Here is a 143,573-nt window from a genome sequence, read left to right as displayed (position 1 = left end):
AAGCCATGAAAAGTGACCTACAAACCCTGCCTTGTCAGTGCAGTCATCTTAAAGAGGGTGATCTCATTTCTGGCTGATAGAGAAAGTTTCGTCAGATGAATTCAGAATTAGCCCAGTGGGTAGACCCCAGAGAAATCATTCCTCCTAATACCAAAGGAAAATTTTGTGGAAAGTTGAGCTTCTTTTCATTTTCCCTTCAACTTCCAGTCTGTTGCTTGTCTTTTAACTTTGTTTATGGTATCATTTATCTTATGGGAGATTTTTATTTTTATACAGTCAAGCCTGACAGGATTTTCCTTTATAACGTCTGTGTTTTGTGCATTGCTTAGAAAGGCTTTCTCCCTCTCAAGAAGACCATTTCCCAGGAAGCATTACTCCAGGTCCAGAGAAGGAAGTACTTGAACCCTGTCTGAGACAGACATGCTACCAAGGTACTGCAGGAGGAGCAACCCTGGAACATTCTGGAAACTGATGGAATGTCTTACGGGCCCAGCAATGATGCTTTGGTGATTGTAGCAAAGAGCCTGCACACTCTGTTTTTCAGAAAGCTCTTTATTATGAAAAATTTAAAACAGAAAGGAAGAGGAGGGTTCTGGTTATTTCCTCCCCTACTCAGGGGAGTATAGGTCCCAAAGCTGAAACCTCCTTCCTGTTACATACCCTCCGCCACGCTCCCCCTCATACCATTTCTGCAGTGTAAGTGGCTCACGCTGGCCTTCCTGTTCAGATCACACTGACACCGGGCTCTTTTTCTTCTTCCCTTGTTGTGCCCTGAAGCGCCCAATCTCTGCCCAGACAAAGACCTCTCTGACTGTTTTGTTCCCCATGTGCCATCTGTTGGAAAAAGTCTGCCTCCCAAGCACCAGGGTTGGGCCCAAAGGGAGTGCTGATCCCATGCTTGACTTCTCAAAGACCCTGTAATGCCAATCAGAGCAGAGACTGTACTGGTTTTCCTGGACCCTCATTTGGCTCTTAGATCATGAAGAGCTTTGCAGCAATTGGGAGCCATTGAAAGGTTTGGGGGTACCAGTAGTTGACACTTCTGGATGTCCCAGTGCTGCTGGGACATTGACAATAGTGTTGGGGGTACTGAAGCAGAATCAGAAATATGTGGGCCCGGCCCTCTCTAACGGCCCTCAATCCTCACCCCACCCCCACCCCAAATCCAAGTAATCCTTCTAAATGAGCAAATTCCCTGGGTTTACAGTCCTCCATCTCAGGGTTCACCCAGGTTTGCAGGGGACCTACTCTGGAACATGCACATGGAGAGCCTGTACTGGGGCCATACCCCAAACTGCCCCTTGCAACAAGTCATCAGTCCCTGTCACCCACAGTTTTGCTGCTCCCAATGAGCCTGTCACGGACCATTCCCCTCTGTTCTACTCCCCCATGTCCTTTTCCACCTCTGAATCATCTTCCCCAGGAAGCCTTCCTTGAGAAAGCCAGCTCTTCCCAGCTGCTTCCTCTCCTCCAAATTCCCTGGGCACTTAGGAACTTAGGCCTATGACACTGATGCTTGGCTCTTCCCATGACTGAGTATCTGGATCACCGAAAGAATGAGACTTTGGGTTGTCCTCAAGGGTAGAAACTGTCTTCCACCTTTCTACTTGCCTGCATCCCCCGAGTCCATCCCCCCCACAAGCCATAGCTGCAGCCACAGGGGCACCAAAGACAAAACCAAGACAAGATGGGAGGTGTTGCAGAGCCCAGCCAGGAGTCCCAAGAGGACTGGGGCATGAGCTGGAGGTGCAGCTCACTCCAAGTGAACCCTCTCCTCCAGCCCATCCAGCAGGACCTTGGACTGCCTCTTCCCTCCCTCTCCCCTCCCTCCATTGTCCCAAAAGGTCAGCACCTGTGGCGTCTGGTTCCTCTCCTCTCACAGTCCCGGAAGCAGCTCTTGCCAAGGTCACCTGCTCCCCACCAAAGATTTTTCTCAGCCCCTATCCTGCTCTGCTTCTCTTCAGAATTCTATGAACTTATTTTACAAATGTACTATGTGAAGCTCAGAGTGGGCTACAGCCAGTCAACAGTCACCTGGTCCAGTCACTGCAGAGCTGGGGCACCAGTGGACACGTGCACACCCAGTGCTTCTTCTAACGGTGGGGCAATGTGATAATCCTCTTTTTTATTCAAGTTCTCTCCTCCGTGACTCCTGCAGTTCAGCTCTCTCTCCTGGTTTTCTCCTACCTCCCTGTCTGCTGTGACTCTGTCTTCTTCACAGACTCTTTCTCTGAGTTTTCTAATACGGGAGCTCACCCAACAATCATGGACCCACCCTCAGCTCTTCATCGACTTCATCCACCCTTTATAGGCTCTCTCTCTCACAGATTTCATCTACTTCCAACCCTTCAGCCTTACCCCTGGACAAAGTGTCCCCAAACACATCTCCAGCCCTTTCTTGCCCTGTCTTTCTCACACTGTTAATACTAATCCAACCTGGCTGTGCCTGAACTCTGTCCTACAAAAGAGTTCAGACGTAGCAGAGGGTATTCAATGAGCTGGGATGGTGTAATCCACCGTGTATGAGACTTGCTTGGAACAGAAAGAGCTCATGTTGCTGGGGCGGGGCAGGAGAGAGGGGGTTGCATGTATCAGAAGGAGTTCACACTGCAGGGAAGAAGGGGCTTGCATGGAACAGAAGAAGCCTGTGCTGTGGGGGCGGGGGGTCTCAGAGGATAGTGCTAAGTCTGCCAGTCCCCAGAACGCATGTCTGAGCTAAGGGGGGCTGCAAGTGTGACTGAAGGAGCAACCTCTTTCCCCAGGATTTCTGTGATATACAGGGACAGAAGCAGCTTAGCTTCAATACCCATGCAACGAAGTGTGACACAGACTGGGGGTGAGGGCCAGTCTCCCCACTTCTTCAAAGAACTCAGTATAGCTTTTTTTTTTTAAATTAGTTTTTATTAAGCTTCAAGTGAACATTTACCATTCCAATCAGTCTGTCACATGTAGGTTTACATACATCTTACTCCCTTCTCCCACTTGCTCTCCCCCTATTGAGTCAGCCCTTTCAGTCTCTCGTTTCGCGCCAATTTTGCCATCTTCCCTCTCTCTCTATTTTCCCATCCCCCCTCCAGTCAAGAGTTGCCAACACACTCTCCAGTGTCCACCTGATTTAATTAGCTCACTCTTCATCAGCATCTCTCTCCGACCCACTGACCAGTCCTTTTCATGCCTGATGAGTTGTCTTCGGGGATGGTTCCTGTCCTGTGCCATCAGAAGTTCTGGGGAGCATTGTCTCTGGGATTCCTCTAGTCGCAGTCATACCATTAGGTATGGTCTTTTTATGAGAATTTGGGGACTGTATCCCATTGGTTTCCTGCTCCCTCAGGAGTTGTCTGTTGTGCTCCCTGTCAGGGCAGACATCGATTGTGGCCGGGCACCAACTAGTTCTTCTGGTCTCAGGATAATGTAGGTCTCTGGTTCATGTGGCCCTTTCTGTCTCTTGGGTTCTTAGTTGTCGTGTGACCTTGGTGTTCTTCCTTTGCCTTTGCTCCAGGTGGGTTGAGACCAATTGATGTATCTTAGATGGCTGCTTGTTGGCATTTAGGACCCCAGGCGCCACAATTCAAAGTGGGATGCAGAATGTTTTCGTAATAGAATTATTTTGCCCATTGACTTAGAAGTCCCCTCAAACCAAGTTCCCCAGACCCCAGCCCCTGCTCCGCTGACCTTTGAAGCTTTCATTTTATCCCGGAAACCTCTTTACTTTTAGTCCAGTCCAATGAGGCTGACCTTCCTTGTATTGAGTGTTGTCTTTCCCTTCACCCAAAGCAGTTCTTATCTACTGATTGATCAATAAAAAGCCCTCTCCCTCCCTCAATCCCTCCCCACTTTGTAACCACAAAAGTATGTGTTCTTCTCCGTTTTTTCTATTTCTCAAGATCTTATAATAGTGGTCTTATACAATGTTTGTCCTTTTGCAACTGACTCATTTCGCTCAGCATAATGCCTTCCAGATTCCTCCATGTTATGAAATGTTTCAGAGATTCGTCACTGTTCTTTATCGATGCGTAGTATTCCATTGTGTGAATATACCACAATTTATTTACCCATTCATCCGTTGACGGACATCTTGGTTGCCTCCAGTGTGCATATATCTGTTTGTGTGAAGGCTCTTGTATCTCTAGGGTATATTCCGAGGAGTGGGATTTCTGGGTTGTATGGTAGTTCTATTTCTAACTGTTTAAGATAACGCCAGATGCATTTCCAAAGTGGTTGTACCATTTTACAATCCCACCAGCAGTGTATGAGAGTTCCAATCTCTCCGCAGCCTCTCCAACATTTATTATTTTGTGTTTTTTGGATTAATGCCAGTCTAGTTGGTGTGAGATGGAATCTCATCGTAGTTTTAATTTGCATTTCTCTCATGGCTAATGATCGGGAGCATTTTCTCATGTATCTGTTGGCTGCCTGAATATCTTCTTTAGTGAAATGTGTGTTCATATCCTTTGCCCACTTCTTGATTGGGTTGTTTGTCTTTTTGTGGTTGAGTTTTGACAGAATCATGTAGATTTTAGAGATCAGGCGCTGGTCGGAGATGTCATAACTGAATATTCTTTCCCAGTCTGTAGGTGGTCTTTTTACTCTTTTGGTGAAGTCTTTAGATGAGCATAGGTGTTTGCTTTTTAGGAGCTCCCAGTTATCTGGTTTCTCTTCATCATTTTTGGTAATGTTTTGTATTCTGTTTATGCCCTGTATTAGGGCTCCTAGGGTTGATCCTATTTTTTCTTCCATGATCTTTATCGTTTTAGTCTTTATGTTTAGGTCTTTGATCCACTTGGAGTTAGTTTTTGTGCATGGTGTGAGGTATGGGTCCTGTTTCATTCTTTTGCAAATGGATATCCAGTTATGCCAGCACCATTTGTTAAAAAGACTGTCATTTCCCCAATTGACTGACACTGGTCCTTTGTCAGATATCAGCTGCTCATACGTGGATGGATTTATTTCTGGGTTCTCAATTCTGTTCCATTGGTCTATGTGCCTGTTGTTGTACCAGTACCAGGCTGTTTTGACTACTGTGGCTGAATAATAGCTTCTGAAATCAGGTAGAGTGAGGCCTCCCACTTTCTTCTTCTTTTTCAGTAATGCTTTGCTTATCCGGGGGTTCTTTCCCTTCCATATGAAATTAGTGATTTGTTTCTCTATCCCCTTAAAATATGACATTGGTATTTGGATTGGAAGTGCGTCATATGTATAGATGGCTTTTGGTAGAATAGACATTTTTACTATGTTAAGTCTTCCTATCCATGAGCAGGGTATGTTTTTCCACTTAAGTATGTCCTTTTGAATTTCTTGTAGCAGAGTTTTATAGTTTTCTTTGTATAGGTCTTTTACATCCTTGGTAAGATTTATTCCTAAGTATCTTATCTTCTTGGGGGCTACTGTGAATGGTATTGATTTGGTTATTTCCTCTTCGGTGTTCTTTTTGTTGATGTAGAGGAATCCAAGTGATTTTTGTATGTTTATTTTATAACCTGAGACTCTTCCAAACTCTTCTATTAGTTTCAGTAGTTTTCTGGAGGATTCCTTAAGGTTTTCCATGTATACGATCATGTCATCTGCAAATAGTGATAGCTTTACTTCCTCCTTACCAATCTGGATACCCTTTATTTCTTTGTCTAGCCTAATTGCCCTGGCTAGGACTTCAAGTACGATGTTGAATAAGAGCGGTGATAAAGGGCATCCTTGTCTGGTTCCCGTTCTCAAGGGAAATGCTTTCAGGTTCTCTCCATTTAGAGTGATATTGGCTGTTGGCTTTGCATAGGTGCCCTTTATTATGTTGAGGAATTTTCCTTCAATTCCTATTTTGGTAAGAGTTTTTATCATAAATGGGTGTTGAACTTTGTCAAATGCCTTTTCTGCATCTATTGATAAGATCATGTGGTTTTTATCTTTTATTTTATTTATGTGATGGATTACATTAATGGTTTTTCTGATATTAAACCAGCCTTGCATACCTGGTATAAATCCCACTTGATCAGGGTGAATTATTTTTTTGATGTGTTGTTGGATTCTATTGGCTAGAATTTTGTTGAGGATTTTTGCATCTATGTTCATGAGGGATATAGGTCTAAAATTTTCTTTTTTTGTAATGTCTTTACCTGGTTTTGGTATCAGGGAGATGGTAGCTTCGTAGAATGAGTTGGGTAGTATTCCGTCTTTTTCTATGCTTTGAAATACCTTCAATAGTAATGGTGTTAAGTCTTCTCTGAAGGTTTGGTAGAACTCTGCAGTGAAGCTGTCTGGGCCAGGGCTTTTTTTTGTTGGAAGTTTTTTGATTACCGTTTCAATCTCTTTTTTTGTTATGGGTCTATTTAGTTGTTCTACTTCTGAATGTGTTAGTTTAGGTAGGTAGTATTGTTCCAAGCATTTATCCATTTCTTCTAGGTTTTCAAATTTGTTAGAGTACAATTTTACGTAGTAATCTGAAATGATTCTTTTAATTTCATTTGGCTCTGTTGTGATGTGGTCTTTCTCGTTTCTTATTCGGGTTATTTGTTTCCTTTCCTGTTTTTCTTTAGTCAGTCTAGCCAATGGTTTATCAATTTTGTTAATTTTTTCAAAGAACCAGCTTTTGGCTTTGTTAATTCTTTCAATTGTTTTTCTGTTCTCTAATTCATTTAGTTCAGCTCTAATTTTTATTATTTGTTTTCTTCTGGTGCCTGATGGGTTCTTTTGTTGCTCAGTTTCTATTTGTTCAAGTTGTAGGGACAGTTCTCTGATTTTGGCTCTTTCTTCTTTTTGTATGTGTGCATTTATTGATATAAATTGGCCTCTGAGCACTGCTTTTGCTGTGTCCCAGAGGTTTTGATAGGAAGTATTTTCATTCTCGTTGCTCTCTAAGAATTTCCTTATTCCCTCCTTGATGTCTTCTATAACCCAGTCTTTTTTCAGGAGGGTATTGTTCATTTTCCAAGTATTTGATTTCTTTTCCCTAGTTTTTCTGTTATTGATTTCTAGCTTCATTGCCTTGTGGTCTGAGAAGATGCTTTGTAATATTTCGATGTTTTGGATTCTGCAAAGATTTGTTTTATGACCTAATATGTGGTCTATTCTAGAGAATGTTCCATGTGCGCTAGAAAAAAAAGTTATTTTGCAGCAGTTGGGTGGAGAGTTCTGTATAAGTCAATGAGGTCAAGTTGGTTGATTGTTGTAAGTAGGTCTTCCGTGTCTCTATTGAGCTTCTTACTGGATGTCCTGTCCTTCTCCGAAAGTGGTGTGTTGAAGTCTCCTACTATAAATGTGGAGGTGTCTATCTCACTTTTCAATTCTGTTAAAATTTGATTTATGTATCTTGCAGCCCTGTCATTGGGTGCATATATATTTAATATGGTTATGTCTTCCTGATCAATTGTCCCTTTTATCATTATATAGTGTCCTTCTTTGTCCTTTGTGGTGGATTTAAGTCTAAAGTCTATTTTGTCAGAAATTAATATTGCTACTCCTCTTCTTTTTTGCTTATTGTTTGCTTGATATATTTTTTTCCATCCTTTGAGTTTTAGTTTGTTTGTGTCTCTAAGTCTAAGGTGTGTCTCTTGTGGGCAGCATATAGATGGCTCGTGTTTCTTTATCCAGTCCATGACTCTCTGTCTCTTTATTGGTGCATTTAGTCCATTTACATTCAGCGTAATTATAGATAAATAAGTTTTTAATGCTGTCATTTTGATGCCTTTTCATGTGTGTTGTTGGCCATTTCATTTTTCCACATGCTTTTTTGTGCTGAGACTTTTTTCTTAGTAGCTTGTGAGATCCTCATTTTCATAATGTTTAACTTTGTGTTTGTTGAGTCGTTACGTTTTTCTTGGCTTTTTTCTTGAGTTATGGAATTGATATTCCTTTTTGTGGTTACCTTATTATTTACCCCTATTTTTCTAAGTAAAAACCTAACTTGTATCCTTCTATATCGCCTTGTATCACTCTCCATCTGGCAGTTCAATGCCTCCTATATTTAGTCCCTCTTTTTGATTATTGTGATCGTTTATCTATTGATTTCCATGATTTCCTGTTATGTGTATCATTTTGTTTATTTATTTATTTTTTAGAGTTAGTCTTAATTTGTTTGTTTTTGTGCTTTCCCTATTTGAGTTGAGTTGATATCAGGACGTTCTGTTTTGTGACCTTGTATTGTGCTGGTACCTGATATTATTGGTCATCAGGCCAAACAATCTCCTTTAGCATTTCTTGCAGTCTTGGTTTAGTTTTTGCAAATTCTCTAAACTTGTGTTTATCTCTAAATATCTTAATTTCGCCTTCATATTTCAGAGAGAGTTTTGCTGGATATATGATCCTTGGTTGGCAGTTTTTCTCGTTCAGTGCTCTGTATATGTCGTCCCATTCCCTTCTTGCCTGCATGGTTTCTGCTGAGTAGTCTGAACTAATTCTTATTGATTCTCCCTTGAAGGAAACCTTTCTTTTCTCCCTGGCTGCTTTTAAAATTTTCTGTTTGTCTTTGGTTTTGGCAAGTTTGATGATAATATGTCTTGGTGTTTTTCTTTTTGGATCAATCTTAAATGGGGTTCGATGAGCATCTTGGATAGATATCCTTTCGTCTTTCATGATGTCAGGGAAGCTTTGTGTCAGGAGTTCTTCAACTATTTTCTCTGTGTTTTCTGTCCCCCTCCCTGTTCTGGGACTCCAATCACTCGCAAGTTATCCTTCTTGATAGAGTCCCACATGATTCTTAGGGTTTCTTCATTTTTTTTAATTCTTTTATCTGATTTTTTTTCAGCTATGTTGGTGTTGATTCCCTGGTCCTCCAGAAGTCCCAGTCTACATTCTAATTGCTCGAGTCTGCTCCTCTGACTTTCTATTGCGTTGTCAAATTCTGTAATTTTATTGTTAATCTTTTGGATTTCTACATGCTGTCTCTCTATGGATTCTTGCAACTTATTAATTTTTCCACTATGTTCTTGAATAATCTTTTTGAGTTCTTCAACAGTTTTATCAGTGTGTTCCTTGGCTTTTTCTGCATTTATCCTAATTTCATTTGTGATATCTTTAAGCATTCTGTAAATTAGTTTTTTATATTCTGTATCTGATAATTCCAGGATTGTGTCTTCATTTGGGAAAGATTTTGATTCTTTTGTTTGGGGGGTTGGAGAAGCTGTCCTAGTCTGTTTCTTTATGTGGTTTGATATGGACTGCTGTCTCCGAGCCATCACTGGGAAACTAGATTTTCCAGGTAATCAGCTAAAAAAAAATGCAGTCAAATCCCTATCTGAATTCTCCCTCTAGCTCCAGGTATTCGGATGTTAATGGAGCCGCCTGGGGAGGGTGGGGGAGGGATCAGAGAGCTAGGAGTGTAGCACCACAGAATATAGAGCTGATCACCGCATTCACGCTCCACCCCCGTCCGCCAAAATCCGGGCGGGACGGCTCCCCGGTTGGGACGCTACTCTCCCCACTGCGAGACCAGTCACTTCCTCCCAGGGACTTCTCCCTCCGGTGCGCGGTACCGCTCGCGCGAACTGGGTGGGCGCCACCCGCACGACCCGGTAGGCCAGCCCCCTGGGTCAATTCAGGGGAATATAATTGGACCCCGTGCTCATGCCCCGCCTGCTTTCGCCAAAATCCCAGCGGGACGGCTCCCCAGCTGGGATGCTGCTCTCCCCGCTCCAAGACCAGTCACTTCCTCCCGGGGACTTCTCCCTCTGGTGCACCGCGCCACACGCGCGAACTGGGTGGGCGTCCCCCCGCACGAACATGTGGGCCCTGCCCCGGGTTCGCTTTAGGGAAATATAGCTGACCCCCCCCCCCCCGCTCGCACCCTGCCCGCTTCCCGCCAAACTCCCGGTGGGACGGCTCCCCGTCTGGGACGCTACTTTCCCTGCTCCAAGATCAGTCACTGCCTCCCGGGTGCTTCTCCCTCCGGCTGCGCCGCTACGCCGCCCGCGCCAACCAGCTAGACTCTCTCCCGGGATGGTTTCGGGGGGTAGGGCTGGGCCCCTTGTCTGTGCCGTCTGCCCCCCTGGGCTCTGCCCCAGATCGGGCTCCGAAGGTCACCTGCCTGGTACGCTGGCTCCCAGTTCTGAAAACCATCGCTGTCTGCCTGTATTTGTTCGTTTTCCGTCTCTAAGTCTGTGCTTGTTGTTCAGAGTTCGTAGGTTGTTATGTATGTGATCGATTCACTTGTTTTTCCGAGTCTTTGTTGCAAGAGGGATCCGTGGTAGCGTCCACCTAGTCCGCCATCTTGGCCCCGCGCAGTATAGCTTTGATGTCTTGAACTCTGCAGCAGCCCTGATGCCACTATGGCTTTTGGAAGTGTCCAGGGGAAGCACCATGGCACAGGCATAGGGGCCACAAGCAGGACTCTGCCAGCTGTGGCCATGGTGGGGCAGCTCGGGCCATGTCACAGATGGAGAACATCCAGGAGGGTGCAGGAGCAGGAGCCAGAGAACGTGGTAGGTTCCACGAGGTAACCGGAGCTGGTGGGCTCTTTCATGAACAACATGTGAGTCCCCTGTAGGCTCCCAGAAATAACTGAGTAAGACCCTGGAGGCTTCTGTAAATCCTGGTGAGCAGGCAGCGATACAAACCAGCAAAGGACAGGCTGTGATTTCTAATGTGACCCCAGTGGTACATTTCCCAGTATCGCCTAGAGAAACTCTAAAAAAAGCACTTGTGCCCAGTCACCACCAATATCACACATCCTTCTTCCCTGGCTCTTGCCTCATTGTCCAGCCACCCAGGCTCAACTGCTCAGTGCTGCCTTCAAAACAGTGTCCATCTATTGAACACTTACTATATGCAGACCCTATGTTAAGTAGTTTACAGAAACTATGTTAGTTATCCACCGCTCGTCTGACAGTTCATCATACTGTGGTGGCTTCCATGTTGCTGATGCTGGAAGTTATGCCACCAGTATTTCAAATACCAGCAAAGTCACCCATGGCTTCAGTGAAGTTTCCAGACTAAGACAGGCTAGGAAGAAAGGCCTGGCAATCTATGTCTGAAAATGGCCTAATGAAAACCCTACAGATCACAACAAAATATTGTCCTATATAGTGCTGAAGGAAACCCTGGTGGCGTAGTGGTTAAGTGCTATGGCTGCTAACCGCCAGGCGCTCCTTGGAAACTCTATGGTGCAGTTCTACTCTGTCCTATAGGGTAGCTCTGAGTCGGAATCGACTTGATGGCACTGGGGTTTTATAGTGCTGAAAGATGAGCCCTCTGGGTTGGAAGGTACTCAATACACAGTGGCCACAACAATGGACTTGAGCATACCAACCGTCGTGAAGGTGGTGCAAGACCAATGTTATGTTCTGTTGTACATAGGGCCACCATGAGTCGAAGTCACCTTGACAGCAACTAACAACAATATTAGTCATCATGGCAGCCTTTTAAAGCAGATACAGTGATGATCCCTATTTACAGCTGAGGAAACTGAGGCTAAGATAGGTTATGTAACTTGCATAATATCCCAAAGCAAAAGTGATAGGTAGAACTAGAATTTGCACACGAAATATGCCCAGATCTTTACCAGCATTCTACATGGTATTGATTAATGGCCAATTCTTCCCCTGCTCCCTCACATTCTTTTGTTGTTGTTATTGCTGCTGCTAGTGATGATGGTGGTGGTGATGATGGTGGTGCTGCTACTGTCATTGTTTTGAAATCCTTTGTATTTTTTATCTCGTTCCCAAAAAGACATGAGATGGCTTTACAACAGGAAAGATTAATTCATTCAAAAGATTCTAATTGTTCAAGAAAAAAAAAATGCAATTTTAAGGGTTACCATAGTTGCTGTGATTGATCCTGAAATTTGGCTTTGAGCTTCCTGGAAGCCAGGACAAAAAAAGAAACACTAAGTTCCGACACTCTTATTATCAGAAAGGAGGAAGCAGATCAGTTCCTCTGAAAGGACAAATGTTTCCAGGAACTAATTCTGAAAGAAACTTCTCATATGGGGCCTCATGTTGGGTACACAGTATGACATAACAGAAGGCAATCTTCTAAACTATTTTACAAGAAGGGCAGATGGAGGACTTTCAGTATAAGCAGAAGGGGTACTCTCTTAGGCAATCCAAAGACAACAGACTCAGGGGCCCCAGCATGTGGATCACCTGTGGGCTATCGCTCAGAAAAGCTAGAATTGTCAATACATGTCTCTACTCTTGGTTGAATTTTGTCTCTTAGGAACAGACAACTGCAGGTGATTGTCTGACGAGTCCCAAAGTACTGAGGACAGGTGGAGCCCAAGGGTATCGAAACCAGAGATGATTCAAGAAAATCTGTTCTGTTCTGCAAGTTTACACTCCATGCATGCATTCATCTATCAGATATTTATTAAGTGTCCTCTTTTGTGGTAGGTCTTGCATTTGTTGCAGTTGGGACCGATGGTGTAAACAACACAGGGTTCCTAGCCTCAAGGTTATCAGTCATTAGCAGGAAAAAAAAAAAAAAAACCCACATTTTTTTGAGCACCCACTATAGGCCAAGCACTGAGCTGGATACTTTGCTTATAATACCTCTTTTAATATTTCTAACAATAAACCAAACCTAACCCATTGCCATCAAGTTGATTCCGACTCATAGCAACCCTATAGGACAGAGTAGAACTGCGCCCATAGGGCTTCCAAGGATAGACAGATTCAAACTGCCAACCTTTTGGTTAGTAGCCATAGCTCTTAACCACTGCACCACCAGGGCTCCTTTCAAACAATATAAATATTATTATTACTAACCACAGCACCAGATGGACAGAAACCAAACCCCACAGTACACACCCAATGGGGGGCCAGAGACCCATCAGCCTCTGTGTATTCAACAGGTCTCATCTGGTTGAAGGGGCTTTCCTACAACAGGGTCCAGGTGGGGAACCCCACCTAAACAACATCAAATGATGTCTTCATATATAAAAAACATTTCTAATCAACAAATAATTTCCAACAAGAGAAGTTTCAGGGTGAGAAGGACTTTCTGTTCAATTCAACAAATGTTTACTGAGAGATTTCTCTGTGTCAGGCCTGGTTCCTGGCAGCATAGGCATCCAAACAGAAACCATCTCCAACCTCAAGAAGCCCTTGGTCTTGTGGGGAAGCAAATGCATAAACAGTAACTTTCAACATGATTCAATGATTGCTAGGAAATAGGTAAAGAACTGAGCAGCTAATTGAAAGAAAAGACCTGGTGATCTGCTCCCATAAAGATTACAGCCTAGGAAACCCTATGAGGCAGCTCTACTCTGTCACATAGGGTCACTATGAGTCAGAATCAACTCGAAGGCATACAACAACAGGAAAGGGATAAGCCCAGATGACTTTGGGAGGACAGAGGAGTCCCCTGTCCAGCCTGGAGAGGGATCAGAAAGGCTTCCTGGAGGTGGTGGCACAAAGAAGAGTCACCTAGCCAGGTGAAAAAAATGGGGGGAGGTGGTTTGGAAAGAAATTTCAGGCAATAGAAAGAGGAAGCAAAGAAACAAATAACATGGGGTGGGACTTGGGGGGAGCGAGGTGGCTCCCACAATGAAGTTAGATATTACTAGAGTATAGAGTCTGAGATCAGGAGTCATGGGGATGAGACTCGAAATATTAGCAGGGGCCAGGCCTTGAGGAGCTTTGGATTTTACCCCGAGGGCAGTGGGAATCCCTGGAGGGCTTTAACCAGGGAAGTTATTTGGTGAGATTTGTGTCTCTAACATCAGTATGAAGGATAGTTTAATAGAAAGTAGTCCAGTGGCAAGAAGAACACACAATAAGAACAATGTGTGGAGAGAGAGAGTAGGAAGTCCCAGGGAAAGAAGGAAACCTCTCCTAGCAACAGTGTGGATAGATACTCCGAGGGATTCACATGCTACAAATCAGCCAGGTTCTTGAAAGGAAGTACCCTTTACAGCATTGCTGGCGCAAGTATAGGGCCTCATGCAGGGAGTAAGGAACCCACAAGCTCATCAAAACCACCAGCAGGGAGGGTGAAGAAATCTGGGAGTCGCCATCTGGAATGGAAGGGAACTGTAAAAAAGCAACAGAGTGTTTTCCTGAGAGCAAATTCTGCTAGCAGGAGACCAAGACTGGGCTAGAAGCAAGGTGGAGGCCATTACCTGAGACTCCTGCATTCGCTCAGGGCCCTCAAAAGGAGCTAAAGTGATCCAAGGAGGAGGGGTGATATTTGAAGAGATAATGACTGGAAATTTTCCAGAACTGATGAAAGGCATAACTCCACAGATACTGGGTGCATAACATGTATCTAACAGGACAAATAAAAAGAATTCCAAGTCTAGTCACAGTGTACTGAAGCTGCATAACACCAAAGACAAAGATCTTAAAAGCAGCTACATAGAAAAGACAAATCACCTACAAAGGAAGGATAATTAGATGACAACGCATCTCTCAAAAGTAACAGTGAAAGCCAGAGCCGGGGAATATCCTCAAAGCACTGAGAGAAAATAACTGTCAGCCTAGAAGTGTGGACTTAGCAAAACTATCTTTCAAGGATGAAGGTGAAATGGAGATTTTTTTTTTTTTCTCAGATAAGTGAAAGAAAAAGAGTTTACCACCAACATATCTTTACTAAAGGACCTTCTGAAGGGTGTACTATAGGAAGAAGGGAAATAACCCCAGAAGGAAAGTCTGGTATGCAAGAAGGGGTGGTGAGCAAAGAAATGGATAAACACATAGATAATCCTAAACAAATATTGTGTAAAATAATAACAACTTGTGGGAGAGAAAAGAACTAAAATACTGCAGAAAAAAAAAAAGTATGCAAATCTGTAGGAGAAGATCATAGTTAAAGGGTTCAAAGTTCCTTGTATTTGGGTGGAGAGGGGAGTTAAGATGCTAATAACCTTAGACTTCGTTAGGTATGCATGATAGAATTTCAAAAATAACCACTAGAAATATAGAAGAAGAGTATAACAAAAAAACAAACCTGCTGCCATCGAGTCAATTCCGAAGTAGAGTATATAAATTCTAAATCAACAAAGGGGGTAGGGAAGGACAGAATAAGAAAAGAAACAAATTCAGTCAATCCAAGAAAGAAGAGATAAGAATGAATGGGGGTGGGAGGTGGAACAGGAGAAGTAAAACAAAAAAAATAAGTCAAAATGTATCAATAATCACAAAAAACTTTAATGTACTAAATGTGCCATTTAAAAAACATACTGTTAGGTTGCATTAAAAAATATCCAGCTATTTGTTGTTTACAAGTGGCACATCTAAAACATAGGGAGACAAGTTGAAAGACCATACTCACATTACTCAAAAGAAAGCTGGGACAGCTATATTAAAATCAGAAGAAAAAAACAGACTTTAAGACAAAAGTATTATTAGGGACTGAAAAAGTCAGTACATAAAGATAAAAATTTCATTCCTCTGGGAAAATACAATAATTCTAAACCTGCATATACCTGATAAAATATTCTTGAAAATTAAAAAGAAAAAACTGATAGAGCCTCAGGAGAAAATAGAGAAGTCCACTATCATGGGAGGAGATTTCAATACTCAAGTCTCCATTGTTGGCAGGACAGACAGACAAGAAATTAGCCAAAGATACAATTATCAGTCTCTTCTTATCTGGAACAAAAAAGAAAGAAGGAAACAAAAGATTCAGAGAAGAAACTAGCCTACAGCTCTAACAGTCTTCACAAACCATGGCCTCGTCTACCCTGAGACCAGAAGAACTAGAGGGCGTCTGGCTACAGTTAATAACCATTCTCATGAGGACTACAAAAGATGGATCCTGGTAAAAGAGGATAAAGTGTGGAACAGAACTCAAATTGTTAAAAAGTCCAGACTCACTGGACCAGGTGAGGACTCCCAGAGACTATTGCCCTGAGATACTCCATAAACCTTGAACTGAAACTACCCCCGAGGTCACAGATTGGCTCATAAAATAAAGAATATTACCTGTGAGTACTGTGCACCTTTTAAAAGTCATCTGTTTGAGACCAAATGGTAAACAATTACTCTAAAGCAAAGATGAAAGGGTAAGGGGACCGGGAGACTAGATTACCAGAAACGAAATATCCAGAATGGAATTAATAAGAATGTTGACACATTGTGAAAAATGTAACCAATGACACTGAACAGCTTGTGTAACAGTTGTTACATGGAGCCTAACTTGCTGTATAAACTGTCACCAAAAATACAATAAAATATTATTTTTAAAAAAAGATTAGTCAAAGATAAAAAGGATTTGAAAAATATAATTAACAAGCTAGATTTAATGGAAGTTTCTAAAACTCTACCTCCAACCGTTAGAGACTAAACTTCTCAAGCACACATTTTCTTAAATTATTTTAATTGAGCATGTACTAGATTATTAGAAAGTCTCAATTTCAAAGAATATTATACAGATCATGGTCTCTGACCACAACGCATTTAAATTAGAACTCAGTAAGAAGCAGATAAATTTAATATTCCCATGCATTTAGAATTTTTAAAGCATTCTCCTAAATGAATCGTAAGTCAAAGAAGAAATCATAATTGAAATTTTAGGATACAGCCAAAGTAGCACTTCCAGAGAAATGTAGAGCCTTGAAAATTTGTTAGAAAAGATGAAAACCAGAAAATTAATGAGCTAGGCACCTGACTTAAGAAGTCATAAAAAGAACCACAGAATAAACTCACAGAAAGCAAAACAAGTGAACAACGAAGCTAAGAACAGAAATTAACTCAAAGCGAAGAAGCAATAAAAAAAAAATTTAACAAAGTCAATCTTTGGTTTCTTGAAAAGACTAATAAAAAGACAAACCTCTGGCAAGGTTTATCAAAAAATAAAACAGAAGTCACCAAAAATTTTATTAAAAAGAAAAAAAAAGCTCTGTAAACTTTTACCTAAAGCTCAATAAGATGTTAAAAAAGAAAAAAAAAATACTTATAGACCCAGAGAGATTAGAAAGATGGAAAGTAAGCACTATGAACAACTCTGTGTCAAGGAACAGGTCATTCCAACCATTACAAATTCTTACAGAGAAAAGAGTAAGATGGAGCACTCCCCAAACTCATTCAATAAGGACAATAGAACCTTGATTCCAAAATGTGACAAAGAGAGTATGAGAAAAGAAAATTATAGGCGATCTACTCAAGGACATAGAAGCAAAAATCTTAAACAAGGTAATAAAAACCTGAATCCAGCAGTGCTTAAAAAATTACATATTATGTCCAAGTTAGGTTTACCATAGAATTACAAGGATGTCCTAATATTGTTGTTGTCGTTGTTAGCCCCTGTTTAGTCAGTTTCAACTCATAGTGACCCCTATGTACAACAAAACACTGCCTGGTCCTGTGCCATCCTCACAATCGTTGCTATGCTTGAGCTCATCATTGCAGTCATTGTGTTCATCCATCTCGTTGAGGGTCTTCCTCTCTTTCTCTGATCCTCTACTTTACCAAGCATGATGTCCCTCTCCAGGGACTGATCCTTCCACATAACAGGTCCAAAATACGTGAGACAAAGCCTCACCACCCTCACTTCTAAAGAATATTCTGGCTTTACTTTTTCCAAGACATATTTGTTCGTTATTTTGGCAGTCCACAGTATATTCAATATTCCTTGCCAACACCATAAGTCAAAGACATCAATTCTTTTTAGGTCTTCCTTATTCATGGTCGAGCTTTCACACACATATGAGGCAATTGAAAATACCATGGCTTGGATCAGGGACACCTTAGTCCTCAAAGTGACATTTTTGCTTTTTAACACATTAAAGAAGTCTTTTGCAGCAGATTTGCCCAATGCAATACATCGTTTGACTACTACTTTCATGGGCATTGATTGTGGATCCAAGTAAAATTAAATCCTTGACAACTTCAATCTTTTCTCCATTTATCATGATGTTGGTTATTGGTCCAGTTGTGAGGGTTTTTGTTTTCTTTACGTTGAGTTGTAATCCATACTGAAGGCTGTGGTCTTTGATCTTCTTCATTGAGCGTTTCAAATCCTCTTCACTTTCAGCGAGCAAGATTGTGTCATCTGCATGAGGCAAGCTGCTAATGAGTCTTCCTCCAATTCTGATGCCCCGTTCTTCTTCATACAGTCCAGCTTCTAAGTTTATTTGCTCAGCACACAGACTGAATCAGTGTGGTGAAAGGAAACAACTCTGATGCACACCTTTCCTGATCTTAAACCAGGAAACCTATTAGAAATCTATGAATGTCATTCACCACATTAACAAATCAACTGAGAAAAGCTACATGATCCTTTCAATACATGCAGAAGAAGCATTTGACATAACAACATTTACTTATGATTTTTAGAAACTCTTAGTACTCTACAACAAAAAGACAAATAATCCAATTTAAAAATGGGCAAAGGATACAAACAAACACTTCACCAAAGAAGACAGTCAAGCAGCTAACAGACACTTGGGGAAATGCTGTGATCTCTAGCCATTAAAACAAAAAAATTAGAGAAATGCAAATCAAAACCACAGTGAGATATCATCTCACCCTAACATTACTGGCACGAATCAAAAAAACAGAAAATAATAAATGTTGGAGAGGCTGTGGGGAGATTGGAATTCTTATGCACTGGTGGTAGAAATGCAAAATGGTACAATCATTTTGGAAAACTATTGCCCTTTCCTTAAAAAGCTAGAAATAGAAATACCATATGATCCAGTAATCCCACTCCTAGGAATATATCCTAGGGAAATAAGAGCCATGACATGAATAGACATATACACACACATGTTCATTGCAGCAGTACTCACAATAGCAAAAAGGTGGAAACGACCAAAGTGCCCATCAACAGATAAATGGATAAACAAACTATGTACATACACACAATGGAATACTACACAATGGTAAAGAACAATGATGAACCTGCGAAACATTTCACAACATGTGTGAATCTGGAGGGCATTATGCTAAGCGAAAAAAGTCAATCACGAAAGGACAAATGCTGTATGAGAGCACTAACTTAAAAACTCATGAAAAGGTTTACACACAGAAAGAAACAATCTTTGATGGTTACGAGGGAGGGGGAGGGCAGGGAGGGCAAAACACTAAACAGACAATAGATAAGTGGTAACTTTGGTGAAGGGTAAGACAATACACAGTACTGGGGAAGCCAGCACAACTGGACCAAGGCAAGGTCGTGGAAGCTCCATAGACACATCCAAACTCCCTGAGGGAGCAAATTGCTGGGCTGAGGGCTGTGGTGACCATGGTCTCAGGGAACATCTAGCTCAACTGGCATAACAGTTTATAAAGAAAATGTTCTACATCCTACTTTGGTGAATAGCGTCTGGGGTCTTAAAAGGTTGTGAGCAGCCATCTAAGATACTCCACCGGTCTCACTCCATCTGCAGCAAGGGAGAATGATGAAAACCAAAGACACAATGGAAAGGTTAGACCAAGAGGGCTAATGGACCACAACTACCACAGCCTCCAGCAAACTGAGTCCAGCACAATCAGTTCGAATCCAGCTACCACCACCAACTGCTCTGACAGGGAACATAACAGAGGGTCCCAGACAGAGCCAGAGAAAAATGTAGAACAAAATTCTAACTCACACACACACACACAAAAAAAAAAAAAAACAGACTTACTGATCTGGCAGAGACTAGAGCAACCCCAAGAGTATGGTCCCCAGACACCCTTATAGCTCAGTAATGAAGTCACTCCTGAGGTTCACCCTTCAGCCAAAGATTAGACAGGCCCATAAAACAGAAAGAGACTAAATGGGCACACCAGGCCAGGGGCAAGGACTAGAAGGCAGGAGGGGACAGAAAAGCTGGTAATGGGGAACCCAAGGTTGAGAAACAGAGAGAGTCGACAGCCAATGTCACAAAATAATGTGTATTAATTGTTTAATAAGAAACTAATTTGCACTGAAAACCTTCATCTAAAGTACAATTTAAAAGGAAAAAAACTCTTAACAAACAAATAATAGAAGAGAAATTCCTTAAATAATAAGTGTTATCTTTATTTACCTAAAACTCATACAATACCTGTTTCTTAATGGGAAATATTACATTTCCCTTTAAAATAATGAATAAGACAAAGATGCTCACTATTATTGCTTCTAGTCAAAACCATTCTGGTGGTCCTAGCCAGTGCAGTAAGACAAGAAAAAGAAATAAAATGCATACAGATTGAAACAGAAGAAATGTGCCTCATTCACAGATTATATGATTGTCTACATAAAAAAAAAACTAAAGATCTACAAATAAATTTATTATAATCAGAGATTTAACAAAGTTGCCAGATTTTAAAAACTCAATATATAAGAAGGAAAGAGAAAGATAATTTTCCCGTTTAAAAAAAAAAAATCATTTGCAATTTTTATAGTTGTTGTGTGCTGTGAAGAGGATTCTGACTCATAGCAACCCTATACAACAGCGTAGAAGTAACCGATAGAGTTTCCTAAGCTGTAATCTTTATAGGAGCAGATCGTCAGGTCTTTCCTCTGAGCCACTGGTGAATTTGAACTGCTGAACTTTCAGTTAGCAGCTGAGTGCTTAACCATTTTCCCATAATTGAACTTAGGAGATCTAATTCTTAAAAAATATGTTATTTACTATTGCAATAGGAACGTAATATACCCAGGAATAAACCTAACAAAAGATATACAAGACATAGGAGAAGGGGCCAAGATGGCAGTGAAACCTCTTACAACAAAGACCAAAAAAAACAAGTCAAACAATTACATTTATGACAAGCTAGGAGCCCTGAACATGAAAGGCAAAGTTAGAAAATGGACTGAGTGGAAGGGGTGGGGAGAGATGGTTCAGAAGCGGAGAGGAGTTGCTGGACCTGAACCACCAGGAACCATCAGGCTGTGGTGGGCTGGTGGTAGCATTCGGCTGTAGTTTCCTTAGGGAGAAACAGCCAGCCACACAGCCTACTCACACCTCTGGAACTAGAGAATAACAGTGCTCTTGGCAAAAGCTAAGTACTTGCATATGTTTTACCATGCTCCCCACCCCCAAGATGGCTTCAGTGACTGTCAATTTCCCTGGGCATGAGATAGCTCCAGCTGCGTGCTCTGAGCCATTCTCCAGGCCTTGGAGAAGGAATAAATTCTCAATTGGATAAAAGATAATCTGCCAGCTCCACTAACCTGGGAAGCCCAGGACAGAAGCAGTTCCTGTCCAGGCATAAATGGTCTGTGGATGTTGAATATCTTTCCCCCCTGCATGGACACATGGGGGCCTATTTCAGGAGAACAGACCCTTGTTGGCAGACTGCAACTATTTCAGCTGTGTGGTGGAGAGGTGGGTGTTTGATGTTTGACACCGCTTTGCCTATTAAACAGGGTCCTCACCTACCCACATCAGGGGCCTAAGGACTAGTGGCTCCACTCAGGTCACCCAGCCACCTGAGACAGGGGTCCAGGGATAACTGGTACCTCCCAGTCTTTACAATCAAAAGCATTGGGTGCCCAAGGTCCGTCTGCAGAACCCACCCACCCGTGTGCTCTAGGGAACAGGGATGCGCTTTCCTCAAAGACACTTGGGGGACAGTTGTCACCCCCTGTCTTGTTCAGAGCATGACCCCCTGCTGCAACCAGATACCGGTACCTACACCAATCACCTCTGCCCGTCTAAGACTGTAGGATAGAGCCTGTACCACACACTTGGTAACCAACTACCTGGACACCTGAGCTAAATCCCTACAAGAAAAGTGAATGGACCCCTATGCTCATATACATGGTACCAGCTCTAGCCATCTGGTGACAGGACATTAGAGCTTCAAAGGCAAAAACAATCAAGCTAGCTCTCTCAAGCAACCTATTTGGACATATCAAAACAAAACAAACCAAGAAGCTAGGCTGTAGTAAGCAAACATAAAATAAACTAATACAATAACTTATAGATTGCCCAGAGAAAACAGTCAACATCCAATCACATAAAGAAGCAGAGCATGATTGCTTCAACAAGCTCTCAAAACAAAGAATCAAGGCATCTTCTTGATGAAGGTAACTTCCTGGAATTACCGGATGCAGAATTCAAAAGATTAATATACAGAATTCTTCAAAACATCAGGAAGGAGATCAGGCAATACACAGACAAGCCAAGGAACACACGGATAAAGAAGTTGAAAAAATTAAAAGGTTATTCAAGAACATAATGAAAAATTTAATAAGCTCCAAGAATCCATAGAGAGACAGCAATCAGAAATTTAGAAGATTAACAATAAAATTACAGAATTAGACAGTGCAATAGAAAGTCAGAGGAGCAGAATTGAGCAAGTGGAAGGCAGAATTGGTGAGACTGAAGATAAAGCACTTGGAAACAATATATTTGAAGAAAAATCAGATAAAAGAATTTTTTAAAATGAAGAAACTCTAAGAATCATGTGGGACTCTATCAAGAGAAATAACCTAGGAGTGATTGCAGTATCAGAATATGGAGTAATAACAGAAAATACAGAGAGAATTGTTGAAAGATTTGTTGGCAGAAATTTTCTCTGATTTCGTGAAAGATGAGAAGATATCTGTCCAAGGTGCTCATCAAACCCAATACAAGGTAGATCCCAAAAGAAAGTCATCAAGAAAAATTATAATCAAACTTGCCAAAAGCAAAGATAAAGAGAGAATTTTAAGAGCAGCTAGGGATAAATGAAAAGTCACCTACAAAGAAGAGTCAGTAATAATAAGCTCGGACTACTCAGCAGAAACCATGCAGGCAAGAAGGCAATGGGATGACTTACATAAAAAATTGAAGGAAAAAAAACTGACCCCCAAGAATCATATATCCAGCAAAACTGACTCTCAAATATGAAGGTGAAATTAGGACATTTCCAGATAAACAGAAGTTTAGGGAATTCATGAAAACCACAAGAAATACTAAAGGGAGTTCTCTGGTTAGAAAATCAATAATATCAGCTATCAACTCGAGACTATAACACTGAACAGAGCAATCAGATGTCAACCCAGATAGGGAAATCCAAAAATAAATCAAGATTAAAAAATGCTCAAAACAGAGAATCAGCGATGTCATTATGTAAGAGAAGACAATATTAAAACAATAAAGAGAGATTAAGAAATGTAGTCATAGATCTTTCATATGGAGAGGAAGACAAGACGATATAAAGAAATAAAAGTTAGGGTTAAACTTAGAAAAATAGGGGTAAATATTAAAAAAAAGGTAACCACAAAGGAGATTAACAATCCTACACATCAAAATAAAATACAAGAAAAAAATAGAGGCTCAGGAGAAACAAAACCAACTACAACAAATAGAAGAAAGGAAAATACATAAACTACTCAGCACAAAAAATTAAGTGGGAAAAAGAAACTGTCAACAACACACAAAAAAGACATCAAAATGACAGCACTAAACTCATACATATCCATAATTACGCTGAATGTAAATGGACTAAATGCACCAATAAAGAGACAGAGAGTGGCAGAATGGATAAAAAAAAAAGCACGATCCCTCTATACACTGCCTACAAGACACATACCTTAGACTTAGAGACAAAAACAAACTAAAACTCAAAGGATGGGAAAAAAATACCTCAAGCAAACAACAGTTAAAAAAGAGCAGGAGTGCCAATATTAATTTCTGACAAAATAGACTTTAAAGTTAAATCCACCACAAAGGATAAGGAAGGACACTATATAATGATTAAAGCGAGAATATACCAGGAGGATATAACCATATTAAATATTTACGCACACAAAGACAGGGCTGCAAGATACATAAAACAAACTCAAACAGCACTGAAAATGAGATAGATAGTGCCACAATTAATAGAAGGAGACTACAACACACCACTTTCGGTGAAGGACAGAACACCCAGAAAGAAGCTCAATAAAGACACGGAAGATCTAAATGCCACAATCAACCAACTCGACCTCATAGACATATACAGAACACTCCACCCAACAGCGGCCAAGCATACTTTCTTTTGCAATGCACATGGAACATTCTCTAGAATAGACCACATATTAGGTCATAAAGCAAGCCTTAGCAGAATCCAAAATATCGAAATATTACAAAGCACCTTCTCTGACCATAAGGCCATAAAAGTAGAAATCAATAACAGAAAAAGTTGGGAAAAGAAATCAAATGCTCGGAAACCGAACAATACTTTGGTCAAAAACAACTGGGTTATGGAAGACCTCAAGGATGGAATAAAGAAATTCATAGAATCCAATGAGAATGAATACACTGCCTGTCAGAATCTTTGGGACACAGTGCAAGTAGTGCTTAGAGGTCAACTGATATCAATAAATGCACAGATACAAAAAGAAGAAAGGGCCAAAATCAAAGAATTATCCCTACAACTTGAACAAATAGAAAGAGAGCAACAAAAGAAACCTTCAGGCACCAGAACAAAGAAAATAAAAAAAATTAGAGCAGAATTAAATGAAATAGAGAACAGAAAAACAATTGAGTTGACAAGACCAAAAGCTGGTTCTTTGGAAAAATTAACAAAATTAATAAACCACTGGCCAAACTGACAAGAGAAAAACAGGAAAGGAAGCAAATAACCTGAATAAGAAATGAGATGGGAGACATTACAACAGACCCAACTAAAATTAAAAGAATCATATCACATTACTATGAAAAACTATACTCAAACAAATTTGAAAACCTAGAAGAAATGGATGAGTCCCTAGAAACACACTACCTACCTAAACTAACACAAACAGAGGTAGGACAACTAAATAAACCCATAACAAAAGAAGAGATTGGAAAGGTAATTTAAAAACTCCCAACAAAAAAAAGCCTTGGCCCGGACATGATGACTTCACTGCAGAGTTCTACAAAACTTTGAGACTAGAGGTAACACCACTACTACTACAGGTACTTCAGAGCATAGAAAAGGATGGAATACTCCCAAACTCATTCTATGAAACCTGCATATCCCTGATACCAAAATCAGGTTAATACACCACAAAAAAAGAAAATTACAGACCAATATCCCTCATGAACTTAAATGCAAAAATCCTCAAGAAAATTCTAGCCAATAGAATTCAACAACATATCAAAAAAATAACTCACCATGACCAAGTGGGATTCATACCAGGTATGCAGGGATGGTTCAACATTAGAAAAAACAATCAATGTAATCCATCACATAAATAAAACAAAACACAAGAACCACATAATCTTATAAATTGATGCAGAAAAGGCATTTGACAAAGCTCAACACCCATTCATGATAAAACCTCTCAGCAAAATAGGAATAGAAGGAAAATTTCTCAACATCACACAGGGCATTTATACAAAGCAAACAGCCAACATAATCCTAAATGGAGAGAGTCTGAAAGCATTCCCCTGAGATCGGGAACCAGACAAGGATGCCCTTTATCACCACTCTTATTCAACATTGTGCTGGAGGTCCTAGCCAGAGCAATTAGGCTAGATAAAGAAATAAAGGGCATCCAGATTGGTAAGGAAAAAGTAAAAGTATCTCTGTTTGCAGATGACATGATCTTATACACAGAAAACCCTAGAGAATCCTCCAGAAAACTACGGAAACTAATAGAAGAGTTGAGCAGAGTATCAGGATACAAGATAAACATACAAAAACCAGTTGGATTCCTCTACACCAACAAAAAGAACATTGAAGAGGAAATCACCAAATCAATACCATTTACAGTAGCCCCCAAGAAGATAAAATACTTAGGAAGAAATCTTACCAGAGACGTAAAAGACCTATACAAAGAAAACTACAAGACAATACTGCAAGAAACCAAAAGAAGCCTACGTAAGTGGAAAAACATACCTTGCTCATGGATAGGAAGACTTAACATTGTAAAAATGTCTATTCTACCAAAAGCCATCTACAGATACAATGCAATTCTGAACCAAATTCCAATGACGTTTTTAATGAGATGGAGAAACAAATCACCAGCTTCATATGGAAGGAAAGGAGGCCCTGGATAAGTAAAGCATTGCTGAAAAAGAAGAACAAAGTGGGAGACCTCAGTCTACCTGATTTTAGAACTTATTATGCCTCCACAGTAGTCAGTACAGCCTGGTACTTGTACAACAACAGATACATAGACCAATGGAACAGAATTGAGAATCCAGACATAAATCCATCCACATATGAGAAGCTGATAGTTGACAAAAGCCCAAAGTCAGTTAAATGGGGAAGAGACAATCTCTTTAACAAATTGTGCTGGTATAACTGGATATCCATCTGCAAAAAAATGAAAAAAGACCCATACCTCACACCATGCACAAAAACTAACTCAAAATGGATCAAAGACCTAAATATAAAATCTAAAATGATAAAGATCACAGAAGAAAAAATAGGGACAACACTAGGAGCCCTAATACATGGCATAAACAGTATAAAAACATTACTAACAATGCACAAACACCAGAAGAGAAATTAGATAGCTGGGAGATCCTAAAAGCCAAACACCTATGCTCATCCAAAGACTTCACCAAAAGAGTAAAAAGATAACCTACAGACTGGGAATAAGTTTTTAGCTATGACACTTCCAATCAGCATCTGATCTCCAAAGTCTAAATGATGCTGCAAAAGCTCATCTACAAAAAGATAAATAACCCAATTAAAAAATGGGCAAAGGATATGAACAGGCACTTTACCAAAGAAGACATTCAGGTAGCTAACAGACACGAGGAAATGCTCACGATCATTAGCCATTAGAGAAATGCAGATCAAAACTACAATGAGATTCCATCTCACTCCAGCAAGGCTGGCATTAATCCAAAAAACACAAAATCATAAATGTTGGAGACATTGTGGAGAGACTGGAACACTTACACACTGCTGGTGGGAATGTAAAATGGTACAACCACTTTGGAGATCGATTTGGCACTTCCTTAAAAAGCTAGAAATAGAACTACCATACAATCCACCAGTCCTACTTCTTGGAATATAGCCTAGAGAAAAAAGAGCCTTTACACGAAGAGATATATGCATACCCATGTTCACTGCAGCACTGTTTACAATAGCAAAAAGATGGAAGCAAACAAGGTGCCCACTGATGGATGAATGGATAAATAAATTATGGTATACTCACACAATGGAATACTATGCATCGATAAAGAACAGTGAGGAATCTGTGAAACATTTCGTAACATGGAGGAATCTGGAAGGCATTATGCTGAGTGAAATTAGTCAGTTGCAAAAGGGCAAATATTGTAAGAGAACACTATTATAAGAACTCAAAAAATAGTTTAAACTGAATGCTTCAAAGTCCAGCATAGCAGGGACAGGGGTTTGGGGACCATGGTGTCAGGAGACATCTAAGTCAATTGGCATAATAAAATCTATTAAGAAAACATTCTGCATCCCACTTTGGAGAGTGGCATCTGGGGTCTTAAATGCTAGCAAGCTGCGATATAAGATGCATCAATTGGTCTCAACCCACCTGGAGCAAAGGAGAATAAAGAACACCAAAGACACAAGGTAATTATGAGCCCAAGAGACAGAAAGGGTCACATAAATCGGAGACTACATCAGCCTGAGACCAGAAAAACTAGATGGTGCCTGGCTACAACCGATGACTGCCCTGACAGGGAACACAACAGAGAACCCCCGAGGGGGCAGGTGAGCAGTGAGATACAGACCTCAAATTCTTGTAAAAAGACCAGACTTAATGGTCTGACTGAGACTAGAAGAAGCCCAGTGGTCATGGCCCCCAGACCTTCTGTTAGCCCAAGACAGGAACCATTCCCAAAGCCAACTCTTCAGAAAGGGATTGGACTGGATTATGGGATAGGAAATGATACTGGTGAAGAGTGAGCTTCTTGGATTAAGTAGACACATGAGGCTACATGGCCAGCTTCTGTCTGGAGAGGAGACGGCAGAGGGGGTCAGAAATAGGCCAAGTGGACATGAAAATAGAGTGGAGGGAAGGAGTGTGCTGTCTTATTAGAGTGAGAGCAACTAGGAGTATATAAAAAAAAAAAAAAAAAATTTTATATAGCAAGGTGTATATAAGTTTTTGTATGAGAGACTGACTTGATGTGTAAACTTTCACTTAAAGCACAATAAAATTTTTTTTTAATTCTGAAAATCAATCAACATAACCCACCACATAAATAAAACAAAAGAATCCCATGATCATCCCGATCGATACAGCAAAGGCATCTGATAAAGTCCAATACTTATTCCTGATAAAAACTCTCAGCAATATAGGAATAGAAGGGGAATTCCTCAACATAATAAAAGGCATTTATACAAAACCGACAACCAATATTGTGGTCAACAGAGAGAGGCTGAAAGCATTTCCCTCGAAAACAGGAACCAGACAAGGATGCCCTTTATCACCACTGTTATTCAACATCATGTTGAAAGTCCTAGCTAGAGCAATAAGGGAGGAAAAGAAATAAAGGGCATCCAAACTGGTAAGAAAGAAGTAAAACTAATCCTATTTGCAGATGATATGATCCTATACATAAAAAAAATGCAAATAACCCATGAGAAAGATACCGGAACAAATAGGAGGTTTCAGCAAAATAGCAGGAGAAAAGATTAACATTCAAAAATCAGTTGGATTCCTCTACACCAACAAAGAGAACTTTGAAAAGGAAATCAGAAAATCAACATCATTTACAATAGCCCCCCAAAAGATAAAATACTTAGGAATAAATCTAACTAGGGACATAAAGGACCCATACAAAGAAAACTACAAAACACTACTACAGGAAACCAAAAGAGACCTACATAAATGGAAAAACATGCCATGCTCATGGATAGGAAGACTCAATATTGTGAAAATGTCAATACTACCCAAAGTAACCTACAGATACAATGTAACCCAATCCAAGCTCCAACAATATTCTTTAATGAGACAGAGAAACTAATTGCTAACTTTATATGAAAAGAGAAGAGGCCCCGGATAAGTAAAGCATTATTGAAGAAGAACAAAGTCGGAGGCCTTGCAGTACCCAATCTTAGGCCCTATTATTCAGCCGCAGTAGTCAAAGCAGCCTGGTATCAGTATAACGGCAGACACATAGACCAATGAAGCAGAATTGAGAACCCAGACGTAAATCTCTCCATCTATGAACACTTGGTATTTAACAAAAGCCCAAAGTTCATTAAATGGGGAAAAGACAATCGCTTTAACAAACGGTGCTGGCATAACTGGATGTCCACCTCTAAAAAAATTAAACAGGATCCATTCTTCACACCATGCACAAAAACTAACTCAAAATCAATCAAAGACCTAAATATAAAACCTAAAATGATAAAGATATGGAAGAAAAAATAGAAACAATGCTAGGTGCCCTAACACATGGCATGAATAGTATACAAATCATAACTAACAATGCGCAAACACCAGAAGAGAAATTAGATAACTGGAAGCACCAAAAAATTAAAAACTTATGCTCGTCAAATGACATCACCAAAAGAGCAAAAACAGAACCTACAGACTAGGGGAAAAAAATTGGCTACTACATATTCGACAAGGGTCTAATCTCTACAATCTATCAAATACTTCAACAGCAAAAAGACAAATAATCCAACTTAAAAATGGGCAAAGGAAATGAACAGACACTTCACCAAAGAAGACCCTCAATGAAATGGATTGACACAGTGGCTCTAACAATGGGTTCAAACATAGCAACAATAGTGAGGGTGGCACAGGACCTGGCAGTGTTTCATTCGATTGTACATAGGGTCACTATGAGTCAGAACCAACTCTACGTCACCTAGCAACAACAACAACAGAGAAACAAATACATATAGACATATATATGTCTATATACACACATATATATGTAATAGAAAAAGATAAAGTGCATTTGGTAAAATATTAACATTTTGAGAATTTGGGTAAAGGGTATACAGGAGTTTTTTTTTTTAACTATTCTAGCACATTTTCTATAAGCCTGAAATTATATCAAAATTGAAAGCTTAAAAATACATATACATACACAGTTATACAACTATGTACTATACTTTAAACTTATACCATAATAATTTTACACTGGCATATATGTTATTCTTCAACTAAAACTTTTAAAAATCCATTAAATGAAAAGAAGTCGGAGATTGACATCATGGAATTCAGCAGCCCAGAGGAGGAGGAGAGGCCTAAGAAGAAGCTGGTGATCAGAAGGTTGTGGGTAGCGTGGACAGAGATGTTCCAGGGAGTGATAGTTTGGAAGCTAGATTAGAGAGGGTGGTAAGACGTGAAAACAGCAAATGTAGACAGTGCTTTACAGTGATGGCTGTGAATGGGAAGAGAGGAAGACAGGGCAGTACGTAGAAGAAAATGATGTTGGAGGAATGAAAGAAACCTGATCAGGGTGAAATGCTGCCAGCAGAGCCATGTTGTTGTTGTTAGATGCCATTCAGTGGATTCTGACTTGTAGTGACCCTATGTGCAACACAGGGAAACACTGCCTGGTCCTGCACCATCCTCACAATCATTGTTATGCTTAAGCCCATTGATGCAGTTACTGTGTCAGGCCATCTCGTTGACGGTCTTCCTCTTTTCTGCTGTCTACTTTACCAAGCATGATGTCCTTCTCCAGGCACTGCTCCCTCCTGATAACATATCCAAAGTATATGAGACCTAGTCTCGCCATCCTTGCTTCTAAGGAGCATTCTAGTCACACTTCCTCCAAGACAGATTTGTTCGTTCTTTTGGCAGTCCATGGTATATTCAGTGTTCTTCACCAATGCCACAATTAAAACGCATCAATTCTTCTTTGGTCTTCCTCATTCGTCATCCAGCTTTCTCGTGCATATGAGGTGATTGAAAACACTATAGCTGGGGTCAGGTACACCTTAGTCTTCAAGGTAACATCTTTGCTTTTCAACACTTTAAAGAAGACTTTTGCAGCAGATTTGCCCAATACAACGTGTCTTTTGGTTTCTTTTTTTTTTAATAATTTTTATTGTGCTTTAAGTGAAAGTTTACAAATCAAGTCAGTGTCTCACACAAAAACCCATATACACCTTGCTACACATTCCCGATTACTCTCCCCCTAATGAGACAGCCCGCTCTCTCCCTCCACTCTCTCTTTTCGTGTCCTTTCCACCAGCTTCTAACCCCCTTCACCTTCTCATCTCCCCTCCAGGCAGGAGATGCCAACATAGTCTCAAGTGTCCACCTGATCCAAGAAGCTCACTCCTCACCAGCATCCCTCTCCAACCCATTGTCCAGTCCAATCCACGTCTGAAGAGTGGGCTTCGGGAATGGTTCCTGTCCTGGACCAACAGAAGGTCTGGGGGCCATGAGCACCAGAATCCTTCCAGTCTCAGTCAGACCATTAAGTCTGGTCTTTTTACGAGAATTTGGGGTCTGCATCCCATTGCTCCCCTGCTCCCTCAGGCATTCTCTGTTCTGTTCCCTGTCAGGGCAGTCATTGGTTGTAACCGAGCACCATCTAGTTCTTCTGGTCTCAGGATGATGTAAGTCTCTGGTTTCTGTGGCCCTTTCTGTTTCCTGGGCTCATAGTTACCGTGGGACCTCGGTGTTCTTCATTCTCCTTTGATCCAGGTAGGTTGAGACCAATTGATGCATCTTAGATGGCTGCTTGCTAGCGTTTAAGACCCTAGACACCACTCTCCAAAGTGGGATGCAGAATGTTTCCTTAATAGATTTTACTTTGCCAATTGACTTAGATGTCCCCTGAAACCATGGTCCCCAGACCCCTGCCCCTGCTATGCTGGCCTTTGAAGCATTCAGTTTATTCAGGAAACTTCTTTGCTTTTGGTTTAGTCCAATTGTGCAGACCTCCCCTGTATTGTGTGCTGTCTTTCCCTTCAACTAAAGTAGTTCTTATCTACTATCTAAGTGAATACCCCCTCCCACCCTCCCTCCCTCCCCCCTCTTGTACCCACAAAAGAATGTTTTCTTCTCAGTTTAAACTATTTCTCAAGTTCTTACAATAGTGGTCTTATACAATATTTGTCCTTTTGCAACTGACTAATTTCACTCAGCATAATGCCTTCCAGGTTCCTCCATGTTATGAAATGTTTCACAGATTCATCACTGTTCTTTATCGATGCGTACTATTCCATTGTGTGAATATACCATGATTTATCCATTCATCCGTTGGTGGGCACCTTGGTTACTTCCATGTTTTTACTATTGTAAACAGTGCTTCAATAAACATAGGTGTGCATTTATCTGTTTGTGTAAAGGCTCTTGTTTCTCTAGGATATATTCCAAGGAGTGGGATTGCTGGATCATATGGTAGCTCTATTTCTAACTTTTTAAGGAAGCACCAAATCGATTTTCAAAGTGGTTGTACCATTTGACATTCTCACCAGCAGTGTAGAAGTGTTCCAATCTCTCCACAGCCTCTCCAACATTTATTACTTTCTGTTTTTTGGATTAATGCCAGCCTTGTTGGAGTGAGATGAAATCTCATTGTAGTTTTGATCTGCATTTCTCCAATGGCTAATGATCGTGAACATTTCCTCATATATCTGTTAGCAGTGAATGTCTTCTTTAGTGAATGTCTATTCATATCTTTTGCCCATTTTTTTAATTCGGTTGTCTTTTTGCAGTTGAGTTTTTGCAGTATCGCGTAGGTTTTAGAGATCAGGCGCTGATCAGAAATGTCATAACTAAAAACTTTTTCCCAGTCTGTAGGTAGTCTTTTTACTCTTTTGGTGAAGTCTTTGGATGAACATAAATGTTTGATTTTTAGGAGCTCCCAGTTATCTAGTTTTTCTTCTACATTCTTTATAATGTTTTGTATACTGTTTATGCCATGTATTAGGACTCCTAATGTTGTCCCTATTTTTTCTTTCATGATCTTTATTGTTTTAGATTTTATATTTAGGTCTTTGATCCATTTTGAGTTAGTTTTTGTGCGTGGAGTGAGGTATGGGTCTTGTGTCATTTCTTTGCAAATGGATATCCAGTTATGCCAGCACCATTTGTTAAAAAGACTGTCTTTTCCCCATTTTACTGTTTTCGGGTCTTTGTCAAATATCAACTGCTCATATGTGGTTGGATTTATGGCTGGATTCTCAATTCTGTTTCATTGGTCCATGTATCTGTTGTACCAGTACCAGGCTGTTTTGACTACTGTGGCGGTATAATAGGTTCTAAAATCACGTAAAGTAAGGCCTCCCACTTTGTTCTTCTTTTTCAGTAATGCCTTATTTATCCGGGGCCTCTTTCCCTTCCATATGAAATTGGTGATTTGTTTCTCCATCTCATTAAAGAATGTCCTTGGGATTTGGATCGGAATTGCATTAAATGTATAGATCACTTTTGGTAGAATAGACATTTTTATAATGTTAAGTTTTCCTATCCACGAGCAAGGTATGTTCTTCCACTTATGTAAGTCTCTTTTGGTTTCTTGCAGAAGTGTACTGTAGTTTTCTTTGTATAAGTCTTTTACATCTCTGGTAAGATTTATTCCTAAGTATTTTATCTTCTTGGGGGCTACTGTAAGTGACATTGATTTGGTGATTTCCTCTTCAATGTTCTTTTTTGTTGGTGTAGAGGAATCCAACTGATTTTTGTATGTTTATCTTGTATCCCGATACTCTGCTGAGCTCTTCTATTCGTTTCAGTAGTTTTCTGGAGGATTCCTTAGGGTTTTCTGTGTATAAGATCATGTCATCTGCAAATAGAGATACTTCGACTTCTTCCTTACCAATCTGGATGCCCTTTATTTCTTTATCTAGTCTAATTGCTCTGGCTAGGACTTCCAGCACAATGTTGAATAAGAGTGGTGATAAAGGGCATCCTTGTCTGGTTCCTGTTCTCAAGGGGAATGCTTTCAGTCTCTCTCCATTTAGGGTGATGTTGGCTGTTGGCTTTGTATAAATGCCCTTTATTATGTTGAGAAATTTTCCTTCTATTCCTATTTCGCTGAGAGTTTTTATCATGAATGAGTGTTGTACTTTGTCAAATGTCTTTTCTGCATCAATTGATAAAATCATGTGATTCTTGTCTTTTGTTTTATTTATGTGGGGGATTACATTAATTGTTTTTCTAATGTTGAACCATCCCTGCATACCTGGTATGAACCCCACTTGGTCATGGTGAATTATTTTTTTGATATGTTGTTGAAATCTATTGGCTAGAATTTTGTTGAGGATTTTTGCATCTATATTCATAAGGGATATAGGTCTATAATTTTCTTTTCTTATGGTGTCTTTACCTGGTTTTGGTATCAGGGATATGGTGGCTTCATAGAATGAGGTTGGTAGTATTCCATCCTCTTCTATGCTCTGAAATACCTCTAGTTGTAGTGGTGTTAACTCTTCTCCGAAAGTTTGGTAGAACTCTGCAGTGAAGCGCTCCGGACCAGGGCTTTTATTTGTTGGGGGTTTTTTGATTACCTTTTCAATCTCTTCTTTTGTTATGGGTCTATTTAGTTGTTCTACCTCTGTTTGTGTTTGTGTTAGTTTAGGTAGGTAGTGTGTTTCTAGGAATTCATCCATTTCTTCTAGGTTTTCAAATTTGTTTGAGTATAGTTTTTCATAGTAATCTGATATGATTCTTTTAATTTCAGTTGGGTCTGTTGTAATATCGCCCATCTCATATCTTATTCAGGTTATTTGCTTCCTTTCCTGTCTTCCTTTTGTCACTTTGGCCAGTGGTTTATCAATTTTGTTAATTTTTTCAAAAAACCAGCTTTTGGTCTTGTTAATTCTTTCAATTGTTTTTCTGTTTTCTATTTCATTTAGCTCAGCTCTAATTTTCATTATTTGTTGTCTTCTGGTGCCTGAAGGTTTCTTTTGTTGCTCTCTTTCTATTTGTTCAAGTTATAGGGATAATTCTTTGATTTTGGCCCTTTCTTCTTTTTGGATGTGTGCATTTATTGATATAAATTGGCCACTGAGTGCTGCTTTTGCTGCGTCCCAAAGGTTCTGATAGGAAGTGTTTTCATTCTCATTGGATTCTCTGAATTTCTTTATTCGATCCTTAATGTCTTCTATAATCCAGTCTTTTTTGAGCAGGGTATTGTTCAGTTTCCAAGTGTTTGATTTCTTTTCCCTGCTTTTCCTGTTATTGATTTCCACTTTTATGGCCTTATGGTCAGAGAAGGTGCTTTGTAATATTTCAATGTTTTCGATTCTGCTAAGGCTTGCTTTATGACCTAACGTGTGATCTATTCTAGAGAATGTTCCATGTGCACTAGAAAAGAAAGTATACTTGGTTGCTGTTGGGTAGAATGTTCTGTATGTGTCTACGAGGTCAAGTTGGTTGATTGTGGCATTTAGATCTTCTGTGTCTTTATTGAGCTTCTTTCTGGATGTCCTGTCCTTCACAGAAAGTGGTGTGTTGAAGTCTCCTACTATTATTGTGGAGCTGTCTATCTCCCTTTTCAATGCTGATAGAGTTTGTTTTATGTATCTTGCAGCCCTGTCATTGGGTGCATAAATATTTAATATGGTTATATCTTCTTGTTGTATTGTGCCTTTAATCATTATATAGTGTCCTTCCTTATCCTTTCTGATGGATTTAACTTTAAAGTCTATTTTGTCAGAGATTAATATTGCCACTCCTGCTCTTTTTTGGTTGTTGTTTGCTTGATATATTTTTTTCCATCCTTTGAGTTTCAGTTTGTTCGTGTCTCTAAGTCTAAGGTGTGTCTCTTGTAGGCAGCATATAGACGGATCTTGTTTTTTAATCCTTTCTCCCACTCTCTGTCTCTTTATTGGTGCATTTAGTCTGTTTACATTCAGGGTAATTATGGATAGGTATGAATTTAGAGCTATCATTTTGATGTCTTTTTTTGTGTGTTGACAGTTTCTTTTTCCCCCTTGATTTTATGTGCTGAGTAGATTTTCTTTATATACTGTCCTTTCCTTATATTTGTTGTTGTTGATTTTATTTCTGCTGAGTCTGTATTTTTCCCTTGTATTTTATTTTGATTAGGAGGATAGTTTGTCTCCTTTGTGGTTACCTTATTATTTACCCCTATTTTTCTAAATTTAAAACCTTCATTTCTTTGTATCACCATATCTTCCTCTCCATATGGAAGGTGTATGATTGCATTTCTCAGTCCCTCTTTATTATTTTAATGTTGTCTTCTTTTATATAATAACATCGCCGTTACCCTGTGTTGGGCTTTTTTTTTTAAATCTTGCTTTGTTTTTTTGGATTTCCCCATCTGGGTTGACTTCTGGTTGCTCTGCCCAGTGTTCTAGTCTTGAGTTGACAACTAATATTATAGATTTTCTAACCAAAGAACTCCCTTTAGTATTTCTTGTAGTTTTGCCTTGGTTTTTACAAATTCCCTAAACTTGTGTTTATCTGGAAATGTCTTAATTTCACCTTCATATTTAAAAGACAGTTTTGATGGATATATGATTCTTGGGGGGCAATTTTTTTCCTTCAATTTTTTAAATATGTCATCCCATTGTCTTCTTGCCTGCCTGGTTTCTGCCGAGTAGTCCGAGCTTATTCTTATTGGCTCTGCTTTGTAGGTGATTTTTCTTTTATCCCTCGCTGCTCTTATAATTGTCTCTTTATCTCTGGTTTTGGCAAGCTTGATTATAATATGTCTTTGTGACTTTCTTTTAAGATCTACCTTATGTGGAGTTCGATGAGCATCTTGGATAGATATCTTCTCATCTTTCACAATATCAGGGACGTTTTCTGCCAACAAATCTTCAACAATCTTCTCTGTATTTTCTGTTATCCCTCCCTGTTCTGCCACTCCAATCACTCGTAGGTTATTTCTCTTGATAGAGTCACACATGATTCTTAAGGTTTCTTCATTTTTTTTTTAATTCTTTTATCTGATTTTTCTTCAAATATATTAGTGCCAAGCGATTTATCTTCAAGTTCAGAAATTCTAGCTTCTATTTGCTCAATTCTGCTCCTCTGACTTTCTATCGAGTTATCTAATTCTCTAATTTTATTGTTAATCTTCTGAATTTCTGATTGCTGTCTGTCTATGGATTTTTCCAGCTTATTAAACTTTTCATTATGTTCCTGAATAATCTTTCTAATTTCTTCAGTTGCTTTATCTATATGTTCCTTGGCTTGTTCCGCATATTGCCTCATTTCCTTCCTGATGTCTTGAAGGGCTCTATATATTAAACTTTTGTAGTCTACATCTGGTAATTCCAGGAATGTACTTTCATCTAAAAATCCCTGGATTCTTTGTTCTGAGAGCCTGTTGAGGTGATCATGGCCTGTTTCTTTATGTGACTTGATATTGACTGTTGTCTCTGAGCCATCTATAAGTTATTGTTTTCGTTTATGCTTGCTTACTGTGTTGTAGCTGCTTGCTTTGTTTTGTTTTGGTATACCCCTATGGGCTGCTTGAGTGAGCTAGCTTGATTATTTTCACCTTTGGAGCTCTGGTGTCCTGTCCCCAGCTGGCTAGAGCTGTTATCAGGTATATCAGTCTAGGAGTACATTCACTTTTCTTGTATGAGTTCAGCTCAGGCTTCCAGGTAGCTGATATCAAGTGTGTGGTACAGGCTCTGTCCTACAGTCTTAGAGGGGGAGGGGCGATTGACGTATATACCAGTATCTGATTGTAGCAGGGGGTCACACTCTGAACAAGGCAGGGGCTGAGAACCGACCCCCAAGCATCTCTGAGGAAAACACGTCTCTGTTCCCTAGAGTGTGCTGGTGGGTGGGTTCTGCAGAGGGACCATGGGCACCCAAAGTTTTTGTTGTAAGGACTGGGAGGTACCAGTTATCTTTGGACCTTTGTTGCAGGTGGCTGGGTGACCTGAGTGGAGCTACCAGTCCTTAGGTCCCTGTTGTGGGTAGGTGAGGACCTTGTTTAACAGGCAAAGCAATGTCAAATATCAAACACCCACCTCTCCACTGCACACCTGAAATGGTTGGAGTTTGCCAACAAGGGCCTATTCTCCCAAAATAGGCCCACACAGGTCCATGCAGAAGGGAAAAGTGCTCAAGGTCCATGGACGGTTTATGCCTGGACAGGAACCACTTCTGTCCTGAGCTCCCCAGTTAATGGAGCTAGCGAATTATCTTTTCCTCCCAGTTGCAAATTTTTTCCTTCCCCAAGGCTGGGAGGACAACTTTAGGTGCTCACCAGGGTCTATCTCAGGCCCAGGGATTCAGCCACCGAAGCCGGCTTGGGGGTGGGGGGAGCGGTAAAACATACGCAAGTACTTAACTTTTGCCGAAAGCGCCGTTCTCCTCAGGTTCCGGAGGTGTGAGTGGGCTGTGTGGCTGGCTGCTTCTCCCTGAGGAAACTGCGGCCGAACGCTAGGACCAGCCCGCCACCACCGCTGCTTCGGGAATGGTGCCTGAGGGCTCCCCGTGATTCAGGTCCGGTAACTCCTCCCCGCTTCTGAACGGCCTCTTTCTCCCCCTGCCCCTCATTTCGTTGTCTAAGCTTGCCTTTGATGCTCAGGGCTCCCAGCTTGTCACAAATATACTCGTTTCACTTGTTTTTTTCAGGTTTTTGTTGTAAAGAGGGTTCGAAGGAAGCGTCTGTCTATTCCACCATCTTGGCTCCACCTCTGTCTTTTGATTTCTTGACTACTGCTTCCAAGGGTGTCGATTGTGGATTCAACTAAAATGAAATTCTTGAACTTCAATGTTTTCTCTGTTTATCATGATGTTGCTTAGCGATACAGTTGTGAGGATTTTTGTTTTCTTTATGTTGAGGTATAATCCATACTGAAGGCTGTGGTCTTTGATCTTCGTCAGTAAGTGCTTCAAGTCCTTTTCACTTACAGCAAGCAAGGCTGTGTCATCTGCATGTCGCAGGTTGCTAATGAGTCTTCCTCCAGCCCTGATGCCCCATTCTTCTTCATATAGTCCAGCTTCTCTGATTATATGTTCAGCATACAGATTGAATGAATATGGTGAAAGAATACAACCCTGACGCACACCTTTCCTGACTTGAACCACACAGTATCCCCTTGTTCTGTTCGAAAGACTGCCTCTTGGTCTATGTACAGTTTTCTCACGGGTATGACTAAGTGTTCTGGAATTCCCATTCTTCGCAATGTTATCTATAATTTCTTATGATCCACACTGTTGAACACCTTTGCATAGTCAATAAAGCACAGGTAAACATCTTTCTGGTATTCTCTGCTTTCAGCCAGGATCCATCTGACATCAAGCAGTGATATCCTGGTTCCACATCATCTCCTCAATCTGGCTTGAATTTCTGGCAGTTTCCTGTCCATGCACTGCTGCAGCTGCTTTTGAATGATCTTCAGCAAAATTTTACTTGCATGTGATATTAATGATATTGTTTGATAATTTCCACATGGGGTGGCTCACCTGTCTTGGAAATAGGCATAAATATGGATCTCTTGCAGCTGGCTGGTAAGGTAGCTGTCTTCCAAATTTCTTGGCATAGACAAGTGAGTGCTTCCAGCACTGCATCCGTTTGTTGAAACATCTCAGTTGGTATTCTGCCAGTTCCTGGAGTCTCATTTTTCACCCATGCCTTCAGTGCAGCTTGGACTTCAGTACCATTTTTTACTGATCATCTGCTACCTTGTGAAAATGGTTGAATGTCAACCAATTCTTCTTGGTATACTGACTTTGTGTGTTCCTTCCTTCTTCTTTGGATGTCTCTTGCGTCATTTAATATTTTCTCCATGGAATCCTTCAACATTGCAGCTCAAGCCTTGAATTTTTTCTTCAGTTCTTTCAGCTTGAGAAATGCTAAGTGTGTTCTTCCCTTTTGGTTTTCTATCTCCAGGTCTTTGCACAAGTCATTATAATACTTTACTTTGTCTTCTTGACCCACCCTTAGAAATCTTCTGCTCAGCTCTTTTATTTCATCATTTCTTCTGTTTGCTTTAACTACCCAACATTCAAGAACAAGTTTCAGAGTCTCTTCTGACATACATTTTGGTCTTTTCTTTTTGCCTTTTTAATGGCCTCTTGCTTTCTTCATGTATAATGTCCTTGATGTCATTCCACAACTCATCTGGTCTTCAGTCATTAGTGTTCAATGCATCAAATCTATTCCTGAGATGGTCTCTAAATTCAGGTGGGATATACTCAAGATCATACTTTGGCTCTCGTGGACTTGTTTTAATTTTCTTCAGTTTCAACTTGAACTTACATAAGAGCAATTGATGATCTGTTCCACAGTCAGACCCTGGCCTGACTAATGATATTGAGCTTTTCCATCATTTCTTTCCACAGATGTAGTTGATTTGATTCCTGTGTATTCTGTCTGACGAGGTCGACATGTGTGGTCACCATTTATGTTGGTGAAAAAAGATATTTGCAGTGAATAAGTCATTGGTCTTGCAAAATTCTGTCTTGTGTTCTCCAGCATCATTTCTATCACCAAGGCCATGTTTTCCAACTACCAATCCTTCTTCTTTGTTTCCAACTTTCGTGTTCCAATCACTAGTACTTATCAATGCACCCTAATTGCATGTTTGATCAATTTCAGACTGCAGAAGTTGGTATATAAAAAAAAAAAACTTCGGTTTCTTCATCTTTGGCCTTAGTGGTTGGTGTATAAATTTGAATAACAGTCTATTAACTGGTCTTCCTTGTAGGCGTATGGGTATTATCCCATCTCTGAGCCATGGAGAAAGAAAAGCCCAGAAGTGGCGTCATATAGACATAGTGGTTACACATACAAAATATACAGAATCTGGAGTCAAACTGTCAGGACTCAGGGCGTCTGGGGTCTTAAACGCTAGCAAGCAGCCATCTAAAATGCATCAATTGGTCTCAACCCACCTGGATCAAAGGAGAATGAAGAACATCAAAGACACAAGGTAATTATGAGCCAAGAGACAGAAGGGCCACATAAATCAGAGACTACATCATCCTGAGACGAGAAGAACTAGATGGTGCCTGGCTACAACCAATGACTGCCCTGACAGGGAACACAACAGAGAACCCCTGAGAGAGCAGGAAAGCCGTGGGATACAGACCTCGAATTCTCGTAAAAAGACCAGACTTAATGGTCTGACTGAGACTAGAACGACCCCATTGGTCATGGTCCCCAGACCTTCTGTTAGCCCAAGACAGGAACCATTCTCTTCAGACAGGGATTGGACTGTACTATGGGATAGAAAATGATACTGGTGAGGAGTGAGCTTCTTAGACCAAGTAGACACATGCGACTATGTGGGCAGCTCCTGTCTGGAAGGGAGATGAGAAGGCAGAGGGGGACAGAAGCTGGCTGAATGGACATGGAAATACAAGGTGGAGAGAAGGAGTGTGCTGTCTCATTAGGGGGAGAGCAACTAGGAGTATATAACAAGGTGTTTATAAATTTTTGTATGAGAGACTGACTTGATTTGTAAACTTTCACCTAAAGCACAGTAAAAATAAAATAAATAAAATAAAAAACTGTCAGGACTCAGAATTGGATCCTGGCTCTGCCACTTGCCAGCTCTCTGTTTTCTCATCTTTGATATGGGGATAATGGTGATAACAGGCACCACCCCATAGAACAGCCATTTATTAATTAAATTAATTAATGCAAAATGCTTAAAGCAGTGCTTAGCACCCAGGAAGTACTCAACAAAAGGAGTTATTACTAACACAAATGCAGGAGGATAAATGATAGTGGGAGATTGCAGAGGAAATGGAAGGGGCTTGAAGGAGGAGCAGAGGGAGAGGCTGGCCTTGAAAAAGGCCAGGACAGGCATGTTTTGGGGGAAGAAAGTCAAAAGCAGTCTCACTTACTGGCCAATTAAGTGTTGGTAGGAGGAATCCTTACGAAGGGGCCTGAAGTATCTTTTTTTAATATTTTATTTATTTTTGGTGGAAATATACACAACTAAACACATACACGCACTCACAATTTCTACATGAAGAGTTCAATAACATCGGTTACATACTTCACATTGTGTCACCGTTTTATCTCTACCCATATTGTTTCATCACTACTAATTTAGGTGCTCAGCCCCTTAACCCTTTCAGGCCTGGTGGTACATATGGCAACCATGAACTTTTTCAGCCTCTAGGATTTGCTGGGAAGCTGCTGTACCACTGACAGTGCGTGCTGCTGGAAGACAGGGGTCTTTATGACTGTCTGAAACTGAATAAACAGGCATATGCTGTAAATTACCGTTTTTGTAGGGTATCGTATAAGGTGTCTGAATTTTTTGTAGGAAAAACAGAAATTCCGAAAATTTTTAGTCATTACACTTACGTACCAACAGACCCCAGTGGGGGCTCTGGGATATAATTAGTGGTACTTCATATGTATCACTAAACACTTAGGGTAGGTTTGTGGAAGGGGGCAAGAAAAAAAATCCATACTACCTACCAAAAATTCAAACATACTCAATCATTCAACATGTTTCCTTTAATGAAGGCACATGGTACAACAGAAAATAATTGAGTCACCAAAGGGTAAAGTTCTCATCTGTGCTTTAGATTAACTATTGTTAGTTTACACTCATACAGATAATTCTTTATAAGAGCACTATGCTCGAGGCAAACATTCTTTTTTTTTTTGTTTTCATTGTGCTTTAAGTGAAAGTTTACAAATCAAGTCAGCCTCTCATACAAAAATTTCTGTACACCTTGCTATATACTCCTAATTGCTCTCCCCCTGATGAGACAGCATACTCCTTCCCTCCACCCTGTATTTCCATGTCCATTCAGCCAGCTTCTGTCCCCCTCTGCCTTCTCATCTCCCCTCCAGACAGAGCTGCCGATATAGTCTCATGTGCCTACTTGATCTAAGAATCTCACTCCTCACCAGTATCATTTTCTATCCCATAGTCCAGTCCAATCCCTGTCTGAAGAGTTGGCTTTGGGAATGGTTCCTGTCTTGGGCTAACAGAAGGTCTGGGGACCATGACCAATGGGGTCATTCTAGTCTCAGTCAGACCATTAAGCCTGGTCTTTTTATGAGAATTTGAGGTCTGCATCCCACTGCTCTCCTGCTCCCTCAGGGGTTCTCTGTTGTGTTCCCTGTCAGGGCAGTCATCAGTTGTAGCTGGGCACCATCTAGTTCTTCTGGTCTCAGGCTGATGTAGTCTCTGATTTATGTGACCCTTTCTGTCTCTTGGGCTTATAATTACCTTGTGTCTTTGGTGTTCTTCATTCTCCTTTGATCCAGGTGGGTTGAGACCAACTGATGCATCTTAGATGGCTGCTTGCTAGCGTTTAAGACCCCAGACACCACTCTCCAAAGTGGGATGCAGCATGTTTTCTTAATAGATTTTATTATGCCAACTGACTTAGATGTCCCCCAAAACCGTAGTCCCCAAACCCCTGCCCGTGCTACACTGGCCTTTGAAGCATTCCGTTTATTCAGGAAACTTCTTTGCTTTTGGTTTAGTCCAGTTGTGCTGACCACTCCTGTACTGCATGTTGTCTTTCCCTTCACCTAAAATAGTTCTTATCTACTATCTAATTAATGAAAACCCATCTCTCTCCCTCCCTCCCTCCCCGCCTCATAACCATCAAAGAATATTTTCTTCTCTGTTTAAACCATTTCTCGAGTTCTTATAATAGTAGTCTTATACAGTATTTGTCCTTTTGCAGCTGACTATTTTGCCTCAGCATAATGCTTGAGGTAAACATTCTTTATTAATTGGACTAAACTGTTGTTTGGTTTAACGATGGCTGTGTGGGATAGTTTGGGTTCAAGGTTTAAAGATTATTTCTTTAAATAAGATTCAAGGCTTCCCCCAGGCTCAGTGGATTCAGTAAATCTGATTTCCATATGAGTTTGAAGTTCTGTTCCATGCTTTTCCTCCTTTTGATCAAGATCTGTCTATTGGGTCCTTGATCAAAGTGTTTAGTAATGATAGCTGGGCACCATCTATTTCTTCTGGTCTTGTGGTAAGGGAGGAGGCCTGAAGTATCTTAAAAGAACTAAAAGAAGAGTTTGGGAACTAAGGACAAGAACAAAGGATGAGGGATGGTTTGAGGGCCCAGGATAGATTGGAGCCAGGTCCAGTCCCCAGTCTGCTCTTCTACAAGGGTCTTCACAGCCCTCACACCAGTCTGGAGTGAGGTGGGGAGAGAGATACAGCAGGTGACAGCCCTGATCTCACACAGAGGTGGAGCGACAGGTTTGCAAAAGTACTGTGGACAGAGGTAAGAGACTGACCAGTGAGGTAATGCTGGTCTGGAGCAGGAAAGCAAGGAAGGGAGGAAGGAACAGACTGATAGGGCAGAAAACAGAGATAGGAACCAGGGCCTGGAGGCCTCTCTGAGCTGAAGAGGAGGGGTTGTAAGGGCAAGGGTGTGAGAGCTGGATAGAGAGAGTTGCGCTCAAAGAGTGGGGTGTTGAAATGTAAGGTTTTAGAGATTCAGCAGCTCCAGGTGATGCAAGGTCCATGGTGTGACCATGGTATTAGGGTGCTAACATGGAAAACTGGTCAATGAACTGAAAGACAGGGTGCTGGTGCATCATCCATGTGGCTAGTTAAGCCTTCCAGGTGGCAGCAGAATTTCAATGGGGTGAAAGACTATGAGGCAGGTTCCCAAGTCCAGAGAATGAGTCTGAGTGATTTGAGGTCAGTAGAAGTTGATGATCAGGGAAAGAGGGTGTGACAATTCTCAGAATAAGGGTTTTGAATAAGGGCACTGGAGCCACGTCTGGATATAACACTGGGACCAAGAGAAAATCCAGCCAGATTTCTGGCTCATGCCATGCCTAGAGCTTGGGAAAAAGAGCTGCCTCCATTTATAAGGGCTGCAGGGAGGTGGTGTAGTGTCCTTAGGGTTAGAAGGGGCTCAGAGGTTCTGGAAAGAAATTGAGAATATGGAAAGTTTACTTGTCATGAGCCATGACAGCTTGGCTTTTTATTCACTCCGCTATTCTCAGGCCCAAGTTCAGGGCCTGATTGGTGGTTAGTGCTCAAAAATAATTGCTGGATGGATGAGTGGGTGAGTGGGGGATGGATGAGTGAATTGATGGGTGGGTAGATGGACAGTTAAGTGCATGGGTAGTGGATGGATGAATGAGTGAATAAGTATAATGGAAAGATGGGTGGGTGCGTAGATGAGTGGATGAGTAGGTGGACAGACAAGTGAGTGGGTGGATGGATGTGTGGATGGATGGATATGTAGGTGGATGGATGAGTGGGTGGACAGATGGGTGAGTGGGTAGATGGATGGGTGAGTGGATATATGGGTGAGTACATGGGTGGTGGATTGATGAATGAGTAGATGGGTATGATGGATACATGGACAAATGGATAGATGAGTTAGGGGGTGGATGGGTGTATGGGTAGGTGAGAGAATGAATGGAAATAAGAGTGGGAAGGTGGGGAATGGGAGTAGTGGAGTAAACTAATTAATTAATTAAACTGAGCAGTCCAGAAAACATAAGAGAATAGCCTGGGAGGTCATAAAGATGATAGAGATGATATATCAGGCCTTGTACCACAGTCTGGGTTACTTATTAGGACAGCTATAACCACAAGAAGGTTGCAAAAAAAAAAAAAACCCCATCACTCTTACCCATGCTCTCCAGCCCAAAGGCTTATCTGTGAGCAGAAGCCCCCATCTGTAGCCCCTGGGTCCAGGCTGGAGGAGCAGAGGGCATGGGACCAAGGGGGAAGCCTGGCCACCTCTGGGGACCCCTCTTCCCTCCCAGGATCCTCGTAGGGCATCCCAGGAAGCAGAGGAGACCCCAGGTTCTCATCGCAGAAGCTCTGGACCTGCCTTTGCCTCTTGCTAGCCTCAAATAGGTCATTTGTCTTCTCCTAGCCATGATTCCTGGTCAGATTTGCAGGGGAAAAAAATGTCCCTGTCTTCTCCCTTTTACCTGCCCCCGCCCCTCAGAACTTTAGAGGCATATATTAGCTGCCTGGTAGAGAAGAGGGTCTCAGTCCCGTGGGAAAAAGGGATCTAGCTCCCCTACCCAAAGACCCTAAAAGTCCATAATTAAGACAAAAGCTGGCCTGGCCTGGGGGCTCTTTCCTTTGTCTGTCTGCCCCCAGTCTTTTCTTTCAGGTACAGAGTAGCAGAGAGCCGAGGCTCCCTCCAAGCCAAGATAAGCATCTGAGCTTTTATCTCAGCTCAGCCTCTGATTCCCCCGTGTCCCCACCACCATGGCCACACCCCCTCCCCAGCCACAATGGGGCAGGCCAGCAGAGATAAGGCCCTCCTGGCCAACAGACCACAAGCAAGGGATGAGGGGGGCTTCCCTCTTGCCTGCCCAAAGCCAGAATTCTGCTTCCTTCCCCAGAGGCAGCCTCCAGGAGATCATCTGGGCAGCTGTCCCAGCCGCTGCTCAGTTAGGAGCCCTGCTTGTCACCTGCCAGCATTCAGTATTGATTATGTCTTAATTACTTCATCTATCATTTGGGGGCACCAATCAAAGGCAAAAGCCCCTGCCAATCTGAGCAGCAGGGGAGCAGGAGAGTACAGTGCTGGCTGCCACTGGCCTGAAGGGACTCCTCCAGACCTCTTGGCAGGTAACCTCACCTTGGGGGCACCTCAGGCCTGAAGATCCAGGTCCAACATCCAAATTGTACAGCAAACTTTCACGGACAACTCCTCCATGCTGGACCCTGTGCTGGGTATTAAATTACAGCTCCAGGTCCTCCCTTCACAAAGCACCTGGGGGTCCAGGTGAGCAACACCTAACAAAGCCTGGGAAATCCAGAGAGGGTTCACAAGGGAGTTGACATTTCAGCTGGGACTTGAGGATGAAAGGGATTTCTTCAGATGCAGAAATAAGGGGAAGGGCTTTCCAAGCAGAGGGAACAGCATGAGAAAAGGCTAGAGCCGAGGAAAAGCACTACATGACCAGACAGTGACGAAATAAAGAAAAAGGAGTTTGGGAAAGGGTGTATCAAGAGATCAGGCTCCAGGGGAAATTTTTTTTTTCTGGTTGCCATTGAGTTGATTCTAACCCATGGCAACCTCACATGTGTCAGAGGTAGAAATGTGCTCCATAGAGTTTTCGTTCCTGATTTTTGGAAGTAGATCTCCAGGCCTCTGAGTGGACTTGAATCTCCAACCTTTAGATTAGTAGCCAAAGGCATTAAATTTTGCACCACTAAGGGGAGATTAGGGGACCTGGTTTGGAAGGTCCTCAAGGGCCATGAGGAAGACTTAGGAGTTTATCCCATTGGCAGCCAGGAGCCAATAAATGGTTTGCAGTTGGAGAGTGATATCCTCAGATGTATGTTTTGGAAGAAGCTCTACAGGTAAGTGTGGCAAGGGACAGTGTCTTAGTTATCTAATGCTGCTATAATAGAAATACCACAAGTGGATGGCTTTAATAAAGAGAAATTTATTTTCTTACAGTATAGGAGGCTAGAAGTCTGAATTCAGGGTGCCAACTCCAGGGGAAGACTTTCTGTCTCTGTTGGCTCTGGGAGAAGGTCCTTGTCATCAATGTTCCCCTCGTCCAGAAGCTTCTCAGTGCAGGGACCCCAGGTCCAAAGGATGCAATATTCTCCTGGCTTTTTTCTTTTTTCTTTTTTTTTGGAGAAATATAAAATTTTATTTATTGGGAGTTTATTATAAAACATATGAACAAAGGTTACATCAAATATGGCCATGGTGACATGCCTTGCTGGTGAGTGGTAAATTATGTAACTGATCACTGTTTGTTTTCACTGTTCCTCTAATTTGTATAGTCTATGAGCAGCGTCATTTAGTATGTAATAGTATTATTGTGAATATGAGCTCTCACACACGCCCTCAGGGATGCTGCAACCTTGGGTTCAGTTTCACCTCTTTAGTTTAACTTCCTCTTTTATAAAATACAGATAATGGTATCTTTATCTTTTTTTAAATAACCCTAAAACCAAACCCACTGCCTGTTGAGTCAATTCAGACTCATAGTGACCCTATAGGACAGAATAGAACTGCCCCAAAGGGTTTCCAAGGCTGTAAATCTTTCCGGAATCTGACTGCGCCATCTTTCTTGAGCAGTGCAGGCTGGTGGTATTGAACTGCTAACCTTTTGATTAGCAGCCTAGTGCTTAACCACTATGTGCCACCAGGGCCCCTGTTTTCTATTTTATTTTATTTTTTATAATTTTTATTGAGCTTTAAGTGAATGTTTACAAATCAAGTCAGTCTGTCACATATAAGCTTATATACACCTTACTCCATACTCCCACTTACTCTCCCCCTAATGAGTCAGCCCTTCCAGTCTCTCCTTTCGTGACAATTTTGCCAGTTTCTAACCCTCTCTACCCTCCTATCTCCCCTCCAGACAGGAGATGCCAACACAGTCTCAAGTGTCCACCTGATACAAGTAGCTCGCTCTTCATCAGCACCTCTCTCCTACCCATTGTCCAGTTCCTTCCATGTCTGATGAGTTGTCTTCGGGAATGGTTCCTGTTCTGGGCCAACAGAAGGTTTGGGGACCATGACCGCTGGAATTCCTCTAGTCTCAGTCAGACCATTAAGTCTGGTCTTTTTATGAGAATTTGGGGTCTGCATCCCACTGATCTCCTGCTCCCTCAGGGGTTCTCTGTTGTGCTCCCTGTCAGCAGTCATCGGTTGTGGCCAGGCACCATCTAGTTCTTCTGGTCTCAGGATGATGTAAGTCTCTGGTTCATGTGGCCCTTTCTGTCTCCTGGGCTCATAGTTATCGTGTGACCTCGGTGTTCTTCATTCTTCTTTGATCCAGGTGGGTTGAGACCAATTGATGCATCTTAGATGGCCGCTTGTTAACATTTAAGACCCCAGACGCCACATTTCAAAGTGGGATGCAGAATGTTTTCATAATAGAATTATTTTGCCAATTGACTTAGAAGTCCCCTTACTGGCTTTTTTCTTGATGGTATGAGGTCCCCTGTCTCTCTGCTCACTTCTCCCTTTTATATCTCAAAAGAGATTGACTCAAGACACAATCTAATCTTGTAGATTGAGTCCTGCCTCATTAACATAACTGCCTCTAAGCCTGCCTCATTAACATCATAGAGGTAGGATTTACAACACATAGGAAAATCACATCAGATGACAAAATAGTGGACAACCATATAATACTGGGAATCATGGCCTGGCCAACTTGACACATTTTGGAGGGACACAATTCAATCCATAACAGACAGTGTCCCAGGAATGAGATAGAAAGACCAGGAGGAGACTGTGACAATTGTTACAGACAAGAGATAATGGCTGCAGGAGGCAGGGCCAAGATGGCAGAGTAGTCAGATGCTTCTGGTGGTCCCTCTTACAACAAAGACCTGAAAAACACAAGTGAATCAATTATACATGTTTGACAAGCTAGGAACCCTGAGCATCAAAGGCAAAGTTAAGAAAATTGGACTGAGTGGCAGGGTGAGGGAGAGATGGTGCTGAAGCAGCGAGGAGCTGCCGAGTTGGTAGGAGCACGTCAGCCCCAATTCCCTGGCGTGACTGTGGTGGGGTTAGCATTAGTGTTCAGGAAGTGGCTGTTTCAGTGAAAGAAGGCAAGCAAAGTGGCACAGCCCCAGACCCCTGGTATGACCACTGCGGGACCAAGCCAGCACACAGAATCTACCCACGCCTCCAGAATCTGAGATAAACAGTGCTCTCGGCATAAGTGATTTTGTCTAATTTACTGAGTGGATCTAATATCTCCTCCTTTTGAAAGAACTCTCTCCCTTCTATCTGATCCCTCCTGCCTCTGCCCCAGCTGGCTTCAGTAATAGTTGATTTTCCCGGACCTGAGATAGGACCTACTGTGCTCCCTGAGCCATTCTCCCAGCATTGGAGAAGGAATAAATTAACAAACAGGGGAAAAATACTCTGCTGACTCCCCTAATCTGGAAACTCAGAGCAGAAGTGGCTCCTGTCCAGACACGAGTGGTCCACAGACATCGTCTTTCACCCTGCATGGATCCAGGTGGCCCCATTACAACAGATAGGATCTGACTGTTATATTATATGGCAAGGGAGAATCTGTTTGAGGTCTGACTGCAACTATTTCAGCTGTGTGGTGGAGGGGTAGGTTTTTGGTGTTTGATACCACTCTGTCTATTAAACAGGGCCCTCGCCTACCCACAGCAGGGGCTGGAGGACTGGTGGCTCAACCCATGCCACCTAGCCTCCCACAACAGGTGTCCAAGGATAAGTGGTGCCTCCCAGTCCTTACAGTTAAAAGCACTGGGTGCCTATGGTACAGCTGCAGAGCCCACCCACCAGAGGGCTCTAAAGAACAGAGACATGCCATCTTCACAGACACTTGGGGAAAGGTTGTCAGCCCCCTGCCTTCCTCAGAGTGTGACCCCCTGCTGCAACAAAAAACCTATGCATGCATCAATCAAAACTGCTCCTGTAAGATTGTAGGTGAGAGCCCACACCACACACTAGGTAACCAACTACGTGGACACCTTAGCTGAATCTATCCAAGAATAGTGAATGGACTTCTAGGCTCATATACCTGGTAACAGCTCTAGCTTTCTGGTGACAGGACATTAGTGCTTCAAAGGCTACAATAATTAAGTTAGCTCACTCTAGTAGCTTATTGGGGTATATCAAAACAAAGCAAGAAGCTAGGACACAGCAAAAGTAAAATTAATTAATACAATAACTTATAGATAGTTCAGAGACAATAGTTGATAACAAATCACATAAAGAAGTAGACCACGATTGCATCAACAAAACTCCCAAAACAAAGATTCAAGGAATTTTCTGGATGAAGATATATTCCTAGAATTACCAGATGTAGAATACAAAAGATTAATATACAGAGCAGTTCAAGACATCAGGAAGAAAGTCGGGCAAAACGCAGAACAAGCTGAGGAGCACACAGATAAAGCAGTTAAGGAAATTAAGATTATTAAAGAACATAATGGAAACTTTAATAGGCTGCAAGAATCCATAGAGAGACAGCAATCAGAAATTCAGAAGATCAGCAATAAAATTTCAGAACTAGACAATGCAGTAGAAAGTCAGTGGAGCAGAACTGAGGAAACAGAAGTCAGAATTAGCAAGATTGAAGATAAAACACTTGGCAACAATATATTCAAAGAAAAATCAGATAAAATAATTAAAAAAAATGAAGAAACCCTAAGAATCATGTGGGACTCTATCAAGAGGAATAACCTAGGAGTGATTGCAGTATCAGAATACGGAGTGATAACAGAAAATACAGAGAGAATTGTTGAAGATTTGTTGGCAGAAAGCTTCTCTGATATTGTGAAAGATGAGAAGATATCTATCCAAGGTGTTCATCGAACCCAATACAAGGTAGATCCCAAAAGAAAGTCATCAAGAAAAATTATAATCAAACTTGCCAAAACCGAAGATAAAGAGAAAATTTTAAGAGCAGCCAAGGATAAATGAAAAGTCACCTACAAAGACGAGTCAGTAAGAATAAGCTCGGACTACTTGGCAGAAACCATGCAGGCAAGAAGGCCATGGGATGACATATATAAAGTATTGAGGAGAAAAATCGCCAGCCAAGAAACATACATCCAGCAAAACTGTCTCTCAAATATGAAAGGGAAATTAGGACATTTCCAGATAAACAGAAGGTTAGAGAATTTGCAAAAACCAAACCAAAACTACAAGAAATAATAAATGGAATTCTCTGGTTAGAAAATCAATAATATCAGATAACGACCCAACCCTAGAACACAGGGCAGAGCATCCAGATATCAACCCAGATAGGGAAATCACAAAAATAAATCAACATTTTTTTAAAAATGCTAAAAACAGAGAATCAGTGATGTCATTATGTAAAAGATGACAACATTAAATCAATACAGAAGGACTAAATAAAGTAGTCATAGATTTTTTATATGGAGAGGAAATCAAGGCAATACAGGGAGATAAAAGTCAGGTTTAAACTTGGCAAAAACAAAATTAACAACTATGAAAAAGAGGAACACACAATTTACAAAGAACAATTACTCAGCATAAAAAATTAAGTGGAAAAAAGAAACTGTCAACAACACATAAAAAAAGATCTCAAAACGACAGCACTAAACTTATACCTATCTATAACCCTGCTGAATGTAAACAGACTAAATGCGCCAATAAAGAGACAGAGAGTTGCAGAATGGATAAAAAAAACACAATGCATGTATATGCTGCCTACAAGAGACTCACCTTAGACTTAAAGACACAAACTAAAACTTAAAGGATGGAAAAAATATATCAAGCAAACAACAATCAAAAAAGAGCGGAAGTGGCGATATTAATTTCCGACAAAACAGACTTCAAAGTTAAATCTACCACAAAGGATAAGGAAGGACAATATATAATGATTAAAGGGACAATATAACAGGCTGGGATACCAGGAGGATATTACCATATTAAATATTTACGCACCCAATGACAGAGCTTCAAGATTCATAAAACAAACTCTAACAGCATTGAAAGGCAATAGACAGCACCACAATGATAATAGAAGACTTCAACATACCACTTTCAGTGAAGGACTAGAACATACAGAAAGAAGCTCAATAAAGACACGGAAGATCTAAATGCCACAATCAACCAACTTGACCTCATAGACATATATAGAACACTCCACCCAACGACATCCAAGTATACTTTTTTCCAATGCACATGGAACATTCTCTAGAATAGACCACATATTAGACCATAAAGCAAGTCTTAACAGAACCCAAAACATCGAAATATTACAAAGCATCTTCTCTGACGATAAAGCCATAAAACTAGAAGACAATAGAAAAATCAGGGAAAAGAAATCAAACACATGGAAACTGAACAACACTTTGCTCAGAAACGACTGGATTATAAAAGAAATTAAGAACAGAATAAAGAAATTCATAGAATTCAATAAGAATGAAAACACTTCCTGTCAGAACCTTTGGGACACAGCTAAAACAGTGCTCAAGAGGTCCATTTATAGCAATAAACGCACACATCCAAAAAGTAGAAAGGGCCAAAATCAAAGAATTATCCCTACAACTTGAACAAATGGAAAAAAAACCCTCAGGCACCAGAAGAAAGCAAATAATAAAAATTAGGGCAGAATTAAATGAAATAGAGAACAGAAAAGCAATTGAAGTAGTTAAAAGACCAAAAGCTGGTTCTTTGAAAAGATTAACTAAATCGATAAACCATTCATCAGACTGACAAAAGAAAAATAGGAGATGAAGCAAATAAGAAATGAGATGGGCAATATCACAACAGACCCAACTGAAATTAAAAGAATCGTAACAGGATACTATGAAAAATTGTACTCTTACAAATTTGAAAACCTAGAGGAAATGGACAAATTTCTAGAAACACACTACCTACCTAAACTAACACAAACAAAAGAAGAAGTTGAAAAAGTAATTAAAAAACTCCCAACAAATAAAAGCCCTGGTCCTGACGGCTTCACTGGAGAATTCTACCAAACTTTCAGAGAAGAGTTAGCACCACTACTACTAAAGGTATTTCAGAGCATAGAAAAGGACGGAATACTCCCAAACTCATTCTATGAAGCCACCATAACCCTGATATCAAAACCAGGTAAAGACACTACAAAAAAAGAAAATTATGCACCTATATCCCTCATGAACTTAGATGCAAAAATACTCAACAAAATTCTAGCCAATAGAATTCAAATACATATCAAAGAAATAATTCACCATGACCAAGTGGGATTCATACCAGATGTGCAGGGATGGTTCAACATTAGAAAAACAATGAACGTAATCCATCACATAAATAAAACAAAAGACAAAAACCACATGATCTTACCAACTGCTGCAGAAAAGGCATTGGACAAAGTTCAACACTTATTCATGATAAAAAAAACTCTCAGCAAAATAGGAATAGAAGGAAAATTCCTCAACATTATACAGGGCATTTATACAAAGCCAACAGCTAACATCATCCTAAATGGAGAGAGACTGAAAACATTCCCCTTGAGAACAGGAACCAGACAAGGATGCCCTTTATCACCACTCTTATTCAACATTGTGCTGGAGTTCCTAGTCAGAGCAATAAGGCTAGAAAAAGAAATAAAGGGCATCCAAGTTGGCAAAGAAGAAGTAAAGGTTTCTCTATTTCCAGGTGACATGATCTTATACACAGAAAAACCTAAAGGATCCTCAAGAAAACTACTGAAACTAATAGAAGAGTTCAGCAGAGTATCAGGATACAAGGCAAACATACATAAATCAGTTGGATTCCTCTACACCAACAAAAAGAACATTGAAGAGGAGATCACCAAATCAATACCATTTGTAATAGTCCCTAAGAAGATAAAATACCTAGGAATAAACCTTACCAGAGACATAAAAGACCTATACAAAGAAAACCACAAGACAATACTGCAAGAAACCAAAAGAGGCCACATAAGTGGAAAAACATACCTTGTTAGTGGATAGGAAGACTCAATGTTGTAAAAATGTCTATTCTACCCAAAACCATCTATAGATACAATGCAATCCTGATCCAAATACCAGTGACATTTTTTGATGAGATGGAGAAAAAAATCACCAAATTCATAGGGAAGGGAAAGAGGCCCCAGATAAATAAGGCATTACTGAAAAAGGAGAACAAAGTGGGAGGCCTCACACTACCTGATTCTAGAACATATTGTACCGCCACAGTAGTCAAAACAGCCCGACTCTGGTACAACAACAGATACATAGGCCAATGAAACAGAATTGAGAATCCAGACATAAATCCATCTACATATGAGAAGCTGATATTTGACAAAGGCCCAAAGTCCATTAAATGAGGAAAAAACAGTCTCTTTAACAAATAGTGCTGGCATAACTGGATATCCATCTGCAAAAAAATGAAACAAGACCCATACTTCACACCATGCACAAAACTAACTCAAAATGGATCAAAGACCTAAATATAAAATCTATAATGATAAAGATCATGGAAGAAAAAATAGGGACAACACTAGGAACTCTAATACATGGCATAAACAGTATACAAAACATTACTAACAATGTACAAACACCAGAAGAGAAATTAGATAGCTGGGAGATCCTAAAAGCCAAACACCTATGCTCATCCAAAGACTTCACCAAAAGAGTAAAAAGGTTACCTACAGATTGGAAAAAAGTTTTTGGCTATGACAACTCTGATCAGCTTCTGATCTTGAAAATCTACATGATACTGCAAAAACTGAACTACAAAAAGCAAATAACGCAATTAAAAACTAGGCAAAGGATATGAACAGGCACTTTACCAAAGACATTCAGGCTGCTAAGAGATACACGAGGAAATGCTCACGAGCATTAGCTATTAGAGAAATGCAAATCAAAACTATAATGAGACTCTATCTCACCCCAACAAGGCTGGCATTAATCCAAAAAACACAAAATCATAAATGTTGGAGAGGTTGTGGAGAGACTGGAACACTTATACACTGCTGGTGGGAATGTAAAATGGTACAACCACTTTGGAAATCGATTTGGGGCTTCCTTAAAAAGCTAGAAATAGAACTACCATAATGATCTAGCAATTCCACTCCTTGGAATATACCCTAAAGAAATAAGAGCCTTCACATGAACAGATATATGCACACCCATGTTCATTGCAGCACTGTTTACAATAGCAAAAAGATGGAAGCAACCAAGGTGCCCATCAACAGATGAATGGATAAATAAATTATGGTATATTCAGACGATGGAATGCTACGCAACAATTAAGAACAACAGTGAATCTGTGAAACATTTCATAGCATGGAGGAATCTGGAAGGCATCATGCTGAATGAAATTAGTCAATTGCAAAAGGACAAATATTGCATGATACCACTATTACAAGAACTCTAGATAAAGTTTAAACACAGAAGAAAATATTCTTTGATGGTTACAAGAGTGGGGAGGGAGGGAGAGGGATATTCACTAACTAGATAGTAGACACAGATTTTTTTTAGGTGAAAGGAGGGCAACACACAATACAAGGATAGTCAGTACAACTGGCCTATACCAAAAGCAGAGAAGTTTCCTGAAGACAACCAAATGCTTCAAAGGCCAAAGTAGCAGGGATAGGGGTCTGGGAACCATGGTTTCAGGAGGTATCTATGTCAATTGGCTTAACAAAATGTATTAAGAGAACGTCCTGCATCCCACTTTGGTGAGAGGCATCTGGGGTCTTAAAACGCTAGCTTACGGCCATCTGAGATGCATAAATTGGTCTCAACCTACCTGGAGCTAAGAAGAATGAAGAACACTAAAGACATATGGTAAAGATGAGCGCAAGAGACAGAAAAGGCCACGTAAACCAGAGATTCCATCAGCCTGAGACCAGAAGAACTAGATAGTGCCCTCCTACCAGCGATCACTGCCTTGACAGAGAAAGAAAGAGAGAATCCTTGATGGAGCAGGAGAACAGTGGGATGCAGATCTCAAATTCTCATAAAAAGACCAGGCTTAATGGTCTGACTGAGACTGGCGGTACCCTGATGGTCATGGTCCCTGGGCCCTTTGATAGCCCAAGACTAGAACCATGCCCGAAGCCAACTCCATAGACAGGGATTGGCCTGGACTACAATGATCCTGGGGAGGAGTGAGCTTCTTGGCTCAAGTAGACACTTGAGACTATGTGGGCATCTCCTGTCTGGTGGCAAGATGAGAAGGAAGAGGGGAACCGAAGCTGGTTGAATGGACATGGGGAAGACAGGGTGGAGAGGAGGAATGTGCTGTCTCATTTAGAGGAGAGCAGCTAGGAGCACACAGCAAGGTGTGTGTAACTTTTTGTATGAGAGACTGACTTGATTTGTAAACTTTCACCTAAAGCTCAATAAAAAAAAAAAAAAAGAATTATTGCTTAAGGGGTACTGAGTTTCTGTTTGGGGTGATGAAAAAGTTTTGGAAATAGATAGTGGTGATGGTTGCATGACACTGTGAATGGAATCAATGTCACAAATTTTACATTTAAAAATGGTTGAAATGGTAAAATGTACATTATATATATATTACCACGATAAAATAAACAGTAATGGATGTTAAAAATAAAAGACAGAGAGAGAGATAATGGCACCTGGACCCCCAGGGTGGCAGTGAGGTAGGAGAGAAGGAGCAGAACCTAAACAAAGGAGGGACTAGCTGGAAATGGGAGAAAGGGGCAGGGAGGAGCCCAGTTTCTGGATGCCAATTACCAGGACAGAAAAGCAGGTTTGTGGGGAAAAATGTGGAGGAGCTCAACTGGGGCCATGTTTGCTTTGGGGATCTGTAGACTATGAAGCAACAAGGGGAGTCCCTGGGTAAAGCAAACACTTAATGTGCTCAGCTGCCAACCCAAAGGTTGGCAGTTCAAATCCACCAAGAGGCACCTCAGAGGAGAGGCCTGATGACCTGCTTAAGAAAAGTCAGCCATTAAAAACCCTATGGAGCAGAGTTCTACTCTGACACACATGAGGTCTCCATGAGACCGAGTCAACTTGATAGCAACTTGTTTAGAGTATCGGGGAAGATGGAAATCTGAGAGCAATGCCCAAGGTCACACAGAGTCAAGGTCATCTCTGGGTCTACAATGCAGCCTCCTACACCCCCTGCCCCATTTCCAGGCCAGTGCTATCTCTTCCTGCCTCTAATTGCCCTTATGGCCCCATACACACCCTTCCCATTCCAGCCTCCATGTCTTTGCACTTGCTGTTCTCCTACCCAGAGTCCTCTTCACTCCTCTGGACAAATTCAACCCATCCTTCAAGTTCCAGCTGGAGTCCCACCTCAACCCAGAGGCTGAAGCAAAGATCTAGGGTCAGAGGGAGGGTAGGGTCTGAAAGAGAGATGGTGAGTGTGGTAGAAAGTGCAGAGGCCTGATTTAAATCCCAGCTCTGCTGTGAGCTGGCTGTGTGACATGGAACAGGCCACTTTCCCTCTCTGGGCCTCCATCTCCTGGCCTTCCAGAGGTGAAAAAGGAGGGGGACCTTGTCTCCAGGTTGCTCACAGTCTAGGAAGAACCTGAAGCAATGACCAGTGGCATTGGTAAATAAATATGTATCAAATGCCTTGAGTACGCAAATGAAGAAAAAGTTTATGGAACCAGAAGAACTAGTTGGTACCTGGCCACAATCGATGTCTGCCCTGTCAGGGAGCACAACAGACAACTCCTGAGGGAGCAGGAGACCAATGGGATACAGACCCCAAATTCTCATAAAAAGACCATACCTAATGGTATGACTGCGACTAGAGGAATCCCAGAGACAATGCTCCCCAGAACTTCTGATGGCACAGGACAGGAACCATCCCCGAAGACAACTCATCAGGCATGAAAAGGACTGGTCAGTCGGGGGGAGAGAGATGCTGATGAAGAGTGAGCTAATTAAATCAGGTGGACACTGGAGAGTGTGTAGGCAACTCTTGACTGGAGGGGGGATGGGAAGATAGAAAGAGAGGAAAGATGGCAAAATTGGCACGAAACGAGAGACTGAAAGGGCTGACTCAATAGGGGGAGAGCAAGTGGGAGAAGGGAGTAAGATGTATGTAAACCTACATGTGACAGACTGATTGGAATGGTAAATGTTCACTTGAAGCTTAATAAAAATTAATTAAAAAAAAAAAAGTTTATGGAGAAAGATTTAATGGTGTTTTCCCTGACCCCTGAAGGATGAGTAAGATTCGAACAAGCAGCTATGGAGGTGGAGGAGGGCGCTACAGGCAGAGGGAACAGCCTGAGCAAAGGCTGGGAGGCAGAAAGTGCAGAGTATGTTCAGAAAAAACTGAGTGCCCAGATTTTGATTTCTTTCTGAGTCAACAGGTCAGTTGCTTTTTGTAAGTGACCTGCCCAAGCGTGACAGCCTCCAGTAAACACCTGTTTGCACAATCGAGGTCACACACAGGGGCAGGTTTGCACAATGACCTGTTTGCACAATCTCAGTCGACTGCTATACTCCAGACAAAGCACACAGCCTCCACTTCTGAACACTTACCCTGGCTGGTCCACCCGCCCCTGCCCTGCCCTGCCCTGCCCTGCCCTGCCCTGCCCTGCCCTGCCCTGCCCTGCCCTGCCCTGCCCTGCCCCTCCCCAGGAACAGGTTACTCCTTGACCCACCCAGCAGCCCCACACGTCACAGTCAATAACAGAAACAATCAGTCCCTCAGTGGCTAGGCTGCTGAGAATGGCATTCCCTCCCCCAGGGATTTCTGACTGGGGTTTCCAACCACCAGAGTCTACCCTCTAATGGAGGAGGGGCCTGGGGCATGGGCGAGCTGGAGGAGGAAGTATTCACGAAACAGATACTGGGCGTGGGCAGAGGGGATGACTCCACATCTGTCTCCTGCCTTTGAGCTCCCCATAGTAAACATTTATTGAGCCCTTACTGTGTCTCTGGCTCAGTTCCATGAGCTATCCGTGCATTACTTCACTGGTTTCCTATGAAGCAGATGCTATTTTATCCCCGTTTTAAAGATGATGAACTGAGTCTCAGAGAAGTTAAACAACTTGTCCGCTGTCACACAGCTAGCAAGTGGCAAAACCAGGATTCCAACCCAAGCAGTCTGACTCCTCAGCCCACGCTCTTAACCTCCTTACATGCTTATTTAAAAAAAAAAAAAATCTTTTTTTTTTTTTTCAATTTAGAGAAAAAACAGATGTCCTTGAGTCATTCCAACTCATGTTTCAGAGTAAAACGACATAGAGCTTTCAATGGTCAGGCACTCCTTGGAAACTCTGTGGGGGAGTTCTACTCTGTCCTATAGGGTCGCTATGAGTCAGAATTGACTCGATGGCACTGGGTTTGGTTTTGGTTTTTTATATGATCTTTCAGAAAAGTAGATCTCCGGGACTTTCTTTTAAGGCTTCTTGGGGTGGATTCAAACTACTAACCTTCCAGTTAGTAGCCAGGCACTTAGCCATTTGCACCACCCATGGACTCCCTAGTCTCTAATGCCTTTCCCTACACAAAGTTCTTCCTTAAATCTAACTTTCATTTCAGCTGCCACAGCTTCATTCTCTGGTACAGGCCCTCAGTGGATGGTGGCACACAAATTAGGTACTAAAACCTTGCTCCGAAATATTGACTTGTGCAGAGGGGAAAAAGGAAAGCAATTTTATTGAATTCTTGCTATGTGCTGGTCACCACACTAGGCACTGTACTTCCAATAGCTCATTTAATCCTCACACAATTCCTGGAAGGCGTTATTATCCCTGTGACAGAAGAGGAAACTGAGGCTTACAGAGAGAAAACAACTTCTCCAAGATCCTGCAGCCCAATAGATATGCATTGAGTATCCTCTCCATCTGTCAGTTTGTTGTACTGTGGTGGCTTGCCTGTTGCTGTGGTGCTGGAAGCTGTGCCACGAGTTTTCCAAACACCAGCAGAATCACCATAGTGGACAGGTTTCAGTGGAGGTTCCAGACTAAGACAGACTAGGAAGAAAGGCCTGGCAATCTGCTGCCAAAAATTAGCTAGTGAAAACCCCACACATTACAACAGAATATTATCCAAAATAGTGCTAGAGGATGAGCCCCCTAAGTTGGGAGGCATTCAAAATACACAGTGGCCACAACAAAGGACTCAAGCATATCAATGATCAAGAAGATGGTACAGGACCAGGCAACATTTCAGTTGTACATGGGGTCTCCCTGAGTCAGAGCCAAATGGACGGTAACTAGCAATCCTGTGTGCCCCACATTGTGGTGAGGCTGGGGAGGCAGCAATGAAAACATAGTTTCTGCCCTCAGGGGTTCCCAGTCTAATGGAGAAGGCAGACAGCCAGCAGCCTTCCACAGTACTGCAGGGTTGCAGAGGAGGGAGGGCAACTGACCCAGACTTTTCACAGTACAGAAGCCAGGAGAGATGCCCAGCGCAGGCTGGCTGCCTGAGCTGGTCAGGAAGCAGGACTCGGCCAGGCAGGGCGACAGGGATGGCATAGCAGGCAGAGGGATCAGCAAAAACAAATGCACCAAGGGGCTCCAGAGCCTGAGACAGCCAGGGAAATACAAGCAAATTTGCATGGCATCTGAGGAAACAGAGGCACATGAGGCAGGGGAGGAGGCAGGGCCACATCGTGGGGTACCGTGATCATCCGTTAAGGAGTTAGGATGTGATGAAGGGCCTCAAGGAAACGGGACAACATGGTCAGCAGTGCGTGTGGGAAAGCTCACGCTGGCCGGGGTGCTGACAGATGAAGGGAGAGAGACAGCCCAGAGCAGGGAGCCTGGCCCGACAGCTGTGCCTCGTCCAGGAGAGAGATGGTGAGGTCTGAAGGAGGCAAGGAAAGGAGATGAATCTCAGAGTTGTTGACAAGACTGAGAGCTCCACAAAGGCAGGAGCTAAAACTGCTTCCGCTCACCATGTATCCCTCTGCCTGCTGCATAATAGGCTCTCGGAACATATTTTTGAAGAACCAGCAAAGGGTTCATTCTCCTTCATTAAAAAACTGATCGTGTAATCAACGTCACTGAAGTGTACATATCGAAATTGATGAAATGCTTTATGTGGTGTTGTATGTACACTACAATAAAAAAAGAGCATTACGATTTTAGAAAAAGAACTAATTGGATGTGGGAGTGTGGAGAAGAGGCTATGAGGAATGACTCCTGGGTCCCTGGGTTGGGCGACTGGGGGCGGGGGGCGGATAGTGGTGCATTTTACCAAGATGAGCCATGGGAAGAGGGCAGGTTTCGTGAAGCAGGGAGACAATTCATTCATTCAATCATTCATTCCACAAATACATATTGAGGGCCCACTATGTTGTAGGGTTGTAGACACTGGGGATAAAGCACTGAACAAAACAGACAAAAACTCTTGCCTTTATGGACTTTCCATTCTAGCGAGGGGAGGCAGCCAGTGTCAGATGGTGAAAAGGGGTATGGAGGGAAAAGGCAGGAAGAGAAATAGGAAGTGGGGGTTCAATTATTTTTCAGGCTGGTCAAGTAAGATCTGGATGAGAAGGTGATATTTGAGCAAAGACTGGAAGAAGGGGCGGGAACCATGTAGCTATTTGGGAGAAAAGCATCCAAGCATAAGAAACAGCAAGTGCAAAGGTCCTGAGGCAGGAGGAAACCTGACGAGTTCAAAGAGCAGCAGGAAAAATAGAGTAACTGGAGCAGAGCAGCAAGGAGGAGAGTAATAGGAGAGGGGTCAGGGGGGTAACAGAGCACATGTTGTATAGGGCCTGGTTAACCATTCAAAGGGCTTTGATTTTGACTCTGAGTGAGATGGGAGTCATTGAGGGCTTAGGGCAGAGCCCCACATGATGTGATTTATATTTGACCTGTTTGACACTGGCTACTGAAAGAACAACAGACAATGGGGTGACAAGGATGAATGGAAATGGAAGATCAGAAAGAGGGCTACCTCAACGATCTAGGCAAGAGATAAGTGTGACTTGGGCTGGGCTGGTATTGATCTAAGTGGTATTTATATTGTTTCCAACATTTTATCATGAAAATATTCAAGCATAGAGCCAAGTTGAAAGAATTTTACAGGGAATACCTGTGTACCTGGATTCTGGTTATATTTTGAAAGAGGAGTCAATGGGATCTGCTAAAAGTATGAGTTAAAGGCAGAGTTGAGCACCTGTGCAGAGCCTGTGGGACATCCCGGGAGCTCGTGGCAGGCAGTTGAAGGTTTCCACCTGGACCCAGAACCACAGTCCAGGTCTGCCCCAGGATACCAGACTTGGAAGCCCACCTTTCCTGTGTTATGGACACTCTGCAAATCTGGTCATGGTGCCAATAACTAAGAACACCATGAATCTTCTTCAGAAAAGCACACAGAAAATTATTTACCAACAATCACAGGGGATTCGTGCATTTAGATAACAAAAGTCCTAAGTGTAGTCTATTTCACTCCATTTTTAAAGTTCCCTGTAGCAGAATCATTGGGGAAAATGTTACACTAATTTTTGGTGAACATATGAAAACTCTGTGCCTGAGCAGGGCACCACCTTGTCTTGTCCCCAGAGCCCCCATTTCTCCCTCTGCCTTGGCCTCTGAGTGGCGGAGGAGAAGCTGTAGTGACTCTTCATGCTCAGGAGAGAGTACAAAGGGACCGAGTTATGAACACCCCTGTAACTTCCGGATGCCCTCCTGAGTACTGTGGGGAGCAGGGCCCAGGATAGTGCTTAGAAGGGGCTTAGGGCTGAGTGACGCTTTTAGCCCGGGGCCCGTCTCCACATGGTGCTCCCCCAGGCCAGGGGCCATGGAGATGGTACCCAGCCAAGGTTGGAGCCCAGGCCCTCCCCAGCCTCAAAGCTTTGAACTCAGGAAATCCGGAGGCAGGGGGACATTGTTGCCACATTCCTCAGCCCCTTTAAGACCCCCCAAGGCAGGAAGGCTGCCTGGGCCTCACCAGTTTCCCTCCCAGGCTCCTTCCTGGGAGGAAGGGGCTGCCTGTGCCCTTGGCGCAAGGGAGAGAAGGAGGGAGGCTGGGCAGGTGTTGCAATCCCCTGCCCCTGCCTGTCCGGAGGCTGAGCCATTAACGACAGGGCTGGGGGAGAGAGCAGGACCGCAGCTGTTTTCAGGAACTTGCCCTGAAGGGGAGAGGAGAGACCAGTGAGGCCTGGTGGGTGCCTGGTCAGCAGCTCCAGCGTGAGTAGGGGCTCCCCAGGGAGGGACTGAGTCTTGGGCTTGATGGGGACCTGGAGTCCCAGGTCCACTCCTTCCAGCTCTGCCAAGTTCCTATATTCGGGGGGCCTGGGCCTGGGGCCAAGGACCCCACCTTCAGTGTTTATTCCTTGGAGTCAGGAGCCCTGGACATTGCATCTCTTTTCCCAAGGATGCAGCAGCCTTCTTTTTTTTGGAGGGTGGGGTACATCAGCGAAGTCCCAAGAAGCCAAATATCTCTTGTGGGACACGAAGCTGGGCTCAGGGACGAACATAATCGCCCTCCCTCTGTGTCTCTCTCTCAGAACCTGGGTATCTGTGAGTAGTCCCTCTGCCTCTCCCTGTCTCCGTCTCTATAGTTTACTATCCGTTTCTGTCTCCCTCGGACCCTCTCTGAGTCGATTTCACTCTGAGTTTCTCTCTGTGTCTCCCTCCTGGACCCTCTCTTTGCCTCTCTCTTTGTCTCTCAGCTTGCCCTTTGTCTCTTGAAACCTAAACTCTATCAGATATCAGACTGCTTCTCAGCTTCTGAGTGCCTCAGTCTCTCTCTCTTGGTCAGTAATCTTTCGGTCTCGGTCTCCAGTGTCTCTCAGGCCTCAGTCTTTATCTCCATGAGTCCTTCTTGTCATTTCAGCCTGTGTGTGGATCTCCATCTCAGTCTCACTTTGTTACTCTTTCTGCCTCTCTCTTTTCCTCTCCCTTCCTCTCTCTTTCTTTCTCTTCCTCCCTTTCTCCCTGTCTCTCTCTGCCTTCCTCTCACTCCCTCCCTGTCTCTCTCTCTCCCTCCCTCTCTCTCTCTCCCCTCTCCCTCCCTCCCTCTCCCTTTCTCCCTCTCTCTCCCTTTCTCTCTCTCTTTGAACCACACCTGGGAGGGCCTCCTTCTGTCTTTTCCCAGCCCCTCCTTCCCACCCATCCTCTTCCCAGAGAGTAGTAGAAAGCCCAGGGGAGAGAAAGCTAAGTGGTTGAGAAGGAGAGGAGGGGTAAGTGATGGGAGTGAGGGGAGAAGGGAACAAAGAGGGGAGTGGGATGGGGTGACACCAGGGAGCACCCGATGAACCAGGACAGAAAGGGTTAGGAGCACCCCGTGAGCCAGGACAAAGGGTCAGGGGCACCTGGGGATCCCAGGGGAGGTGGCCAGAGTGAAAGGGAGAGAGTGAGGTGCAATTGTCAGGAAGGAGCAAGGGACTAGAAGGAGGAGACCCAGAAATGGGGCTTTGAAACTGTGCAGCGTGACAGAAAAAACAAGCTGGCAGTCCCAAGAAGCTGTGACCACACAGCCTGGGAAGGAGCGGGGGACGTTAAACCATTCTGGGCCCCATGAGGGGGTGTCTGCTTTATGGTTCATGAAAAAATAATTAACGCTATTAAGTGCTTAGTCCATGCCAGGCACAGGATATGTGCTTTCGTCACAGCTTATCTCATTGCATCCTTACATCAACCTCGGAGATGGGTGCTATTGTTATCCCTTTTTCACAGATGGGGAAACTGAGACTCGGAAAAGTGAAGTAACTTGTCCAAGGTAACTGTGCAGGTAAGAGGGAGAGCTGGAGTTCAGACCAATTGGTCTCGCTCAGAGCTGGACTCCCATTTCTTCACATCCTGTTCCCAGAATGGGGGACTATGCTCCAACAGGCCTCAGCTCCCACTCAGCTGAGGTGGTGGGCACCCAGGGCTGCCACGGGGGGCCAGGGGCTGATGCCATTGGGAGGATGCCTGGGGTTTAGCTGCCCACTCTAGACAGGGGCCAGTGGAGGGGAAGGAGATGGTGCCTCAGTGGGCATAAGCTGGGCCTGAAGCTGATCCTCCCTAGGGCAGCAGGGCTGGGGCATGATCAAAAACATACGGAGGTGGGAGCCAGTGTCCCAAAACCTGTACCTAGGAGGCAAAATCTTCCCCAAGCAGTGTATGCATTGTGGTGGGGAAGGGGTTGCCAACTACTGACAGGTAGACGGGCATGGTCTGGACAGTTGCTCAGGTTTCTCACTGCACAAAGGTGCCCAGCTAAGGGGCAAGTGAAGACTGAAATCCAGCCTGTTTTCCAGTCACCGAGCTGTGAGTCCTAGCATGTGTATGCATCTGCCCAGAGGAAGGGGTGTTTTTTTACTAAGGTGCACAGTCATGACTTATAGGCTGGTGGTTGCCCTGTATCCTGACACTGTAACATATCTGGACAGACTGAAGATCATGGTGAGGCCCCTGCAAGCAGGAACAGCCTTGAGTGTCTGGGGAGCTCTTAGTCACACCTCTATTTGGAAGCGAGAGAAAACGATTCTCTTAGCTTTTCTACCTTCTGAGTACAGGGTATCAGCTTGGCCACTTGGGGCTCTCTGCTGGGACACCCCCACATGTATATGCTCACGCATGTACATACAGGCTGGCTAGTGATTCCCACTGACCTGCCACTAAGAGCACCAATTAGTGCTGGGAAATCAGGTGTCTGGCCCCACAACCCCAAGGGAAGTAGGATAGGGGGATTAGGCTGGGAAAAAAAGAGGGGAAAGTGGGGACAGGTGGAAGCTGCCCACCCTAGTGGCCTCCCTTTGCACAATTCCTGAGACTGGAATGAATCCTCCCTCCATCCGAGGAATTCTTGCTTTCTCCCAGGGAGCATCTCTGATGCCCTTGGCACGGGTTGGTTACCTAGGAGAACCTGCTTGGGACTCATGCACACACAATCGGGAAACGCAAGGGAGTCGATGCCTCCCTTGACCAGGGAGAGGCAGGAGTCTTTGGGTAAATGTTCCCATCCTCCCTCCCAGCAAAGGGATAAATTGTCTCTTGGGTGAACATGGCTCCTCAGAAGGTCCCAGCAGGACCAAGCCCCAGTTGCCCTCAGAGATAACAAGCTCAACAACGTAATCTTGTGTGGTTTTTCCTCCTCCACTGTTTCATTCTCCCCACTCCCTTACTCTGTTCCTGGAATCTTCTAAAATAAACTACCTGCAAGCAAGCCCTTGCCTCAGGTTATGCTTTCTGGGGGCTGGGGGAGCCTGGTTAACACAGAAGGGAGAAGGAAAGAACGTTGTTCCTTGCTGTTCCCTTCCCTGCTCTCTCCTGGAAGGCAGATATGACAACAACAGGGGCTATCACTTAGGGTCATTTCTTATGTGCCAGGCACTGTGCTAAGCCCTTGACATGTATCGTTTCATGTCTTCCTCCAAAGCTCTGTGCAGTATGCACTATTGTTACCTCCATTTTACGGACAAAGAAATTGAGACTCAGAGACGTCAAGTAACCAGGCCAAAGTCACACTGTGGCAGAGCAAGGATTAAGGTCAGCTCTGATTTCAAAGCCCAAGCTCTTATTCAATCCCCTCTGCTTCCAGGTGAGCACCAAGTTTGGCACTATGACAGGGCTGGGTGCCTGGAGCCTGACCAGAGCCGCCCTGATCGTCCTTCTGCTCCCTGGAAGTGAGTGTGGTTCCGGGTGGGGGCGTGGTGGGGAGAGGGAGTTATGGCGGGGGGGGGATGGAATCATTTCCCCACATTGCCCACCCTACCACTCCTGCGATTTCTAGAGAACCCTAAGAAGCTCAAGACTAGATCACAGATGTGGGGCAGCTGAGCTCCCACCCATCAGGCAAACCACCACTGATCAGGAACGGTGAGAGGACCTGGGCTGGTCAGCCTGGAAAAGACTGGAGGGACCCAAACCGTATCTGCAAATCTCTGTCGGGCTGTCAGAAGGAACCTCTGGGTCCTGTGCAGCCTAGGCAGGAGCAAAGGGATTGAAGTGGAAGTCACAAGGAGGCAAGTTTCATCCTGAAATAAGGAAGCACAAGCCGAGCTCTCCAACAATGGAAACTCTTATTTTGAGAGATGATGAGCTTCCCATCTCCAGGGGTATGTAGGCTGAGGCCAGGACTGACCTCAGGATGCTGCAGAGCAGGTGTTGGCAAACTTGGTCTGATAGCAGTATTTCGGCATTACAGGCCACATAGAGTCTCTGTTGTGTGTTCTTCTTATTGGTGTTTGTAATCCTTTAACCTCCATCCTTAGCTCACAGGCCATATAAAAACAGGCCACCCAAGCTCTGCTGTAGAGAACGCAGCCTCAGGTGGAGTTTTGAAGTAAACAGATCTGAAAGCTTCCTTTGAGCCTGAAGTTCTAAATCTGTGAAGCAGTAGGAGCCCCATGCTGAGAGTCTTGCTCTATGACCTTGGGCAAGTTGCTTCACCTCTTAGGGCAGTGAGGGCAAAGTGCAGTGCTTACTGAGTTACGTATTTAAAAAATATTCACCAAGGGCTTTCTCTGTGCCAGCCGCTGGGAAAACAGTAATGAGAAAAACAGACAAGGTCCCTGGCCTAGCCAAATGTACAGTCTAGCTGCAGAGATAGACAAGCAAATAATCGTATGCCTCTATAAATATTAAGGATAACAAGAGCTTTGGGAAATTATGGAATCCTGCCCTTGTCTGATTAGTAAGGGCCTAGTCTGGTTCCAAGAAATTTGGAAGACAGCTACCTGGTCAACCAACTGGGATAGATCCCTATCTGTGCCCATTCCAAAGAAAGGTGATCCAACAGAATGCTGAAATTATCGAACAATATCATTCATATCATGATATTAAGTTATGCCAAAGATAATTCAAAAAGGGTTGCAGCAGTATATCAGCAGGGAATGGCCAGAAACTCAAGCCAGATTCAGAAGAGGACTTGGAACGAGGGATATCATTGCTGATGTCAGATGGATCTTGGCTGAAAGCAGAGAATACCAGAAAGATGTTCACCTGTGTTTTATTGACTATGCAAAGGCATTCAACTCTGTGGATCATACCATATTATGGATAACATTGCAAAGAATGGGAATTCCAGAACACTTGATTGTGCTCAGAACACTTAGTTGTTCAAACGGAACAAGGGGATGCTGCATGGTTTAAAATCAGGAAAGCTGTGGGTCAGGGTTGTATCCTTTCACCATACTTATTCAATCTGTATGCTGAGCAAATAATCTGAGAAGCTTGACTATATAAAGGAGAACATGGCATCAGAATTGGAGGAAGACTCATTAGCAACCTGCGACATGCAGATGACACAACCTCGCTTGCTGAAAGTGAAGAGGACTTGAAGCATTTACTGATGAAGATCAAAGACCACAGCCTTCAGTATGGATTATACCTTAACATCAAGAAAACAAAAATCCTCACAACTGGACCAATGAGCAACATCATGATAAATACAGAAAATATTGAAGTTGTCAAAGATTTCGTTTTACTTGGATCCACAATCAACACCCATGGAAGCAGCAGTCAAGAAATCAAAGGACGTATTGCATTGGGCAGATCTGCTGCGAAAGACCTCTTTCGCCTTTTAAAAGGCAAAGACGTCGCCTTGAGGACTAATATGCAACTGACCCAAGCCATGGTATTTTCCATCACCTCACATGCATGTGAAAGCTGAACAATGATTAAGGAAAACCAAAGAAGAATTGATACATTTGAATTATGGTATTGGAGAAGAATATTGAAGGAGATCGAACAAATCTGTCTTGGAAGTACAGCTAGAATGCTCCTTAGAAGTAAGGATGCTGATACTTCATCTCAAGTTCTTTGGACATGTTGTGAGGAGGGACCAGTCACTGGAGAAAGACATCATGCTTGCTAAAATAGAGAGTCAGCAAAAGAGGGGAAGACCCTCAGTGAGATGGATTGACACAGTGGCTGCAACAATGGGCTCAAGCATAGCAACGATTTTGAGGATGGCATAGGATCGGACAGTGTTTTGCTCTGTTGTACATAGGGTCGCTATGAATCAGAACCCACTCGACAGCACCTGACAACAACAGCTGGTTCTCCCAAGACATTAAATGTTAACCACGTGAAAAAAGGTGGAAGGAGAGGAAGAAAAGTAACTCAGGAAGGAACCAAAAAAACCCAAACCCATTGCCATCGAGTCAATTCTGACTCATAGCAAGCCTATAGAACAGAGTAGAGCTGCCCCATAGGGTTTCCAAGGAGCATCTGGTGGATTCGAACTGCTGACCTTTATGGTTAGCAGCTGTAGCTCTTAACCACTGTGCCACCAGGGTTTCCAAACCAAACCCATTGCCCTCAGAATAAGAAGGAACAGTGGGTACAAAGATCCTGAGATTGGAGAGATCATGCCATTTTCAATGAACAGCAAGAAGGCCAGAGCAGCTGGATATGACAGCAGATGGTCAGAAACTGAGAGAGTTAGGCACCAAGGCACAAGGGCCATGTGAAGGATTTGAGTCTTTATCCTAACCATCACAGTAAATACTTAAATACATGCCAGGTGCCATTCTGAGTGCCTTACACATTTAATCCTACCAGCAATAGTAAGGTAAAAGGGACCATTTTTATCCTCATTTTACAGATGAGAAAACTGAGGCACAGAAAACCTCCACAATATACCAGGGTCACATAATTAACAAGTGATAGAATCAGGACTTAAACCTAGGCAGTCTAGTTCCAACATCCACATTCTTATCCACATCCACTTATCCACCACCCCATGCTGCCTTTCAGAGCAATGGTGCACTGGTTAAGAAGTGTTCTGGTCAAGATTGGGTAACACAATCAGATTTGAGTTTTGAAAAGCTTACTGTGGCTGCAAGATGCTTGTCATTCTAACTATTGCTTTCACCATCCTCGGGGAGGGAACTAGTCTATTTGGCAGTATGCTGGCTCTGGCTTGCAAGAACCAATAATGCACGCCTCTTCCCAACTCCACATTCAGTGATTTCAGATTGATAGCTCGAAATTGGCCATGGTAGGAGTATTTGCCCTATGGACAGTGGCACACACTACAAATCAGGGTCTGTTTTCCCTTGAATAGCTGGTTTTAAACATTTTCTAGTACATCACTCTCTATCTCACCCCAACAGCCTCTCCCAGCCCCCATGCAATCCTTTCCATTCTAGCCCCATGCCTCAGTGACTGAGGCACTACACAGGCTGCCTGATAGCTCAGCTCTGCCAGGCAGAGGAGTCACCCATGGCTTATTCTCTTCCACTCCAGGCCTTGCGGAGTGTGGGCGCATCAGCCTCTCACACCCCATCGTCCGCCTGGGGGATCCTGTCACAGCCTCCTGTGTCATTGGCCAGAACTGCAACCACTTGGACCCGGAGTCAGAGATTCTGTGGAAACTGGAATCAGAGCTTCAACCAGGGGGGAAACAGCAGCGCCTACCCGATGGGACCAGGAAGTCCACCATTACCCTGCCGCATCTCAACCACACTCAGGCGCATCTCTCCTGCTGTCTGCTCTGGGGCAACAGCCTGCAGATCATTGACCAAGTTGAGCTGCAGGCAGGCTGTAAGTCCCTCCAGCCATCCACCCACTCTGCCTCCAATGTCCTTCTGCCAATACTAATAAGATATTTGCCAATACTTGCTAAAGAAACACTTTATGGGCATTCTACCAAGCAATCTTCCCTACCAGTGGGTACTATTATTAGCCCCGTTTTGCAGATGAGAAAACTGAAGCTCAGGGAGGGTAAGTGACTTGCCCGAGGTTACATACTAATAAGGATGGAGCCAAAATTTCTATCAGGCAGTGTGGCTCTAAAGCCAGTGTTGTAACAACAAGCCCAACTCCTTGGCCATAAGAGGGCGTATCCAGGAAAACATTCTCTACTAGCTGGGCTTGCTCCCAGCTTCTCTCCCATCCCAGTCTCAGCCCTCAGTTCAAACTGAGCAGGATAGGGTTTGTGCAAAGGTGAGGCATAAGAAAGCGAGGAAGGAAAGAAGAAAAAAACACACCAAGGTTCTTGTTTAAGAATCAATAATACTAGCAGCTAACACTTACATAGCACTTACTATGTGCCAGGCACCGTTCTAAGTACTTTATGTGCAATGAATCCTTTAGCGTTCACAATGACCCGGAGGGTAGGTATATTACTATTACTCCCATTTTACAAATGAGGAAACTGAAACACAGGACAATTAATTAACTTCAAGATCACATGGCTAATGAATGAGAGAACAAGGCTGAAAACCCAGACATTACAATGTCACTGACAAACGGGTCTAGAGTGAGGAAAATTGGAGATGGGGGGGTCACCAGGATGCTGGGGTCCTGTGATGCTTGTCCCTTTCCATGCCTACAACTTGGCTTTCCCCAGGCCTGACCCTCCAGGTTCACATTGTATGGAGACAGGGGACTAGACAAGATGATCCCAGAGGGACCCATTCACAGCAAGAAAATGAGGCCAATTGGTCCCAGCCAGAGCTTTCTGACTGGTCCCAACCAAAGTCTTCACCCTCTCCCCACCCCACACAGATCCTCCCCCGACACCGTACAACCTGTCCTGCCTCATGAACCTCACAATCAACAGCTTCATCTGCCAGTGGGAGCCAGGACCAGAACCGCATCTGCCCACCAGCTTCACCCTAAAGAGCATCAAGTGAGTGGGGGCTTCCTGCCTCGGCCCCCTTCTTTTGGGCCCTGGGGTGGGGCATGGGTAGGACTGTGCTTTTTTTCTCTGCGTGGCACCCAAGCCTGATCTTGTTGGTAGGAGCCGGGACAATTGCCAGACCCAAGAGGAGCCCATTCAGGAATGCGTGCCTGAGGCTGGGCAGAGTCGCTGCGCCATCCAACGCAAACACCTGCTGTTGTACCAGAGTCTGGTCATCTGGGTGCAGGCAGAAAATGCGCTGGGGACCAGCCAGTCCCCAAAGCTGTGCTTTCATCCTATGGACCTCGGTGGGTGACTCTGAGTGTGGGGGCAAGGAGAGACCCCCAAAATGGACAGAACCAGAGAGGCACCGAAAGGGAAACAGGGACCCAGTAACAGACAATGAGACATTGGAAGACCCAGAGATAGAGACAGAGAAAAGAGACAGAGACAACAGGGATATAGCTGGAGATAGAGAAATGGAGATAGACCAAGAGGTGTGGAAGAGACCCAGAGGCAAAGAGACACATTCATTCATTCTTTCAACAAAGAATTAATTTCTTGAAGTACCCACTATGTACTAGGCACTCTTGTAGGTGTTGTGGATACAGCAGTGAGCAAAACATCCCAGATCCTGCCCTCAGAACTTTACAATTTAGTGGGCAAAATAAATAAAACAGAACGCCAGACGAGGATAAGTGTGACGAGGAAGTTAAAGCAGAGAAGGGGGATAGGGAGAGCAGATTGGGGGACAGTTGCTCTTTCAATAGGATGGTCAGGGAAGGGCTCGATGAAAAAGTAACACTTGCACAGATACTTGAAGGAGATGAGGGAGCGAGCCATGTGGATATACGGGGAGAAAGTGTCCCAGGCAGAGTGAACAACCAGTGCAAAATCCCTGGGGCAAGCATGAAATGAAGACCTAGTGAGAAACAGAGACACGTATACATAGGGACAGACCCAAAACAATGTGGAGTTGTGAATTGACAGAGGTACAGAGACACATACAGAAAGAGAAACACACAGAGACTCCCTGAATGGAGACCCAGGGAGGAAAATGCAACCACAGACAGAGACAAGCGGGAGTTAAGGAGCCCTATTCTTTTATAGGGTGGGACAGGAAGCAGTTCTAACAACTATCTTCCTTGCAGTGAAACTGGAGCCCCCCACACTGGAGGCCCTGGACCCCAGCCCTGAGGTGGCTCCAGCCCAGCCAGACTGTCTGTGGTTTCGCTGGGAGTCATGGAAGCCAAGCCTGTTCATGGAACAGAAGTGCGAGCTGCGCTACCAGCCACGGCTAAGAGAAGCCAGCTGGGCCCTGGTAAGGCAGGGTGCAACCTCAAGTGCCGGGGTGGGGGTGACTGAGGAAAGGGTATGGGTGGGCTCTAGCTGGCCCTGGAAGGACCCAGGCATCCAGGCTCAGAGCCACACCCCCCACCAGGTGGCCCCTTTGCCCTCCTGTACCCTCCACCACAAGCTCTGTGGCCTCCTCCCAGCCACAGCCTACACCCTGCAGATGCGATGCATCCGCTGGCCCCTGCCAGGCCACTGGAGTGACTGGAGTCCCAGCCTGGAGCTGAACACCGCAGAACGGGGTAAGTAGGTGAGGTGCTAGGGCAGCCTTCTGCGCCCAGTCCAGCCTCCAGGACCCCTGGTGAGCACCCTCTCCTCTGACTCTGACCACAGCCCCCATCATCAGACTGGACACGTGGTGGCGGCAGAGGAAGCTGGACCCTAGAACTATGGATGTGCAGCTGTTCTGGAAGGTGACCCCCTCTAAAGGCCATCCCTCCACCCCTTAGACCTCCTCCAACCCAGACAGAGTCCTGCAAGCTGGGGCTCAGGAATCCCATAGGTCTGGCAGGCTTGGTTCATTTGCATGTGCCTAGTAAGATGGTAATTGTCCTTTTGGAAGAGCCTACAAGGCAGGACTCACCCATGCCCCCAAAGGGTCCATTCAGTGAATAATTAAGTGCCTGCTTACTTCTTCCTTGCCTCCCTCCTAGGACCTGGCACAGGGGAGCAGAGGGAGGGTTCTGTGATCCATCCACCTAGAAGCTCTCCCCCACTCAAGACAATCTGTACATTCTCCTTATCTCTCCCTTCTATTCCTACTACAGCCAATGCCCCTGGAGGAAAATAGTGGGCGGATCCATGGGTACCTGGTTTCCTGGAGACCCTCAAGCCAGGTTGGGGCAGTCCTACCCCTCTGCAATACCACGGAGTTAACCTGCACCTTCCACTTGCCTTCAGAAGCCCAGGAGGTGGTCCTCGTGGCCTATAACACAGGCGGGACCTCTCATCCCGTCCCGGTGGTCTTCATGGAGAGCAGAGGTAAAGGGAGCTGTCAGGCAGTAGAGCGCGTTGGTATTGAGCATGTGAGTTCTGAGGCTAGGTTGCCTGGGTTCAAACCTAGTTCAGTCATCTGTTAACAGTGTGACCTGGGCAAGTTATTAACCTCCCTGGACCTCTGTTTACTCATCTAGCAAATGCAGACGATAACAGTGCCTACCTCATTGTGAGGACTTAAATGATTTAAGACATGTGCCTGGTTGGGGTGTGATAGATCACTTTTGCTTGTGGCCTTTCTAGCCATGGTCTTGTAACTCCCATCGAAGCGATGGGGCAGGACTGTGTGATAGGGTAATTGTGGCCCACCAAAGGGATTGGTCGGTTTTGCCATCCCGCTAGACTTGAAATGAGCAACTCCGGAGGCAGAACAGAGAAGATCCCACCACCAAGGAAAAACAGCCAGGAGCCAACATGCCCTTTAGACCCAGGATTCCTGCACTGAGAAGCTCCTGGAAGCAGGAGACCAAGAGAGAGAGAGAGAGCTGTAACCCCGAAGACACTGAAAAACAGTGGCAGGATAGACCCGGCAGCAGGAGGCTGCAAGGTGGGCTTCCCGGCCCAGGCCTGCGAAAAGAGAAAGCAGAGTGTCTTTGGACAGAGGCCTAGGGCCAGGGAGAGGTGTGCCTGCACGCAAGGCTAGGAAGAGGTTGCCCTGACGGAAGAACGGTATCCTTGAGTGTTCCCGAACCTGAATTGTAACCTGTTACTTCCCTAATAAGTGAGTTCCGTGTGGCCATTGCAATGAATGATCAAACTCAGCAGAGAAGTAGAGAGTGCCACAAGAGGGACCGTTGGTGTCAGAATTGGTAAAGATGGCGAAGAGAGGAGATGTGTCTGGCTTCCACCTCATTGCAGTCAGCCTTGGGCTGTTGATCTTGATTCACCTTCCCCCTTGTGAAGTTAGAGGAGGTCAGACAGGCCCAGATGTTGCTTTCACACTGGCACAAAATAACTGCTTGGTATGTGTTAACTATTATTATTATTATCATTAGCCAGAACCAAGTTAAACTGGTGATTTCTACACACACACACAGAGAGAGAGAGACAGAGAAAGAGAGAGAGAGTCCATTCTCCCAAGGAAGCTGGGAGAGAAAGCTCTAAGCTTTTCCAGCTGGAACATGGACCCTGAGTTAATTGCTCATTCTCAGGGGATCAGTCACCACCCAGGATCCCCTGAACATAAGTCCTCACAAGGTGAGACTAACAGTAACAATAACAATCATAATCATAGCCATAATAGCAAATATTTCTACTTACTAGCTGGGTGACCATAGACCAGTAACTTAACCTCTCTATGTCTCTCAGTTTTCTCATGGATAAAACGGGGACAATAATAGTACCTCCCTCATGGGGCTGTTAAAAGACTCAATGAATTAACATCCATCAAAGACTGTGCCTAGCACATACCGAAGTCTGTATAGACCGAAGAAGAATTGATGCACTCAAACTGGTGTTGCTGAAGAATATTGAATATACCATGGACCGCCAGAAGAGTAAACAAATCTATCTGTCTTGGAGGAAGTACAGCCAGAATGCTCCGCAGAAGCAAGGATGGCAACACTTCATCTTGCTTTACTTTGGACATGTTATCAGGTTTTATCAGGAGAGACCAATTCCTGGAGAAAGATGCTTGATAAAGTAGAGGGTCAGCAAAAAAGAGCGAGATCCTCAATAAGATGGCTCAACAGTGGGCTCAAACATAGCAACAGCTGTGAGGATGGCAGAGGACAACTTTCTGTTCTGTTCTACATAAGGTTGCTATAAGTTGGAGCCAACTCAATGGCACGTAACAACAACATATACAGTTAGTTCTATTATTACAACAGGTCCCCAGGTGGTGCAAATGGTTTGCACTTGGCTACTAGCCTAAAAGTTGGCAGTCCAAATCACCGAGCAGTTCCACAGAAGAAAGACCTGACAATCCGGTTCCTCAAAGATTACAGCCAAGAAAACCCTATGGAGTAGTTCTACAACACATGGGGTTACCCTGAGTTGGAACTGACTTGACAGCAACGGGTTTAGTTGGGTTTGATTAGTATTAATATCAAGTACTGCTCTACCTGAGGCACTGTGCATCATCTCATTTAAACCGCACCACAACCCTGTGAGTCAGGAACTTTTATCATTTCCATTTTACAGATGAGGAAACTGAGGCTCAGATGTTCACTTACCCAAGGTCCCCCAGCTTGTAAGTAGCAAAGCCAGGATTGAACCCAGGCTCCTGACTCCAGGGCCTGCACTTCCTTCATCTTCATTCCACTGTCTCCTACTCTGTCTCCAGGCCCACCGCTGGCCAGACTCCATGCTGTGGCCCGAGATCCTCACAGCCTCTGGGTGGGCTGGGAGCCTCCCAGCCCCCAGCCTCAGGCCTATGTGATTGAGTGGGGTCTAGGTCCTCCCAGCCCCAGTGGCAGCAATAAAACCTGGAGGATGGAACATAATGGGAGCATCACAGGGACTTTGCTACAAGGTAGGCAGACCTGGGTGTGGGCAGGTGGGTGGGGGGCAAGGGGGTGGGGGAGAAGGAGGGCAGTGCTTGTCTGACAACGGACAGTCTGAACCATCCTAGCAGGCTCCCCAGCCTTTCTGGATCCATAAATTTTTTTATTGGGGTGAGAATATACACAACAAAACACTCACCAATTCTACAATCTCTACACGTATAATTCAGTGACATTGATTATGTTCATGGTGTACAACCATTCTCACTAACATTTCCAAATTATTCTACTGCCATTAACACAAACTCAGTGCTCCCTAGGCAAAAATCTCACATGCCCCCTTCTTCCCCCTCCTTGGTAACCATTAATAGTCTTTGGTTTCAGTATATTTGCTTATTTCGTGTAAGATAAATCATGCAGTATTTGTCCTTCTCCGAGTAACTTCCTTCACTCAGCATGTTTTCAACGTTCGTTCATGTTGTGGCATGTCTCAGGACTTCATTTTTCTTTATGGCTGAGTAATATTATACCATTTTGTTTATCCACTCATCTGTTGATGGACATTTTGGTTGTTTCTACCTTTTGGCTATTGTGAATTGTACCGCAGTGAATGCCGGTGTATGGGTGCCAGTTCTCCTGGGTACACACCTAGGATTGAGACTGCTGGGTCATGTGGGAGTTCTGTGTTCAATTTTTTTGAGGAACTGCCAAACTTTCCCACAGCGTTTGTACCATTTTGCATTCCCATCGGCAATGGATGAGGCTTCCAATTTCTCTATATCCTTGCCAACATCTGTTGTTTTCTGGGATTTTGTTTGTTTGCTTGTTTTCCTTTGCTTTGCTTTGCTTTGTTTTGTTCTGTTGGCCATTGCCATTCTAATGGAGTGAGAGCATATCTCATTGCGGTTTTGATTTGCATCTCCCTGATGGCTAACGATGATACCTAACAACAACAACAACAACGATGGCTAATGGATGGGAGCCCTGGTGGCACAATGGTTAAGCGCTTGGCTGCTAATCAAAAGGTCGGCGGTTCAAACTCACCAGCTGCTCCACAGGAGAAAGCTGTAGCAGTCTGCTCTCATAAAGCTTTACAGCCTTGGAAACCCTATGGGGCAGTTTTCTCTGTCCTAGAGGGTTGCTATGAGTCGAAATTGACTCGATGGCACTGAGTTAATGGCTAACAGTGTTGAGCATCTTCTCATGTGCTTCCTGGGTATTTGAATATCCTCTTTGGAGAAATGTCTGTTCAAGTCCTCTGTCCCTTTTTTATTGGGTCGTTTGTCTTTTTGTGGTTAACTGAAGAAGTTTTTTGTATATTTTGGAAATTAGACCCTTACCAGGTATCTTGTTCCTGAAAATTTTCTCCCAGTCTGCAGATTGTCCTTCACTTTGTTGATAAAGTCCTTTCATGAACAGAAGCATTTCATTTTTATGAGGTCTCATTTATCTGTTTTGTCTGGATCCTTCACTTTCCTCAGAATCAAGAGGTTTTTCCTACAGTCTAACTTGATCCTCTCTTTCTGTAGTCCTGACCCTGCCACCTTTCTAGCTCTTGCTTATACTTTTCTTCCCTGGTCCTCATTATCTGAAGAAAAGATTGAAAAGATTAGGCCAACATCATGAGGTCCAGGTTAGCCCTGACTAGAGGTCTGAGGTTAACTCCTGACCATCAGCAAAGATTAGCCCCTAACCAGAGCACCTACCCCACTTTCTCTCTACAGAGAACATCAGGCCCTTTGAGCTGTATGAGATCACTGTGACCCCGCTGTACCAGGACACCACGGGACCCTCCCAGCACATCTATGCCTACTCCCAAGAGAAGGGTTTGTTAGCCACCAGGCCCCTTCCCAGAATCCTCTCCTCCTCTCCCAAGGCCTGCCTAGATCCCAACAATCAGGAATATGAGGGAACATTTCCTTCCTTCCCTACCTCTGGCCCTGGAGAAGAGTTCTCTCCCAATCCTAAGACTACCCCTACATTTGACCCCTGGAAAAGCAGCTGGACGAAAGTCACGTGGTGGGGTGACAGAAATTGGGCAGTGGGTTTGGCAGAATTCAAGAAACAAGCCTGGCAAAAATCAATCAATTGCCCTAACAGAAATCAACTGTCACATCAGATAGAAATTAGACAGAGAACCTGGCATAAATTCAGAGGGCGAGTGATAGAAATCAGATTGAGTCAAGACAAAATCAGTCCTGGCAGAAATCGGGTAGTGAGGCTTTGGAATCAAACAGAACTGGGTTCAACTCCTGGCTCAGCCACAGCCAGGATTTTTTTAATTCCATCGACCACTCAGATACAGTGATAGATGGAATTCAAACAAAGTTCCTGAGAAAATGAGACCATCAAGCAAGTAGAAATTAGGCAGGAGTCCCTTTGCACTCTCTTTTCTCACCCACCTCTCAGTGTATCCCAGTTCTCAGGTCTCGGGCTGGAACACAGGGGTCAAAGGGGGCTCTCTGCCCTGTCCCGGTTCCTGACAGCCCCTGCACCTCTCTTCCTGCAGCCCCCTCCCGCGCTCCAGAGCTGCATCTGAAGCACATTGGCAAGACCTGGGCCCAGCTTGAGTGGGTGCCTGAGGCCCCTGAGCTGGGGAAGAGCCCCCTTACCCACTATACCATCTTCTGGACCAACACTCAGAAGCAGTCCTTCTGTGAGTTTATCCCAGAAAGCCCGGGGGAGGGGGTGCTCAAGAACCATGAAGGGAGCCCGAGGCCTCAGCATCTAGGCCCAGGCTGACCGTGCTCCCCAACCCCCAGCCACCGTCCTGAATGCCTCTTCCTGGGGCTTTGTCCTCCATGGCCTGGAGCCTGCCAGCTTGTATCATGTCCACCTCATGGCCACCAGCCGGGCTGGAGCCACCAACAATACAGGCCTCACCCTGATGACCTTGGCCCTCGGTAAGGGGACACGGGGACTGAGCAGAGACGGCTGCCGGGAGGGTGCCCCAGGTGCCCCCCTGTTCTGAGAGTAGATCTGCTGAGGGATCCTGAGTCTGAGGGAGGAGACCTTACACACATTCAACCTAACCTCTTCTGGCTTTCTCCTCACGCCAGAGGAGTTCGAGGTGTACATCCTCCTGGGTCTGTTTGGCCTTCTGCTCTTGCTCATCTCCCTCTGTGGGGCTGCCTGGCTCTGCTGTAGTCCCAGGTGAGTCCTTTTGAAAGAACCGGCACCCACCTTTGGCTTCCTCTACCCACAGGGAACTGCAGACCTAGGTAAGCCTATCTAAGTCCTTCCCAGACCTCCAGGACTCAGGGGCCATGTCTGGGAGTCCCAACCCTCCACCTTCTCCTCTCTACACTAAGGGGCGTCCCTTCAACCACTGGGGGTGAGTGGGAGGAAGGACAGAGAGATGAGAGATATGCTGGGCCCAGCCCTCACCTGCCCCCTCCTCCAGCAGGAAGAATCACCTCTGGCCAAGTGTCCCAGACCCAGCCCACAGCAGCCTGAGTGCCTGGGTGCCCACCATCATGGCAGAGGTGAGAAGCCTGCAAGGAGAGGGAAGTGGGGTGGAGGTGTTGGTCCAGGCCCAAAGTGAAGGGAGACCCCTCTGAGGACAAGGAGTTGGGCCCTCCCAGCAATTCCTACCAAGATCCTCTGGAGTGAAACAGACCTGAGTTTGAATCCCTGCTCTGTAAGTCTGAGCCCCAGTCCTCTCACTGTGAACTGGGACTAATCCCAAGATTGTGGGAAAGAGTCATTGTGGTGAGTCTGTAGAGCGCTCAGCATGTGTCAGGCAGGGAAGAGGTGCATTGGAAGTGTAACCCTTTGAGTTCCAGGAGAGCAGCAGGAATGATCCCACCACTGGCCCAACTCAGGAAAAGGCAGTGGCTAGGGCAGACATCTTGAAATGCACCATCTCCTCACCCCATGTCCTTGTGTCCAGGAGACCTTCCAGCTGCCAAGCCTTCGGGACCCCGGAATGCCCCCCATAGCCAAGATCACGGTGCTGGAGGAGGAAGAGAAGAAGCCAGGGCCCTGGGAGTCCAGTGACACCTCGGGGACCTGTGGCCTCCCCACCCTGGTCCAGGCCTATGTGCTCCAGGGGGGACCAAGAGAAGCTTCCACCCAGCCCCAGCCCCAGTCTAGCACCAGTGACCAGGTCCTTTATGGGCAGGTGCTGGGCAGCCCCACAAGCCCAGGGCCAGGGCACTACCTCCGCTGCGACTCCACACAACCCCTATTAGGGGAGCTCACTCCCAGCCCCAAGTCCTATGAGAACGTCTGGTTCCAGACCAGCCCTCTGGGGGCCCCAGTACCCCCATCCCCAAGCCAGGAGGACGATTGTATCTTTGGGCCACTGCTCGACTTCCCCCTGCTACAGGGGCTCCGGGTCCATGGGATGGAGGGGACGGGAGGCTTCTAGGGCTTCCTGGGACTGCCCCATCTGCGCCTGCCCCCGGAAGGGCCTGGGCTGTGTAGAAGAGGGGTTCAGGTCATTAAGCTAAAAACCACCCTAGCCCCAGAAATGCCAGAGGCTCCTCCCGGTCTCCCCTGTCCCTGATCCCCATCACCCCTTCCCTCATATCCTGTCTCTGTGAACTGGGCCTCCCAGGCAAACTGTACACTTTAAGAATGTGTAGCCCTGCCCACTAGCCTTTTGTACTTGTTTCCTGTAATTTTGGTCTCTTAAACCGGTTGTTTTTTTGTTTTTTGTTTTTGTTTTGTTTTGTTGAGGAAATCTTGAGTGTGCCTGAGTCTCTTTTCTTTTTATTTTCAGGACCCTAGCAGTCAGGGTGGGGGCAGTAGTGGTTCAGTGGTAGAATTCTCACCTTCCATACGGGAGACCTGTGTTCAATTCCCGGCCAGTGCACCTCATATGCAGCCATCACCCATCTGTCAAGTAGAGGCTTTTGTGTTGCTATGATGCTGAACAGGTTTCAGCAGAGCTTCCAGACTAAGACAGGCTAGGAAGAAAGGCCTGGTGATCAACTTCAAAAATCAGCCAATGAAAACACTATGGATCACATGGTCTGATATGCAAACAACCAAGGGGGCGGCGCAAGTCCAGGCAGTGTTTCGTTCCATTGAGCATGAAGTCGCCATCAGTCAGGGACCAACTCAATGGCAGCAAGTAACAACAGCAGTCAGAATTGTTCATTCATTTCTTTAGTCATTCATTCAACCAACCCTCACCTAGCATCTAGGCCCTGTACCGGCAGCAGAGATTTAGAAATGACTCTCTTCAGCGGACCCTCAGTGAGTTCCCATTCTAATGGCGGAGACTGGAACACTGATAATTAGAGCATAGTGGCAAGGGTTACATGGAGGGTATCACAGAGTGCAATGGGACGGGGTGAACAGACCTCAGAAAAGATCAACCCCTCATTTCACAAATGTTAGTAATTACAGCTAATTGAATGCTCACTGTATACTAGGTGCTTTGCACACAACTACCTCATTTCATCTTCCCAACAGCCTAAAATATTGATACTAGTATCCCCATATTTGATGGATAGGTACACTTAGGCCCAGAGAGGTTGCCTGACTTGCCCACAAGGTCACACAGTGAGTAAAATGGCTGCACTACAATTCCAGCCCTTGGCTGTCTGATTCCAAAGTCAGCGATCTCAAACACCAGGCTACAAGGCTGCCAGAGAAGGAGGCTGAAACCCAGTAGTTCGCACAGGGCCCCATCCTGGACTTTGTTACTAAGGAGGAAAATACTGGGTTGGGAGGAGAAAAAAGCTGGGCCACGCTGATGGAAGCTCCCAAAATAACTAGGACTAGAGGCCAGGAATGTAGGGAGGGATTAATGACAGTATACATGCCCAAGAAAAAGTAGCATTTTAGTATTTACACGTTACCGCGCACCAACTAACAACCACGTAGCTGGACAACTACCACGTTCCCAAACTCGCACAGTCGCTAACCAGACCTCTCAACTGCACCCAAAACTTTGCGTCATTTAGGCCAGCCCGTCCAATCCATTCTCTCGGTCTTCTTCTGCTCCGGTGTAGCGACTGCGCTCGATTTGTCGAGCCTGAGCCAAGATGGCGGTGCTCGTGTAACTCCAGTCCGTACTAAGAGGACAGGGCCGTGCCGCCGGCCCAGCAGGAGTCAGAAGTCACCATGCTGAGGGCGGCGTGGAGGGCGCTGTGTCCGATTCGAACCCAGGCAGTGACCCAGGTCCCAGTCCTTAGGCTGCCAGATATAGGGAGGGCTAGGCTTCCCTCCGACCCATGGGGCCTGCAGGCTGGAGGTGAGGGGCTGAAAAACCGGGTAGCAGGAACAGGGAAATAGGGTTCAGAGGAGATGGAGAATAAAGGAGGCGGGGTTGGGGGAGAAGTTCAGCGGCATGATAAGGGAGAGAGGGTGGTGGGTGGGGGAAGAAGTGAGACCGGGTGGGAGAGACTGGGTGAGCGAGGTGGGGAAGAAATGCGGCAGCGGTTAGGTGCTAAGACGTAAAGAGCATGGAGGGAATACTATGCAAGGGCCGTAGAAAGGTTGGATTATTTAAGGAGACCGGTTTCAGCGTTCTCCTTTCCGCGTAGGTCTCCTCCTCCAGACCGCCCGCGGATTTGCCTTCCAGAAACCAGGTAGGAGCCCTTGGGGTGGGACTTTGGTTGGCCAAGGGGATGGAGACGACGAGTTAGAGTCGCAAGATGGGTGGGCAGAGGACCCCTATGCCCACTCTGTCACAAAGACCTGAGCCTGAACCCTGCGAGAGAGGCGGTGGGAGTGAAAATGAGGCAGCAAGAGGGAGAGGGAGTGCATGGCCAGCACTACCCAGGCCTGCCTAGAATAGGTGGACCTTTGTGTCTGCCCTTCTGAGGTGGCAGATGTCGTTTCCCACTCCAAGGCAGTACAGCATAGTGGTTAAGATTCCTCTTACTACATAAATAATGACATTGGACAAGTTCCTTCCTCTTTCTCCCTCTCCCCCTCTCCCTCCCCCTCCTTAATCTCTCTCTCTCCCTCTCTGTGTCTCTCTGTCTCCCTCTCTCAATCTCTCTGCCTTCTTTGTGAAATGAGTATAAAAGTATCTGAGAGGATTATTGTTGGGATGCAGTGATAACACATGGAAAGCATCTTTAGCACAGTGCTCAGTATTTTTATTAATATTATTTGCTTAGTGGCAGAGCAAGGTCTGACCGGAGAGAAGTTGATTTCCCCCTGCCTCCCCTCTCACCTTCGAGGGGTGGCAGGGTTCCCTGTGATCTCTACTTAGTGCTTACATTTCAGACATCCTAAAGCTAGGGGGTAGTCCTTGGGTGGTACAAACGGTTAATGGCTGCTACTGGAAAGGTTGGAGGTTCAAGTCCACCCAGAGTTGCCTTGGAAGAAAGACCTGGTGATCTTCCGAAAACCTGTGAAGCACATTGAAGACCCTATGGAGCACAGCTCTACACTGATACACATGGGGTTACCATGAGTCAAAATTGACTGGACCCCAGCTGGTTAAAGCTAGGGTTTCCTGCCTCAACTCCTTTATTTTATCCATGCAGTCTACCAGCAAGTATTTGTTGAGTGCCTCTTCTAGTCTGGGCCATTGACCAGGCACTCTCTGGGGGATTCAGAGGGAATCAGATTCATTCCTGTCCCCGGGACGACCCATCCTAGTGGAGAATCTGATAACTGTAGGGCCAGAGAGATGTGTGAGAGGGGCAGGCACAGTATGGGATCTTAGGAAAGGCCATCCACTCCAGCATGAAATGTGAAGGCAGGTGCCCACAGGGTTTGCAGAGGAGAAAAATAGCCCAGAGACATCTGATGCCTTGCTTAAGACCCTGGATGTCTCTTACATAGCAGGGGAGTGGTGAAGTCAGCCAAGTCTGGGCGAACAGGCAATGAGAGCTGACTCCAAGTGTTTTCTGTCCTTGTACTGCCAAGAGTTTAGCTTGTCTTGAGACACTTCAATTCTATAATTGTTGTTTCTTCTCAATTCACAGTCCAGCCCAGGCAAGAAGATGACCCACCCCCTTCCACACTGCTCAAAGACTACCAGAATGTCCCTGGAATTGATAAGTAAGCAGGAAGGAACCTCTTTGAGGTGGCAGGGGACCCTGGGAGATTGGTGAGATGGGGGCGGTGGGGAGGGAGACAGTGGCTTCAGGCCTGGGCTGCTTATCTGAAGCTTGTTTATAGAATGGGACAGAGAGCTACAAAAGCCCAGGCATGGTGAGGGTGAGTGGGACAGATGAAGCTTGTCTTAGTCATCTAGTGCTGCTATAACAGAAATACCACAATTGGATGGCATTAACAAAGAGAAGTTTATTCTCTCACAGTCCAGTAGGCTAGAAGTCCAAATTCAGGGCGCTGGCTCCAGGGGAAGGCTTTCTGTCTCTGTCAGTTCTGGAGGAAGGTCCTTGATATCAATCTTCTCCTGGTCTAGGAGCTTCTCAGTGCAGGAACCTCAGGTCCAAAGGACTCACTCTGCTCCCTGCTTTGCTTTCTTGGTGGTTTGAGGTACTCCTCTCTCTGCTGGCTTGCCTTTCCTTTTATCTCTTGTAAGATAAAAGGTGGTGCAGGCCATACCCCAGGGAAACTCCCTTTATATTGGATCAGGAATGTGACCTGAGTAAGGGTGTTACTATCCCACCCTAATCGTCTTTAACATAAAATTACAATCACAAAATGGAGGACAACCACACAACACTAGGAATCATAGCCTAATCAAGTTGACACATATTTTGGGGGGACACAATTCAATCCATGACAGACTCAACAGTACTCTGGGTGAAGACTCTATCCTAACCACGACATACCAAGGAGCTAACATGCCCAATGGGTCTTTGTAGAAATCTCTCTTCTCTTGATCCTCACAACAGCTCTGTGAGAGAAGAAATAGTGTTAAGTGTCCCCCATTTTATAGATTATAAAGCTGCCCAGTGTTATACAGCTACTAAGGGGCAGAGCTGGGGTTTGAATCCAGGGCTGACTGACCCCAAAGCCAGGGTCTTTTTGCTGAGCCCCTGTCCTGTGCAATGGGGGCTGGACAGTCCCTCCCATATCCCCCACGGTGCAATGTGACTTGAGAAGAAACAACAATTATAGAATTGAAGTGTCTCAAGACAGATCACACCATGTTCTAGCTAAAATGGAAATCCTCCTTTGCCTTCCCTGTGACAAGACTAGAACACACGAACTGACAGATTCAATTTCCTCTAGTTATCACATCATTGCATGTTGTCAGCCCAGCAAGCCAAATCTACACAGAACTTTTAATCCCTGGGAAATGGCCCCTACCTCCAGAGAGACTGATTTGTTATGGAAGAAATTGATCATCTCTGCTTTTCAAACTAAAATGAAAACAGCATTGCCTTTCCTCCCTCCCCCAACCCCACCACCAAATGTCTCATTTCTATGGTTTCTCCACAGGGTTGATGATGTCGTGAAAAGACTCTTGTCTGTGGAAATGGCTAACAAGGTGAGTAGCCTGCTCTAAACATTGGCCCCCTTCAGCCCTCTCCTCTGGGATTCCCTCCTACCCTGACACCTGGTTAACACCTTCCCCATGCCCACCCCCCTCCCTGTGCTTCTCAAATCACAGCATTTAGCCCGCTATCATTCACTGTTGACATGTCAGTACCCCCAGAGCATCTTGAGGGAGGAGAGTCTTGTTCCTCATTGTACCCCTAGCACCTGACAAACAGTAAGCACTCAATAAATATCTCATGCGTGAATGAATAAGCAAAGCTTCAGGGGCATTTATCCAACAAGCCATTTCTCTTGTCAGTGGCATTGGCTTTGGACTCACCTAGATGTGAATAGCCATGTGGTTGGTCGGAGGCCAGGCCTGTGAGCAGAGTGAAGTCAGGGCCTGTGCCTTATGGCCTATTTGCTATGGCAACTGCAGCCATGGCTGGCCTTGGGGGACTGAGGGCCAGTTCCTAGGGGTGGCAGACCTCACAGATTCTGTCTCTGTTACTCTCTTTTCAACAGAAGGAGAAGCTAAAAATCAAGCAAGAGTGGCTGATGAACAAGATCAAGGCAGACCCTGAGGACACCAGCTCCCTAGAGGCTCGAAGTTAGTCAGGGGGCCCATGGGGGTGAAGGTGCGGTGAAGGGTTTCAGCTAGCAGGTACCTGATCAGCACCTTTGTCTGCAGGCACCCTAGAGATTAGATATGACTTGGAAAGGGGGAGACACTGGGTAATGAACCTGGGAGAGAGGGTAATGAACACTGGACTCAGTCTCCCAAGGTCTGTGCCCAGGTCCTGCCTCGTACTACGCTTTATATCACCATGAGCTTGGGCAAGTCACCAACCCTCTATCTGAACCTCTGCTTCCTAGTCTGGAAATAGGGCACTGTGGTGGGCAGAGGTAATGTCACCTACGTCATGGTGGATTGTGAGAATCTAGAGGATGTCAGGACCCTCTGGAAACTGTAAAGCTCTGTGCATTACAGGTAAGCTCTGTAATAATAATATCAAGAGCTAATATTTACTGAGTCCTTGTGTGCCGGACACTATGCTAAGAGTTGTAGGTGTATTATTTAATCTTCACAACACTATGTGCTATATACTGTTTTTACTTTCATTGTACAGAGAAAGAAACTGAGGCACAGTTAAGTAGCTTGCCCAAGAACACATAGCTTATAAATGGAAAAGCCAGGATTCAAGCCCAGGGAAGCTGGCTCCTGAGCCAGGGCTTCTAGGCGTACTCCCAAGGGTGTAATGTTCCTGCTTTAGTTTTGAGCTGGAACTGACAGTAGTCCTCATTAGCTGAGAGTGAAAGCCCCTCCTCTCTCCTCTGCTCTCCCCCTTGCTTTGGGTGCAGCTCATCTTCACTGACCACTGGAAGCACGTAGGGCAGACTAATGGACCCACATGAGGCCCGAACGTTTCCTTCCTCCACTAGGGATCAAAGTCTGGTGAGCCCTTCCTGGGCACTAAATCCCCATTGAGAAGATCTGGAGCTCCAACTCCTGACTCCTCCATAGCTCTTTTGAGAAGATGAGTTGCAGCGTCCCTTGGGCCCCAGAAACCCTGGCCTGGTGACCACCTCAACTGCAAAGGGCTGCTCACCTCACCTCACCCATTTCTCCATTATCATTAACACTCTGTTTTCTGAAGGCCAGTTGCTTTTAGCATAGCTCTAGAGGACTTCTCATGAACCAAAGCCCATCTGTGTCTCTACCTTTTATCTAACGTTGTATGAAGGGACCATGTCATCAGAGCCAAGGTTCCCATTGCACTCTGTGGTGCTCCCAGAACTCAGTGTGTGTACAGGGAAGGGCCTGCTGTAGTGAGTGACAGCCTCTCCCTGGAGCCACCTTCTGCTTTTGCCTTTGCCCCTTCGTAATGCCGCAGGGATCAAACAAGAAAATACCTGAAGGGAGGGTACTCCAGGGCCTGGGGAGGTGAATGGGAGCAGATAACTCTGAAAACACATTAGTGGAAGCACAGAGATAAAAGTGGCAGCTGGAAGGAGAGGGGAGGCAATGAGTAGACCCTTGACAGTTACAAAATCTTCTCTCACTGCATTGGCTAGCACCTCTAGTGCAGTGTGGAAGAGCTAACCATGGTCGCATGCATCCTGGTCTACTTCCTGAGTTTAATGGTAATGCTCCAAAGTTTGACCAACAAGAATGATATTTGCTCTGGTTTTGGAACATACATTTATCAGGTTAAGGAAGTGCCCTTCCTTAGGTGATTTTTAAAAGAAAAATAATCCAGTCTTTTGAGAACTAGACATTGAGAGTGCTTTGGGAATTCTAGAGAGCTGTACAGGAGCATTGTGATTGTTATTCCTTGAGTTCTTAAAACATAACCCAGGCGGGGGCCCTTCCTTCCGTCTGTGCCTAGCTCTCATCCTCTGTGGTTTGTGGTTTCAGTTGTTGCCTTGACTGTCAAGATCCAAAGTTATGAAGAACACATGCAGAAACATCGACAGGTAAATCTTGGGCATCCCTCCCAGCTAAACAACATCAGCCTGGAAGAGAGGAGTCTGGGAGGTGAAGGGCTCTGGGGCCAGAGAAGCAGCTTGAGAAGCCAGGTGGCTGCAACACCGGAGTGCCCACCTCTCAGCTACAGATGAAAAACATTTCCCTACTGCCTCTAGCAGAGAAACGGGAGCTTAACAGGGCTGTGCTGAGTGCCACCAGTGATTAAGAGCACACACTTGAGCACATGATCACAGTGTCTGCCACATGGTGGGTGCTCAGTAAATATTTGTTAAATGCATGAGTGCAGCCAGGTAGCCTTGGGTTCAAATCCCAGCTCTGCTACTTGATTTGCTATGTGAGTTCGGGGAATTTACTTTATACATCTGAGCCTCTGTTCTCATAACCTGTAAAGTAGGAATAATAATATAGTACCTGCACACAGGATTGCAAGGATTACATGAAATAATAATAGCAGCCAACATAATGTGCTACATATAAAGCGTCTAGGCCCTGTGCTGAATGCCTTACATGCATCATCTCATTTAACCTTTATAAGCATCTTTTTATCCCATTTTATAAAGGAATAATCCAGACATAGAGTGATTATGTTATTCTGTGAGATACCCTGCTAGGAATGATGTCCTGGGACTTGAAATTAGGTGCTGTCACTTCAGAGCCCACATTCTTAACCCTTAGGCCGTATCTCAGCACAGTGTTGTGGCAGAGCTGCTCTAATTAGGCAGTTGCTGTTGTTTTTAATAAAAGCATGGTTATGGATACCAACAGGTCCAGCACCATGCCCGACATCTAAGTTTCCTGGAGCTGGTTGAGCCTGCTCCTTGGAGGTCACAGTTTTATTCATTTGGGCTGTGGAACACCAGCCCCACTGCAGAGGTTCCTCACAGAGCAGTGCCAGGCTGGGTGTTGGGGGAGGGTGAAGAGCACCAAGTCTTCCTTGCTCTCCACCCAGCTGACAGTTTGCTAAGTTGTGGAGAGGCTGAGAGTGGGTGGTGTAGGGAAAAGAGCATTAGATTTGGAGTCAAATCAGCAGACCCAAATTCAAGTCCTAACCTCAGCACCTGAATCAGTTAACATCTTTGGGCCTTTGTTTTCTCATCTGTAAAATGGGGATAACAATGACAATAGCTACCTCAGGGTTGCACTAGTGTCATTTAAGATTGTTGGGAAATTTCAGTGCAGTGATAAAATAACCATCCTTTGTAACTATGAAGTGGCACACCACTTATTTACAAAATACGAAAAGTAACACAGACTCTCCTACAGGACAAAGCCCACAAGCGCTATCTGCTCATGAGCATCGACCAGAGGAATAAAATGCTCAAAAACCTCCGTAAGACCAACTATGATATCTTTGAGAGGACATGTAAGGAGCTGGGAATTGAGTACACTTTCCCCACTCTGTACTGCCGAAAGGCCCACCGCCGCTGGGTGACCAAGAAAGCGCTGTGCATTCGGGTATGAGTCAGAAATGCTACCTCGGTTGGCCCATTCTGAGGCTGGGATGTGGGGAGGGAGGGGTTCGTCTATTTCTAGTAGCGGTATGGAACTGACCCAGGGCCTGGAGTGGGCTGAGGGAGGTCACAGGTCACCAACTCCATGGAGAAGGGCTGGGGTTACCATCTGGGGGAGACAGTTCCCACCTCACCTGCTCCAGGTCCAAGATTTTGCGTAGGATTACAAAGTCTTCCTGCCCCTTTCCACCCTCAGGTTTTCCAGGAGACTCAAAAGCTGAAGAAGCAAAAAAGGGCCTTGAAAGCTGCAGCAGCAGCAGCCCAGAAACAAGGCCAGAGGAGCCCGGAGGGGCCTTCCGAAGTCAGACCAGAGGCACTCAAAGAAAATCAATAAATTCTGTTACAATCATTTCTTTCTGCCTCGAAGAATGATAGAGAAGTGGGGGCTCCTTTCAGCCTGAGGAGGAAGGGAAGAGGAAGAATTCATTCCCTCCTTCAGCTCTGGGATCCCACAGTTGTCTAAGGCAGTGTGTCTTGTCCTCACACACCAGAGGACACACTTTCCTTACACGCCTCACACACTCACATAAACAACTACCTGTCATCCAGGTGGTATGTGTTTCAGTGGAAGCAAGACTCAGCACATAGCTGCACAGCGCAGGGTCACCGGCTGGCCGCAGGGGTGGGAAAGCCAGCGGTAGAGCTGCCTTCTGGACTGGGCTCTAAAGGATGAGGAGGTCACCAGGCATAGATAGGGAGGAAAGCAACCAGGGAGAAGGAAGTACAAGTACAAAGGCAAAGTCTATAGGTGCGTTCTGTATCCAGACAGCAGGGACTCAGAAATCAAGCTTGGAAGGTGAGCTGAATCTGGGGTATCAGAGGCTTCACATACTAGGCTAAGGAGATTGCACACTGTCCTTTAGGAAATGAGGAGACAGCTAAGGTTTAAAACTGAAGAAGTGACAATAGCCACAGGTCTGTGTTTTACGTTGTTAAGCAGCAACAACATGGAAGGGTAGATGGGGGTGGGAATATCAGTCTTCAGATTGAGAAGCTAAGAAAAGCTACAAGTCCTAGTCCCATGAAACTGCACACATATACAAAACATTGCTTATCAATCTGGCTGCTAAGGTTGTTTCAGACCCACCCAGCAGCTCCTCAGAAGAGAGGCCTGGTAAACTGCTACCATAAAGATTACAGCCAAGAAAATCCTATGGAGCAGCTCTACTCTAATGCTCGGAGTCGCCGCAAGTCGGAATTGACTCAATGGCAACGAGTTTGGGTTTTTTGGGTTTACAGATACCTCCTCCCCCATCAAGCCCACCCATTGACACCAAGTGAAGCACCAAGGCTTGAAGCCTGAACATATTTGGCATGTTTGAAGAACCCAAGGAAGACTGTCTAGAACTGAATGAGTGAAGAGAAAAGTAGGAAGAGATGAGTTAAGAGGGGCAGGCAGACACGAGATGCCACGGCACTTCTTGGAGGAAACTGGCCTTCATTCTCAGAAGGAAGCCATTGAAGAAAGCCAAAGAGGAAAGAAAGTGATGTCCGAAGAGTAGTTGGAAATTTAAATCCAGCACTCAGTAGAGATCTGGTCTGGGAGTCCTTACTTTTAGGTGGTCATTCAAGCCATGGGTGTGAATGAGTGTAGAAGAAAAAGGCCAAGGACAGGTATGGGACAAAGAACCTGATTTGGCCCTTTGTCTCTACTTTCTGAAAATAAGTAATTAAGTATTTAAGGTACTCTTTGTTTTCCTAAGATAGCCAAGCAAGTAGTGGCTATACAAGTCTCACACCTGGTGAACTAACTTTAGAAAGGTGGGGGGGGGGGTGCCTAATGCAACCATGCATATTCATTGATTGGATAGATTATAACTATGCAGTAAGGCCCAAATCATGCATATTCATTGAGGTCCCAATAACTAGGGACCTGGAACCTTGGAGTTCTCCCTTTGGGGCTTCCAGGGTTGCTGAGAATATCCATGTGTGAGATAGGGAGTGGCCTGTCCCTAGGGACAATGGAGGCCATGTTCCAGAAACTCTCCCAGACCTTGCCTGATGCGTCTCTTCCCATATATCCTTTCTGGTTATAACAAATGGGTAACTGTAAGGACACCCCACCCAAAACCCGTTGCCGTCTAGTCAGTTCCAATTCATGGCCACCCTATTAGGCTAATAAAACTGCCCCATGGGGTTTCAAGGCTGCAAATCTTTATGGAAGCAGACTGCCACATCTTTCTCCTGTGAGTTGCTGGTGGGTTTGAACCACCAACCTTTAGGTTAGCAGCCCCAAGCACTTAATCACAGCGCCCCCAGGGCTCCTAATTGTGACGGAATAAAAACCATACCAAACCCGTTGAGTCAATTCCGACTCATAACAACCCAAAAGAACTGCCCCAGAGGGTTTCCAAGGAGTGGCTAGTTGCTGGTATATTCAAACTAGTGGCTGGTGGATTCAAACTGCTGACCTTTTGGTTAGCAGCTGTAGCTCTTAACCACTGTGCCACCTAAAAAATCCAACCCATTGCCGTCCAGTTGATTCCAACTCAGCAACCCTATAGGACAAAGCAGAACTGCCCCATAGGGTTTCCAAAGCTGTAAATCTTTACGGAAGCAAAATGCCCCATCTTTCTCCTGCGGAATGGCTGGTGGGCTTGAACTCCTGACCTTTCAGTTAGCACCCAAGCACTTAACCACTGCACCACCAGGGCTCGTTAGGTATAGGTAAGAGTCTCTCTGAATTTTGTGGGCCATTCTAGAGAATTAATGAACCCACAGGGGCAATAAGCCAGCAGAGGCTGGCAGTACAAAGTGGATTTGTGTAGACCCAGCTCTGGGTGACTAAGTGACAGGAAAAGGCCACATGGGCAGTTGATGAAGAACAATAGAGTCCTAGCTTGTGACCTAGTCCCAGGAGATAACAGCAAGGGGTCTGGGAAAGGTCAGTTGGTCTCAACTGCAGACTCCTGAGCTCAAGGCTGCTCCCTGATGACCTAGCCTCCAGTGGCCAGGGATGTTTTGATCCAGCTCAGGATAGCCAGGGATGAGTGGTTAGAGTCAGAGAGGAACTGCCTCCGAAGTGGCTGTCAACAAGGAGTGGGAAGGTGAGGCCTGGCTCCACTTGTAGCTGGGAATTAGATTCACACTGATCCTTGCTATGCAGTTAGTGGTAAAGGTGGGGTATGCCCACCTTGCCCCTTTTATGGTGCAGTTTGTAGCCTCGAAGACCTCATAGTTGGTCTGGTGGGAGTCTGTGCCTGGGTCAGGATAGGAAGGGTGATCCCTGAGGTCATACATAGCCTGGGTGAAGAAGCTGAGCCAGAGTCAGGAGGAACTGCTAGGGTTGAGGAAAAGGTGAAACAGGGAGCCTGGGATCCTGCAGAATCAGTAGAAGTGAGATGAGAGGCTCAGAATCCAGCTATTCTGATATGACCTCCAGGAATAGTTAGGAAGGGCGTTTATGGGGCAGGACTTCTGAGTGGGCATGGCTACCGAGAGGTGCTGTGCTACAGGGCCAGTTGCCAACATTTCAGGGGCTAGCAGAGGGGAAAACCATTGCCATCCAGAGGATTCTGACTCATAGTGACCCAATAGAACTGCCCCATAGGGTTTCCAAGGAACGGCTGGTGGATTCAAACTGCCACCTTTTGGTTAGCAGCTGAGCTCTTAACCACTGCGCCACCAGGGCCCCTAGCAGAGAGGATGGAGACTAAAAGAATTGCTGGAGAGAGAAAACAAATTTATGGAGCAGGCCCTGCAGGAAAGGCATTGTTTTAGGTGCTTTAAAAAAAAAAAAAAAAATTTTTTTTTTTTTAGACATATCTAATCTTCAAAATCACTCTCATCCCCGCATTGGCATGTTTATCCTCATTTTACAGTGAGAGAACTGAGACTCACAGAGTTTAGATAACTTAGCCAAATTCACACAGCTGGTAAGGGCCAGGCCAGATCTGAAATGAATCCAAAGCCCATGTTCTCTCCACTATACACTCTAGGGGCAAAAAATGGTCTGAGAAGCTAAGGGAGGAATCTACATTACAGCAAACTCAAATGCTTCTAGGAGCTAGGCAGGTAACATCAATTTATGAAAGCTAGGTGGAAAACATGGAGGCAGCGGTGGTTCAGTAGAGTTCTTGCCTTCCATGAGAGAGACCCCGGTTCAATTCCTGGCCAATTCACCTCATGCACAGCCACCATTTGGCAGCGGAGGCTTGCGCGTTGCTGTGATGCTGAAAGGTTTCAGCAGAGCCTCCAGACTAAGAATCAGAGGCCAACTCAACAGCAGCTAACAACCGGCAAAAGGCAGTGATGCTGAACTGCTTGTTACATTACTACGATAGTTACATTCGCTTTTCGAATGGTGCACAGATCAGGCAAAATCGCCAAATTAACGAAGCCTTGGGCTGCCAGCTTTAACCACTGTATGATATCTGATAGGGATATGTCAGTTAAGGCAGGACCAAAATATTCAAGATAAAGCAGTTTCAGTGGGGTGGAGGGAAATGAATCCTAGTGGCAATAAGGTAGGGAACGAAATGTTAAGTTCAGGTCGTATAGGTTATTCTTTCAAAAAGTTTGGCTGTGAAGGGAGGGCAAATGGACTATGGACTAGAGAGGGTGTTAACTCCATTTTACATTTGAGGAAGCTGAGGCTCAAAAAACTTGCCCAAGAATGTAACTGCTGTCAAAAATTGCTGTAAAAAGTTGAATTGGCAAAAGTTGTGTGACAGATATATTTACAACATACCACAACAAGAACAAAAAGAGCAGCTGCTGAGGCTGTTTAGGTATAACCAAACACCTCATGGGATTTGGTTTCTTGGATTGAAGGTTTAGGATCACGGTTCACGGGCTATCCCAGTCAATTGATCTAATATGTTGTATGCTTCTGTTCAATCTCCTAGTTCCTTGTATATTTCCTGGGGTCTTAAAAGCTTGTAGGTGGCCATCCAAGGAACAACAATTGGTCTGTATTCTCCTGGAGCAACAGAGGAAAAAGGAGAGTCAGAAATCCAAAAACAAAACCCATTGCATTCTGTAGATTCCAACTCACAGCTATCCCCATAGGGTTTCCAAGGATGTAAATATGGAAGCTGGTGAGTTTGAACAGCTGACCTTTGTTTGGGTTTGCAGCAGAGCACTTAACCACTGTGCCACCAGGGCTCCTTTCCGAGTCAGGAACAGGAGGAAGAAATGGGACAACTGCCACCTTTGCCATGAGGCCAAAAGAACTGCATGGTGCCCTGCTACCATTACTGAATGTTTTGATCAAAGATTCTACAGAAGAATCCTGATCAAAAGGGAGAAAATAAAAAACAGAATTTTAAATTCTCATGGACTCCATGCAGACTTTCTGGAGCCATGGATGCTGGATGAACCCCTGAAACTATTGCCTTGAGATAATCTTTAAATCTTAAACCAAAAGTATCCCCTGAAGTTTTCTTAAAATCAGACTAGTTTACCTTAACTGGTAAAGAATGTAGGAGCACTGGTGATGCAATGGCTGCCAACCCTGGTTAGCCCTGATTAAGTGCTCAGCTGCTAACTGAAAGGTCAGAAATTTGGACCCACCCAGTGGCTACATGGGAGAAAAACCCTGGCTATCTGCTTCAGATTACAGCCCAGGAAACCCTATGGAGCAGTTCTACTCTGTCCTATAAGGTCACTATGACTCAGAACCCACACCACAGCACCTAAAAACAGTGAAGAATGCCTTGAGCATTGTGCTCTTTTCAGAATTATCGGTATGGGATCAAGGAGCCTCAGGAGGCACTGGTTAATAGCTTGGCTGCTAGCCTACCAAAAGGTTTGCAGTTTGAATCCACCAGCAGCTCCTTGTAAGCCCTATGGGGCAGTTCTACTCTGTCCTGTAGAGTTTCTATGAGTCGCAATCAGCACAATGGCAACTGGTTTGGCTTTTTCGGTTTATATGGGATCAAACTGACAACAGCAACTTGAAAGAAAACTTAGGGGGTAGTGAGCTTATGTTAATAGGGGAGGAACAATCCAGAAAAGGAGGGTGAGAATGGTTGCACAGCTTGAAGAATATAATCAATGTTACTGAATTGGTGTATGTTCTACCGTGTACATTCTCAACAAGAAATAATTTTTTAATTCAAACTCAGGTCCTTTTGACCAGAGTCTGCTCTAAAGATGTTTTGTTTGCTTGGGTTTTCCCTCGATTATGGCCCCGTGAGAACCAAGACCAGCGGAGGGGCGGGGATGGCGGGTGGTCGTTTGAACGAAGCGGGGCCCAGCTGCTGGGCCCACCCCTTTCCTCCCCGCCTGAGTCCCGAGCGCCGGTTTTCTGCGCCGCGGCTGGGAGGCTCTACCCACCAGTTTTCCGCGGGACCCAGCAAGGGACCTCAACCTGCCGAGACAAGCTTAGGAAACTCAAAGCCAACGTACCCCAGCAGAGCGCCAAACCCAGCCCCCCTTCGGCGCCTGGCTCGGACCAATCCGCCCCGTACGGTCTCTGCCACCCAGACCAATAGGTACCCGCATTCGGAGCACCTCCCACCAAACGGCATTCTGATTGGTTCGCCTTTCTTGTCCGTGGCGTTGCCCTAGCAACCAAGCTAGTGGAACGCGGCGGCCGGGTCTCCAGTCCACTGGCTGCCAGGCTCTGGGACTCTCCACGGTCCCTGCTCGCTTCCGGCACCATGTCGGTGCGAACGCTACCGCTGCTCTTCTTGAACTTGGGCGGGGAGATGCTTTACATCCTAGACCAGCGGCTGCGGGCCCAGAACATCCCGGGAGACAAGGCCCGCAAAGGTGAGAGGCGCCCGGCCCGCAGAGCCAGACCAATACCCCACAGCCCAGGCTCTTCACCGCCGGCACCCACAGCCACCGCCACAACCCGGGCTCTTCGCAGCCTGACCAATACAGTACCCCTGCACACTGCGCTTTTATAAGCAAGGGGCCTTTCCCTGACGCCGTGACCCCATACAGCCGGAGCCCCTCTGGAGTCAAGTGCCCCAAAACATCCCTTCGCAGCAAAGGGACTTATTACTCCCGTTAGATATAATTAGGGGACCTGATCCCCCAACTTCCCCCATTCCCTCAAATAGGAGAGGCGATTTCCCAATCTTTCTTGACAACTGGCTCCTATCAAATGTTTGGAGTCCCAGTTGATACATGCAGTTTGCCAGTCCAAGCATCTTCCTTACCCCCAGGGAGCAGATCCTGATTCTCCATTCCTCTGTGTAGCATCCTCTCACATAAGCTGGAGACCGGTCTTGCATACTTCAGAAACTATTTCAAGAAACACGGGGTTCCGAAATAATGTGGATAAATAAGAAAACATGAGAAAATCATAAGGCTTTCCGTTCCCAAGTGTTGGAGGAGAATGCAATTGTAGAAATAATCATATGAGAGCCTCTAAGATGGGAAATCAGGCTCCCATACACCACATCTAATCCGCAGAGAAATGACCACCCAGACCCTCTGCCATCCTTTCTCTCTTCCTTCTTCCTTCCTCCCATCTTCACCCAACAACTACTTTCACCAAGTTTCCTGGGATTAAGTAAGAAAGAAATATTTCAAGATAGCAGAGGAAAAGTTGAGATAACCGATATGGACACTATTTAAAACATTTATTCTCTCCAACGCTCTCTGTATGCTCAATTGATGTTAAACATATGTATTCAGATGTTAGCATACATATTGAGGTATCAACTATTGTGTTGGTGTGACTGAGTCAGAATGCTTGCATAAGGAGATAAAAAGAACTCCCTATAGCATACCTCCTCCATTCATTCTACCCACTGCTGGCAGGGAACTTTCTAAAATGCAAATCTATCCCCGCTTAAAACCCATCACCTGCCTTCCACTGCTGTCTGGATCAAGGCCAAGTCCCTGTGCATGACATTTCTGGCCCTTCCTAATCAGTTCTCTGTCCACCTCTGCAGTCCCAACTCCCACCACTGCCTGCCTCCTACTTTGCATTTTAATAATACCAAACTGCTTCTAGTTTCCCATTTAAATCATGTTTATTCATGTTCCCATGCTAATAGTCTGTTCCACCATCCTTCTCCTTCCAGCCCTCAGTATTCAGCTTAAGAATCATCTTTAGGGAGGTGGGGGAAATGGCCTGCCGCACTCTCATCGCAGCCTCTCTCTACCTCATCACTGGCCGTATTAGATGAAGTGATCTATGTATGTGTCCATCTCCCCCACTTGATTGCCTTCTTCTTTGTGCTTCAGCACCTAGCACAGTGCCTAGTCCAGCGTAAATGGATGCTCAGTGAATGTTTGTTGAACTGATGATCTAAATTGGCTGTTTCATATGATGTTGCCATTTCTTTCTCAAGAAATTTCTGTTTTCCTTGGTGTCTTTGTTACCTGGTTTCATTCTGGCTAATGGCACCCGTGAGCTGACAAGGCCAGTATTCTCAGACTAGTAGTCTGCATCTTGAGTACCAATTCCAGTTTTGCCATTTAATTAGTTGTGTGACTGTGGGGTATAACCTCTATAAGCCTATCTGTTTCTCCATCAAATGGGGATAATAAAACATACCTTAAAGTGAGGTTGTAAGAACCAAAGGAGATAATGTCTACAACATGTTTAGCACAATGAGTAGTGGGTGTTACCTTTCAAGAAGAGACCTGGGCAAGGCCCTGTGAATACTAGGGGACCAGCTTCCTTTGTCTTCAGGAACTATAGGCTTTCTTCTGGTTTTGCTAGATTCAGCTTTAGGGATGCTCATACATCTTTAGCATGAACTCATATGCACACACTCATTCATTCCATAGTTTTGGGTTGAGTGTTAGGCACTATGTCAGATACCCTTCTGAGTATTCGTTCCCTGGAGGAGGGCTTTTGATCAGTCTAGTCCAGTAACTGGCTAAACCTGTCATATCTTCCTAATGACAACAACAACAAACATTTATTAAGCAATTACTATGCCAATGACTCCTAAACAGTTTAATTTTCACAACTGTCCAACGAGGTAGGTAATACTACTGTCCCCATTTTACAGGTGGGGAAACTAAGGCTAATTTTCCCAAGGTTACATCAATGGTGAGAGGGGAAGTAAAGGATATGAACCCAGACAGTTGAGCTCCAGAACCCATACTCTCACCCAGTATGGTCTTAACCAGTGCCCTATACTGCCTTACCTGGGAACTGTATCAGAATCTTTGGGTTTGTAGAGATTGGTAGATCAGGAGTGGGAGGAGTTTGAAAATATATATATATCCAATATACCCATTGATTTTATAAAGTAAACGGCAGAAAGTAGTTGGCTGATGGGAATTTGTAGCATGAAAAAGCATGGTAGAGAGTGTAGGATTCAAAAACTTGAGAGACATTTGTCTCTTCCGGCATTTAAAGTTGGTGTGGCTGCAGGAGCAGAAGCCACTGTGACAGATACCTATACACAGAAGCCTATAAAACACGAGGCACAATAAACTAGTCCTTTGTTGAAGCTTAGAATGGAAATCATATTTCTTCTAGATGTTGTCATTATCTTATACAACTGATTGGTCTCCTGGAGGCCATCCCTGTTCCCACAAGGCCAATGCAGATGTTGCAGTTTTCCCCCACAATGCAGCCTCTAGTTTAGCATTCAACAGAAGGGAAGTGCTCTCTCTATGGGGCAACTTTTGAGTGTTGCATATTGAATTTTGTCCCATGTTTTAAGCAATAGCAAGAATGATAAAAACTGCCTCTGCCTCACTTCCATCATCTTAAAAGTGCTCATACATAATTTCACTTTTACATTTTGCTTAAATTATTCATTTTACAGAAGGAAACTGAGGCATGAAGCCACTAGGTGATTTTCCAAGATGTTGAGATCACAGTGTAGTACTGAGCAACCAAATGGCTGTTAGGGTCTGTTTTTATTTTTCTGGTTCCAATTAACAGCCACCTCTGGATACCCTTGGGCCTGACTCCCATTCAAAATATAACTCAAGTGTGATTGTCACAAACAAGTCATCTGAAGAAATAATAGAGAAACAGGACATCTTTTACCTCCCCTCTGGAGGGAAGGGCCCCGGAGCACGCAGCACTGCAGAGACCTCTGCTGGAACTGAGCGTCATTACCTGCAGGAGTGACTCCGTACCCCTGGGCACGCATTTGCCGCTCCTTTTTGTCAACAGCAGGCAGTTCACAGTCCCACAGGTAGTTCACTGCCCCGCAGAGTTGAGCCCCTTGCAGCAACACTGAATTCCTGCCAGACTAATGCAAGACTGCCTGCTAAATAAATGTCCCAGAAAGACAGAAGATGCAGACAGTATGCCAGAGAAACCAGTATCTGCTTTAAAAGGCCAGACTCTTAGTTCTGCTTTCCAAATATTTTCTCTCCAAAAGTCTGTGACACTTGCGGGAGAGGGGGCAGTGGTAGTTCAGTGGTAGTATTCTTGCCTCTCGTGTGAGGGACCCAGGTTCGATTCCTGGCTAATACACCTTATGCATAGCCACCGCTCACCTGCCAGCTGAGGCTTATGTGGTACTGTGATGCTAAGTAGGTTTCAGTGGAGCTTCCAGACTAAGATGGACCAGGAAGAAAGCGTGGCGATCTACTTCTGAAAAAATCAGCCAGTGAAAACCATATGGATCACAACGGTCCAATTCCATTGTGCATGGGGTTGCCATGAGTCAGGGCTGACTTGACGGCTAACAACAACTTGTGGGAGAAAGATGGTAAGTTTTCCCAGAGGAGTCTGACCTGGCAAATGGAAACCCTTCGCCCTTTGTTAAGGCATGGTACCAGGTGGCTGTCTGAATGGGCTCTTCCTGGCCGTTGGTATTGTGTGTTGAAGGCATGCATATGCTCCGATTATAACTTCAGAAATCACCACTGAAACAATCTAGTGGCACATGTTTCCAAAAGAGATCATTAATCAAAAATCTTTTTAAAATGCAGGTATGCCTAAAACTCTGTCTATCTAGGAACGGTATTTCTAAATTGAAATCTCAGAAATTTAAAGTAAAAAACAAAGTCATCTTTCATCCATTATGGGTGATGTCCGACGTACTTCAGCACAGAAAGTGGGACTAGAAGAATAGCCAGCTAAGTGCTTGATGTGTATTATTCATTTCGTCCCCACAATAATCCAGTGGAGTAAGTGCTATTATGATCCCCGTTTTATAGATAAAGAAATGGAGACCTAAAAGAGGCTAAGCAAGTTATTCAAAGTTATATAGCTAGTAAGTGATAGAGTCAGGCCTCAACCCCTAAAAAGGTCTTCATTCTCACAGATTTCTCTAGCCTTAGCCACGTGCATTTTTCTTTGTTTGGTTTCTCAGCATCTTCCAGACTGCCTTTGTCCTCAGGAATTTTCTTTACAGTGGTCCCATTGTTACTTCCCTCTTTTAACATGGAAATCACACATCTGTATTTAAAAAAGTAAAGCAGAAACAAATATTGGCACTTTTTTTCCTTTTAATCCACTTATCAAGTTTCTATTTTGAGCAGTTCTATCTGTACTATAGATAGGGACATCTTTCATTAATAAAAAATCAAGTTGTACAAAAAGAAACTTGTTTTTTCTACCTGTTCTTTGAATTATTCTTCCTTGTGGAGGTCAGTGTTTTTATAAGCCTTATTTTGAATGATGTGTGTTCTCCCAGCATTACAGCATGAGTTCTTTAGCCTTTTAATATGGGCCCCAGGGTAGCTAGCCCTCCTGAGTGTCCTCTCTCCCTAGGCCACTCTCTATAAGACATAGCCTCTCTAGGGCATTTTGGGGGGCTTGTTGTTTATCCATCATCCTTTTAAATGTATCAAATGGAAGGCAGAGGGTTTGCATTAGACGTTAAATGCAAACACGAAAACTAACCCGTCATAGGCCAGATAATTAGAATTGGTGTTTTTTTAAAGCCTCCTTGTAAGTAATGTTCCTGCTTTATGAACTGGTGTTTTCTTTTTATATGCTTCATGTAGATGAATGGACAGAGGTGGACAGAAAACGAGGTATGCTCTCTCTTAGCTGCATGTATTCAGTCTGCATCCACAGGTTCACTTGGTCCTTTATCAATGGGGTTTGAAGTGTGACTGCTCCAGATATTTCAAAGTAAGAGTAAAAAAAAATTTTTTAAAGTAAGAGTATAGGCATGAATTTGTCTTCGGCTGAGACACTGATTATACATTCAAATCTGTTGCCTAAAAGAAACACAGCGTAGAAGATGAAAACCAAGCAAACTTTGGCAAAGGGGCTATGCCGTACCTGAGGGATCTGTCTCCTTTTATCAGTTCCAAGATTTGCAGGGACAGCTGGGGCAGTCACTACACTTCTGGATAGGTTGTCCTATTTGGTGGTCCTTAAAACCATTTCATTATACTGTTATGTGACCAAAGAATTGTGCTTCAACAGGAGTGAGCCTCCCTAAGCTGTTCTCCTTAGCATAGAGAAGTATCTGTTGAGCAGCTGGGAGAAACGGAAGCATGTGGCTGCATGGCTGTCAGAATTGTGGGTAGAAAGCATAATAACATGCGTGCAGTATGGCCTTAACGTGCTAAATCTTGAGTTTCCCCCTCACCTATATCTCAATTAGGCAGGTACCTGGCCTGAAAGCTAGCAGCAAACCTGTAAACGTTGCTGACTCCTCAGAATAAAACCTTAGCCGTCCTCAGCCTTCAAATGTCACGGGTATCTTCCATCATTTGCCATTTGTATGCAGTTTATGCATGTCATCAGGTATGCTTGTTAGTATTTTAAATGCCCTCACCATGCCAAGTATGCTGGGGAGATAACATATAATATTTAAGAGTACAGGCATTAGAATCAAACAGACCTCAATCTCATTTCTACTCCACCACCAGCTCTATGACCTTGGACTTGAACTTCACTAAGATCTTTCCTCCTCAATAGAATGAGGCTGATAATCCAGAGTTGTCTTGGAGTGTAAATGAGATAATGCATGTAAAGCTCTGAGCCCAGTGTCTGGAACATAGTAGGAATTCAAACCATGGTAACTATCCAGGAGCGTTTCCTAGCTTTTCTCTTTTAGCCTTGGCTCCAGAACGTGTGTTCTCGTGAATAAGTGGATTTAGAGCAGAAGTCACTACAACAACTCAATTGCTTTCATTGAGATAATCAGACCAGGCTCAAAGAAAGCCCAGTCAAGGTGCTTGATACGCTTTTATGATACTTCACAACCATCTTTTGAGCAATTTTTGGCCCACCTCTTGACTCATGGCAGAATTTCAGGCATGAAGTGTGGATTTTGAAGGCTTTCTGTATACATATTTGAATCACTGGCATTTGTTTTTTAACTTAAGCATTTAGAAATAATGAACAGAAACTGACTTCATAATCTGAACCTGGGACTGGACACCTGATGTGTGGAGAACACAGATAGTTACCAACCCTTCTGATGCAGCTCATGAAAAAGCACTTTCCACCCCTTCCTTAGTTGTTCCTCGATGAAATCTGGCTCCTAGTACATTCCTGCCTCATGAAAATTATGCAAAGCTCATTTTGAGCATCAAAAACTAACACCAAGACAAATTAATAGGTTTGCTTAAAGCTATGATATTTCTCAGGTTTAGCTTAAATACAACATGAGCTGCTTCTGTAGGGTAAGGATAAGATCTCCTTCTTTGTACCTGTGGTGCACAGTAGGCCCACATCAACCAAGGGCTATGTGAAGTAAATTGTGAGGTGAAGGTATGTTAATTTGTGCCCCGCCACCCCGTATTCTTTCCAAAGAATTAAGTGGGAAGTAGGAGCCCCGGGTACCAAGGCCCAACGTAAAACTGCCATTTCCTCTTTAGGGGCGTTTTTGTTCACCGGTCTGCCCCAACTCTTTCTCAACAGGTGAATTTTCTGAACATTCTTCTGCAAGAAGCCATGATGACATACAGCTTATTCACTTCCCAGGGAGAAAGGCTTCATTTTGCTATTACTTTGCCAGAGTGCCTAACCATTGCCTTGGGATTTTCTTTCTTTTCAAACTGATTTATTTGGGTCTAAGCTATTTTCCTAAATGCTACTAAGAGCTCAAAAATACTAGAGAAATGACTCAGCCCATAGGTGAATGGTAGCTATTTATGAGTGTTAACATAATCAGGGCTGACAGTCATACTTTAACTTCAATTCTTCCTCTTTGACACCCCTCCCTGGCCTACATAAATCTAGAAAATTCTTCATATTCTCTCTTGTGAGGCCTGATGTGCGGTTTTTTAATTGTACCTAGTTCCTTGCAAATTCTGCATTTTATATAGTCTGTGGTAAGAAAAACATTAGAAAACCCAGTTATCACAGGCTCTTACTTGTTTAGGTTGAAGGGAAAAGGCCATGCATGAGGCAAGCCCAGAAGAGTTAACATGTCTCCAAGCTGTCCACATTGGGGAAATGCCAGTGCTCATTAAAGGCAAGCTGTGGTGACCTGAAGTTGTCAGATATGAGGGAAACCTGTGTTAGTAATGGATTTGGTTCTCCATCACTGTGTGATAGGATGGAGACGAGTAAAAGCCAAAGGCCAAACGTGAATTCAGCACTCCCATAAGGAATCACAGATCAGTTCTTTTGTGTCAGTATGGGAACAAAATGTTTCTCCCTCTCCCTCTCTCTTTCCCTCTCCGGCCCTTCCATTTATGATTTAAGTACAACCAGCTCCCTCTCCCCTCATAAATGCTTTGAGATGCTTTAAAATACTGGCCTGAGGCCTCAGGGATCTTCTCTCAATTACTTACAGGTAGAGAAGGTCCCTAAAATAATAACCTCACTGTTCTACCTTGCCATCACTCTCTAAGATAGATGGCCACAGCCAGTCACCTGGCACGTCCCTTGTGTTAGGTGAAAGAAAGAGGAGTTTGTACCTTTTATAATAATCACCCTTGTTCAGTAAGTGATTGTATAATTATTTTAAATAATCCAATTTTCTTTCAAATTTTAATTACTATGAATGTATACTCTCAGCATCCATATACTCTTACCTGTGGGCCAGAATATATCTGGCTTAAAAATAAGCTGTGTTCAAACATACTTGTTCCTCTTTCTTATACCAGAAGGTTTTCCTAGCCTTAAACTAATGACATTTATTTGACTAGCACAGAATTTCTGGATGAATAAAAGTTGTTGTTGTTGTGAGGCACCATCAAGTCGACTCCAACTCATAGTGACCCTGTGTACAACAGAACGAAATACTTCCTGGTTCTGCTCCATCCTCACAATCATTGCTATCTTTGAGCTCATTGTTACAGCCACTATGTCAGTCCATCTCATTGAGGGTCTTCCTCTTTTTCGCTGACCCTCTACCAAGCATGACGTCCTTCTCCAGGGACTAGTCTCTCCAAAGTATGTGAGTCAAAGTCTCACCATCCTTCCTTCTAAGGAGCATTCTGGCTGTACTTCTTCCAGAACAGATTTGTTTGTTCTTCTGGCAATCCATGGTGTATTCAGTATTCTTTGCCAGCACCATAATTCAAAGGCATCAATTCTTCTTTGGTCTTCCTTACTCATTGTCCAGCTTTCACATGCATATGATGCAACTGAAAATACAATGGCTTGGTTCAGGGGCACCTTAGTCCTCAAAGTGACATCTTTGCTTTTGAACACTTCAAAGAGGTCTTTTGCAGCAGATTTGCCCAATGTAATATGTTGTTTGATTTCTTGACCACTGCTTTCATTGGCCTTGATTGTGGATCCAAGTAAAATGATATCCTTGACAACTTCAATATTTTCTCCATTTATCTTAATGTTTATTGGTCTGAATGAATAAATGGAGACCTAGAATTATAGATACCGTGGTTTGCACACTGCTTAGGACCTTTTGTTCTCCAACCAGATGGAGTTTTCCCACTTGACCAATGGTATGAGATATGTCACTACGGTGTATATCAACATTATAGATCAAATATAGAAGCTGGACAATTAATTCTCTATTCCAAGTGGCTAAAATAAAGGTTTTTCTCTGAAGAAAATGTATACATTCTGTTAGAAACCTTAAAAGTATCTTAATGTCTAACCAGTGAGTAAACTTGTATATTTTCATAAAATGTTTTACAAAAGAAGAATCAATGACCATTATGGGTCCCATATTTATAAAATTTAATTTTACGTAAAAATATTACAGATTCGCTAATTTAAAAAAAGGGTCGATGCTGTTTCTCATTTTAGGAAGAGATCTAAATGCTATAGAAATCTTTTTTTAAAGAAGGAAGAAACATTTCCCAGCTATCAAGTGAGATAATGTATGTAAAGGTGGTTTATAAGCACAGCACATGCATACATTGTCATCTTTTATGTTTGCTCTGAAATGATCTCTTGAAGTACTTTCATCCTCCTGCTTTCTACCAGGACACCTGTGTGTTTTCCCCAGGAAGCAAATCCCACCTGATGTGTCAGCATCCCACATCTGAATATACTCAGCTCCTCCAGGGAGCTGTGCACAGGGCATTTCTGAATAAAGTTTCCTTCACTACCTTGCTTAGCTGTGTTCTGTCTTGTCTCTACAGTTCTGAACGACATCATCTCCACCATGTTCAATAGAAAGTTCATGGAGGAACTGTTCAAACCCCAAGAGCTCTACTCCAAGAAGGCCCTGAGGACAGTCTACGACCGCTTGGCTCATGCCTCCATTATGAGACTGAACCAGGCCAGCATGGATAAGGTGAGCAGACGGCTTCCTCTGCCCTCTTCCTTGCATTTCTTGTACCTTTTGTGAGTGATCAGAGACTGAGGTCAAATGAGATGACCTACGCAGTGATACCTTGCAGTTGTAGATATTAGTTGTCGTGGAGTTTCAGAATTGAGAAGGACCTCAGAAGTCGCCCACACTGGCCCCTCTGGTGGTTATTTTGTTCCACCTGCCTATAGGCTGGTTTTCATACCTGTATTTATGAACACTGGGAGCGAACATCTTAACCCAATACAAGCGCTCAGCCCTAAAAATTTTAATTCTCTCTCATTCTTAACAAATCTCACTCTGCAGTGAGGAATAGTTTTTACGGGAAACCAGGCAATTTTTAAAACAAATTCAAAACCACTCAGTCTTTACTTGTAACATGAATATATTTCTTTCTTTGGGAAACAAATTATTGGGGCACTCTGATTTTAAAAATAATTCCAAATAAATAAATGGCAAAGAATAGACAAATCTCTTGTGCAGAAAAATTTCAAATAATTTATGTAGATTCTCTCCCCTCAAGAAGGTGGAGCCCCACTCCTTAAGGGTGGGCTGCACATAGTGGCTTCCTTCCAAAGAGTTCTGTTTGGAAAGGAGGGAAAAACAGTAACTTTACAGTGGAGAAACCTGACAACACTACCTCAGCCAGGTGATCAAACTCAAATCAGCAGTGATAAGTCATGCTGATAGTATGTACCCTGATAGGAGATGAAAATGGCACTTCTTTGGCCTTCCTCCCAAAATCCCATCACCCTGTTTCTGATGAGAATAACACCAGACAAATCCCAATTGAGGATCATACTACAAAATATCTGACCAGTTCTCCTCAAAACTGTCAAGTCATCAAAGACAAGTCAAGACTGAGAAAATGCCCTCTTAGCCAAGAGGAACCACAGGAGACCTGACAACCAAATGTAAAGTGGTATCCTGTATGGGATCCTGGAACAGAAAAAAGATGGTAGGTAAAAACTAAGGAAATCTGAATAAAGTATGGACTTTAGTTAATAATAATTCCTTTTAAGTTCCTCCATTATGTAAATTTTTAAAAATCATGAGGACTGACTGTGGATGCCAGCAGTGCAAAATAAATGCTCACCTATTTTTTTTTTATGGTAGGTACCTGCAAAGCTTAGGAAGACAGAATGCCTCTAACTGACCTTTCACCTCCTGGCACTTACCTTTGGAAAGTGCCATTCACTCTCTGAGCCTCTGTTTTCTCTTTATAAAATGGGAGGAATAAAAGCTATTTTATTAGGTTGTTGGGAGGATTAAGTGAGAAACATATATATTTGTCATATATGATATGAGATATAACTATGTATAGTCACATGCCTAGGCCTGGCACATAGTAGATGTTGAGTAAATGTTAATTACCTTTTCTGCTCTACTTGCTCTCATTCCTCTGCCTTTAAGAACTTTTAAGAGGTTTCTTGATAGCACTGTTGTTTTTTGTTTTTTTTTTTGAGAGAGGACACAGAATTTGGAATTTAAAAAACCTGGGTTCTCAGACTTACTGGTCTGACAGAGACTGGAGGAACCCCGAGAGTATGGCCCTGGAACACCCTTTTAGCTCAGTAATGAAGTCACTGCCGAGGTTCACACTTCAGCCAAAGATTAGACAGACCCATAAAACAAGATGGGACTAAAGGGGCACAACAGCCCAGGGGCAAGGACTAGAAGGCAGGAGGGGACAGGAAAGGTGGTAATAGGGAAACCAAGGTCGAGAAGGGAGAGTGCTGATATGTTGTGGGGTTGCTAACCAATGTCATAAAACAATATGTGTACTAATGGTTTAATGAGAAACTAGTTTGTTCTGTAAACCTTCATCTAAAATACAATTAAAAAAAAAACAGAGTTCTAAATAAAGAACCCTACCCACCTACCTACCTACCTAGGTTCAAGTCTTACCTCTACCAGTTGTTAGCTGTGAGATTCTGAACAATTTACTGAGTTATCTCTGAACTTTCATTTCTTCATCTTATACTTTTTTTATCCTTTGTTCGTAACAGTGTCCTACACATAAGGCACTTAATGTTTCATAATGCTGATGGACTTTCAAATCTCTATCTCTAGTTAACTATATCCACCCACTCCACCCCCCACCCCCACATCAGGCTTCTCCTATTGTATGTACTTTCTACGTGGAAATGTTTAGCGGCAGGTTGGAAAAATGGGATTGTGTGGAAAGTTTTAGCAAGTGCAATGGAAACCCTGGTGGTGCAGTGGCTAGGTGCTACTGCTGCTAACCAAAAGGTCAGCAATTCATATCCACCAGGCACTCCTTGGAAATTCTATGGGGCAGTTCTACTCTATCCTATAAGGTCACTATGAGTCAGAATCGACTCGATTGCAACAGGTTGGTTTGGTTGGTTGGTTTAAAATCTGACTGAGTTCAAATCTCACCCTGCCACTGACCAGTTATGTGAAATTGGGCAAGTTTCCTCATTTTTAAACTTGGAATAATAACACCTACCTCATAGAGTTTCTGTGGAGATTAAGTGAGATCAAATGAGGTAATGTATATAAATGTGCTTGGCACACTCAGATGGAAGTAATTTATATTTTCACTCCGGCTTCAGACATGCTCATTACTAGGCTGCTCCTCTTCTCTCCTGACCCAGCTCCTCTGTTCCCTCTCCCCCAGACTTCCCTGCTTCCATCAGTAGCATCAACCTTCTCCCAGGCACCAAGCTGTAGTCATTTTAGCCAGCCCTCATCTTCATCCCCCAAATCTAGCCAGGCGGTCATCATGTACTGACGGCTTTTCCTTCTAAATGTCGCATGATCTTCCTTTCTTTCCCTTTTCTGTTCCCACCATCTTTATTCCAGGCCGTAAGCCTGGAATCTTCCAACAACATTTTTTCATTCATTCATTCAACATTCATTCAAACCTATTAGAAGCTGAATACTAGCTAATGCCCTTAACCCCGGTCTCTCCCCTCTCTCCCAGCTCGTCACTGCCAGATCTGACTATCTTGTTTAATCACCACTTTTATGTTGTCAGCTCAGGAAACCTCAGTAGCTCCCTAATTCCTACCACATCTAATCTCAAGTATTTTGCCTGTCTTTCTAAGACCTTTAATATTCTAACCTCACCATACTTACCTAATGTTTTTTCCCACTATCCCCAACATAAACTGTCCTCTCTAATCAGGCCGTTCTCCTCATTCTCTCAGAGAAGTAGCATTGCTGCCTTCAGGCCTTCACACGTGCTGTTCCCCTCAACTAGAATGCCTTTTCTCTCCCCTCAGCCAATTTAAACCCTGTGAACACCTCAAGGTCCATGTAAAGACCACTTCTTCCACAAAGCCTATCTTGACCACTTTGGTCCTCACCAGTTTCTCTCCTGTGAACTTTCATGGATGGTCATGCCATAAAAACAAAGAACCTGTTGCCATCAAGTTGATTCCAACTCATAGCGACCCTATTGGACAGAGTAGAACTGCCCCATAGGGTTTCCAAGGCTGTAATCTTTACAGAAGCAGACTGCCATGTCTACAGAGCAGCTGGTGGGTTCAAACCACAGAGCTTTTGGTTAGCAGCTGAGTGCTTAACCACTGTGCTACCAGAGCTTCTTGTTCGTGCCATACATGGGGCTTCTTTGTGTCTTATTAAGTATTGCTTATCATTTTTAATTGTCCTTATATGTTTACAGGACACATATCACTGCATTTACTCCTCTTAGCAGTTCTACAAGTTTGGAAAATAAGGGAGTGTTGTTTACAGATGGGAAAACTCAGGCTCAGAGAGGTTAAAAGATTTGGCCGAGGTCATATAAGTCAGCAGCAAAGGTAGGACTTGAATTTGGGTTCCCTCTCACCAAGTCCAATGTCCAGTTCAGGACCTCACAGCTGCCAGTATTGTTTCATATATTCCCATCAGCAATATACCCAAGGTGACCAGAAGTCCTAATTTCCCCAGGCGTGTCGCACTTTACACTTGTTGTCCTGGCTTAATTAGTATCACCCTTTTTTACTCTCAAAAGTGTCTTGGTTTGGGTAATAACTCACATGGTCACCCAAGCTATATGGTTAGGCCAGATTGTTTTTCACGAATGCGTGACTGACTCATTGTTTGGAGGTTCTGACATCTGCTCTTATGGTCCTATTTGTTTGTTGTGTGGGTTGGCAGCTCTATGACCTGATGACTATGGCTTTCAAATACCAAGTATTGCTGTGTCCCCGTCCCAAGGATGTGTTGCTGGTCACTTTCAATCATTTAGATGCCATCAAGGAATTCATCCGAGACTCCCCAACCATCCTACATCAAGTGGATGAGACTTTCCGGCAGCTGACTGAAGTAAGAGTATCATCAGTGAATCGCCTCTCAGCCCCAATACTTGTTCTCATTCCCCTGTTAAGAACAAGCAGATTCCATGACAGGCAGAACAGGGTGAGGAATGGCAAAGCCTGCCAGTCTTCCAGAAAATTCTAAAAATCTACAAGTGTCTACCCAAAACGGGTAATACAATAGGTGTTATCATCTTAAGCCCTCTTGCTGTTGCCTTCAAAATTGGGAAAGCAGTGGTATAAAGCATAGCCATTTTCTCCCAACTTTTCTGAAAGGGAGTTGGCAGTGGACGTTCTGCTAAATCTTGGAGAAGTGGAAGAGATGTAGTATAGCCCTGCTTGAGTGCTGCATGACTGGATTCGTCCCTCTAAGGGAGCCGTATTGACTCTCATTCTGGCCCACTTGTCCCAGCACCTCAGTGCCCTCCTTGTTTATCTGGCTCCTGCCTCTGAGTGCCTGCCTCTCCCTGCCTGTGTGCACTTCTCATCTCACTTCTGAAAGTGAAGTGCTTCTTGCTGCTTTGCCTTTGGCAGGTGTACGGGAGCCTCTCTGCTGGGGAGTTCCAGCTGATCCGACAGACGCTCCTTATCTTCTTCCAGGACCTGCACATTCGAGTAAGTGAATGGGCCACCCCGGGAACATCCTGCAGCCACTGTACCGGGGAAACAGGGTGCAGGTTGTCAGGGCAGACAAGGGCTGAGAGTTTGCCTGGTAAGTGATGTCCTCAGTGTTTCACTCCATGGTAATAAACTTCCTGATAACAAACCTCAACAGTTTTGAAATGGACCAAGAAGACAATGATACCTGTATTCCTCCCCGACCCCACCCCAGTTACCTATGTGTTTCTTTGAAATATGGTTTCTTCCCTTGCTTCTCTAGAGAAAATACAGTCTCAAGGCTACCGGCCTGATCTCATTTCCAGAGCCTTTTCTCTAGCCTTTTACTCCTTGACCTCTCTGGTGTCTGGCACTGTCAGGTGGCTGCCATGAAACTCTCTTCTTTCCTGGACTTTCATGGTTCCATACCATCTTGGCCTTCCCTTACCTCTCCCATCTCGATGCCCTTCATTTCCTTCTCGTGTCCCCAGGACTTTTTCCATGTGCTTCCTTCTGCTCTTTAAAGATCTCTTTCCTCCCTGCTTTGGCTACCAACTCCTTTACCTACGACTCCTGAGTCCAACCTCCACCCCATCGTTGCCCCACCCTTGCCATCCAGAACCACTTCTCAACCTGTCACTGAAACTCTCCATGAGGATGCCCACCAGTGCTATAATTTCATCTCTGTAGCTAAACTCACTCCCCAGTTGAAGTCCTGCCCTTGGCTTCCCAATTTCTTTTGAGGGTACCATCACTCCCTCACTCACTGGCTCACCACCAAAGCAGCAACTTTGATTCTCCTTCTCTGATCTTTGTCCAATCACTTCTAGGGCCAGTGGAATCTGCCTTTTCAATATCCACGCCCTCCCTTTCCATTTCTATTGCTACTACCCCCATATGCTTCTTGTTGACTATTGCCCCCTAACTAACCCTCTCTCATCCTATCATGCCTATTCCAGGCAATTCTGCACCCTAACTTTTAAAAATACATTTCTGATGCATCAATTGGTCTCAACCCACCTGGAGCAAAGGAGAATGAAGAACACCAAAGACACGAGGTAATCATAAGCCCAAGAGACAGAAAGGGTCACATAAACCAAAGACTACATCAGCCTGAGACCAGAAGAACTAGGTGGTACCTGGCTACAACCGATGACTGCCCTGACAGGGAACACAACAGAGAACCCCTTGGGGAGTGGAAGAGCAATGGAACGCAGACCTCAAATTCTTGTAAAAAGACCAGACTTAATGGTCTGACTGAGACTAGAAGGACCCCAGAGGTCATGGTCCCCAGACCTTCTTTTAGCCCAAGACAGGGAACCATTCCTGAAGCCAACTCTTCAGGCAGGGATTGGACTGGACTATGGGATAGAAAATGATAGTGGTGAGGATTGAGCTTCTTGGATCAAGTAGACAAATGAGACTATGTGCGCAGCTCCTGTCTGGAGGGAAGATGAGAGGGCAGAGGGGATCAGAAGCTGGCTGAATGGACACGAAAATAGTGAAGAGGAGTGTGCTGTCTCATTAGGGGGAGAGCAACTAGGAGTATATAGCAAGGTGTATATAAATTTTTGTATGAGAGATTGACTTGATTTGTAAACTTTAACTTAAAGCACAATAAAAAATTTTTAAAATATAAAATAAAAGCAAAACAAAAACATACATTTCTGAGCTTCTGAATTTAGGACCTGTATCTCTTAAACAGGACTTTGTTCCTTTCCATAATGTAGCAAGCTAATATGGGAAAGATGGTATGATATGGTAAAACAAGCCCTAACTCTGGAGTCAGACACTCTTGTGTTTAAATCCCAGCTCCAGCACTAACTCCATGACCTTGGGGCAAACTAATGAACTTCTCTTGAGCCTTGAATTCTTCATCTATAAAATGGAAATTATAATACCTAATTTAGAGCTTATTGGCAGGATTAATTCAAATAGCGTATGTAATACAGGTAGTTATGATGGGGTTCCATTTCGACGACTCTGTTGTGTCAGTTCTGACGTAAATCAAATACCTCATTTTTTTGTTTTTTTAGTTTTCATTATTATTGCCTTTTATTATCAATATCTCTATAAATTCAATCTTTATTTGTCTTTGGGGGTTGGAAACATTGCATATAAACTTATGTAGTACATATTACTAACAATAAGATGTACCAAAAAAAATGGTCATTAAGTGTGGTTCATCGCTAAGCCAGGGACTACCTGTATATATGTATTTGCTTAAATATGTATACTATAGAATGCTTCTGGAAGGATATACAAGAAACTGGTCACAGTGGTTGCCTCCTGGGAGTAGGGAGCCATAAAGAAGACAGGAGTAGGAGAAAAATTTACTTTCCATTGTATACTCTTTTGAACCTTTTGAATTTTGTACATGTGCAAATATAACATATTCAAAAATAAATTTAAGAAATAGAATATGTATAGGGCCTGATTGTTATTTCCCTTCCTTGGAGCAGGGAAGACAAATAGGTTTCAACTCTGATGCCAATTTTGTTTTTAACTCCCATGAACAATTTTATTTGCCAAGAATGGAGCAATAGTAACATCAATATAAATTAAGACCTCTGGGTAATAGTCATTGGTTATAATAGAAAATATGAAAGTACAAATAAGATTAAGTTTACCCATTAAGTTTTAAATTGTGCATCATATTGTTATCAAGCCTGTGCATATTTGGCCTTTCTTTTATGGACTGTAGTAACATAAACGGACATACTGATTTCTCAATTCTGACCAAAAAAATTAATCATAATGAAAAGAGTTTCCTAATGATAAGTCTATAGCAAAATCATTAAACTATATTAAACCACAAAATATATTAAGCTTTAATTCCTAAATAGATGGGCAATGAACATCAGAACATTCATCAAGATAGACAGGAATCACATATCCTGACGGTATTTTGCCGCTGATGTATAACATCTAGGCTAGTTTTCCAAGTCTGCTTTTTAATGGTATTTTTGCTCAGCTGCAATTTATGATTGCCTATACAGATTTTCTCTGTTTTCAAAATAGTTTTTGATAGGTTTTAGATTTGTTAGAAAACCAACTAATTAAATAAAGAAAACACAGTTTTGATTACACCCTTGCTCATTGTTTTTTCATTGTTTAACAAAAAAAAAAACCATTGCCATTGAGTCGATTCCAACTCACAGCAACCCTGTAGGACAGAGTAGAACTGCCCCATAGAGTTTCCAAGGAACGCCTGATGGATTTGAACTGCTAGACTTTTGGTTAGCAACCATAACACTTCACCACTACACCACCAGCGTCTCTTGTTTAACCAAAGGTTTGTTTAACCAAACGAAATGCAAAACTCCTCATCCTGATATGCAAAACTCTTTGTGATTTCACCAAACTACCTGAAATAGGCTTAATGTCATCAAGGCCCTTGACCTATGCACTGGTGCCTAGCCAGAAACTGCACTAAGGACCAATTTCATTTGGAATTCTGACCAGTGATTTACAACCATCTTAATTCCTGACCACCTTCAGCCCTCTAGAACTCCTCCATGGTTGCCTCCTGTGGGGTAGGTCACTCACCCTCAGGTCACTCACCCTCTCCCGCACTTTCATCCCCACTCATGCATCCTTCTGCCATCATGGACTTTCTTCCTGTTCTTTCCATTGTTTCCACTGTTGGAAAACAAAATTCCGTCTTAGCCTCTTTGTAGAATGTTTCCTACACACCCACTCTGTTATTTCCTTGGCAATATCTACTCCTTGAAAAACTAGTCAGTCTAACAAACATTTATTGTTTGTCTACCACATGCTAGGCAGTGTTTGAAGTATCTAAGGTCCATAAGTGAGCAAGACAGAGTCCCTGCCTTGAAAAGGTTCTATGCTAATAGGAAGAGGCAGATAAAGTAAGTTATTTTCATATACTGATAACTTTTAGAAAGATGGTAATTTAGGGTAAAGTTATAGAGGGCATCTAGGATAGGATGTTACTTTAGACCAGCATTGTCCAATAGAATTTTCTGTGATAGAAAAGGAGCCCTCGTGGTTCAGTGGTTAAGTGCTCAGCAGCTAACAGAAAGGTCAGTGGTTCAAACCTACCAGCTGCTCCACACGAGAAGGTTGTGGCAATTGCTTCCATAAAGATTTATAGCCTATGGGGCAAGTTCTGCACTTTGCTACAGGGTCTCTGTGAGTTGGAATCAACTTGATGGCAGTGGGTTTGGTTTCATAACGATAGAAATGTTCTATATCTGTGTTGTCCAATATGATAGTCACTAGCCATATGTGGCTCTTGAGCACTTGAAACATAGCTAGTGTAGCTGGGAAACTGAATTTTTAATTTAATTTAAACTAATTTAAATTTAAATAGACAAACTGCACCAGTGGTGACTGTGTGGAACAGCACAGCTTTAAATAATAGAGTCAAGGACAGCTTTTCTGACAAGACATTTCAGTTGAGAATGTAACTTACAAAGATCTCAGGAAAGGGCATCTAATCCAAGGAAACAGCAATTTCAGAGGCCCTTAAATGGGAACAAGCATGATGTGTTCCTGGGACAAAGAAAAAGCCAATGTGAACAGAGCATACCTCATAGGTAGGAGTGATACGCAAAGTAAATTTAACAAGTTGTGCAGCATGGGGTACTGACTAATCAGAACAGATGCCAGTCGTAAATAAACTGTTCCCCACCAGTTGACTCCCAGCCTTAACTTCATTTATTTTTTTTTTGTCTTTTTTTTTTTTTTTATTGTGCAAAGGTTAACAAATCAAGTCACTCTCTCACACAAAACCTTGTTATATACACCTTGCTACATACTCCCAATTGCTCTCCCCCTAAAGACAGCCCGCTCCCTCCCTCCACTCTCTCTTTTCGTGTCCATTCCACCAGCTTCTAACCTCCTCTACCCTCTCATCTCCCCTCTAGACAGGAGATGCCAACATAGTCTCAAGTGTCCACCTGATCCAAGAAGCTCACTCCTCACCAGCATCCCTCTTCATCCCATTGTCCAGTCCAATCCCTGTCTGAAGAGTTGGCTTTGGGAATGATTTCCTGTCCTGGGCCAACAGAAGGTCTGGGGGCCATGACCACTGGGTTCCTTCTAGTCTCAGTCAGACCATTAGGTCTGGTCTTTTTACGAGAATTTGCGGTCTGCATCCCACTGCTCTCCTGCTCCCTCTGGAGTTCTCTCTTGTGTTCCCTGTCAGGGCAGTCATCGGTTGTAGCCGGGCACCATCTAGTTCTTCCGGTCTCAGGCTGATGGGGTCTCAGGTTTATGTGGCCCTTTCTGTCTCTTGGGCTCATAATTACCTTGTGTCCTTGGTATTCTTCATTCTCCTTTGATCCAGGTGGGTTGAGAGCAATTGATGCATCTTAGATGGTCACTTGCTAGCATTTAAGACCTCAGACACCACTCTCCAAAGTGGGATGCAGAATGTTTTCTTAATAGATTTTATTATACCAATTGACTTAGATGTCCCCTGAAACTATGGTCCCAAAACCCCTGCCCCTGCTATGCTGGCCTTTGAAGCATTCAGTTTATTCAGGAAACTTCTTTGCTTTTGGCTTAGTCCAGTTGTGCTCATCTCGCCTGTGTTGTGTGTTGTCCTTCCCTTCACCTAAAGTAGTTCTTATCTACTATATAAAAAAAAAAAAAAAACTGTATAGTTAGTGAATACCCCCTCCCACCCTCCCTCCCTCCCCCCTCTCGTAACCATCAAAGAATATTTTCTTCTCTGTTTGAACTGTTTCTTGAGTTTTTATAATAGTGGTCTTATACAATATTTGTCCTTTTGCAACTGACTGATTTCACTCAGCATAATGCCTTCCAGATTCCTACATGTTATGAAATGTTTCACAGATTCATCACTGTTCTTTATTAATGTGTAGTATTCCATTGTGTGAATATACCATAATTTATCCATTCATCCGTTGATGGGCACCTTGGTTGCTTCCATCTTTTTGCTATTGTAAACAGTGCTGCAGTGAACATGGGTGTAAAGGCTCTTTTTTCTCTAGGATATATTCCAAGAAGTGGGATTGCTGGATTGTATGGTATTTCTATTCCTAGCTTTTTAGGGAAGTGCCAAATCAATTTCTGAAGTGATCGTCGTACCATTTGACATTCCCACGAGCAGTGTGTAAGTGTTCCAGTCTCTCCAACATCTATTATTTTGTGTTTTTTCGATTAATGCTAGCCTTGTTGGAGTGAGATGGAATCTCATTGCAGTTTTGTTTTGCAGTTCTCTAACGGCTAATGATCATGAACATTTCCTCACGTATCTCTTAGCTACCTGAATGTCTTCTTTAGTGAAGTGTCTGTTCATATCTTTTGCCCATTTTTTAATTGGGTTATTTGTCTTTTTGCAGTTGAGTTTTTGCAGTATCATGTAGATTTTAGAGATCAGACGCTGATAGGAAATGTCATGGCTGAAACCTTTTTCCTAGTCTGTAGGTAATCTTTTTACTCTTTTGGTGAAGTCTGGATGAGCATAAAAAAAAGGAGCTCCCAGTTATCTAGTTTTTCCTCTGGATTGTTAGTAATGTTTTATGTACTGTTTATGCTATGTATTAGGGCTACTAACGTTGTCCCTATTTTTTCTTCCATAATCTTTATCGTTTTAGATTTTATGTTTAGGTCTTTGATCCATTCTGAGTTCGTTTTTGTGCATGGTGTGAGGTATGGGTCTTGTTTCATTTTTTGCAGATGGGTATCCAGTTATGCCAGCACCATTTGTTAAAAAGACTGTCTTTTCCCCATTTAACTGCTTTGGGACCTTTGTCAAGTATCAGCTGCTCATATGTGGTTGGATTTATGTCTGGATTCTCAATTCTGTTCCATTGGTCTATGCATCTGTTTTTGTACCAGTACCAGGCTGTACTGACTACTATGACAGTAACAGGTTCTAAAATCAGGTAGAGTGAGGCCTCCCACTTTGTTCTTCTTTTTCAGTAATACTTTACTTGTCCAGGGCCTCTTTCCCTTCCATATGAAGTTGGTGAATTGTTTCTCCATCTCATTAAAAAATGTTGGAATTTGGATCGAAATTGCATTAAATCTATAGATGGCTTTTGGTAGAATAGACATTTTTACAATGTTAAGTCTTCCTGTCCATGAACAAGGTATGTTTTTCCACTTACGTAGATCTCTTTTGGTTTCTTGCAGAAGTGTTTTGTAGTTTTCTTTGTATAAGTCTTTTACATCTCTGGTAAGATTTATTCCTAAGTATTTTATCTTCTTGGGGGCTACTGTAAATGGTATCGATTTGGTGATTTCCTCTTCGATGTTCTTTTTGTTGGTGTAGAGGAATCCAACTGATTTTTGTATGTTTATTTTGTATCCTGATAGTTTGCTGATATCTTCTATTAGTTTCAGTAGTTTTCTGGAGGATTCCTTAGGGTTTTCTGTGTATGAGATCATGTCTTCTGCAAATAGAGATACTTTGACTTCTTCCTTACCAATCTAGATGTGCTTTATTTCTTTATCTAGCCTAATTGCTCTGGCTAGGACCTCCAGCACAATGTTGAATAAGAGTGGTGATAAAGGGCATCCTTGTCTGGTTCCTGATCTTGGTGGGAATGTTTTAGGGTGACATTGGCTGTTGGCTTTGTATAAATGCCATTTATTATGTTGAGGAATTTTCCTTCTATTCCTATTTTGCTGAGGGTTGTTATCATGAATGTCAAATGCTTTTTCTGCATCAATTGATAAGATCATGTGGTTCTTGTCTTTTGTTTTATTTATGTGATGGATTACACTGATTGTTTATGTAATGTTGAACCATCCCTGCATACCTGGTATGAATCCCACTTGGCTATGGTGAATTATTTTTTTGATATGTTGTTGAATTCTATTGGCTAGAATTTTGTTGAGGATTTTTGCATCTAAGTTCATGAGGGATATTGGTCTGTAATTTTCTTTTTTTGTTGTATATTAACCTAGTTTCAGTATCAGGGATATGGTGGCTTCATAGAATGAGTTTGGGCGTATTCCGTCCTTTTCTATGCTCTGAAGTACCTGTAGTAGTGGTGGTGTTACCTCTACTGTGAAAGTTTGGTAGAACTCTGCAGTAAAGTCATCCAGGCCAGGGCTCTTTTTTGTTAGGAGTTTTTTAATTACCTTTTCAATCTCTTCTTTTGTTATGGGTTTATTTAGTTGTTCTGCCTCTGTTTGTGTTAGTTTAGGTAGGTAGTGTGTTTCTAGGAATTCATCCATTTCTTCTAGGTTTACAAATTTGTTAGAGCACAATTTTTCATAGTAATCTGATATGATTTCTTTTAATTTCAGTTGGGTCTATTGTAATATTGCCCATCTCATTTCTTATTCAGGTTATTTCCTTCCTCTCCCATTTTTCTTTCGTCAGTTTAGCCAATGGTTTATCAATTTTGTTAATTTTTTCAAAGAACCATCTTTTGGTCTTGTTAATTCTTTCAATTGTTTTTCTGTTTTCTATTTCATTTAATTCTGCTAATTTTTATTAATTGCTTTCTTCTGGTGCCTGAGGGTTTCTTTTGTTGTTCTCTTTCTATTTGTTCAAGTTGTATGGATAATTCTTTGATTTTGGCCCTTTCTTCTTTTTGTATATGTGTATTTGTTGATATAAATTGACCTCTGAGCACTACTATAACTGTGTCCCAAAGGTTCTGATAGGAAGTGTTTCCATTCTCGTTGGATTCTATGAATTTCTTTATTCTGTCCTTAATGTCTTCTATAATCCAGTCTTTTTTGACCAGGGTATTGTTTAGTTTCTAAGTGTTTGATTTCTTTTCCCTGCTTTTTCTGTTATTGATTTCTACTTTTATGCCCTTAAGGTGCTTTGTAATATTTCAATGTTTTGGATTCTGCTAAGGCTTGCTTTATGACCTCATATGTGGTCTGTTCTAGAGAATTTTCCATATACTTGGCTGCTGTTGGGTGGACTGTTCTGTATATGTCTGTGAGGTCAAGTTGGTTGGTTGTGGTATTTAGATCTTCCATGTCTTTATTGAGCTTCTTTCTGGATGTCCTGTTCTTCACCGAAAGTGGAGCTGTCTGTCTCACTTTTCAGTGCTGATAGAGTTTGTTTTATGTATCTTGCAGCCCTGTCATTGGGTGCATAAATATTTAATATGGCTATATCCTCTTGGTATATTGTCTCTTTAATCATTATATAGGGTTCTTCCTTATCCTTTATGATGGATTTAACATTAAAGCCTGTTTTGTCAGAAATTAATACTGCCACGCCTGCTCTTTTTTGATTGTTGTTTGCTTGATATATTTTTTTCCATCCTTTGAGTTTTAGTTTGTGTCTCTTGTAGGCAGCATATAGAGGGATCGTGTTTTTTAATCCATTCTACCACTCTCTGTCTCTTTATTGGTACATTTAGTCCATTTACATTCAGTGTAAATATGGATAGGTATGAATTTAGTGCTATCATTTTAATGTCTTTTTTTGTGTGTTGTTGACAGATTCTTTTTCCCACTTAAATTTTATGTGCTGAGTAGATTATCTTTATATATTGGTTTCCTCATATTCGTTGTTGTTGATTTTGTTTCTGCTGAGTGTCTATTTTTTCTTGTATTTTATATTGATGCGTAGGATAGTTTGTCTCCTTTGTGGTTACCTTATTGCTTACCCCTATTTTTCTAAATTTAAACCTAACTTTTATTTCTTTGTATCACCTTGTCTTCCTCTCCATATGAAAGATCTATGATTACATTTTTTAGTCCCTCTTTATTGTTTTAATGTTGTTGTCTTTTACATAATAACATCGCTGTTTCCCTGTTTTGAGTGTTTTTTTACCTTGATTTGTTTTTGTGGTTTCCCTTTCTGGGTTGACTTCTGATTGCTCTGTCCAGTGTTCTAGTCTTGGGTTGATACCTGATATCATTGATTTTCTAACCAAAGAACTCCCTTTAGTATTTCTTGTAGTTTTGCTTTGGTTTTTACAAATTCCCTAAACTTATGTTTATCTGGGAATATCCTGATTTCACCTTCATATTTGAGAGAGTTTTGCTGGATATATGATTCTTGGTTGGCAATTTTTTCCCTTCAGTTTTTATATAAGTCATCCCGTTGCCTTCTTGCCTACATGGTTTCTGCCAAGTAGTCCAAGCTTATTCTTATTGACTCTCCTTTGTAGGTGACTTTTCGTTTATCCCTAGCTGCGCTTAAAATTCTCTCTTTATCTTTGGTTTTGGCAAGTTTGATTATAATATATCTTGGTAACTTTCTTTTAAAATCTACCTTATGTGGAGTTCAATGAACATCTTGCATAGATATCTTCCTATCTTTCACGATATCAGGGAAGTTTTCTGCCAACAAATCTTCAACAATTCTCTCTGTATATTCTGTTATCCCTCCCTGTTCTGGCACTCCAATCTCTCGTAGGTTATTTCTTTTGATAGGGTCCCAGGTGATTCTTAAGGTTTCTTCATTTTTTTTAATTCTTTTATCTGATTTTTCTTCAAATATATTGGTGCCAAGTGCTTTATCTTCAAGTTCAGAGATTCTACCTTCCACTTGCTCAGTTCTGCTCCTCTGACTTTCTATTGAGTTGTCTACTTCTGTAATTTTATTGTTAATCTTCTGAATTTCTGATTGGTGTCTGTCTGTGGATTTTTCTAGCTTATTAAATTTTTCATTATGTTCCTGAATAATCTTTTTAATTTCTTCAGCTACTTTATCTGTGTATTCCTTGGCTTGTTCTGCGTATTGCCTGATTTCTTTCCTAATGTCTTAAAGGGTTTTGTATATTAATCTTTTGTACTCTGTCTCTGGTAATTCCAGGGAGGCACTTTCATCTAGAAGATCTCTTGAGTCTTTGTTTTGAGAGCTTGTTGAGACAATCATGGTCTGTTTCCTTATGTGACTTGACATTGACTGTTGTCTCTGAGCCATCTGTAAGTTATTGTATTAGCTTATTTTATGTTTCCTTACTATGTTGTAGCTTCTTGCTTTGTTTTGTTTTGGTATGTCCAAATGGGTTGCTTGAGTGAGTTAGCTTGATTATTTTTACCTTCAGACCTCTGACGTCCTGTCCCCAGATGGCTAGAGCTGTTATCAGGTATATCAGTCTAGGAGTCCATTCACTTTTCTTGTATGAATTCAGCCCAGGTGTCCAGGTAGCTGATCTTCAAGTGTGTGGTATAGGCTGTGTCCTACAGTCTTAGAGGCGCAGGGGTGACTGGTGTAGGTACTGGTATCTGGTTGCAGCAGGGTGTCACACTCTGAACAAGGCAGGGCGCTGAGAATCGTCCCCCAGGTGTCTCTGAGGAAAGCATATCCCTGTTCCCTAGGGCATACAGGTGGGTGGGTTTTGCAGACGGACCGTGGGCACCCAATGTTTTTGGTTGTAAGGACTGGGAGGTACCAGGTATCCTTGGACCCCTGTCGCAGGTGGTTGGGTGACCTGAGTGGAGCCACCAGTCCTTAGGCCCCTGGTGTGGGTAAGTGAGGACCCTGTTTAATAGGCAAAGTGATGTCAAACATCAAACACCCACCTCTCCACCGTACAGCTGAAACAGTTATAGTCTGCCAACAAGGGCCTATTCTCCTGAAATAGGCCCACACAGGTCCATCCAGAGCGGAAAGGTACTCAAAGTCCAAGGACCATTTATGCCTGGACAGGAGTGCTTCTGTCCTGAGCTCCCCTGGTTAGTGGAGCTGGCAAATTTTCTTTTCTCCCAATTATAAATTTATTCCTTCTCCAAGGCTAGGAGGATGGCTCTAGGCACTCAACAGGGCCTATCTCAGGCCCAGGGAAGTCAGCCACTGAAGCCGGCTTGAGAGCGGGGGTATAGTAAAATATACACAAGTACTTAGCTTTTTCCAAGAGCGCCGTTCTTCTCTGGTTCCGGAGGTGTGAGTAGGCTGTGTGCCTGGCTGCTTCTTCCTGAGGAAACTGCGGCCGAATGCTAATACCAGCCCACCCAGCTGCTCCCAGGAATGGTGCCTGAGGGCTCCCCGCAATTCAGATCCGGTAACTCCTCTCCACTTCTGAACTGTCTCTTCCTCTCCCTGCCTCTCAGTTCGTTTTCTAAGCTTGCCTTTGATGTTCAGGGCTCCTAGCTTGTCATAAATATACTCATTTCACTTGTTTTTTTGGGTCTTTGTTGTAAGAGGGATCGCCAGAAGTGTCTGTCTGCTCCGCCATTTTGGCCCCACCTCCCTCCCAGCCTTAACTTTAAACCTGAGTAAGATGTGTAGTGTTTATTCTAAGAGCAAAAAGAAGATATTGAGTATTTTAAGGCAAGGAGTAATGTGATTTGATTTATGTTCTGGAGGATGAATTATATTGGGCAAGAGTAGAGGTAGGATCCAAAACCAAACCAAACTCGTGATCATCAGGTCAATTGCGATTTGTAGTGACCCTATAGGACAGAGTAGAACTGCCCCATAGGGTTCCCAAGGCCAACTGGTGGATTTGAACTGCTGACCTTTTGGTTAGCAGCTGAGCTTTTAACCACTACACCACCAGGGCTCCAGAGGTAGGACAGTAGTTACAAAACTGTTGTAGAAATCTAAGTAAGAGATCCAAGTGCTTAAGTTAGGTGCTATCAGTGGAGATAGAAGTGTTCACATTTGGGATATACCTTTGGGCAAAACCAATAAAGCTGATAAGAAATTGGATGTGGGGAATGAGGGAAAGAAGAGTGAAGAATGACTACTAAGTTTTTGGCCTGAGCAACTGGTAAGTGCCATTTACTGAGATGGGGAAGTATATTTGGGTACAAAAATTAATAGTTCTATTTAAGTTTGACTTGCCTGTTAGACACCCAAGTAGAGATATCTGGAAATAATAGAGAAGTGTAGTGATACAAGTCTAAATCTGGAGCTCAGAGAAGAGGGACATAAATGTGAGATTCCTCAGCATACAGGATATAGATGGTATTTGAAGTCTTCTAGCCACTTGGCGGAGGCTGATCGTTCTCCCTCACTTGCAGGCAGGTATGAAAAGCAAGGTCAGCTTTCTGGCAGTTTCCCACCCTCCAAAACTTAGCCCTCCTCTTTTCAAGTAAGACTATGAACCATAAGACCATGGAAAGCCATATACTTGGTGAGCACAGGTGTGCTCACTCAGTGTACATACCTCACGCACTGCTTAAGTTGATTGCCAAGTCACTCAACCACATGCACTGAGGCACTCTTCTCCTGCCAGCATCTTGGGGAACATGAGTGCTCATGGAGATGTCTCATCCAGCACTCTAGGCACACAGCTCAGTGACATGCACTTCTTCTTTTCACAGGAAACACAGTTCCTGCCCTCAAGGAACTCATTAGAAAAGGGTAGGAAATGCAGTAAGTACCTCACAGATGTTTAGTTCTCAGATAGAAGAGTATAGAGTGGGCACAAAGGAGGGAGTTCTACCTAAGAGAACCAGCAGTCTTCATAGACAATCTGATATGTTTTAAAAGAAATAGGTTTTCGGCCTCCTCCAGGCTGAGTCCAGAACAACTAGATGGTGCCCGGCTACCACTACTGACTGCTCTGCCAGGGATCACTGTAGAGGGTCCTGGACAGAGCTAGAGAAAAATGTAGAACAAAATTCTAACTCACAAAAAATTACCAGACTTGCTGGCCTGACAGAGACTGGAGAAACCCCGAGAGTATTCCTCCCAGACACCCTTTTATCTCAGTAATGAAGTCACTCCCAAGGTTCACCCTTCAGCCAAAGATTGTTGTTGTTGTTAGGTGCTGTCGAGTCAGTTCCGATTCATAGCGACCCTATGCACAACAGAACGAAACATTGCCCGGTCCTGCGCCATCCTTACAATCATTGTTATGCTTGAGCTCATCGTTGCAGCCACTGTGTCAATCCACCTTGTTGAGGGTCTTCCTCTTTTCCGTTGACCCTGTACTCTTCCAAGCATGATGTCCTTCTCCAGGAACTGATCCCTCCTGACAACATGTCCAAAGTATGTAAGACACAGTCTCGCCATCCTTGCCTCTAAGAAGCATTCTGGCCACACTTCTTCCAGGACAGATTTGTTCATTCTTTTGGCAGTGCATGGTATATTCAATATTCTTTGCCAACACCACAATTCAAAGACGTCAACTCTTCTTTGGTCTTCCTTATTCATTGTCCAGCTTTCACATGCATATAATGCGATTGAAAATACCATGGCATGGGTCAGGCTCACCTTAGTCTTCAGGATGACATCTTTGCTCTTCAACACTTTAAAGAGGTCCTTTGCAGCAAATTTGCCCAATGCAATGCATCTTTTGATTTCTTGACTGCTGCTTCCATGGCTGTTGATTGTGGATCCAAATAAAATGAAATCCTTGACAACTTCAGTCTTTTCTCCATTTATCATGATGTTGCTCATTGGTCCAGTTGTGAGGATTTTTGTTTTCTTTATGTTGATGTGTAATCCATACTGAAGGCTGTGGTCTTTGATCTTCATTAGTAAGTGCTTCAAGTCCTCTTCACTTTCAGCAAGCAAGGTTGTCATCTGCATAACGCAGGTTGTTAATGAGTCTTCCTCCAATCCTGATGCCCCATTCTTCTTCATATAGTTCAGCTTCTCGGATTATTTGTTCAGCATACAGATTAAATAGGTATGGTGAAAGAATACAACCCTGACCCACACCTTTCCTGACTTTAAACCAATCAGTATCCCCTTCTTCTGTCTGAACAACTGCCTCTTGATCTATGTAAAGGTTCCTCATGAGCACAATTAAGTATTCTGGAATTCCCATTCTTCGCAGTGTTATCCATAGTTTGTTAAGATCCACACAGTTGAATGCCTTTGCATAGTCAATAAAACACAGGTAAACACCTTTCTGGTATTCTCTGCTTTCAGCCAGGATCCATCTGACATCAGCAATGATATCCCTGGTTCCACGTCCTCTTCTGACACGAGCCTGAATTTCTGGCAGTTCCCTGTTGATATACTGCTGCAGCCATTTTTGAATGATCTTCAGCAAAATTTTGCTTGCATGTGATATTAATGATATTGTTCTATAATTTCCACATTCGGTTGGATCCCCTTTCTTGGGAATAGGCATAAATATGGATCTCTTCCAGTCAGTTGGCCAGGAAGCTGTCTTCCATATTTCTTGGCATAGACGAGAGAGCACCTCCAGCGCTGCATCTGTTCGTTGAAACATCTCAATTAATATTCCATCAATTCCTGGAGCCTTGTTTTTCGCTAATGCCTTCAGAGCAGCTTGGACTTCTTCCTTCAGTACCATCAGTTCCTGATCATATGCCACCTCTTGAAATGGTTGAACATCAACTAATTCTTTTTGGTATAATGACTCTGTGTATTCCTTCCATCTTCTTTTGATGCTTCCTATGTCGTTTAATATTTTCCCCATAGAATCCTTCACTATTGCAACTCGAGGCTTGAATTTTTTCTTCAGTTCTTTCAGCTTAAGAAATGCCGAGCGTGTTCTTCCCTTTTGGTTTTCCATCTCCAGCTCTTTGCACGTCATTATAATACTTTATTTTGTCTTCTCGAGAGGCCCTTTGAAATCTTCTGTTCAGTTCTTTTCCTTCATCAATTCTTCCTTTTGCTTTAGCTGCTCGACGCTCAAGAGCAAGTTTTAGAGTCTCCTCTGACATCCATCTTGGTCTTTTCTTTCTTTCCTGTCTTTTCAGTGACCTCTTGCATTCTTCATGGATGATGCCCTTAATGTCATTCCACAACTTGCCTGGTCTTCGGTCACTAGTGTTCAATGGGTCAAATCTATTCTTGAGATGGTCTCTAAATTCAGGTGGGATGTACTCAAGGTCATATTTTGGCTCCCGTGGACTTGCTCTGAGTTTCTTCAGTTTTAGCTTGAACTTGCATATGAGCGATTGATGGTCTGTTCCACAGTCGGCCCCTGGCCTTGTTCTGACTGATATTGAGCTTTTCCATCATCTCTTTCCACAGAAGTAGTCAATTTGATTTCTGTGTGTTCCATCAGGCGAGGTCCATGTGTACAGTCGTCGTTTATGTTGGTGAAAGAAGGTATTTGCAATGAAGAAGTCGTTGGTCTTGCAAAATTCTAGCATTCGATCTCCAGCATTGTTTCTATCACCAAGGCCATATTTTCCAACTACTGGTCCTTCTTCTTTGTTTCCAACTTTAGCATTCCAATCGCCAGTAATCATCAATACATCTTGATTGCATGTTCGAACGATTTCAGACTGCAACAGCTGATAAAAATCTTCTATTTCTTCATCTTTGGCCGTAGTGATTGGTGCGTAAATTTGAATAATAGTCGTATTAGTTGGTCTTCCTTTTAGGCATATGGATATTACCCTATCACTGACAGCGTTGTACTTCAGGATAGATCTGGAAACGTTCTTTTTGATGATGAATGCAACACCATTCCTCTTCGAGTTGTCATTCCCAGCATAGTAGACTATAACTATATGATTGTCCAATTCAAAAATGGCCAATACCAATCCATTTCAGCTCACTAATGCCTAGGATATCAATGTTTATGCGTTCATTTCATTTTTGACGATTTCCAATTTTCCTAGGTTCATAATTTGTACATTCCAGCTTCCGATTTTTAATGGATGTTTGCAGCTGTTTCTTCTCATTTTGAGTCGTGCCACATCAGCAAATAAAGGTCCCGAAAGCTTTACTCCATCCACGTCATTAAGGTCAACTCTACTTTGAGGAGGCAGCTCTTCCCCAGTCATCTTTTAAGTGCCTTCCAACCTGGGGTGCTCATCTTCCAGCACTATATCAGACAATGTTCCGCTGCTGTTCATAAGGTTTTCACTGGCTAATGCTTTTCAGAAGTTAACTGCCAGGTCCTTCTTCCTAGTCTGTCTTGGTCTGGAAGCTCAGCTGAAACCTGTCCTCCATGGGTGACCCTGCTGGTATCTGAATACCGGTGGCATAGCTTCCAGCATCACAGCAACACACAAGCCCCCATAGTATGACAAACTGACAGACACGTGGGGGAGCCAAAGATTAGACAGGCCCATAAAACAAAACAAGACTAAAGGGGCACAACAGCCCAGGGGCAAAGACAAGAAGGCAGGAGGGGACAGGAAAGCAGGTAATGGGGAACCCAAGGTCGAGAAGGGAAAGTTTGACATGTCATGGGAGAGTGTTGACATGTCGTGGGGTTGTTAACCATTGTCATAAAACAGTATGTGTAGTATTTAATGAGAAACTAGTTTGTTCTGAAAACCTCCATCTAAAGTACAATTTTTTTTTAAAGTTTTATAATTTTCAGTTTAAAAAAAAATAGGTTTTCACCAGGCCCATGGAAAACAAGGGGAGGGGCTAAGAGTGACACCTTCGACAGAGGACCCCATCTCAGTAAAGGCACAGAGGCCAGGGCCCTAACTATGAAAACAGCACCAAAAAAAAAAAAGGGCAGTTAGTGTTAAATTGCTGAATGATCTTACAGTTGACAGTGGGAACTGTAATGGCCAGTGGAAACTGCTAATTGGCACCCCTCCTCAAGTGTGGCTCAGGGCATGCCCCCTACCTGGGCCCTTCCACCCACTAGTTAGGCCCCTGGTAACTACCTGATGTGTTTGTGGAGGAGGACTGCAAGCAGTTGAGTATGGCTGGGACATCTGACAGGCAACAGAGAAACACTGAAAGGTTTTGAGCATGGAAAGATATACAGATATGAGTCTAGAAAAGTCTCTTTAGCAGCAGAATAAAGGATGGATTAAAAGCAGGCAAGAAGGGAGGCAGGGAGACCAGTTAGGAGGCCCCCAGAGTGGCCCAGGCAAGAGATGATAGAGTCTGCACTGGGGAGCAGTAGTTGAGGTGAGGAGGAGTAGCTGTATACAAGGAGTGATCATTAGATTGACAGGGCTTGGGGACTGAATAGAATGGGAAGGTGATGGTGCTGACTTGGTGACCATTCACTGAGATTGGGTCCTTCACTGAGACTGGGAATTCCAGAGAAGCAAATTTGGAAAGACAAGTGATGAACCCTGTTCTGAGCAGGGTGAATTTAGGTGGATCATGCAGAACATACTGGTGGACACATCTAATAGGCAGATCGATGGGTCAGATGCCCAGGGAAGATGGCCAAGTGGGAGCTCAAGATCTGGGAGCCATCGGCATGGAGATGAACACTGGAGTTCTGAGAATAGTTGAGATCACCTGGAAAAAAAGAAAAGATGAGGTGAGAGGACAGGGTACAGGAGAGTTACACCAACAGCTAGGGGCCAGTAGAGGGGCTGGGCAAGCAGACAGACCCAACAGTCCTTCCAATGGAGGGCATATTCTTAGGTCAAACACAGATGCACACATGACTTTTAATTTTGTACACTTCAGATCTACTCTGATGCAGTCGATCTTATTAGAATTAGGATAACAGAGGGTCCAACATGTATATACATTCCCATCTCTCCCTCCAAATTTTCTCTGTCCATGCCTGTACTCACATCGCTTGGTCACAGAATCTCAAAGTTAAAATTTCCTCAGAGGTCATCCAGCCAAACTCTCTGATCAAACCAGTTTACTTTAACCCCCCAAACATGCCTTGCGCCCATCTCTACTCTGGAGTATCTCCACACCCACCTTCTTCCTCCCCAGCCCAGCCCCAAGCCCACAGTGTTCCCTACCCACCCACCCACCCCCTATGCCTTAGTCATTCTCCTCAATAGGCTAATATGCTGTCTGCCATATCCTGCTCTATAGTGTTTTTGGTTTTATTTGTGTTTTGTTTTTTTCTATTTTATGTGTGTGTGTGTTTTTTTTTTTTTATTGTGTCCATAGACTTTAACAATAAGGCTACCATTTATTCAGCACTTACTATACTACGTGTCAGACTCTCTGATAAGTGTTTTTAATACATTATGTGATTTTTTTGTCACACTAACTCCTTGAGTATGTGTTATTATTAACCCCAGTTTAAAAAAAACAGTGTACCAAAGAGAAAATGGATACACAGAAAGGTTGTGTAACTTACCAAAGCTCAGAGCCAGGAAGCAGCCCAGCTGAGATTTGAGCCTAGATAGTCTGATGTCAGCATTAACAGTGCCAGCTTACAAATTCTATTATCACTTTGTGTTTTCATTGCTTTGCACACAACAGATGCTTATTGTTGATGATATTACTAATGTAAACTTATAGAATTTTAGAGTTGGAAAGTACCTTCAAGCTTATCTGTCTCATTTTACAGATGAGGAAGCTAAGTCTCAGTAAAACTGATTAACTGCTGCAGTCTTTATGACATTTAAGCTGTGAGTCACCCAGACCTCAGTGCACAGCACATAAACGAGGGCTTAGAAATAAGCATAAAGTGGTATTAAAGCTCTTTAAGCTCCCATGCTGACTGAATCCACCTGCTCCAGCCCACCTTTCTCATCAGCCCGGCCCTTGGTTGAGAACTCAGGCTCCAGAGTCAGAAACACAGGCGTTTAAGTCCCCAGCTCTGTTCGTTATGAGCTGGTTGACCTTGAGGAAGTGTCTGAACCTCTGAGCTGAAGATCCCTCATCCATCAAATGGAGATAATGAGGTTCTTGTAGCCGAAGCCCAGCAGCGGCATGGAAATTTCACAGGGAACCAAGGAACGAGTATGGAATTTGGAGTCAACTTTGGTTTTGAATCCTGGCCCTGCCTCTCATTGTTCTCTCTGAGCAAGTCGCTTTCTCTGTGAGCCTCAGCTCCCTCATCTTTAAAATGAGGCTAATACAACTCACCTGGCAGGTTTGCTGTGTGAGTCAAAAGAGCTGCTGCTTGTGGAAACACTACAATGTACGGGCGTTAGTTATTGTGTCTTTCTCCTTATTGTTATCGGCTCCCTGGTTACATTCCCATGCCACTACCCACTTTCCAGTCTCAGAATGCTTCCGTCTATGAGAACATTACAAGGAAAGTGACAATAACTATGTTTTTTTTTCAGGTGTCCATATTTCTAAAGGACAGAGTTCAAAATTCTAATGGTCGCTTTGTGTTGCCAGTGTCTGGGCCTGTTCCCTGGGGAACTGAAGTTCCCGGACTAATCAGGTGAATTAGTAACAATAATTGCCAACGTTTGGGGTGCCAGGAAACCTATGTGTAGGCTCCCACAGAGAATGCAGCACTACCGAGCCCCTCAGGCTCTGCTTGAGCCCTTCCTTTCCTCGGTAAAGCACAGCAGTGAAGGGTTCAGGCCGTCATCCCGGCTCTGACACTTAGCTGAGCAAGCCTCCCAGTTCTTCAGGGTTGAGTTCTTCATCTCTTGCATGGTGACTGTGAGAGTGAATAAGATAATAGTGCTGTAAAGTGCTTCCACAGCACCTGGCACATAACGGGGGCTCAATAAATACCACTTATTGTTATTACCATAACTAGGTGTTCTAAACAAGCATCTTTGTCTTGAAGGAGTACGTGAATTGCTTCTTGTCCTTTAGGACTACCCAAGCTTGAGAACATTCCATCACGTCATACTTTGTATTGCAGAATGTTCAACAACAGAGGGAAAGAAGTGAAGAAGGTCAGATTCGAGCATGGTGGGAACTATGTCACTGCACCAAAAGAAGGTTCTTTTGAACTTTATGGAGATCGAGTCCTGAAACTGGGAACTAATATGTAAGCAAATTCTCCCTCTCCGAATGAATTCAAGTCCAAAGGAGGTCGTTTCATTTAAAAAAAACAGCTTGATTTCTGCTATGAAAATCCCTGCTGACAAGCTGAATAATTTCCCCTTAGCTACAATGCATGCAGAGGCTTAACATTTTCAAAGGGCACCCAGGGACTCCAAACATCAGGTAACACAACAGGTTAAAAATATATAGAACTTTAAATAGCCATAGAAGAAAACTAGCCAGTTCTGTACTCCCAGCACCTTTCTGGACACTATATAATGTCTCAAAATAAAAACTGTGTGCTATATCTATGAGTTAGAAGGAAGTCAGTCATTGTAAAGGGCCTGGATAATGTTTGCGCCATTTTCTGTTGATGTCAGGTACAGTGTGAATCGGCCTGTGGAAACACATATGTCTGGAGCATCAAAGAACTTAGCTTCACGGACAGAGGTGAGCTTCTGCCTCCCTTACTTATCTTCAGAGCTTATTTCTAGATACCAAAATGTGCATGGGGAGAAGGGTGGGAACTGTTTAGATTTCAAAGCTAGCCATCATTTCCCTCGTTGTTTGCAGTCTTCTCCACTAAGCCTTACAAGAACACAGGTTTTTAATTGTAGTTTCTCATGGAGACTTCTAGTGATCTGACTAATTAGGTAATTTTAGGCTCGGCTCACCAACCATAATTAAACAGAAACTACACACCAGGACATGTGAAGTGGCATTGTGCCAGTGCCATGAGGTCTGTGGCTGCTGATCCCTGCCCTTGTGTGTATTCTGATGGCTGAAGCATCTCTCTTTACGGCTTCCCTCTATAGTGATGCGGCAGCCAAGTTCAAAGTGGGGTTCTAGGTTCTCTGTTATAAAAATTTCACAGAACTAGCTATCTGCTATCTATAGGACAAATCATGGAATATACAGTTATTCAGCAAACATTTATTGAACTGCTTATATGAGCGGGGTACCCAGGGACACAAACCTGATGGAGATGTGAACCCATCCTGAAGGGTGTATAGTACACTGGAAAGACAGAGTGAGAAGCCAACAGCTAAGAAGAGCTAGCTGGGTATTCTGAACAAAGTGCTGGGCCCAGAAGAAAGCATGTCTGTCCACTGGCTGAGGAGCAGAGGACAGGGATCAAGGTTTTTCCAAGGAGGTGACATTCAAGTGGAGCTCTAAAGAATAGGTAAAAATACAAAATAGCAGAGAAGGAGAAATGGGCATGCAGACCACAAGGTGACGGTATGAGCAAAGGCACAGAGGGGCAAAGGAATGTCATGTTTGGGCGAAGCAGGGAGTGTCCCCCGCATATGGCTAGATCATACTGTAACTGAGGTAGAGACATTGGGGCCTGATTAGAAAGGGCTTGAATGTGGTGTTAAACGATTTGGGCTTTGTTCTTTAGGCAGGAGGCAGAAGGGTCTGTTTCAAGCAAGGAAGAGAGGCAGAGCCAGGAACAGGCAGAGCAGGAAGGCTGAAGTAGGGCAGCCACAGTGAGAGGGAGGGGATGGACTCAAGAGTGCATTCATGACTGTCACCACCTGAGGGCAGTGTGGTAGCTCCTGTGGAACTGGAGACTTTATTTTTACCCGTAAATGCAGAGGGAACTGGATTGACTGTGAAGAGGAAGCAGCAGTGTGCTTCTCCTTCAAGGAGGAAGGTCATTTGAGGAGAAATGTGGATTTCTGGGGCCTTCCGCTCATCTTGAAAGTGTGAAAGTCTCTGGTTTGCTGCCTCGCTAGAGTCCCCCTACTTCTGACGTGGATTATTTTTCTTTTGGTTAAGCCTGTTTGCTTAAGCTTTGTTTGGACCCAGTTCTTCCCAGAAATAATTTAAACAGTTATTGTTTTACCTTGTTTTGTTTATAATACTATTCTGGATCTCTGGGGTCTGTAGCAGAAAATGCAGTCTCCTTTATGTGGCTGAAAGTCATGAAATTGTTTCTGTAGGAAAACATTACTCCAAACCCTCTTGCTAAAGAAGAGCTGAATTTCTTGGCCAGGCTGATGGGAGGAATGGAGATTAAGAAACCCAGTGGCCCTGAGCCAGGATTCCGGTTGAATCTCTTTACCACCGATGAAGAAGAGGAGTAGGTCTTAAACCTGTTTTTTTTTTTAAGATATACATAAAAATCCTAAGTTTGTTAAGAACCAAGAAAATGGTAGTCATAAACCACGGACACTTGTGAGTACAGATGTAAATCACAAATGAAATACCAGCAAATCTAATAACCTAGTTAAAGAAGAATTCATCAGGATTAAATTGCTGGAAACTCCTGTACTCTTTCACAAAAGAGTTCTAATTTTTTATTTACCAGAGCAGATCTAAACAAGAAGGATTAGGAGCCAAGATGATGATACTAAGAAAAGTCTGTTAGAAGCCAGAGGGAAGTTGGAATTTGATGACTTTGGGATCAGACCAAAAACCAGTAAAAGCCAAACCAGTTGCTGTTGAGTCGATTCCAACTCACGGTGACCCCATGTGTTTCAGACTAGAGCTGTGATATTTGGAGACACCTCTGGGTGCATTTGAACTGCTAATCTTTCAGTTAGTAGCTGAGCACTTAACCCTACCTTATCTAAAACCAATAGTGGTAGTACTTTACCAAGATTTACAAGTACTTTACAATTTACAAAGCACTTTTGAATTAACTGTCTCGTGTGATCCCCTCACAACCAAATATTTGGGGTCAGCGTTGCCTTCTGTTTTCCTATTCATGTAACTAATTTTTTGTGTGCACTTCTGTGTGTCAGGTAATATGCTAAGTGCTGGCGATACAAAGATGGAGCATAAGACCTAGGCCCTGTCTTCAGGAAGCTCCCAGCTTAGTGGGAGAATAAACATGTATATAAGTTATTTTAAATAGAGTCATAAATGCTCTAATTGAGGCTAGTATGTCTAGCTTTACACAGTTGGATTAGAGGAGTTGCATTTGAGCTAGGTCTTGGAGTTTGCCAAGCAGAGAAAGCAGAAAGCATTCTTGGCAGAGTTTACTATGTCCAAAGGCACAGAGATGTAGGAGAACTTGACTTTCTAGAGTGAAGAGTGCATTGGTTGGGGATGCAGTAAAAAAATTAGAGGGAAATGACAGAAGATGAGGCAGAAAAAAATAGGTTGTCAAATTTTCAAGAGCCAATTTGCCGTGCTACCAGGGAGAAATCCCTAGCTAACCTGTGACCCTTTTCTTTACCATCCCATCCAGACAAGCAGCTTTAACCAGGCCAGAAGAGTTATCCTATGAAGTTATCAACATACAGGCTACCCAGGTACGTGCAGGGAATTACCCAGGGTCAAATATTAGTCCCCTCCTCGTCTTGTAATAACCTCAAACCTCAAAGTCCTCCCTTCTTCTCTCAAATTTACAAGTAACTGTAGACCCTCTCCTGACAAACTGGTGAGGAACTGAAATGCATCTCAGGAATGGGACATCAATGTCTGCTTCACAGAGAGGCAGTCTGCTGACACATCGTTCTCATTCCCTGTCACCTCTTTCTCTCTAACAGGACCAGCAAAGGAACAAAGAGCTGGCTCGGATCATGGGGGAGTTTGAGATCACAGACCAGCCACGATGGAGTACGAGCAAGGGGGAAGACTTGCTCGCCATGATGGATGAGCTATAGTGGTGCTGACCAGGCACACCCTCCACCAGCACGGGACAGGTTACCTGATGACCACCCCTGGGGAGGACCCCCGGTCCAAAACAATGCTGCTAGTTTTCTACTGAGTGGAGCCGTTGCCTGTTGCCTCCTGTTCCTGTTTCTGTTGTAACAAACGGTGCAAGTCTCCCTCAGAAAGCACTGTCTCGAAGGCACCTGCACACATATATTTTCAGCAAAATACATTCTAGCTTTTAAGCTGGACCTTTCCCATTTTCTTTCTCTAATTTCATGGCAACCATCCAAAGCATCCTGGGCTATGGGTTCAAGTCCCAGAGTCAGTAAGGGGATGCTTCTGTTGCCACTTTGATATTACAGCTTTCTTGTGGGGCTCTATATCTCACAGAGGCTGGTAAGTCATAACAGAGACTTCAGAGCTCTCTGGGATGTGTTCTTCTTTGTGAGTTTGAAATAATTAGGAAAGGAGTTGCGTCAAACAGTTGGGACCCAGTTTAGACAGTCCTCGACTCCCTGGTATACAAGGAGTTGTCACCTCAGAGAGGCAGAGTAAGCAAAGCCGTGACAGGGAGCAGTCGGCTGAGCCCAAGCAGTGGCATGTGGGTGTCTGTAGTTCTCTGCCCATCTCTCTCCATATGTGGATATGGGCTTCTCCCATATGGGGATGTGTACCAAGAAAATATTTTCCTTTTCAGCATGACATGTACTCCTTACCCCCATAGTCTTCCTCTGCCCTTTAGTGTTCTTGCCTTCTGCAGACACCAGCATGATGTGCTTTGACACCTGTCTCCTCTCCTCTACCCTCAGTCACCAAGCAGAGCCTTAGGTTGGTTGGGTATATGGGAGGCATTAGTGGTGTGCCACTTTCCCCTGCATGGACCCACTTAGCTACTTCTCTTCGCAAGGCATGATGCCAAGTCTAATCGGAATCCACTTAAAAAACCTCAGGCCAAGCCTTCCCTTGTTGTTTCAGGAAGAAGAGTCAGCCCTCAACCACATGCGCACCCCTGGGTTTAAGTAACAGGTGGGTTCAGGGCTACCAGAACCCCGAGACGAAGGTCCATTCAGTCTTGTAGAAGGAATATCCAGGATGGCAGAGGGTAGGAGAAAACTGAGCTGTGCTGATCATCACCTGAGATTGGGCCAACCACAGGGACCACACCAGACCCTCTCACCCCGGGAAGAGTGGAGGCAAACATAGTTGTGGAATACGAGGGCCAGAGAATTGGCCCTTTGGCCAGCCTACGGCAAAGAATTTGGATACAGAAAGGGAAATCTCCAAATAAATTTAAGTTGCTTCGTACCTATTAAGGTTATGCTTCCTCACCTACAAAGAACCCCTCAAAAGGTCTGTTCGGGAGAAGTATATTGTGCTATTAAACAGCTGTTACAGGTTTACAAAGTGCCTTCTGTTTCGGTCTTTTTTTGAGCAGTCTGGGGTGGCCTGATTGGGTGACAGAGGATGGGAAGACTCTGTCCTGTTTTGAGTCTGGCTTCCACTGTGTAACAAACCTAAACCTCACTGTCTGCTCTGAGCATGTCCTGGGGCCTTGGAAGCAGGCCACAAACTGCCAGGAAGCAGCAGCCTCCACCCTTACCTGTCCCAGAGCAATACGGAGAATTTCAAACCATCATCCTCTTGGTAAATAAACAAGATACAAATCTCTGGTAAGGCAGCTCTGGGATGAAGCAATCTTTTGAGTTTCATGTCTCCAGACTTGCACAAATATTGAGAAAAACAAGTTTACGCGCATGGTGGTTCAGGACTTCCAGAGAAAATGTGAGAGTTGGGAAGAGGCAAAGAAAAAAGAAGATAGGGTGACTCTGGCTCAGATGTGGACCCGGTACTAACGCGTCAGTGTTCCTCTAAAGCCAGGCCAAGGAGGCCCTGGGTGGTGCAGACTGTTAGATGCCGGACTACTAATCATAAAGGCTTTCAGTTAAAACCCACCCAGTGGTACTTCAAAAGTAAGGCTTGGCGATCTGCTTCCAAAAGGTCACAGCCATGAAAACCCTATGGATTGGGGTTTTATTCTGCACACCTGGGATCTCCATGATTTCTAGAATCAGATCAAAGACTGCAGGCTTCAGTATAGATTACACTTCAGCATAAAACAAAAAGCTTCACAGATGGACCAATAAGCAACATCTTGATAAACAGAAAATATTGAAGTTGTCAAGGATTTCATTTTACTTGGATCCATAGTCAATGCCCATGGAAGCAGCAGTCAAGAAATCAAGCAACATATTGCACTGGGCATATCTGCTGCAAAAGATCTCTTTAAAGTGTTAAAAACCAAAGATGTCACTTTGAGGACTAAGGTGTGCCTGGCCCAAGCCATGGTATTTTTAATTGCCTCATACGCAAGCAAAAGCTGGACAATGAATAAGGAGGACTCAAGAAAAATTGGTGCATTTGTATTGTGGTGTTGGTAAGGAATACTGAATATACCATGGACTGCCAGAAGAATAAACAAGTCTGTCTTGGAAGAAGTACAGCCAGAGTGCTCCTTGGAAGCGAGGATGGTGAGACTTCACCTTGTGTACTTTGGACATGTTATCAGGAGGGATGAGTCCCTGGAGAAGGACATCATGCTTGGTAAAGTAGAGGGCCAGTGAAAAAGAGGAGGACCAGGACCCTTGTCTTGGTCTTCTAGTGCTGCTATACCAGAAATACCACAAGAGGATGGCTTTAACAAAAAGAAATTTATTCTGTCACTGCCCAGTAGGCTACAAGCCCAAATTCAGGTTGTCAGCTCCAGGGGACGGCTTTCTCTCTCAGCTCTCATGGAAGGCCCTTTTTAATCTTCCCTTGATCTGGAAGCATCTCAGCGCAAGAACCTCAGGTCCAAAGGACATGCTCTGCTCCCAGCACTGCTTTCTTGGTGGCATGAGGTCCCCAACTCTCTGCTACCTTCTTTCCTTTTAGCTCTTGAAAGATAAAAGGTGGTGCTGGCCACACCCCAGGGAAATTCCCTTTACATTGGATCAGGGATGTGACCTGGTAAGGGTGTTACAATCCCCCCTAATCCTCTTTAACGTAAAATTACAATCACAAAATGGAGGACAACCACAGAATACTGGGAATCATGGCCTAACCAAGTTAATACACACATTTTGGGGAGGACATGATTCAATCCATGACAGCCCTGAAGGAGATGGATTGACATAGTGGCTACAACAGTGGGCTTAAACATAGCAACAATTGTGAGGATGGCACAGGACCAGGTAGTGTGCTGTTCTGTTGTACATATGGTTGCTATGAGTTAGAACCTAACAGCACCTAACAACAATAGTTGCACAACTCTGCAAATATACTAAACCAGGCCAGAGGGGTAGGAAGCTGTCCTCATCAACAGTACCCAGGCACTTTAGGGGAAAGAACACCGTGGTCAGTGTCAGGACACTGGGTTCTGGTACCATCCCTGCCCCAAACTCACCATGTCATCTTGGGCCAGCTACCCTCACTGAGCCTGTTTCCTCATCCGTAGCAAAGAGAACTAGCTTAGTGCCTCAAATCTGGCTTGCTTGAATAGTTCATTGAGCTTGCAAATTCCTAGGTCCTGTCCCAGGTTGGGTGTAAGAATTGGAATTTTTACACATGCTGTCCCCAGCCTTGTGGTTCTTGTGTTTTTGGATATATCTGCTTTCTCACCTCTTCTGTTACTGTAGCCTCTTCCCAAGTGGGTTTCGAACTATTCCATTCTTGTTCTTATCATAGTATTAGAATGCCCTATATGTTATGCAAGACAAAGCTCTAGAAAAGCCTTCTAAACAAAAATACTTTAATGGCTCTCTCTTCGTTATCCAGTGCTGCTATGACAGAAATACCACAAAGAGAAATTTATTCCTTCACAGTCCAAATTCAGGGCGTCAGCCCCAGGGGAAGGCTTTCTTTCTCCATTGGCCTCATCGATCTTCCCCTGGACTAGGAGCTTCTCTGTGTAGGGACCCTGGGACCAAAGGATGCGCTCTGCTCCCAGCATTGCTTTCTTGGTGGTATGAGGTTCCCCCAGTCTCTCTGCTGGCTTTTTTTTGTATCCCAAGAGATTGCCTCAAGAAGCCATCCAATCTTGTAGATTGAGTCCTGCCTCACTAACACAACTGCCACCCATCCTCCCTCATCAACATCATAGAGGCAGGATTTACAACATACAGGAAAATCACACCATACTGGGAATCATGGCCAAGCCAAATTGATACACAAATTTTGGGGGGACATAATTCAATCTATGACAGGCTCCCAGAGGAAAGAACATAATAAATTGAGAGTAAGGCGAGAAGAGAAAAGGAAAAATATTTAGCCCTTAGCTCTAAAAGGAAGGTCATCCCACATTGTCCTCATATGAATCTAACAATTTTTAAAGGTTAAACTCACTTTTTTTTCCCTTAAATCCAGATCCTCATAGGGGAGAAACAAAGCTCAGCTTGATAACCAGACTCTAACCTGCTGCTTTCAAGTCAATTCTGACTCATAGTGACCCTATAGGACAGAGTAGAGCTGCCCCACAGGGTTTCCAAGGAGCACCTGGTAGATTCAAACTGCAAACCTTTTGGTTAGCAGCCAAAGCCCTTAACCACAATGCCACCAGGGTTTCCAACCAGACTCTTGAGATCCCCAAATCTAAACAGGGTCAGATTCCCTCAAGCACTTCCACCTGGTTTGTAGCCATCTGATTTGTCACTCTGGTTTACATCCAATGTAAAAGCTAAGCTGTCCCTTTTGCACCAACTCAAATCACTGGAAACTGCAGAAAGAGAAAAGCAAATTAAAAAAAAAAAAAAAGTATATATATATATACATATATATGTATTTAGCATAATAATACTTTGTCTTAAAGACCCAAATTAAAATCTGAAAACCAATACCTACTTCCTACTTCCTTTAAATTATGCCCTGAATAAACTTTTCAGCTGCTAAATTCCGGGACAGCCAGGAATTAGAAGTTAGATGGAGCGCGAAGAATTGTTTACAAGGGATCGGGGTAAGGAAAACCCTCTGCAGTTGATTCTCCCCAGTATAGCTTTTTGCTTTGGTGTAAAGTAAATTTTCAGATCATAACTTACCCCTTTTCAAGTGAGAATGTCAAGATGCATTCCATGGGCCAAAACCAAAAACCAAACCCGTTACCATTGAGTTGATTCCGACTCACAACAACCGTATAGGACAGAGTAGAACTATCCCACAGGATTTCCAAAGCTGTAATCTTTATGGAAGCAGACTAGCCACATCTTCCTCCCTCAGAGCAGCTGGTGGGTTCAAACCATTGACCTTTCGGTTAGCAGCCAAGCGCTTTAACTGCTGTGCCACCAGGGCTTCTATTCCAAGGGCCGATAGAAATTATTTTGGATTATTTGATTACCTTAACACTCCCCTCCACACACCATCTAATTTTTTTTTGTTCTGATCATTGGTGCCTCTGCTGCCCAAAATAACATTCTCTGTGAGCTCTGCAAACTAACAAAGCTGCAATTGCGTTAGGCCTGGAGAAAGCACACCATCCCCCCGGCCCAGCCCAGTGGAGCTAGCGTGGAGCCCAGGGCTCCTAAATGCTAGATGTGCACTTGGCCTCAGATCACTCTGCCTTTTTATAAAACTCCTTATCTGCTTTCTGAAACGCTGGGGCCGGCAGTCTTTCAAGGAGAGGCCTTTGTGTCAGCCAAGGGTATTTGATTCAGGTTCCAGATGTCCTAAAGGCCTCTCAGTTTAGGTCACAATTGACAGGAAGATAATGCTTGTTTTGTGTGCTCTCTCTTCTCCCTCAAGGTATCTTTTATCCGTACCCATCCTCCTCTCAATCACACCCAGTGACTTTCCACACCTCAAATATTTATCTGAATGGCTGCTGATGGTCTCCTCCGTTATAAACAGCTCCCATCCACACCTTCAGCCTTCTCCAGGGTTCTCCTTTCTGTCCATCCTCATTGTCCAGCTGCCCACATATTCCTCTGCATTCACTCACCTGCTCCTCAGCCACGTGGGGAGCACCCCACAATTCTGGGGCTGCCTCACCCGCCCTCCTTCCTAGCACCCCTGTAGCTCTTATCACCACATAGATCCCAATTCTCCAGGTCCCAACTTTGGTAGATTCAATAGCCTTTTCTGATCCCCATTTTCCTGGACTTTTTGGAAGCTCTTAGCTCTGCCCAACAGGCTTCTTAAAACTAAAACTGTCAACCTCTAGCCTAATTGTATTGCTTTTCTGTTCACTTCTCCTCTCTCTCCCCAAGTGGCTTCTGATTGAGGATCGCCCTGTATTATACAGACTTTGATGTAAAAACTCTGTCAATGATCCTGCTTATATGAGATAATGCATAGAGACCAAAGTTTATTAGTGGTGACCAGGGTCGAGTGGGAAGAAGGGGAAACGGGGAGGTATTGCTTAAGGGGTACTGAGTTTCTGTTAAGGGTGATGAAAAAATTTGGAAACAATAGTGGTGATGGTTGCACAACATTGTGAATGTAATGTCATTGAGTTGTACACAAAAAAATGGTTAAAATGGCAAATGTTTTATTATATATATTCTACCACAGTAAAATAAAATTTTAAAAAAGTCTGTCAAAATGGGCAGGTCAGTTGCCAGAGAATGTACATGAGATATTTGATCCTTATTTCATCCCTGACTTTTTTTTTCCATTCTTTGCCCTCGCCTCAGTCTACCTCTCACACCATTTCTCACTCTCACCCTTTCCCTTACTCTCACCCCATTGCTGCCTAAATGTTGTGTGCTCCCTGAAGTGCTCAGTTTGCATTCTTCTGCAAAGTGCTCCGCATCACTTTGTTTTCAGAGGACATTTTAGTAACTTCAATGATTACGTCTGTGCTATTAACTCACAAGTCTCTGTCCCACCCCCACCCCTGTCGCAATCTCACTTCCACTGAGGTATTCCACATCACCTCACACTCAAGATGTCTAAAACCAAACTCATTTTACTACTAAGGCTTGAAGCTTTTAAAATGAAATATAATGCAAAATAAGACATATTTTCCATAGAAGAGAACTAGATGCAGTGCGTAGAAGTTACCAAGATCTTCCTAACAGTGGAGATCAACTTGCAAAGAAGTGAGTTGCCTGTCACTGGAGTTGTTCAGGCAGGGGTTAGGGGAGCTTTTGCGGAGGGACTTTGGCACTGGTGGCAAGTTGGAGCCGATGACCTGGAGACTCTACTCTGACTCTCAGGAGTCTCTGATCCTCTGACAATTGGAAACAGAACCACAAAGAGCCTATCTAAAGGGAATAGAGAAAGTCAAGGCTCCTGAAATGACCTCAACTCAAGTGGGTCCCTATCCTAGTCAGGGTTTTTGGTTTGCAAAAACTGAAACCAACTCTGGCTCCTTAAATAAAAAAGGCATCAGGCAACTCGCAGAATTGTCAGGAAGGCTGGAGTACCACCAGAAAATGGCCAGGAACCAAGGAAGAGTAGGCAAAAAGGAAAGAACTCCAGCACCAGCACTACTCCCTGGAATGAGACTGAATGATGCATACCCCAGGATGGAGTCTAAACAGCACTGTTGGTTTGTGTCACTTGCACCCAATTTAAAGTCTGAGAACGGTTGAGTTTAGATCACAAGCCCACATGGTAGCTAACAAGGATCAGAGACAACATCTGGTCTTTAAATCATCTGTAGTAGGAAGCAGAATCCCTCCTCCCACCAAAATTCACAGAATGTCTGATTTTCCCAAACATGGGGAAAGGAATTCAGTTACTGAGTAGCGAAAAATGAGACATCCTCCACAAGCATGAACCTCCACTGCAACCCTCTTATTCCTATCAATGGGCCACCACCTTTCTGGATACCCAACCTTAAAATGTAAATCATTGATTTCCTCCTCCTTCTGCCCACATTCCAATCAGCCCCTAAAGATTCTGATTGGCTCTTCCCAGGGTCTTTGGCATTCATCCCTCCTTTCCACCTGTACTGCCACCATCTTCATTCAGATCCCTATCACCTTCCACACATTCATAATACTAGTGTTCCTTGTGCAGCTGTGGCTTACAATGTGAAAAATTTGTGCCTCCTAAGGCCTTCTCCCTGTCCCAATAGCTAGAAGACTAGTACAGAAGGTAAAAACCAAAAACCAAACCCAGTGCCATCGAGTCCGTGGAAAGATCTGCATAAATACCTATGGTGAATCAGCATGTGGTAAGCAAACTAGGATAGATGCAAGCAACATTCTATAGGGGTCAGATGAGAGACATCAGGACCAATTGAGATCATCAGTGAAGATTTCAGAAAGGTGCGGCAGTTGGGCTGGGCATTGAAAGAGTGATTTGATTTTAACATCTAAGGATAGATAACGGAGGACCTGAGGTGGATGGAACAGGATAGCCAAGGCGGAAAGGATACTGTAGGGCATGTTTGGGAATTGCTGAGTGGCCGAGTCTGATTGGGTAGTGGGTTTCAAATTTTATTGTGCATTGTTAAGTATGCAGATTCCTGCGCTCCACTTCTGATTCAGTAAGTCTGGGATTAGGTTTGACAAGCACCCCAGGTAACTTTGAGG

At 43.7% G+C, this 143,573-nt stretch overlaps 3 protein-coding genes across 6 annotated transcripts; all 3 read left to right on the top strand.

The window, feature by feature from the left end:
• Positions 1-62,925: 62,925 nt before the first annotated feature.
• CSF3R (colony stimulating factor 3 receptor) lies at positions 62,926-80,898 on the top strand. 3 transcript variants are annotated; one of them, XM_049878772.1, is made up of 17 exons: positions 62,926-63,076; positions 64,568-64,622; positions 66,417-66,501; positions 70,070-70,366; positions 71,333-71,456; positions 71,568-71,755; positions 72,599-72,768; positions 72,889-73,042; positions 73,134-73,213; positions 73,568-73,781; positions 76,081-76,269; positions 77,965-78,066; positions 78,750-78,896; positions 79,003-79,143; positions 79,300-79,393; positions 79,647-79,725; positions 80,133-80,898. In XM_049878772.1, exons 3-17 carry the CDS (start codon positions 66,438-66,440, stop codon positions 80,610-80,612), a joined length of 2,523 nt encoding a protein of 840 aa, XP_049734729.1. In that variant the 5' UTR covers positions 62,926-63,076; positions 64,568-64,622; positions 66,417-66,437; the 3' UTR covers positions 80,613-80,898. The 3 variants fall into 3 exon arrangements, with proteins under 3 accessions (XP_049734729.1, XP_049734728.1, XP_049734730.1); XM_049878771.1 differs by having other exon boundaries at positions 62,927-63,076; positions 79,644-79,725; XM_049878773.1 differs by lacking the exons at positions 62,926-63,076; positions 64,568-64,622; positions 66,417-66,501 and adding an exon at positions 66,847-66,933 and having other exon boundaries at positions 79,644-79,725.
• Positions 80,899-82,174: 1,276 nt separating this feature from the next.
• Positions 82,175-89,961, top strand: MRPS15 (mitochondrial ribosomal protein S15). The gene is made up of 8 exons (XM_049878774.1): positions 82,175-82,448; positions 82,741-82,785; positions 84,139-84,214; positions 85,568-85,616; positions 86,132-86,216; positions 88,026-88,084; positions 89,361-89,552; positions 89,805-89,961. The coding sequence occupies exons 1-8, from the start codon at positions 82,319-82,321 to the stop codon at positions 89,940-89,942; spliced, it is 774 nt and encodes a 257-aa protein (XP_049734731.1). The 5' UTR covers positions 82,175-82,318; the 3' UTR covers positions 89,943-89,961.
• Positions 89,962-96,123: 6,162 nt separating this feature from the next.
• OSCP1 (organic solute carrier partner 1) lies at positions 96,124-141,508 on the top strand. Of its 2 annotated transcripts, XM_049878769.1 has the most exons (10): positions 96,124-96,325; positions 105,962-106,116; positions 110,263-110,430; positions 110,955-111,035; positions 130,791-130,894; positions 131,330-131,458; positions 131,835-131,904; positions 133,401-133,540; positions 134,654-134,717; positions 134,955-141,508. In XM_049878769.1, exons 1-10 carry the CDS (start codon positions 96,214-96,216, stop codon positions 135,069-135,071), a joined length of 1,140 nt encoding a protein of 379 aa, XP_049734726.1. In that variant the 5' UTR covers positions 96,124-96,213; the 3' UTR covers positions 135,072-141,508. The 2 variants fall into 2 exon arrangements, with proteins under 2 accessions (XP_049734726.1, XP_049734727.1); XM_049878770.1 differs by lacking the exon at positions 110,263-110,430.
• The last annotated feature ends 2,065 nt before the right edge of the window (positions 141,509-143,573 follow it).

The sequence above is a fragment of the Elephas maximus genome, chromosome 3 (assembly GCF_024166365.1).
Source record: "Elephas maximus indicus isolate mEleMax1 chromosome 3, mEleMax1 primary haplotype, whole genome shotgun sequence".
Lineage (NCBI taxonomy): Eukaryota > Metazoa > Chordata > Mammalia > Proboscidea > Elephantidae > Elephas > Elephas maximus.
This window is presented reverse-complemented; position numbering and strand designations above follow the sequence as displayed.

What these genes read in the sequence shown, in the direction of transcription:
- CSF3R (XM_049878771.1), top strand. Translation starts at nt 66,438, where the DNA reads ATGACAGGGCTGGGTGCCTGGAGCCTGACCAGAGCCGCCCTGATCGTC. An exon ending in CGTCCTTCTGCTCCCTGGAA is followed by an intron (nt 66,502 to 70,069) that starts GTGAGTGTGGTT and finishes CTTCCACTCCAG; the next exon opens with GCCTTGCGGAGTGTGGGCGC. An exon ending in TGGCTCTGCTGTAGTCCCAG is followed by an intron (nt 79,394 to 79,643) that starts GTGAGTCCTTTT and finishes CCCCTCCTCCAG; the next exon opens with CAGGAAGAATCACCTCTGGC.
- MRPS15 (XM_049878774.1), top strand. Translation starts at nt 82,319, where the DNA reads ATGCTGAGGGCGGCGTGGAGGGCGCTGTGTCCGATTCGAACCCAGGCA. An exon ending in CAGCTCCCTAGAGGCTCGAA is followed by an intron (nt 86,217 to 88,025) that starts GTTAGTCAGGGG and finishes TTGTGGTTTCAG; the next exon opens with TTGTTGCCTTGACTGTCAAG. An exon ending in AGAAAGCGCTGTGCATTCGG is followed by an intron (nt 89,553 to 89,804) that starts GTATGAGTCAGA and finishes TTCCACCCTCAG; the next exon opens with GTTTTCCAGGAGACTCAAAA.
- OSCP1 (XM_049878769.1), top strand. Translation starts at nt 96,214, where the DNA reads ATGTCGGTGCGAACGCTACCGCTGCTCTTCTTGAACTTGGGCGGGGAG. An exon ending in ACCAGGCCAGCATGGATAAG is followed by an intron (nt 106,117 to 110,262) that starts GTGAGCAGACGG and finishes GTGGGTTGGCAG; the next exon opens with CTCTATGACCTGATGACTAT. An exon ending in TCCAGGACCTGCACATTCGA is followed by an intron (nt 111,036 to 130,790) that starts GTAAGTGAATGG and finishes TTTTTTTTTCAG; the next exon opens with GTGTCCATATTTCTAAAGGA.